General features: G+C 37.3%; 3 protein-coding genes and 1 long non-coding RNA gene across 12 annotated transcripts; 3 read left to right on the top strand and 1 right to left on the bottom strand.

The window, feature by feature from the left end:
* Window positions 1-1,642: 1,642 nt before the first annotated feature.
* On the bottom strand, window positions 1,643-13,988 carry LOC139978806 (uncharacterized). 7 transcript variants are annotated; one of them, XM_071989309.1, is made up of 7 exons: window positions 13,844-13,988; window positions 12,889-13,064; window positions 12,289-12,347; window positions 11,598-11,690; window positions 6,801-6,952; window positions 5,486-5,660; window positions 1,643-5,061 (listed from the first exon to the last, which is right to left on the bottom strand). In XM_071989309.1, exons 2-7 carry the CDS (start codon window positions 12,947-12,949, stop codon window positions 2,923-2,925), a joined length of 2,679 nt encoding a protein of 892 aa, XP_071845410.1. In that variant the 5' UTR covers window positions 12,950-13,064; window positions 13,844-13,988; the 3' UTR covers window positions 1,643-2,922. The 7 variants fall into 7 exon arrangements, with proteins under 7 accessions (XP_071845410.1, XP_071845412.1, XP_071845413.1 ...); XM_071989311.1 differs by having other exon boundaries at window positions 12,914-13,064; XM_071989312.1 differs by lacking the exon at window positions 13,844-13,988 and adding an exon at window positions 13,667-13,801 and having other exon boundaries at window positions 12,914-13,064.
* Window positions 13,989-18,127: 4,139 nt separating this feature from the next.
* LOC139978417 (uncharacterized) lies at window positions 18,128-31,955 on the top strand. The gene is made up of 4 exons (XM_071988632.1): window positions 18,128-18,315; window positions 21,227-21,364; window positions 22,239-22,392; window positions 29,767-31,955. The coding sequence occupies exons 1-4, from the start codon at window positions 18,309-18,311 to the stop codon at window positions 29,837-29,839; spliced, it is 372 nt and encodes a 123-aa protein (XP_071844733.1). The 5' UTR covers window positions 18,128-18,308; the 3' UTR covers window positions 29,840-31,955.
* LOC139978418 (uncharacterized) lies at window positions 25,438-29,191 on the top strand. Of its 2 annotated transcripts, XR_011796962.1 has the most exons (3): window positions 25,438-26,069; window positions 26,873-27,087; window positions 28,855-29,191. It is a non-coding gene; the product is annotated as an uncharacterized lncRNA (long non-coding RNA). The 2 variants fall into 2 exon arrangements; XR_011796961.1 differs by having other exon boundaries at window positions 25,438-27,087.
* A 5,609-nt stretch (window positions 31,956-37,564) lies between the features above and the next one.
* Window positions 37,565-107,911, top strand: LOC139978416 (high affinity cAMP-specific and IBMX-insensitive 3',5'-cyclic phosphodiesterase 8B-like). Of its 2 annotated transcripts, XM_071988630.1 has the most exons (22): window positions 37,566-37,917; window positions 43,103-43,244; window positions 47,105-47,276; window positions 59,649-59,705; window positions 64,732-64,922; window positions 67,334-67,393; window positions 77,236-77,385; window positions 80,595-80,814; window positions 86,523-86,611; window positions 87,593-87,717; window positions 88,689-88,762; window positions 91,154-91,327; window positions 93,483-93,524; window positions 94,996-95,053; window positions 97,675-97,807; window positions 97,979-98,177; window positions 99,862-99,992; window positions 100,666-100,752; window positions 102,357-102,498; window positions 104,369-104,533; window positions 104,949-105,078; window positions 106,017-107,910. In XM_071988630.1, exons 2-22 carry the CDS (start codon window positions 43,150-43,152, stop codon window positions 106,127-106,129), a joined length of 2,607 nt encoding a protein of 868 aa, XP_071844731.1. In that variant the 5' UTR covers window positions 37,566-37,917; window positions 43,103-43,149; the 3' UTR covers window positions 106,130-107,910. The 2 variants fall into 2 exon arrangements, with proteins under 2 accessions (XP_071844732.1, XP_071844731.1); XM_071988631.1 differs by lacking the exon at window positions 93,483-93,524 and having other exon boundaries at window positions 37,565-37,917; window positions 106,017-107,911.
* Window positions 107,912-110,183: the final 2,272 nt, after the last annotated feature.

The raw sequence follows: 110,183 nt of genomic DNA, 5'->3' as shown, positions 1-110,183 counted from the left end.
GAAAAAAGAAGGGTGCAGCACTTGGTAAAGAGAATTAAAGCCATTGCTAGAGATGATGAGAAAGTATATGTTTCCCTAAAGTAGTAAAGAAGTTTAACCCCTGATTGACCTAGCAAGATGTCCTGCGTGGGATAATAGATTTGTTTTTGTTGAGCCAAGTATTGTTGTTACAATAGCATTGAATACAAAGCCCTGGGTGAATGAAGAAAAAAAAACGAAGTCAGGGAGGGGACAAAGAGCCAGTGAGGGAGAGGTAGGAGGGTTTAAGGCAGTTGGGCTGTGGTGTTTGTCAGGAGAGGAACTGAGGCATAACGGTGAAAAGGAAAGGGAGAAGCAAGGGTGTTTTAGGAGAAACAGAGAAATGCAGGGACTTGTTCAGTATTTGTAGACAGCACAATGTATATGAGATCGAATGATTTGGAAGGAGTAGCTAAAGGAGTTTTTGAGGTTACAGTGATGTGTATAGTAGTCTAGTGGACGTTTGAAATGAAGGTTCTATGTCTCTGACATGTTAAAGGAAGCAGTGGTGTCTTTGATGTGACTGAAGTACAAAATAAAGAGAAGCATGGAATATACTCCCCGTTTACTTAATTTATTACCCCAAACTTTGTAACAAATAGTAAGATCTGATGATCAAAGGCAGTGGCGTAGGAAGGTACTTTTGAGTGGGGGAGGGGCTGAAGACTGATGGCCGGCCTGGGGGAAGGGTCTAAGGGGAAGGGGGTGTCCCCCTCCCCTTTGGATTTTTTTTGCATTTCCAGGTGGCCTCAGATGCAATTTGGTGCAATATAGCACACTTCAACATCCACTCCATTTTGTAAATAATTTTGCATTTTCACCTGGCCTTAGATGCAATTTGGTGCTCTAAATGAAATTTTATTCTCATTTGGAAATGAAAAAGGGGTTTTCTGACTTGCGAAGTGGGGGGGTCGGAATGATACTTCTGCCACCCCAGCCCCCCCCCCCCTCCCCGGTTCCTACGCCCTTGATCAAAGGGATACAACCTCATATCCAATATGCAAAATGAAGATGCTTTAACCTGGAAATCATTGCTCTGAGGTTTCCTCCAGATTCACTGGCGTAGCTAGTGAAGAGAGTTTTGCAAAGGAGGACCATTGATTGAGTTGTAAATATGTGAGGGTGGGGAAGAGGGAGGGAGGCTATAGAGAAAGCAAACTGTCTACACAAATGCAGTCGGTTGCATTGTGTTTATACTGAAAAACTACAGACCATATCCTACCAAACATTGTGAGGTTAAACTAAATATATCTTATCTATTGGGGGGGAGTGAGGGGGAAGGGACTATATGTAGGTATTGCACATCTATTGTCAGACTATAATTCAACAAGCAATTACTAACAATAGAAAGTGCTTAGTGATGCACATTTACACTCAAACACAAGTTTATACACAGGATACTATGTACAACTGTGTCTGAATTATTTTTTTCTATGGTTGCAATAGGAGCATATCCACAGTATCAAAAGGAAGCAGGAATTGAAGTCTAAAAAACTTCTATATTTGTGGTATGGATTTTCTATCGGCAATATCTTTTGAAGAGAAACTTTTCCTACACCTTTTAATAAACAACGATTGAGGAAACAATTAACATTGAATAGTAAATTGAATAGTAAATTCAGTGTTGTATAACATTTGCTTTTATTTGAAATTGAAAAATGCAAGCGTAAAAACCATTGGCAAGTCTGAGGCATATCAAGTGTACAAGGAAAAAGGGTAATGCTTAAAATATTAACAATAAAACGGAGCATTTATGTGTCACAGACTGTAGAAACATTAACATTGCAGAACAAAGCAGAGAAATCTTAGAATAACTGATTAAAATTGATAGAATTGAACTCAAAATTGAACATAGTAAAAGGTCAATACTCTCTTTATTGTACAAAAGTGTCCATATGTGTTTGTACTGCTCTGCCTGATTCAGAAGCTATGACCCAAACATGCTGTCAGAATCAGGCCTAATGGGAGGAGGAGGAGGAGGAGGGGGGCCTACAGACCCGGGGGCCCTACAGACCCGGGATATGGGTCAGTTTGACGACCTGCAAAATGTGGTGATGACCAAGGAAATATGGGTTAAATGAAGAATTTGCAATAAACCTAGATGACATAATTGTCCAAGTTGTGGCCAGAACTGGCTCTCAACATTTTCTGGTTGGAATCAGAAAAGTGATTTGTGGATGTCATCCCACGACTCTTCCACAACAAGCACAATTCAGCCAACCCACTTCTATTCTAGAGTAATCTTACATGTAACAAGAACATGAAATGGATCAAACTTTGAGGTTTGCTCAAACTGGTGATTGATCAAGACATTATGTCTTGCCATTCAGTTATAATGCTGTTGTTCAAATGTTTCTGTTCTTTGTGAAAAACTGAAAGAATTAGTACCTGCAGATAAAGTTAGCATTTTCTTGATAAATTTACAAACCCAGCAACAGGACTGTAAAACCTTGCAGAACAACTTTCACTGTACACTCTACCAAAAAGTCTTCAGTATTATTCTTCATGACTAATAATGCAGCTCATTAGTATTAACAGGTCAGCCTTTAAGTATCAGCATTGCAAAGTTGATACTTCATAAAAAGGTACAGGTTCTTCAAAAAGTTTCTTTTACAAAGTTACCAGCTGATCTGCCAAACTATATCTCCCAGCAGCACAGAGGGGATCTCATTATGGCACAGAGCCAGCCTTTGGCAGTGTGAGGGGGCAAAGCCAAATTGTTTTACCCCTATTTCAAGAGTTCATCAAAAATCCAGACAAATGTCAAATATGTTAGTTTTAATAGTGCACATTCTTTCTCATTATTGTGAATTGAGCAAATAGTTGCCTCGGCCATCTTGAGCTTTGCAAGTTTCAATCTGAACAAATCCTTAACGTCTCAAAGTGGTATGAACTGCATGTGCGTCACTCATAGTCCTCAGTTACTTTCACCCTTCGCTGTCTTTTACTCCTACGGACCCTATCCTTACCCTTAGATCTGGACCTCTTATGCGACATTGCCGACAGCCAATCCTGCTCTCGCCTCTCTTCTGGCATCCGGTATGAATTCAGTAGGTTATAGAGGAATGAGTCGGAATTAGGTTGCCTGCTATCCATGACGAAAGATTTAGAGCTGCTCTGTGGTGTGTCGTCCTCCGCACTGACTGCACCAGTCATGGTACTTCTCGAGTCAGTCTCTGTATGGTAGACACCCTTACCGCTGTTCGCTAGACGGTCGTATGACTCAACCTGGGCGATGTCCATGAAGGATTTGGCAGATTTTTGTAGATTAATAGATCTGGTAGATGTGAAAAAACCTGTATTCTGACATGGTTTGGGTGGTTCGTAGGTGACATGAGATTGCAGTTGATATTGTAAACTGTCTGTTTGGCATGTTGTTCTCTTCTGATAACCTTGCTGAAAGCAACACTGTATCAGCGGCTGGGTTGTTGCTTCTTTCAAGCGTTTGCTGCAGCAACCACTACCCCTAACAGCATGGCCATCGTCTACATGGTAATCATCTGTATTCTCTTCCCAACAATGGCTGTGATCTACATCTGTATCCGCAGATGAGCAATTACAACTCCAGTTTCTATCGATTGCTCGGTTATTCTCTCGGCTTCCATGGTGTCTACCCTCTTCTCCATAACCCTCATGGTATTTGGTACCATCAGTATTGATGTTGGGTGTTTCTCTATCTCCATTCCTAATTGGTGGCAATAATTCTCTGTTACTGTGAGATGTCTCAACTAGCTTTATGACAGAGTAGTCATCATCAGGATCAACATCCATAGGTGGGGAGTTGGGAATGGATATGGCTTGGTCTCCGCAACCTCTGGGCGCATCCTCATCTATGATGAGAGCATCACTGTCGTCGCTGACCTCTCCCCTCTCTTCAAGGACACTGACTCCTTCATCTTTGCCCTTCCTAGGCACCACCGCAAACTGTTTGCTGGATTGCATGCCTGAGTTGACTGTCTTCCTTTGAAGTACTCTCTCCTTGGCATCTCTCATTTCTCTGGCCCGTTCCTCTAGGTCGTTACCCATCACCTTGCAGTCTTCATCTGCCCATCTTCTTGTGTTCAACCTGTTATGATTTAGATGCTCCGGTTCTGTTTTACAGTACTCTGCGGTGTTCAGATAGCATTTATTCCATTCCAAAGATGAGCCACTATTTACAGCTTCAGTAGATTCATCCAATGGTGAATAATCGAATAAACCATACCCAGAGATGCCCTTTGGCTCAAACTGTTTCACCCAGTCGGTACCCTCTGGTCTGCCTACTCGGGAAGGCTTTGCCCCCTTTCTCTTCGGCTTGTCCCTAACTTTCCTTCTCGCCTTTTTTCCACCACATAAGGATACCACATCAATTCTGCCACCCTTTGGTTTGGATCTCTTACTTGGCTTCACATCTGATTCGCTCGTCAATCTGCCTTCTTGCGGTTTGAGGGAATCCATTCCAACCTTATCGTCGTCCTTTTTCGTCGGCTTAGGAAGGATGAATCGGTTACGTTTCATGTTTTTCACGGCTACCATGACACAGTTCTTTCCCACTTTGTGCAACAGTACTTCCCCACCGTTTATCTTCTCATGATTACCACCAACACTCAGCTTGTTTCTCTCTGCACACCACAGAGAATCGTCGTATTCTTCATAGAGCTCATCTCTCTCGTACATTTGAAAGTCTTGTCCGTGCGCCCCATGCCCTGGTAATCCAGAGGTGCCACCATTTTCTAATTCCTGACAGCCTAGTAAAGTGAGATCTTCAGATCCTAGTTGCATCATATCTGCTGGATCTCCTTCCACTGACCTTACTGATGGTAATGTAGGTACCAAATGAACATTGTCTCTTTCGGCAGGAGTACTGTAGCCGGCAGATTGGTCGACGAGTGCCCTGTATGGGTCACATGGCTGGTGATTTATCCCTCCTTCCTTCAGAGTCCATGGACGCCCTGGTGGTATTGGAGATGATTTTGGCTGTTGTAGCTGGGATATTATGCTTTGGGATCCTCTATATCCTACAACATTCCTCTTGGAAGCTGTCATACATGAGGGCTGGTTGTACTGTGAATATACAGGGAAAAAATGTCTATGAAGCAAAAAACATAAAAAAATATAATAATATAAAAAAATACATATATAATATAAATATCAAAATATAATCATAATAAAAATAATAATTCATTGCCTCCAGTTAAGGGAAAGACAATTCAGGATATACCGGACAATTGTATATCAATGACCATACTTTATGTATTATCCACCAAACACCATATGAGCCAAGATGTCCATTCCACCAAGCTTTAACTCCTACTTGTATGCACCTCTTTCTTAACCTTGCATGGCAAAACTGCAATATTTTGAAAAGGTGAAATGTTTTTGCAAACGATCTACCTGTGTATCTTTCCGTTAGCCAACTTACTTTCTGAAATAGCTACAAGTTTTGACTCTCAATGAAGTTTTCTCTGTACAAAGAATGATATCTCACCACATCTCGGGGCATGGTTGATAATGGGTGTTCACCAAGGCCAAGTGACGGAGAGTTGGTCGTCATTTCTGAGGTTGATGGGAGGAAGCTGTCGGCAGGTGAGCACTGTCCCGTAGAATAATTAGCCATGTGATGAAACTCGGATGACTCTTCTGCCAATTGGTTGTTGGACCAGCTGAAAATGAAAAAAGAAATTAATAAACGCATGTCTATAGCAACAGTAAACAGCAAATAATTTGTTTTTTCAAACACACCCATTACAGCAGGATTGACATAAAAAGTCTTGTCATTGAAAAGTATAGTTACATATAATAATATAATCACAGCTTTCTGTTTGTAGTTACAAGCAAAATATTCAAAATTGTCAGGAAACTAGCTAGCTAAAATTTATTGAGTCAATTTTTAAACAGAACTAGGTTAAAATACAAAATGTGTTTATATAGTTTCCCAGAGTCAGCATTCTGTATCTTGGCTCTTTAATTTTTAAAAAGCTAGACTAGTTTTGCAAAGGAGTAACTATGAAGTTTAGATATCAGGGCTTTATGGGAAGTGTCACAAATGGGCAGGGTAGTGGGGGGGGGGGATTTCAGAGTACAGAATGACTACTATTATCAAGCTCTTGTTACCCTCTGACAAAGGAAAATGATGAGAATTTCTTACAATTATGATGAGCATTGTTTGTGGCACATGTTGCCAATCCTTGCCTAGGTTGCATCTGTAGTCTGAAGTCATTTCAATAGCTCGAGTTATTGGAGCAATTAAAGCAAATTTGGTAAGCTTCAAAGATAGGAAATTGAATCAAGGAAGTTCATGGAGACCACAAAAAGCTTTGATTTTGCTTTCACTCTTCTTTCAATTTTCACTTTTCATCTAAATTTCGAGAGAGCTGAAATTTAACAAATTAAGCTCACTGACTACAATGAAAGGATTATTGCCCAATCGAGTTTCATACATTCATGCTCATTTGTTTACATCAGGAGATATTCTGGTCTGGGGCAGCACCATGGCTAAAGTCAAGTTCAGATGTCGGCCGTTGTTTGCCTGTTTCTTTTTTCTTGTTTTATATGCTTCCATCTTTTGAAAGTAACAGTCTGTTTCTTGTTTGCTAATACCACTATTTAAATTTTTCCAATTTCATATCATTATTGGTTTTCCCCAAATTTGTTGCCCGTCCTGTAAGGGCTGCACTACGTGCAGCTCAAACATGATTATATCCCCTACATGTCTGGGCGATTGTAACCGAGCTGGCACTTTGTGAAGATCAATTTACACTTTCAATTGCATAATACTTTGTAAGTTCCGTCAAATACTGTACCTGTGTCGTGAAGGAGCCTGTTGCTCAACATTCAGTGGTTTCAGTCTCAATGGATGACTCTGGGTCTTCTTATAGTTTTTCATCAACTTAATTAGACTCTTAGTAAGCTCTGGCTTCAAGTATTTAATTCTTGCTGCTTTACCCATTAAAGCCTGTCACAGTGAAATGAAATATAAACTTCTTGATCATCATTAATATTCTAATATGAGGGTTAGGGGTAAGGGGGGAGGGGGGAGGGGTACATTAAATCTTGTCCAAAGAACTTGGATGCAGGCATTTGATGGAGATTGGTGAATCCTAATACAATTCTGATGGGAAATCAACGGATGGGTATGCAAATGAAATCACAGTGAGTTTTGTAAAGAGAAAACAGGAGGGGGAGGTTGAACATTCAAACCTGGTTTTGCTTATTTTGCAAAGTGAATTACTATCAAAGAAGTGTTTTGTTGACATTGGTGATCTACAGTACTGATTTCGCTTAACTCCCGTTAAAATTCGTTGAAAGAAAAATAACCGAAATTCTTTGTTTTTCATCGAAATTCCCCGATTTTTATCGATTTTTATCGAATTTTATCGATTGGTTATATCAGTCATTTCCTTCGCGGAATTTTCAACGATGCGTTGAAATTCTTTTTTAAACGAAATAGAAGGTCAATATGTGGTTACGCGAAACGTCGGAAAACGCGTAACTTCGTTTTTTAATATCAGTTAGACTTTGGTTCAGTCGTTTGAAAGAGGGAATATTTACAAAAGCATTCTCATGCTTAAATGATTAGCAACACTCAAAGAAACGTGTAGTTAAACTGACGGGGGACGTTTTCTGACTGTGAACCCCAAACACAGTGACATAAGTCTTAACTTGGCCAGGCTAAACTTGAAGCAGCAGTACAAGCTATGTACCACGAGGCACCCTTCCAAATAAGTTGAAGTTCTGTTTAACCATTTAAATAACAATGAATGGACATATAAACATGGTTTACTTGCAGATTACGAAAAATAGTTATTTTTAAGAGATGTAAATTTGGTTTTTTATGAGAGTTGAAGTATGAAACTTTGTTTCCGATCGAAAACATATTACTTGAAGCAAAATAAAGATGCCCCGCCCATTCTGCGAGGACGCTTCCATTTTTCAAAAAGGCGTTTTCTCTTTTTATTTTTTCTATTTTGTTAACATTTTAAACATGAAAATTATTTTAAAATATGTGAAGAACTGAGTAATGTACTGCAAACTATCTATAAAAATCAGAAAAACGATGTTTTAGGCATGAATAATGTGTTCAATATAACTAAAGTAGTAGGCCAATAGTCATAAGCTCATGATAGTGTCGTCAATTCGTTTTCTCAGTTTATATTTGCGATATATATCACCCGTGTACATCGATCAATGGCATGTTGAAATCCCGTGTGAAAATATGTTGACCCCAAAAGACGCAAATGGTCCGTTCTAGAAAGTACCGTCATAACATTAACAACACAAGGCCAGTTTGCTCTCTCAGGTCTGCACGTGTACATCCATTTTTTCACACATGGTATTATGCTGTGCATGCATTGCGGGCGGGATTGCAGCAAACATAAAAGAAAATGAATGAAAATGAAGAACTTACGATATTTTTCACAAATATTGATGCTTAGATAAGTGCTTCCTCACAATCAACGAGCCGCCCTAAAATTCGCTCCGCTTACGTAAAACTTCTATATATATAACACATGGAAAAACCCGAGATTTTACACACATAATTCCCACTGACATTGGTCACAGAACATAAGTAGGTCATTGAACTTTGCCCAAGTTCATCGCACCATGGGAACGACACAACACATTGAACATGATGTTACATCTCCCGCCATCTGGACGCCGAGTGTAAATTTTGATGTTATATGCAAATTATGAATGGTACTGCGCAGCGCGATCAAAACTTAACCTGCGTAATTTGTTTTCTTAACATGACTTTTAATAAGTAGGCAGGAAAGGTGGGTAAGTTTACTAATTTAGGCGAGTTTTTGTTTAAAATCTTGTGATAGATAGACAAATATATTGTTTTTTTTTCTTCAAAAGTTACGATGTTGCCGAAGGCCGAGTGATATCAATTCAGTGATCTGAACTTCTGAAGACCACAAATACTGATCATGTGTGTTATTCTTTTCAGCAATTATTACACGAAAGGTTCGCAATATTATTGGGCCTAATTAGTAATTAACATACATTGATCGTTGTGTTATTGCCTGAATTGCTACCTGCTGAAAAAAAAACCTTAATTATTGTACTCATAATGTCCTATTTTCATTAAAAGTCGAGTGACCGTGCGTCGAAAAAACCCCGATCGGGAAACGGCGTTTAAACGTTTAACCGACCGGCAGGCGATACGGTGAAACGGTTAGCGAAATATCTGTTAGGTCACACCCTTACTTAAACACACACAAAAACGATCTTATTGAATGAAAATATGCTAAAAACCATATCGCAAAAACACAAAATCGCTTATAACTCGAAAACGGAAGGAGATATCGACTTTTGTCGGCTGTATAGGGATTTCCTAAGCCGAATTTTGATGCGCTCTATCCACCTGTGTCATTTATGAGCTTCTCTGACGTAAGCTGCAGTACGTAATTTCTCTATACCAGTTCCGCGAAATTTATTTACTGTACGCAATAAGCATCGTTCGTTATGTTTTCTTTCACAACGAATATTCAAAGTTGTGCTCCACACGCTTCACAGATATTGTTTTATGTCGTTCATTTTCAATTCTACTTTAAAATTACCTTTTTCGAACGATGCATTGCATGCTTTATTAAACATTCCTGATTAGTAAAACTAAGGAAGGATATTCAAATATGTATTATTTTCATTTGATATGATTTTATGCGCTGTTCCACTTGAAAAACGATGATAAAACCGAAAAACAAAACATCTACTTCTCATGTGACGCATACCGGGAGACTCATAAAAACTACCCCTTCTCATTAAATTAAATGTACATGCCGTCAGGCCAGTTGAAAGCCGTCAGGCTAGTTGAAAGCCCTCCCTACTAATGTTTGATCAGCTCTTCCCAATATACAATACTCAAATAAGCAATGAAAATATATTCATTTTACACAGATTTCTACCCAACGTGGGCCCCAAGTCACTGCTTTATTTTCTTAGTAGTCATGGAAACAATTGTTTGCAACTCTCTTGCTGGCCAGGTGTTTTCAAGTTTTATTAATAGCACGACTTCTGATTGGTTCATTCAAGATAAACTTTCTATCCCTGCTGGATTGTTCTACTTATAATATGAATGAATATTTGGTTTTCAGGTAACATCCATTCCATTACGAACAGTAGGGGTAAAATAATGTTTGCTTCTAGAGGCAGCCAGCCAAAGGTTCAGATAAATACTATGCTAATTAACAGATGGTAGGCGTGAATTTGACAAAGCCAGGTTTATGATTGGACTAAGCCTCTCAAAAAAAGTTTGGTGGTGGGGATATCCAGGGTAGGGAATACACATGTTAGCAGCAAACTGCAGGTGGCCCAGACCCAGGCTGCGACCTAAATACCAGGGCAGTCCATCTGCATTCGCGGGCAACTTACAGTAACGGGTTAGGGGGAAAATAACAGGATGTTTTTTTTATTTTGCGTGCATTGAAGCTGGGGGAGATTTTTGGGACGGAATGCGCTCTCAGAAAAGTTTGAAAGTGAGTGCGGTTCTGTAGTAAACGGTACTGTAGTACGTCAAGTAACATAGGAATTTATTGGAAATAAAGATCTCTTTGATATCCAGCTACGACTGTTTCATTGTGGATATTTTTTTTTATTTCTTGTTTTTCTGACGCTGCGTTCCTTGGTGAGCTAACCTAAACTTATCTTAGTTTAATACTAGCCTATAACTTAAGAGTCGTAGAATGTGCTTATTACGATCGATCAAGACTAGTTTTTATTATCCTAGCCAAATCATTTTTCAAACACCTAGTACAGAACTTACTCTATCTACAATCAAACTTTTGTAACATTTGTAATATTCCTCTACAACTTCTGGTAGAGTCTGAAAGCGGCTGTAGTTAAACTAAGGATTCAACGCAAGTCACAACCTTGATATGTCTAGAATTGCCTTTGCGGCTTTTGATCGCGATAACTTTCGTGGAAATTTCGTTGAAACTTCGTTGACAACCGTGCCTGCAGTAGTCTAAATCTTGTCAACGAAATTATTCGTTTTTAACCGATTTTCAACGTTTTTTATCGATTTTCAACGTTTGTTATCGATCGTTGATTTTTTTTCAACGGGAGTTAAGCGAAATCAGTACTGTATAGACAAATGATGCCAAAGGAAACTTCTTTTGTTCCCACATTACATTAAAAAGGACACGATAGATTAGAGTGCCAAAGTTATTAGTGAAAGCAGTTTTATCACCAGCTTAAATTTTATCCGCTAACAATGTTAATTATTTACCAACATAAAGATTAACTGTTCGAAATACTATCCTGAAAATTAACTGCAAAAGAGCTTGGATTGAAATTTTAGACATCAGCACTTTTATGTCAGCTTGCAGAAACAATATTCTCATACTCTGGAATAATTACACTATTTCATCTATTTGAAATTTATCACAGAAGTTTTATGGCTAATAAAACAGGATATGAGCCACTGACATCTAGGAATACAGTTTTCTATTATCAATTGACATGGGATAGGTTATCATTGAAATTAAAAAAGGTATTCTACAAAATACAACCATTGTATGATTTGATATCATTTATAAAGTAGCAAATCTGCTTCATCCTAAAATACAGGTCGATAACCACATACATTATATACAGACCTTTTCAACTTCACTTTCAGTGATCTCAGGGTCAAAGGTCATATTAAGTATGGCTGCAAGAAGGCTACCTCTGTCACCACCATCAAGGTCGTCCTATGTAGATAACAGAACAGATCTGCTGTTACACTGACTGCATGCCCTCAAGAAAAGGACAGCCATTGAAAGCGAATTTGTTTGCAATATGTATAAATTCTTCAAATGCAAATACACAAAGTATGTTAATTATGTTCCACGAGGTATGTCAGACCCAAAAGGTCTGTTCATTTCCAAAACAAATATCAACAGTAAATACAGTAGTTTGTTACTTATCATAACTAAGAGGAAAGGCTAATTACCAACTACTGTAAGTGCACCTTTTATTTTTGTGGCGAAGGGGGGGGGGTGTAAAAAAAGAATAGTTAATAACATTCTTATTCACAGAAACTAGAGCTATATAATAATTATAACATGAAATCTATATACAAATTCATACATGAACACAAGACCTGCAAGGATGTTTACCACAAGGTAACGTTTACAGATTTAGTCAAGTTGCTGAATGAGAGCACCAAACCAGCATTTTATCACAAAATAATAGAACAAAAACATTTTGGCTAGGGTGCCGCTAGTTATTGGAGAGTAACTAATGAAATGCACAATTTAACTTGGGTCGAATTGTCAAACATCTTTTGAAGTAATGATAGCATCATACCTTCACCTGATTCAGAACACCAATACCATCTTCAATTTCACCAAGACTGACTGCAAATCCTACCAAAATTAATATCAAAATAATCCTGTTGTATGGTTTATTTGATAGTAACAAATGATTCTTTCATAGACATCACCCAGATATTCTTTCCCACTTGATGCACTATTACTTAAAATCTCTCACCAGTCAATAACCTTGTAATGTAATTCAAGAGTATCGTTTCTTGCAGTCTTTCTTCCTGGTCATAGAAGGCCTCACATAATCCAAATTTATCATGAATAAAAGCTTCTATACTATGTTCCAGGACGTCTCAAACCGATCTGCCTAACTATAAAATTTAATAGATTTTAATGGTTCTTCTTAAAGGATGACTTTCGAAAGTATTTTAGTCTTCATATGTCATAGTTCAAGGAACAAAAAAAAAAAACATTTGGGTCTAAACTGTAATGTTTCTATAGCTGTTCTTATTTTCAAGATATTCACTTTTGAAATATGGTAAAATGCCTGGAATAATCCTTTAAAGATGATGACAGTTAAATGAACCTTTAGTTTGAACACTTAATAAATTTAGGAATCATGATTCATGAGTTCATTGCATACCAGGTGCAAAAAGTCTGTGCATTACTTGCTGTGTGAAATCTGATTGGCCCGAGCAATCCATTGTTGTGAGTAACCATGTAATATTTAAAGTTGTGGTTAGCTTCAAAGAGGACTTAGTCTACACTGGTTCATTGGTCGTTCGTAGGCAAGGCAAGAAGCATCTCATCTGCAAATTACTAAATAGTAAAGGAAGGGGTATTGATTACATACTTGGCTACATGAGATGCTCAAAATATGAGCAAACTTTAACAAAGTCTGCTGGAGGCTTTAAGTTACTGCTGCTAATGATCAGTATTGCAAGTAGCCTAGGCCTAAGTTAGGCAAGCAAACCCAGTTAATACTACTACTAATAAAAATCTACTAGCCTTTACCGTTAGGCATTAACTTAACAGCCAATGTTTGTTATGTATGTATGATGAAACTTGAAAGTATGTGTAAGTATATGGCAGCCTGACCAGGGAGATTGAATGGAATAGTAAACTCATATTAGCCTAGGCCTACCGTTAATGTTATCACTGCTATGGTAAGTTTAACTAAATGGGCCTAATGTTAGCCAACGAATTAAGATACACTGATAGCGGACTGACATAGACTACGAGGTTTTTCTGACGTTAGGTTTCACTGGCAAGTAAACAGTATTTATCGGTATGTCAGTAATTTACACCAGGCTAGACGATGCGTACTGTTACTAATTACACTTATATTGTAATAAATCTTAGCCTAGCGTTAGACTAAGTTGCATTGCCTAACGTCAGAGTTGACCTAGCCTAACAGTTACCAGTTAGGCCTAAATTAGGTAATACTGTCATCAACGTCAGGAATGACCTCCGAGACAAAGCCTGGATTTTACCACGATTGTCTAGGTGCTAGAATGATAGAATCTGACTTCAATCATGGTAATTGTCAACTAGACATCATAAATAATACGTATAACAACGAAGACTAAGGCATAAACCTAGTCAAGTTTCTGAACAGCCTTTGGAACAGTTGATAATGTTGCGCGTGCGTACCGAGCCTGATAACTAGTGCTATTGATATAGTACATGACCTGAGCGCGCGGTAAGCTTAGAAGTAAGAGTTAAAAGGTAAAGTCGACTTTCCTGGCCCACAAATATCAATCGATGCCCGGGTACGCTATTTCCCAATTGGCTAGGCACAGAAATGAATATTCATTTCTGGAAGGGCTATAAACATTACTGTTCCCTTATTGGCAGGTATGTGTGTATAGCATTAGTAAAGTTCAAATTTGTTTCTCATATGGCATACAAAACTGCAGTGGGCCTACAATAGTAATTAACAAACTGAGGAATGATGGATGCTAGAAAAAAACAATGTTGTTTATCGAAGCTAGTGACCATTTGGTGCTAAAAGAGAGAAAAATAGAAAAGAAAAAACGTCGTGGTCCACAAAAAAGTTTAACAAATTCGGAGACAAAGCGAAATGTTAAAGCCAAAGGACAAACTGCACGTATAGAACATGTGTGTGTGTGTCGTGGGCTTTCGGTGATATTGAATTATTGACAGACACTATAATCTGCAGGAGGATGGAGTCATTTACATTACTCAAGTGGACGCAATGGCCTACAGGCCTACAGGCTACACAGATGTCAACATTTTGCATAGCCAGTAATTAGGCTAGCTACACAATCCTAACGTTAGGGATAACGTACCCAGCCAACAAAAACGTTTTTAAAACGTTATTAAAACATTTCGTCTTTTGTTTTATTAACGTTATTTGTGGTGTAATAAATATGTCACGAAAACGTTTTCAAGCTATTATTTCGAAACATTTTTTCGTTAAAACATTAATATAAAATTAATATAACATTAATATCTCATAAAAACGTTATGCCGACGTTTTTATAACACCACATTTAACGTTATTAAAACATATTTTAGAGGCTCTTTTAAAAATGTTATGATAACGTTTTGTGTTTGCTGGGCTATAGTAGTAGTATACCACTATAAAGTAGTAGCCTCAAGAAAAGTATTCTTAGGCACCACATTATATTGCGCACAAGAGTGCTATATCGCTGCAGTTACAAACTTACCAACCATATTTAACCAGCTGGTTTACCATCATTATGAATGTGGTCAAGTTTTGAATTTGCTATAGTTTTGCTCAAAATTTATAGTTCTTCAATTACAAATGATTACCTATTTCAAATTTTCAATTATTTTCTTTCTTGAAATCCACACTGATTACTGAACTTGGAAGATGCTGTTTTTGGATGTCTTTCTCCTATCTTATTGGAACTTTCTCCTATGGCAATAGCCTTTGCACTTGCTGTTTTTTCCGCAGACTGCAGTAGTGTGACCAGTACTGCAGGAATATTGAAACAGCTTAGGCTAGAAATTAGAATAGATGCCAATGAAAATTTTAATTCCATTATATTTTGTTCCATATTTAAAATATAGAGGGGTAGATATATGAGAAAATGTGTGTATGTTAAGGCATAAAGTAAGGTAAAGTATGCCATTACGTGATTCCGTAGGGTGTACTGTACATTATAACCTAGTTTACATCAGGCCATTCGTTTCCACCACCACTGGTTGTTTCCGCCTAAAAATATGTTTCTGCCATGGTACCACCAAACTTATTTCTTTGGCCTTGGCCTGCACGTTTACATAGCAATTACGTCCTGAAGTGGTGGCACAGCTGTAAAATGAAAACCACCCGCAATGGCCTACAGAGTGTAACGATATGGAAGTTTGTTTACTTGTATGACACCACTCTGTGGTTGTCAGGCGAAGCATGAGAACGTCATGTAAATTTGCTAATTTTATCAAGCGTGTTTTTTGCCTTCGTTGTGTCAGATTGAGCACAGAATGTGAAGATCACAACACAGAGTACTGTGCTGACCAATTGAGACACTGTGGCCATGCATTGTCACAGCGAATTGAAAAGCATTAATTGTGTTAAATTTACATACCCACCCGCACCTATGAAGTAATATCATAATAAATTAAACTGTTAGCAAACTGCTTATCCACTAGAGAGCCTGTGTAATAGAATGTGTAAAAGTAAGTTGGCCTGACGTTTCGATCCTAGCAGGATCTTCTTCAGAGGCTGAATGGAGTAATATCATGTTAGTTACACAATATACGTGTGAAATGCCGTCGACTTACTCGCTTTCCGGGGGTGGAATTAATGATGGCTTATTATGTAAGTTAATTAGTTGGAAGTTCACATGCAACGTGAAAAGTTGTCTAATGTAAAGTCGGTTGCTGTTAGTTTCTTATTCTTTTGCTTTTCAAAATGATGCCGATGTAGATCTGTATATAGGTTGTTCATGCGTGAAATGAAAGCGTCGTTGCATGTTGATGATTATGATCATAATGATGATGACGACGACAATGATGATGATGAGGTTGATGACGATGATGGTAATGATGATGGTGGTGGTGATGATGACGGTGGTGGTGGTGACCTGATCCCTTACATATAGGATAAAACCATCCCTTACATCAAGCTTTATAAGGTTCCCATAAAGGGTTGGAATGGTGAACTTTTCTGGATTGTTTTAGTTAGTTCTCCCTCCCTATTCCCCTGCCCTCTGAACTATAGAGGTCCAATAATTTTTATGGATTTCGCAAGGAAAAAATAAAACAGCTTCACTGATCGCCATTATTTCAACGGTCTTAATGTACTTAAACAAAATCAATGCTGTGTCAGGGGGAGGGGGAGGGGGGTCGGCTCCTGCAGATTTGCAAGAAAAAGTTATCTGAAGTAGCAGAAACGACACCAACCTTCCACACAAACTCTTATATTCCCTATGTTATCCTAGTTTATGTTACACTGTAGTATATATAGCTCACTGAACCTTATAACATTATTTTATGTAAAAGTAAGTTGGCCTGACGCTTCGATCCTAGCAGGATCTTAAATGGCTAAATGACAAGTAACAGTATAACAGAAGGGACAAAAACACGCACAGAATACAGACAGGTTAATGAGCATGGTGAACACAAAGAGATAGATATAAGGGGATTAGTAGACAAGGGATGGAGAGAAGAAAGAAAGAAGCCAACGGGGGAAGAGGAGAGGTAGGAGATAAACAGTGGAGGGAAAAAGAGAGGATTAAGGGAAGGGGGTAGGGAATAAACTGGAGAAGGACAAAGACAGAAAGGTGTGGAGGAAAAGGGTGGAAGAGAGCTATGAGAAGAGGAGTGATGGGGGGACAAGGGGAGAAGGAGGGGGGACAGAAGAAAAGTTAGTCATGTCCTTCCTGAATGTTGAGCCCATGAGGTTTAATGGTGCGAAGGCGTTGCATCCACAGCCTCTCTCTCTGCTGAATCGTACTAGGTCAGGACGGCTACTTAAGGATTCAGTCCCCTAGAGGGACATGTCGTTAATGGTATGGTTGGGAAGGTTTAAGTGTTCTCCAACTGGGTCTCAGTCTTCATGGTGTTGACTGTGGATCTGTGACCATAGAATCGCTTCTTGGGGGTGGTTTTGGTTTCGCCAACATACTGGATGCCGCAAACTCTACAAAAGATCAGATATATGACATTAGTGGTTGTGCAAGTGATGTGACCCTAAGTCTTGTGTGTGAGTTGCATGCTGTGGCTGGTGATGGGATTGGATTCAACAATGTGGTGGCTGCAGATGATGCATCTCGAAGTACGATCACATTTGAAAGTACCATGCTGAATGGGTGTAGGGTTAGAAGTTAGAGGTGGAACAGCAGCCCGCACAAGAAGGTCTCGTAGGTTGCGGGGTCGTCTGTAGGCGCGATGATAGGTTTTTCAGGGACGGCTCGTTGGAGCTAGTCTATCTGAGGTATGGTGAGTGTTGTGGTTGTTACAGTAGAGGTGATTTGCTGAAGAGGAGGAAGATTTGGGTGGAAAGTAACAACCAGGGGAGCTTGTTGTCGCAATCTCGTCCCTTTTTGTTCTTCACTGCCAAAGTAGATGATCTGGAAAGGGAGCGGCTCTCTGAATGGCTTCACGTACCCTTCTGGCACTATGGTCCCTGGCAGTCAAGTGTTTTTCCAAAGCATCTGTATGGCGAATGAATGAGGGATTGTTAGAGCATTATTATATACAAAGAGACTATAGCTTGGATTAGGGATATGTTATTTAGCTGGATATACAACAAGGACAAGAGACTGCAGCCAATCAGCTCCTTAATCAGCTCCCAAATAACACATACCTGCACGCTTGGACTATGTGTTATGCTAGAATGCACTCCATTGCCACCAATTCCTGTCAGACAATTCCTGGATGCTGAATACATATATAGGGCTCATTATCGCTATGATTATATAAAGAACGACGCTGGACGATTCCTCGTCACATCAGATATAGGCGGAAAAGTCTGTTCATATAGTCGACCAATAATTGAGTTGCTGCCATTACCGACAGAAGTTAAGTATTTTTGGTTTGTGATCATTGTATGATACACAGCGGCTTGTTACTATGACGGGTAAGTTGTTTTACATATTCTCATTATATAGTATTATACGGTACGAATTATTTTCTTAATATTATAGAGAAAAGACCAATTTAACACACACACAAATATATATATATATATGTATGTATATATGTGTGTGTAGAAATATAGATGTGTGTGTGTATATATATAGACTGGTTGAAATTGTGGTGAGTTGGAAAATCTAGAACAATGAAAAACGTCCAGCCACCACCGGGGTTCGAACCCGGGCCTGCCGCTTTATATGATTTGATGTATTATCCGCCACGTGCATGTTCCAATGAACAGATTAAAACTAAGCTGTTTCTTATCGGGGGATGTACGGTAAGTTGTTGGATTCATCAGATCGCATGCCAGGTTAATTTCTTAACCTCATCAATTCTTGTAGGCTATGCTTTTCGTCCGTTTCATGTTCTGCCAACCAGAGTGACATCTAGACGCCAGCCACTCTTCTCGATGTAATTACTCACAAATAGCGTAGCTTTTCCATGTATAATTATAGATGACATTTCTCACCATTTTCCAATTTTTACACTCTTCAATAATCATATTGCTACAAGGAAATTACTCCTTGAATTTTAGAGTCATTTAAAAGGATTCTTTATCATGAGTCGTGGTCGTATGTCTACCACTGTACTTAAGCTGTGCCTATACAACAAATGTAGTACCATATTTTGCAATCATTTTAATTAATGTTTCACAACAGACTGTGCCCAATAATACGAAATCTGGCAAAACCACACTCGAATAGATTACTCTTGAAATTATAAATTCTTGTCAATCTAATAATAGGTTGTATAAGAAATATATTCGTAGTAGAAATGATGTTAATTTACTGAGTTGCTTCCAAACTGTTGCTTTCCGAGCTTCTCTGCATAGCCAAAAGTCCAGAACCTACAGCCTTCCATGCAGCAACACTGCCAGGCCCCAGTGGTATAGCGTTACTTTGTTTGTTAATTGTAGTAATGATATTAAGAACACTTGGCCTGCTATTGTATTAATGCTCTTCTCCATGGTAAAGATAATTATACTTCTATGGAACATATCAACCATCAATGAAATGTATATTCTGATCCTAAGGAGATAGATCTTATTTTTAACGAGTATTATACAAGTATTAAACCTATTGATAAATCGAAATATTCCAAAGCTTAGTTCTATAACTTATATAAATTACCTTGATGCCCCTGGTACAGACTCTCTTTCTTAAATCCTATACCACTGGTGGAGAGTTTTTATGTTCAATCATGTCCTTAAAGAACTCAGCAGCTGGTTGGTAACGCCCCCCCCCCCCCCTCCGAGAGTAGGAAAGTTAGTTGTTCATCTTCTTTGCAACATACCCGCCTTTTTTATCTTTTCCTTAATAAGTAAGCATGCTGTCCCAAAGTTATACTTAAAACTGCTCGCGTTGTCTATACGTGTGTTTAAATTGGGGGAAATAAAGAACTTGTCAACAATTATAGACCTATCTCTGCCCTTCCATGTTACTCTAAGCTACTTGTAAAAACTCTCGTTCTTTAAATTGTATTTTTGTTTGGGTAAAACTAAAGTTATTTTTATTATTACCAGTTTGGTTTTCTTATGCTCTTTTAAATTTTACCGACATGTTGACTAACGCCTTTGAAAATAATTACTTTGTATCAGGTAGTTTTCTCGATCTTTCATAGGCCGCACTTGACACCCTCCACAATCAAATATTTAAATAAAATAAAACTGTTAGCAAACTGCTTATCCACTATAGAGTGCACAATAATAATAATAATAATAATAATAAGACGACTTATAATGCGCACACACCACTCAAAGAATGTTCATGGCGCAATTGACAATTAGAAATGATACAAATAATACAAAATAGTACAAAACAATGACAGAAGAAAAACTTAATGGTTCAAGATTGTATAAAAGCTTTTGTCATTAAGTGGGATTTGATGCTCTTCTTAAAGTTAGAGAAGGTAGATGCTTGTCTAATTTTTAAGGGGAGTTGGTTCCATAAGCGAGGTGCAGAAACAATAAATGACCTATACCCCCCCCCCCCCCCAAGAATGTTTGGACTTAATTTCAGATAAATACAAATTGAGAGCTGGATCTTAGATTACGAGAGGGGACATAAATATGTAATAAGTTAGAAATATACATTGGACCATGTCCTTTAAGTGATTTATAAACAATAAGGAGAATTTTATACATAATACGATATTTTACAGGTAGCCAGTGCAGTTTTTTTAAGACAGGGTGGATATGACAATGCTTGATATTGTTAGATAAAGTAGAACAGTATGACGTTGATAATACCATTTCTGCTTGCAAACATATCGAATATGGTGTTCCTCAAGGTTCTATTATTCTTGGATCACTCTATTTGTTATTTATGTCAACGAATGGGCTATCAATTAAATTAGTGTGAATTTATATACGGGTGATACTATAACCTTTTCTATTCTGACCCTGGCGTCACTTCCCATGGTAGGGACTGCTCAGTCAGAAGTTGTTAAAGTTCTCAATTGGTTTTGTGTAAATGAGCTTTCACTCACTGTTAAGAAGAATTCTAAAACAAATACCCGGCAACACCCGATATGGTAAATTTGGGTAACAAAACAATGAAAAGTTGTCCCTTGTTGTTGTTTTGTTTTCTTCTTCTTCTTCTTCTTTTTGTTGGTTTTTCTTGTGTGCTTTATAGTTGCGTTACAAGTTTCAAGTCACATTTAGTCTACTTATGTTAAGGAAATTCGATTTCTACTTTCTGTCAAAAATAATCTCCCGTCCTCCCCCACCACCCTTGCCCCCACCCCCCCCCCCCTCATCAGCGTATAATTCACTGTTGCACTCTCTGTGCACCGATCAGTTTGAATCCAAAAATGGGCGCCTTACTTCAATTTTGTTTTAACCTTCATACCCACAGACATATATAAAGAGATTGATGTTGTTCGAGGAAAGCTTGAGGAAGCTTTTGCTTTAGAGAGGTTTGAAGATGCCAGCAAGTTCTATACAGAGGATTGTCGGTTCATGCCTCCAGGTGCACTCTTGAATGGTAGAGAAGGTGAGTTCGTGATATATAGAGATATTGGGTGTACCATGGAGTTGCTATGGATAACAACTCCTTGGTTGTATACCGAACCTCGTTGATATTCTGTGAGTACCAATATATCTTGCGAGTATCGCGTATGTTTAATGTGTTTTCTATTTGCATACTATGTTCAAAGATATACACTTCTCAGCGTATGATGTTGTAGTTAATATAACTATAACGTCGTTCGTTTGGCTGTTTGGAATATGACGTTGTTCAATGAATGAATGAATGAATAATACATTATAATGGTTTTGGGGGTTTACGACGTTGTCCGTGTTCCGAAATGACCAATACGACGAAAAGTGTTGGACATTAAACTTGTTCCATATCTCCATATCTCATATTGGTCATTGTTATACACAAAATGGTTCGGACATTGTTATATTATACATACCCTGTGAATCGCCAACATATCATAATGTTGAGCGCTTCCAGTGGCGTATATATACGATATGACGTGTTGGACAATGGTGTTGTCTAAACGGAAGTGATCAATAAATGATCACAGTGTACTAAGTTGTTGGGTCTTTTTCTTGTTGACCACAACGAAACATATATAAATATATAGCTAACTTGTGCTTGTATCCAATTAGGTCATCGTAACCAAAACATAACATGCTTTCTCTGTATACTGATGTGACTTTGCTGCTTGAAAAAATGTCGTTAATTCGATTTTAGGCAAACCATTCTAATAACACAGAACCACATTTTGCTCTATAGCCCTACGTGTCTCTCCACCTCTAACTCTCTCCACTCCTCGCCACCACCCCTTCCCCCCCCACCTTCCCCCTCCCGCCTCCTCCCCTTGCCACCGCTTACTCTAACTTGTTATTGTTGTCTAAAGGAGTATGTCAAGGCTTAACTAAACTGTGGACTGGAGGCATCAGAACTGTCAAACTAGAAATGGAAGAAGCAGTTGCTCTTGAAGGTGTCTGGGCCTACTCGAGAGGGTTCGTTACATTTTTCAAGGAAGACGGTTCTGTCGCATTGCGCGGAAAGTAAGTTATATCTCACATCTGGACATCTTAAAATATGAGATATATTCCAACAAGCATTAATAACACTTCATAAGTTATACTTGACGTTGAGCGGCCAGTGTGTCCTTATTCTAGACTCTATAGAGGTTCAAAGGTTCAAGGTTTACGAGTCTGAGTATGTGCGGGCAGGGGGTTGGGGGATACATAACACTGCCGTAATAAGAGGTTCGATCAGGTGCTTTGCATATTCAGTGTCATTCAAGTTACACGTACAAAATGCATACATCGTGAGTACAACGATGAAATTACTCTTGAGTGATTAATTATTAATCACACTTTTTGTCTAACAGCACATGTAGTTGCTTCAATTAAGTTGCTTAATTGTGTTACCTGGAACTATAACGTACGTCACGCAAACGCGCAATAATGAATCGTCTAATTCTTCTGAAACAGGGTCACATTCTCCTTGGCGCCAATACTCGAAGCTCTAACAGTTGTGATTTTTGTGACGGTGTTAATGGAAGGGGAAAGTGTTGTTAGCAGGGGCGGATCCAGGGGGGGCCCGGGGGGCCCGGGCCCCCCCTTTTTGAAAATCCTGATTTGATTTTTTTTTTTTTTTTTTTTTTTTTTTTTTTTTACCGCGCTCGAGGGAAAGTGCCCCATGCGTGATCAGTGGCGTAGCTACGGGGGGCCTGAAATTGCAGACATGAGATCCATATTTTCAGGCTAGGTACATGCTGCTTAGAATACTCGGGAAGTGCCGTTTCCGGCCATCTGGGGGGTTTGTAAAGCCAAAAATTTTCTTGTACGCTCCGCGCCAACCAATGATGGCGCTCCGCTTAGATATTCTTACGTTCAGGCGCGGCTGGACCAGTCAGACCCCCCCTGTCACAAATCCTGCATCCGCCCCTGATATGTCATTGAATATTCCACAAAACAACTTTTTATGTCCACGAAACTGTCGAAACATGATTTTCACTACTGGTAGAGATATAAAATATTGGGAATTCTGAATTTCCTGCAAACATGCGGCTGTGCCTGTTCAATACTCACTACTGTATCGCCTTAAAAAATGATGAGTGGAAATAGTTTCTCCAGGACCGTATCGTATCGTGGGTATCGAGTGCGTCTGATATACGAACGTACGTAGTACGTACGTACGTACGTCTATGATGATATGCACTGTACTGTACTGATAAAAACATAGGTGAATTTCACTCCATGGGAGTGATCACTGAGCACATTCCGGTATAAGAGTGAATTTCCACTCCATTTGAGTAAATCTTAACTCCTAATAGAGTTATATTCACTCATATTAGGAGTGAGGGTTAACTCCAATAGAGTTAAATTTTACTCTTAATTTGAAGTGCGCCGAGTGATCACTCCAATGGAATGAAATCCACTCATTTGTTTTTAGAGTGTTGCTAGATATATGAAGAAGAAATTTACATACCAATACATGTTATCGGTCATCGATTGGCACAAAAAGCCAGATTCTGATGACAGCTGCCTCAAGAAACCCAATAAATGGCCTAATAAGCACCGAGCCATCAATGTGGACCATTACCGAAACATCGATGCGTGTTAGTCTTCCACCCCCTTCCTCTAATGCTATTTAAGTCCACATGTGGGCATATCCTGCAAATCTACCGGTAGCCCACAGGGGTTTGAGTTGGGAGAAAGGCCTTGACAGCTTGAAACGACAAATGATGCCAACTTCCCTCAAGTTAAAAGTCTGGCTGAGTTGGCAAGGCCAGTCAGCATGAAAGAGAAAAAACTTTTTTTGCATTTCTGTCACCAAAGTTGCACATCTTTTTGGTTGCTATTTTGCCTCACAGGTGCCATCTCCTGCGATCTGGGGGGTGCTGAAATCTCAAATTTTCTCTGTACGCTCCGCGCCAACCAAGGTGGCGCTCCGCTTAGATAGTAAACTCCGCCCCCCCCACAAGAAAGAACAGCCCCCAATGGCCCCCCCCCCACTCAAAAAATCCTAGCTACGCCACTGTGCGTGAAATTTTTTGTAAAATAAATTTGCAAAAAGAGTACACCATCATTCTGATAAAGTGAAGGTGAGAGGGGCACTCTGACTGCATCAATAGTCTCCATCTGAAAGGGGGCATCCAAGATGAAATGACCTGGAGTAGCCTGGTAAAAAGTAATTTGCATCACCACCTACTCCCCAAAGACTTTTAACCCAGCTCATTGCTCGAAATTGCCAAATTAATATATGCCCGGCAAACCATGAATACATGATTTATTGGAAATAAATTTTACTCCAAACTTTCACGAAAAGTAGCACCAGATTGCACCGAGGACCTCCATATTTTGTGAAATTTTCCCAAAGGGGAGGGGGGCACCCACTCCCCTTAGACCCCTCCCCCAGGACGACGATTAGGCATTTCCCATCTGGGCCCCCCCTTCGGCGAAATCCTGGATCCGCCACTGGTTAGGATGGATATGTGAGGGTGGGGATTCAGATGAGAGTATCATGCCGTACAGTTAAGACTTCGTATTCACATTAGTTTGTGGCTTTTGAGGCTTTTAATGGGAGAAGGTAGGGTTATTAAGGTGAGATATTGAGGTGGGTGGGGTGTGTAGTCAGAATGAGTACACTGAAAAAATAAACTAGTCAATATTGCCACGGACTAACGTTAAATTAGTCTGTAACGTTAGTCAATGCACACGAACTAGCAAAAATCTTCGTTTTATCGCTGCTTCTTAGTTAGTTTACACTGACTGAGGAAAATATAATCGCAGCTTAGTCGGTGGCGACGGACTAAGGTATTTTAACCCATGGACTAAGAACGATACGGACACCCGATTTACGCCATAATCGTAGCTTAGTCGGTGTCGACAGACTAATGTATATTAACCCAATTCGATTCACTTCAATTTGGAAACCGAGAGGCAACGGCAGCTTGCTGGGCTTGGCATAGTTTCATACGATCACTCTAAGCAACTTTCAACCGTAAATCACCCAAGAAGGTCTTTAGAAGAATGGAGGTATTAACTGCATCATCGGCCTACTTGTTATTCCTTTAATTTGAAGGTAAAATTAAAGTTAATTGTTAGGCCACTGGCACTAGTACTGTATTATGGTTAGTGTAAGGCTACCGTTGTCACGTTGGCGTTTCGCAATACACAAGTGCAATGACAGTGAGTAGCCTATAGGCTTCTACTGGGTACTGCAGTGCATTCTCAACACTAAAGTGTGCATCCTAAACACCAATTAACAATGTGTTATGTGTGTATTGGGCTAGATTGAACAGTGGCACATAATCTTCTTATTTATTCCCAAACAAATGCTGGAACTATAAGGCTCAATAGTTTATTTGAAGTCTACACTCATTTGGTAAAGATTTCCTGTAATTTCCCATGTGAATCTAAATGGGTAGGCTTTGTGATATTGAATAGGCAAGGCTAGACCTTCAAACGTACAGTCAGAGTAGGCTGAACAATTTATGTTGGCTAGTCAACGGTATTATATGTTGCGAGCAGTCAGGATGCACGCTTCAGTTCTATTTAACCTTTTCATTTATCATTTTTTAGTATTTAATTTCCGGTCACGCCCAGGAAACAATTGCGACATTCCTTCACGGTCGACTTGCTTACTGTAAGAAGTATTAACCGTTTTTTCTCAGGAAAGCTTGATAGTCTGAAGTTATTATAACATGTGCTTTTAGTATACTGCCAAAAGAGTAAGTTGTTGTATTTGTATTGATATTTTATGTATAAGTAACGGAAAATTTAGTATGTTTAGTTTGGTCTAATTGCACGTTTTTTTTTCTGTCCAATGTAGTGCAGGGTTCACTTGCGCGAATTCAAATTATTCTGTTTATGTATATGTATATGCATCGATTCTTAGATTATGATGTTTTTTTGACATTTATTTGTAATTCAAGCATATTTGTTTAGTATAGCAAAGTTTAAAGGTTAAGATTAATTAGTTTTCTCTTTTTGATCCTAGATTGAATGAAACTCATTGGCGTAAATAATAGATCAGATGATACAGTTTAACGCAGTTGCTAAAACTCTGGGTATTCTCTAGTCTTCGCCGGTCCATTATATACTTTAGTACTACTAGTAAGACTATATCAAAACGACCGAAGACAAACTTAGTGTAACAAAGTACTGATTCTCCTCTAGCCTAGGGCTAAACAGGCTTGTTATGTGAGCAAGCAAAATAACAACTAAAAACGATTAGGCCTATAAATAAGTTGGCTCAGTGCATTTCTGTTTCTAAAATTTTATTTTTTTAAAGATCATAAAAACAAACAAAGATTTAGCCCATGTTTTATTATCTCTGTATTCTGGGCATTTGATTCTGGTTGCAATGGTGATGACACTCTCGTTCAAATTTTCAGCTTTATACAGTCTGCTTCAAACTTTGGGATTGTTTTTTGAGACTATAGTGGAAGCAAATCTCACATAACTTTGTGGTGACAACTTTATTTATTTATTTTTTTCAAATGATGAATACTTTGCTGTTTTTTTCTTCCAGCAGGAATTGAAAAGCCAAATATCTAAGTCAAGGGTGAGCTTTCCTGTGATGTACGACACCAGTGTGGAGGCAACAACAGAAGAGGAGAACTGTGTTATATATGGCTTAAAGACATGTTTTAAGATGATATATTGGTACCCTTCGCAGAACAAAAGAGTTTATCCAAGAGTCCAAAAAGCAAAGGAACAAGTACCATAGAGAAAAAAGATGGAAGAGTGAGTTTAACTATTGTACCCAACTGTTTAATGATATTAAGATACTTTTCATAACCTGTTTTAAAAAAAAACCAGTCTAGTATATCATTTACGTGCAAGCTTCATAAGTTTGGTCAAATTTTCACTGATCTGTAGAGCGGGAGTCCAGAGGGATTGGTTAGCTGGGAAGGTAACCAATTGCCTTGTACATCACAATGTTCACAATGCATTCCTGTATATGAAACCTGATGACTGGCAAACCGACTGTGGTGGATGTGGCTGGGAGAGCAATTTTAAAGTCACCTAATAGCTAACCTAGAGCAGCTTTCATGGTAACCACATCAAAGTAAGAACAATGTGTCAGGTATGGCCCCAAGAGCAACAAATGGCCATTGCCAGTAATTATTGGTGGTGGGGTACCCCTGCCAGTGATCTATAATTGACCCCTCACGGCTGACCTAGGTCAGCTCATGAGGTAACCACTTGAAACCTACTGGGAAATATTGGTTAGGACTTCAGATACAAGGGATGGGCATTGCCAGTAATTTTTATTGGTGGGGTACCCCTGCTAGTAGACCCCCAATATGCCCATCCCCTCATTGACCTAGGTGAGCTCATGATTTGACCAGTTGAAACCTACAGGAAAATGATAGGTATCACTTCATATGTAAGGATGGGCATTTCCAGTATTTTATATTGGTGGGCCACCACTGCCAGAGTCCGCCCATCCCTTACATATAGAATCCTGTCAATAATTTTCCAGTAGTTTTCAACTGGTTAAATCATGAGCTGACCTAGATCAATGAGGGAATGGGCATTTTGGGGGTCTACTGACAGGGTTACCCCACCAATGTAAATGACTGGAAATGCCCATCCCTTACATATGAAGTGATACCTATCATTTTCCAGTAATTTTTCAACTGGTTATCTCATGAGCTGACCTAAGTCAATGAGGGAATGGGCATTTTGGGGGTCTACTGGCAGGGGAACCCCCCCAATATAAATTACTGGAAATTCCCATCCCTTACATATGAAGTGATACCATTTTCCAGTAGTTTTCAACTGGTTACATCATGAGCTCATCTAGGTCAATGGGGGATGGGCATTTTGGGGGTCTACTGGCAGGGGTACCCCACCAATAAAAATTACTGGCAATGCCCATCAGTTGTATCTGAAGCCCTAACCAACATTTTCCAGTAGGTTTCAAGTGGTTACCTCATGAGCTGACCTAGGTCAGCCTTGAGGGGTCAATTATAGATCACTGGCAGGGGTACCCCACCACCAATAATTACTGGCAATGGCCATTTGTTGCTCTTGGGGCCATACCTGACATATTGTACTTACTTTGATGTGTTACCATGAAAACTGATCTAGGTTAGCTATCAGGTGACTTTAAAATTGCTCTCCCAGCCACACCCACCACAGTCGGTTTGCCAGTCGTCTGGTTTCATATACAGGAATGCACTGTGAACATTGTGATGTACAAGGCAATTGGTTACCTTCCCAGCTAACCAAACCCGCTGGGATCCCGGTCTATTGGGATCATTATTAACATGATTAACATAATTATTAAGCTTTGAGAAATAACTTGGTGTTATGCTGTGCAAAGCTAATAATAATTTGGTAAAGCTGCTATTCCTGGCTTATAATTTGAGGGACCTAGATTTAAATGTATACCTCCCAATATGTTATAAAATTTTAATGTAAATGTATGTTTATGATAATGTGAGTTATCATGTGCTATATCTGTATCTGTGCTTACACGTATATCATATTTTCTGTTCACAGGTCAATAATGGTGCAGATTTTGGCTTCCTGAAGACAAGTGGGAGGCCATTTGTAGTTAAGAGAAACACTCTTCGTTCGTGAAGACTTAACTGGTGTCGATTTGGGGTACCACTTTAAAACGAAAGTCATGAGGAACCCTTGCCCAAGACTCAACTTTGCATTATTGTGCAGTGCTATACTTTTGCGATTCATGTTTGATCCATTAACTTGTCTTAACTTTGTTGGAAAAAAATCAGATTTTCAGATTTTATTTACAGTGATTTCTTCTCTATCTGTCGAAAGTCAGCCTTTTGTAGACATCAGAAGTTTTATCAGAAATAAATACTGCCAACGTACACATTATTTGTGTTTCTTCTGCTCTCTTCTCTTTTCTTTCAGTGATACTAGTCAGTGAAACTAGTCGGGTTTAATTCTTTCAGTGAATCTAGTCAGTGCAACTAGTCAGTCGATACCGACTAAGAAAGGTTAGTCGGGAGAGGCACCATCCTGACTAATGTAAAACCTGCTATAAACTAGTCGGTGGCTCATATAAATTAGTCGGTAAAGACCGACTAATGTCACCAACTAATGTAACTGACTAATAAACATTTACCGACTAAAAAATTGTTGATCGACTAAGCTGACGGACTAAGATGACCGACTAAGAAATCCAACTGACTAAGGAATAAATTAGTCGGTATAGCAACTGACTAAGGCTATGTTAGTCGGGAGAGGCACCAGATGGACTAACGTTTTGTTAGTCGGTGAACCAATTTAAGTTTTCAGTGTATCATGCCTTACGTTTCAGACTTCGTGTTCACATTCTGTTCCGGTTTACGTTACAGACCCTTTCCGGCCATTGTTAGTTGCACGCCTGTAAGTTTACAATTATATACACGAGTTTTATGAATGTTTCTTTACATTTCTTCACAGATACTTTGTTCTATGGAAACGAGTTGATGGACAGTTACAACTCTTCACGGATATTTTCAACCGAATCAGCTAAACTGACTTATCGAAACCGTCATCATTTTATAATCATATGTAAAACGATTTATGGAGGATGAATTATTAATCCAACAAATTCAATATAAAATTAAAAGTGATAACGTTATAACAACGTTAAAGGATTAAGAAAAACCCGACAGCAATCTACAGACATGCATGTTTTATTATCATGTATGCAGGATGAATTATCAACTGTTAAACATCATTGAAGGTTACACCAAAACCTGACACAGGCTGACAGCAATATATAGTTTTAAAACTTGTAGTTGGTGGATGTAATTTGTTTTGGTGGATTGAAGTTTTAACCAGTGCGTCATTTAGTTCAGTCTTTTGACCCGTGTTCTATGAGAGCTGCCTATAACAATCACATTACTCATTAACTTTCCGAAGAAGTTTATTACAAGTAATTGACATTAATTATAAAGTGCAGACGACTCGCCGAAGAGGAGGAAGGGTGAAATATTGAACCCAAACTCTCCGTGTATGCACGATCAAACGTCAACATGCAAAACAAGAGGGCCTGCCCTCACCACATGGTTGTTAACTTGCGATATCAAATTGAATAAACTTCATCTAAATTAGATAAAACAGGTGTTCATAAACTTCTATACCAGCTTACCAGTCATGTAGAATTTACTGTGACAAACTAGTCAATTATAGAATTAATGTTAAGGCCTGACTTTAGCTGTGAGCTGATTTACCTTTTTATTGACCTTTCTGGGAAACTTGCAGAAACCCCTGATTAGTGTCAGGTTACTGGAATGTATAAATTTACATATATTGTAACTGTAAAAAGCGTTCATAAATAGAGTATATTTTAGCAGAGATCTTGCAAGTGACTCCCACAACCGACGGGTTAGACCTCCATTTGATGTTGCAAACGTGCCGAGCCGCACAAACTAGTCAAAATTCTGTAAACGAAATACTGAAAATCACACTTTGAAACTTTGTGGCCATGATATATAGATATATATATATATATAGATATATAGATATCTATATATATGTCCCAAATAATTAGCTCCATTTTGATTTCGTTTGTCAGCAGTACTATGGTTTATAGCACAGAGTAATATTAAAGAGGAACTTATTTAGCCCGTTTTGGAAGAGGTTTGCCTAGCTTTCTATCGTGTGGCCACGGGATTTAGAAGAGAATCCGGAAGATTCTGTCATTTCCTTCAGGGTTTTATTTCAATATTTGAGTTTTTCAAGGTTCTGATTGAGGACATTATAGAGTGCCAGCTGATTGACAAAATCAAAACTGGACAAAATGAACAGAACAGAAGGCGAAGAGAGGGAGGTGTTGTGTAAAAGGTGTGTTTGCATCTGTACTCCCATCGACCCCCCCCCCTTCCCACTGTGGCGAATGTTAATACTATAACTTCGTTAAATGTCACAATGCGAATTGATAAGGTTGCAAAATATAGCGCCATTTAGCATCTATAGCATCATCCTTAATTATTCAAAAATAGGTCCCACCCCCATGACGTTGTTCAATGAAAAATTCCACATCCTTAAGTGCACCACCCGTAGGAAATCCTGCGTATGGGCCTGAAAGAGATCAAGTTCCATGATGTCAAATTGATTGAAAATGTATCTGAAGATATTTTTTTAAAGCTTATTAAAGATAGAAATATCAATATCAATTATTGTTATTTGGTCTATGACTGAGCGGACGTAGTCGAGCCCTTTCCTTTAAGTTACGTAACATTTCCCTCCTGTTATTAGATCCCACTCGGGAAGTCATGACAGTGATTTTTATGAATACGAGCCTGCCATGGTCTAATGCAGGTGGGTGGGGTATATTAGACCTATCACTAAAATCAGAGTTGTGATGGCGCCCTCTGTTATTTTTTATTTCGGAAAACGTCGTTTTTGCTCGCGGGTTATAGTTTATTTCTCATTGACAAAACTTTGTTTTTAACTGGCTCCCTCATTCTGTAAGTGGCTGGTACGCTAGTTTGATTTGGGGAATTTCTTATTAATGTTAGAATATGTCTATAATTTGGAAACAAAATTTTTGGTATAGTTAAAGGTTTAAATTGGCAATAATACGTTGTTTTATACTTAATTTTAAATTTCGAGTTCATAATTTTATTTTGATCTGGTACTGAGTTGATTTCGTGATTTATATCATTTTTCAAGGTAAACTTTATTTTGCGTTATGTATTTTGTGCGTTAATGGCGACCTATAGTTTTCATCATTCATGTATACACACCACCAGGGTTATAGCCACGCCGGCCGGCGGCGGCCGGTGGTAACCGCCACTCACGCCTGCCGGCCGGCATTGGAAGTGAATAAACAGTCCACTGGCCGGCACAAAAAAATAGTAAAATGCTTGTGAAATACAACAAAAGTAACAAATTTATCTTTCCCTTGCCGTAAAACATGATAATAACGTCACCTTTTTCTGTTATTTACCAATTGTAAATCTTAAGCGGGCCCCTGGACCCCCGGCCGTGAGATGCGAGAGCTTCGCTCGCTATGCTCGCTACGCTTCGCAAATTTATTTAACCAGCACTCACAATCTCCTAGCTATAACCCTGCACACCACTGAAGTAAAATGATATTCAGTGGTACACACGCGCAAGTTAGCATGCAAGAGCTCGCTTTGGGGGAAGGGACTGAATCTGCCTTATGAGGGCGCTTGATTGAAAAGGTGATACAAAAGTGTTCTGGTTATTCTTTTGCGGATACGTACTCCCGCCATTTGGCCGCATTAAAGAGATACAATGTTTTAAATGAAGGTTAATTTTCAGCCGCTTAACATATTTGAGCAAAGTTTAGTGGATACACTTTTCTGGACAGATTCAAAATGGTATCATGAGAAACAAAGGATAAGGCTCTTTACCCTGTCTGCCAGTACAATGTTAACTAAAAATATATGCAATATTCTTCATGCCCAATTTTACCCTGCTCTTATTAGGGAATATTACCGTACTTGTAGGCTATGTGAATCGTTTTACTGATTGCGTGCTGCATTGAAAATTTACTGGTGAAAGTTATATCGACTGTCACCAGAATCAGGCGCGTAGCGAGGAATGCTTCAAGGCGGGAGGGTCGAAGCCTGTGGGCAAACTATATATCTCAGCGTAGCGCCACCATGAGTTGGCGTGAAGCGTCCTCAAAATTTAAGCCGAAAATGCCTCCCAGATCGCTGGAAATGGCACTTCCCATGCCTTGTAAGTTGCATCTTAGCATTTTCTATTTTGAAATTACTAGCGATATCATAATAAAAATATATTCAAGGGGGCTGTCGCCTCTTCCCTCCCCCCCCCCCCTCCCTTGACTACGCGCCTGACCAGAATACCCGTTTAAGAAGGCCCATAGCAGTTGAGATCAATTGAAGTCTTCTCCACTAAAATATCATTAACCCCCCCCCCCCCCTCCCACCCTTTTTACCTCTCGATTTCGCTGTTAATTTGGCTACAAGTCTCACATTAAAATAACACTCTTAAATACATTTCGGGCTGGAAGTAGCCCTTACGAAAGAAAAGAAAAAAAAACACATTATATTACATATTGCAAGTAAAGCGAAAAGGATAAATCATAGAAACGAAAAGTCTTGTGTAATACACTCAACTTAAATCGTTCCGAACAGTAACCGTTATCGAAAATAACTGCTAAAGCTTCGACCAGGAATGGTCTGGCGACCTCTTCACCCAATTATCTAGGTTGCCTTAAGATGCCATTTTGCGAACAATGGGGTCGACAGTTAAACAATCTTACAACAACAAAAAAGTTGATAGAAAAACAATAGCCGAAATATCATTATTTTGGGTAATACATTTAACTTGTTAATTTGAGTTTGTTGAAAAATTGACCGATCCTCTGTCCACTGCAGCTGAATTTGCCATGGTCTCCCGACTACATAACAAAATACAATGACGGTAGGCACTGACATGAGAGTCCCCTTAAGGCTTAGGCGGTTAATTATGTCCCGATAGTGACCGTAAGGCACAAATATAAGCAAACAGTTATTACTAAACACCCAATGAAGCGCATGCTATGCGATTTATTGATTGAGAAAACAAATTCGATTTGCCCTTAATCCATTTTCGTCCAGTTATATTCCACTGGCTAATTTCGATCGATTTTTGTGCTTATCAAGGTTTTAATTAACACACATTATCGAATTATTGGTTTCAAACAACAGGTAGCTGTGTATTCTTTGTTTGGTGTTTTTGTTTATCAGCTTATTGTAAGTTATGTGGGTCGTTTGGATTCGCAATGGTCAGTTTCCTGAAATAACGAGTGACTATTAAATTATAACGTTAAATAAATTCACATGTAGGATTAACTGTGAGACACATATATAGAATATATCCTCACTGTATTGGTAGTAGGAAATTTAACTAAATCTGACACTATAATATTAGGCTATGTTATTATTGTAGTGCGCGTGCGCGCTACAGTATTGGCATTACTGGCCACGTGAACGATACCTACATAACTGTACGTTGAACTTCAAGTTTCATAAAGTCTCTGTGCATTTGCAGTTACAGAGGCTAGCTGCGTAGCCAACTTATTCTGAGCCTCTCACGATGCTCACAAGCACCCTCAGTTTGTAGGTACCTAAAATATATATATAGGCCTATTCCCTAGTATATTGTCCGCCCAAAAGGTATCACCATGAACAACAGAAAAGTTCTTCCTAATACTGCAAGCACTCCACGCGCAAATAAAGTATTCCGCAATTGCAGGCAAATGCAGTTAAAGTTGTTATCTTTGGTTTACAAACTCTAAGAAAAACCGTCTCACAAACATGGCTTTTGTTTATCATGCTACGCGTGGGCAAGGCATAACTTTTGATGTATCGATGAGACCATAGACATCTGTAAATATTGAACGGCAACATACACCATTTTGCTATCATCATCACGCACACGTTTATCTCTCCACTTCCTAAAATTGCAACTTTTTCTTTGGTATCCCAAAAGAGCTGTCTTATAGTTACCCCGTGGGAAACCTGATGCAAGTCAAAGTGAATGGACTTGCCATGCAGTTGCTTTTCTTTGAAACAACTATTACATCCGACGTTTCGTATGTAAGAATACTTATTTTTCTTTCATGGACATACTGTACGGTATAGTCGTCTGGTTGGTCTAATGGACAGCATAATAACATGGTGGTTATAATGACGCAATCATTCGAACCGGTGGTTTATAGAGAGTAGCTAGGTAATTTGTTCGTAATCTATGCTACCTGCATGTCCATGAAAGTAGTGTGTAAGTTCGAAAATAGCTTGGGTTAAAAGTGCAGTATTGCCTATTATGGAAGGTGACAAACATAATGTATGCCCAGTGATGCTGATAACTCGTAAGACTGAACGAACTAACAATATAGTTTATTCCCAGACTGACGCCCGTGGCAGGAGACATTACCTTGGAAACACATCCAGTCTGCTCTGTTGAAAAAGTTTGGTGTTCAGCAGACGTACCTGTAGTAAAGGCTACGAGTATATAATTAATGACGTCACGATTTATCATATGAACTATTTATGAATGACATAAGTTTAAAACATGAATGAGATTCATAATTAATTCACAAATACCAATTGCAGACAGGCCGGGAGAGTTATAACATTGTAATAATGATTGTATGGGCGAGTTTCGTGTTATTCTCATTTACACGATTTTTACTTTGAGAATACGTCTTTCAGTTCACGACCATGGCAATACGTGCATTCAATATACGGTACCATGGAAACGGATGCCAATGAAATGATAAATTGCACCCTCTGTATGACATTACAAGGAAACCTTGTGTAAAGAGGTTACTACGGGATGGAGATAAGCGTTTCTTAGGTTTGAATGAGTGACGTTCGGTGGGGTGGGGGTGGGGTAGGGTGGGGGTTCTGAGCAGGAGCAGGATACAATACTCTAAAGACTTTGCGAGATAGTATTTGTTTGCAAATAGAAGAGTATAGAAGTATATCGCTGAGAAAATATTATGTCTAACGTCGATGACAATGAGATGGTTTTGGTAGTATACAATTGAGCTTGTTTGTAAAGAGCTTACAAAGAATTACCATGCACATGCATTTGAAGCAAAGTCCAAAACTGAAAGTGATTAGACCATTTATTTATCAAGTGCACAGTCCAGAATGTCAATTTAGGCATTTCTTGGTATCGATCGCTTTATAGTTTTATCGCGTTCCATACAAAGTAAGAATGAATGATTAGGCTATAATGCATTTTTGTTAGCATTTGTGTTGAACTCCAATTGGGAGAAATCATTTCAGAAACCATATTAATGCAACAGTAGTTCGCACTAAACATCATCGAAACACCGACTGGGAAATGTCATGGGCGAGGAGGAGGGGGGGGGGGGGTAGTGGTCAGATGTAATGTTGGGTGGAATCATGTGGTGCAATGCGCGGTCGGATCTGTGCACCTTGTAGTGATGCTGGGTTGGCAGCTTATTATATGTTATGCACAGTGTTTATGGTGCTACGTAAAGTTGTAACAATTTTGTATTGCATAACTTTTACCAGAAGAGTTTTGCGCGAAACTTGCAGTGAATCTGGCTCAGTTACCTCGAAAGAAAACTTGCCGACAAATCCACCACTGTACGCGTTTTATTCTGGAAGGTACTAATTGCAAGCTTGCTGTCGGGATGATGGGTACTTGGGGAGCTTTTTATCCTTTTCCCACAATTCATTATGATTACAGCAATGTGGGCCTACACCCACGAGTATCATATACGCAGCTCTTACAACGCCTTCAAATGTTTGTGTAGTTTTCTTACTCTCGATGCCGCTGCTTGAATTGTAAAAATGGAAAGGGTCGCGGAACTCTCTTCATATATGGTAAGGAATTGACACATACGGTTGTCCCTCACCCCACCGCACCCGCCCAATGCCCCCCCCCCCCAACGTCGGGGCGGCCAGGATTTTCGAAAGGACGGGATGTGGTCCTGATATCGTTTAGTGTCCGTTAACTTGGCTGTATTTTTCTCTTTATGTCTTTTAAAGTCCAGGTTAGGCGTTTTTAGTAGTTTATGTTGTTTCTCTACGTTTTACAATTTGCAATGTGTTTAAAAATTAGCTGTAAGTTACATTTATTACATATTATTTTTCGGTTAAGAGAATTAAAAAGAAGCGGAAATGTAATTAACCTAACTTTAACAAGCATTTTCCAGGACACTACCTCAACACATGACAGGGAAGTATTCTGAAACACCGAAACGCTAACTACATGTGGGCAATCGCCCACCCGGTAAAGGGAATTTGCCCATTGTCCCCACGAAAAGTAGGTGTGAGTATGGTGCATTCTGAGGGATAGGCTATAAATTCGGTTTACTGGGTCTAAATGCAAGTTTGAGCTAATAGCTACTTGTAAGTCTTTAATGGGGGTGGGGTGGGGTGAGGGGGATGGGAGGGGCTCTACACTCCCACACCCTTGAATCTGCGCCTGTACATCACAATGTGACAGTGATTAGCAATGTCGATATAGCCCTTCAGTCAATTACGACTTTGATAGAAAACTGAATTTATTGACTGACACTGCATTTTCGTCTTTCTGACTGTTTTTTATCACATAAAACCAACCATATTTTAATTGTTGAAAATGACATCTTTTGCCATGAAAAAACTTGAATATTTTAAATAATACGTCCGTAACCGCAAAAAATGGCATTGCATTGCTAAACCAATTGTGAACTTCTGTATGAATATTCATGAAAACGAAAAAGGAAAAAATGCCCGGGGTAGCTGAACTTGAAAATAAACACAGCATGAGGTACCACTTGCACTCTGCAGTTGTACGTTACAGCTACAGACCAAAGGTATGTGTAACACAGTCAGGTCAAGACATTGACGAAGGGAACTGGAAGGAATATCAGCATTATACTCCGCGTTCTCTTGTGTCGGTTACATATTCGGGAACAAACTTGGGGGTGATTTAGGGAGTGTAACTAACGTTACATAAGGATTCCAACGATCTTCTTTTGGACTGTTCTTAGCGAATCGTGCGCACGGTAACACGTTCGCTCATCTATTAACCTTGTACTTTGCTGTGTGTAATTGCAACTAATCCTGCTAACCACCGACTTGAGCCAACATGAAGTTTCCGGTAAGTTGGTCGAGAAAAAAATATTCTGTTCCCAGTACTAGTACTAGTAGTAGAGCAAGGTTAAGCTTTATACTAATACCTATATGTTGCACACTGACAAGTTGTATCTGGGAATATGTCGTGAAGCATTATATTGTAATAGAACTACATGTTGTTGTTCAGCGATAATATATTTTGGCTTGGGCTATCTTTATAGTTTAGTTATAACCCCAGCCTAGGGATAGGCCCCAAATATCTGTCAGCTGGTACCCAAAATTTGCCTGACCTCCTAGAAAAGCATTGCCCCCACCCCCTGCCTAAAAGCAGAATTTGAGCTGTGCCCTGAGTCCCGCCTGTGTTAAAATGTAGACATTAAATTTCTTATGTAGCCTAAGGAAAAAACATTGTGACTATATATAGGCATAGCAATCATAATCATGGATATATGCTATCAATCAAATATACTTCAACACAGGTGACAGGTATGTGTGTCATTATTTTGATAATTCATTGTCACATTGTTTTAACATCCATTCTTTACAGTTAGTCTGTAATTTCTTTTCTTGACAAACACCAACACCAAGGCTATATATGCATACAACATATATTCGTTATGAATTATAGAGTATATGTGTATACTTAGTCATGCATAAGCTACTTACAAGTTACAACTATAACAATGTACCTGGACAAAAGTTGTAAATTGTCATCATATGTACTTGAAGTAACTTTACCAGGACATTAACAACAATTGGTGAAATATTTGATAGAGATTCAACCAAACATAAGTCAATCTGGAACAAACCTCAGATGAATATGACATGGTCTCATAATTGTGAACAAAAGCTATGTATTTTTACAGCAATTTCAGTAAGGGCACATGATGCGACATTGGTATACCACAGTCATTGGTATATATATGCAGAGTTGAATGCGGATTTTATGCTCTGTCTACAGTGTGTTTGTTTATCAGATTTTCCTACATATCTTGGTCATAATTCATGGAAATGTTGGGTCAGGAAAATGCATATGATGGTAGAGAAAGAGGTCATATATTACTCATTGTTCTGACAAAGGAGTACGTAGAAATGAACGGGGAAATCCTTCAAATTAGCTATGTACCTAATGAAAATTATCAGCTGGAGACAATGTTCAGGGTAAATAGTGCTTATCAATCAATACATGAGCACAGAATACATAGAATAACATTAATAGACAGTAGGGTCAGATGAACCATGCATGTGGAGAAACATGCTGAAAATTGTGAAGCTATACCGGTACAACTTTACATGACTACATTTAACTATGTACAACTGCCTATGAATAAACTTACCATGTATTCAAGAAGAGAAGAAGTTAAGAATTTTTGAAGCACAAAATAAATACTGTCAACTCTGCTGCCAACTTAATACCCTGTAACATTAGGCAGGTAGCTAGGAACAAAGAAACACAAATTTGCATCTAGGGATGCCAGTAATATTCCTGAGATGGTCTGTGGATTGCCTGGAATGTATAATACAAATTACCAATACCTGGTCACTATATACATGTAACACGTATATGTACAGTGTTTATTTTCACTGTACAGACTCCAAGGACAAAATAATATGAGTAAAACAATAAGCCAACCAAGAAACTTTCTTGGCAGTGTGCAACTACTACGTCATACCTGTTTCTCCATGTCCACTTTTGTATGGTATAAAACTGAGATAATTTCAACTATCAATGTCTCAAAAATGTTGTTAAATCCCACCTGGATCCTTTGAATAATTGTGTTAATTTCTCTTTCATTCAGTTAAAAAGGAATTTTACCCTGATAATCTATATCCTTTGAAATTTATTAGAGCTGTTAAAAGTGAATTTTAAAACAAGTTTGCTTCAAAATACTTTGTAAGTTACTACATTTTATACAAATTCCCATGCAGCTATATCGAGGAAATTAGCCAGAAATGAGAGATAACAAAAATTGAGTAAGTACTGCTGTGAGAGTGGCAGTGGAATTGTAAGTGACTAATTTTGGACATTCTGGCATGTATACTGTAGTATGATGGAATATTGATGATCTTTGCACTTTTGAATGCCTCCATAGATAATTCAACAATACCTAAACCTACAAAATAAATACATCCTTCCTGAGTACACATCAGGACCTATACCTGGGTACATAAATGATTCAGTTAATAATTCATGTGTGCATGGACAGTATAAGCAGCAGTGTTACATTTGCATGCAGTATAGTCTGTACAAAGGAGATCTCTATCTTCTCCATGGCAACATTGTGCACGTTACGATGTTCCCAGCAAAGGCATGTGAAACGTACAACATTAGGGTTCCAGCTTAAGTATCACAACATGGATGTTTTCCACATGTATACACATATAGTACTAGTATATTTGCATTGCTTTAATACATGATATGTACAGCTGCAGATCTCTACCATATCTGCAGTGTACTGTACATACCCACCATGGCTGTACACATGTTCAGGCAGTTGGCATTATAGTTCCATTGGGTGGTTCACATGACCTTTTAAAATTAGGAGAAAAAAAATCAGAAGTCTGCGAATGGGCCAAACTTTTGGCAAAATGGTACATCGTCATGGTTATGAGTGGAATAGTGAGGTTGTGTTTATGATGTTATGCAATGAAGCTTTAACATACTGTACTTGTATCAGTCACTGTGTCGATTTTGCAGACTTAACATTCATAATGTCTGTATTATAGTTCTATTTTCTTTTTCTAGCAAACTGCAAAATTTCCATTTACAGGTAGTCAGAATTTTGAGGCCATTTAACGTACGTCATCATCCAATCAGAATGGTTGTAAATTTAATAACAACCTGACTTACACAACGTAGATCTACTGCTATAAATGGTGAACTGAATAAGAACTTACAGGGTGGATTAGCCGGCATTTCTAGCAAGTCCTAAATGTGCAAATTCAGAAAATTTCAATTTTTTGCAACATCTGCTCTAGAAATACCTTAACTTGGCTTACAAATGTTGTTGAAAAGTACCGGTACAGCAATTTGAATATATAGATTGAAATGCAAGAGTTGTCAATAAACAGAGTTGTGTGAAAAATAGATCTTGGAGAAATTGCTTTGGGGTCCCAATTTGAGAGTCCGTTCTGACAAGTTGCCCTCCAGACAGTTAAGTAAAGCCGAATAAACACGAACACGCTCTTAAACCTTGGATGTTTCAGTATTAATAATAATTTGAGCTTTTTAAGCTAATCCCCAAATAATGATAATAAACATGCGATGCATATATATTCAAACTGAAGGGGGATAAAACAATAAAATAGTAAACGCAACCTACACTTTAATGTGCAAATTGCCAAAATATTTAGAGTACAGTTTAACTACCTATGTAGGCATCGTATTTGCAAACAGTTTCACATCAATCATTCATTCAAGGTCATTGAGCATTGAAATTGAATTACCTCATGTTAGCTGGAAAAGAGTTTTGGGATTGGAAATTGCCTTGATGATGTTTCTGCAGTGGGGTTTAATTAATACCCTGGATAAACATATGCAATATTTTTTTGTATATATATATATATAGCATGCAGAAACTGTATAATACTTGGTCTGGCATGTATTAAATATTGCATGTCAGCCGCTTAATTAATGCTATTTTTACCCCCCAAAAATGAGAATGAAAAGGAAAGAAAATTTGGTAATTTTCTACACAACATTCTAGTCAGTTTAATAGAGTGCATTTAATTATGGCATTTAATTAAAACTTTGCATTTATAAGGAAAACAGTTTGTCATCGCATGGACAGTCTAACTTTGCTACTCGGTACAGTATATACTGTAACATGTATTCAAGACTGTTATCTAAGAATCGCTTCAATCCGTGAGAATTGTTAAGTTAAGTTGAAATCTTCCTGATAAAAGGCAAACAATATTTCTCACAACTTTTGGACTACTTGCAAATTTTTTCAATTTAAAAAAAAATTAAATAAAAAAAATCTTATGCTGTTTGGTTCCATATCAAAGTTAATAAGATTTTGGAGACGACTTCTTGAAGTTATTTGTCCTCAAGGATATAACTTGACCATAAAACCTGACATTCATGTTTTCATACAGCAGTAAAAGTGATGACGTATTCAAGACGGCCGCCACTGATGATCCACTGTTCAATCTAGAATTTGAATTAAAAATACGTAGACAATTAAACAGCCAAGTTTGCAACTTTTTCATTTTTCAAGCATAAATATTTTCAAACAGTTTTGACTTAAGAGCAAATATACAGTAAGTTTCCACATGTACTGGAGTACTGCATGCACAACCGATATGTACTGTATTTCTTCAACTGTGCAAATTATCAAGTGACGTAATCAAGCCGTTAAGCAGAAGCTGTAGTGCAGTTGAACTTCTTGTCCTTATAGCCAAGGCTCTTTGCTGCTCAAATATTAATCAACTCCTTGATCCAGCAGAGTTTTTTCAGACCTTCTCGTGATTGGAAATCATCAGGCATCTTCCAGAAATGACAAAATGGTTGCTGTTTGATCTACATGTGTAAAGAGAACAAAACAGCTCTGAGAAAATTCTGCGCAAATACAATTAATTGGTTAAACTTGTTTCCCCCGACACTATCAGTATACAGTAATTGCAGAGCAAAGAGAATAACGTTGGAACAGATATATTATGCTTGGATTCAGCTCGGCATTGTTGTCAGAGTGCAGTGACGTAAAAGATGATGCTGTCGTAACATCATAGCTCTAGTTTGTGAGCTTTAAATATTCTTTTATTTTTTAATTTATTCGTAGTGTGTTGACTGGTTGTGATCTTGTGTCGTTAATAAGAATTTTGTGATATTAGTAATAACAGAGGTGAACATGCACAGCTGGTGGCAAGTGAGGATTCCTTTACAGATATTTAGACGATGGAAGAATATAGTGCTTTAAAACACCCAAAATTTCTCGTCTCGCGGACAAACAAATCGGGATGGACATAAATTGGATGTTGTAATATTTACTGTATCTAAACGTGTGTTACTTCGTGTCTGTTGTAGAGGATAATGTTTGGAACTTCTCGAGCGCAGGTCGAAGTTCAATTTGATTTGACCGTACTGATAATTTTGAGGAGAAGGATTTAAACGTAAATGTCAACTTTCACCCGAACGTGTTTTTGAAGTAAATTCATCCTGCTTGGGTTATTCTCGTTTTGTTTTTCTATTTGTATCCGCATGGTTCCAGTCTTTATCGAGGGCCCTTTTCTAAGCCGGAATGGTAATTGGCAGGCCATGGGCTGTGCGCCGAGCATTACTGTTTCCCAAAGTGGAGTTGTTTACTGTCGCGATACAGATGAGACTAACTCACCGAGACATTCCTCATTCAGGTAAGAAGAGAGCTGGCTTCCAACATTCGTAGACTTTGTCAAAAATATCGTTTTTTGACTGAGCGAAATACATCGAACATGATCAGCTCTCATGGAAGCTAATCTTAAAATTTTAAGTATCATGGTAGCTATTGTTGATTAATTATGTTTCTACTCTTCATAATTGGTGAACTTTGGTTTGTAGACCTTCATTACAGTAAGTGACTGCCACCAGTACAAACAATGCTTGGCTCTAGAAATCATTGTACATGTTATCTTAGACATTGAGTTTTGGAACCTCAAGTTGGTCTCTCGATCATGAAAGCATATGTATGCCGAAGAAAGAAGCATTAGCATTTGATAATTTACCCATAGTCTGCATGTGTACATTGATTAGTTCCTCTTTGTAATTCAAGAAGAAAAGAAAAAAGAGAAGCAAAGAAAAAATTTGTTTGAATTTCAAAGTAAATTTTCATTTAGATCAGATTATAATTGTGAAGTTCTGAATGGCACTTGTGGCAAAGAAATTGTGTAATGTTGTGCGATTAATCCGTATCAAAAGTGTGTAACACAAGTATTGTCAAGTACCTGTACTGTAAGTGAAAAGTTTGTGTATTTCTAGTTGTGCAAGTCTTTCAAATTCGCTGTTTTGTCAGTCTAACCTATTACAAAATATTAAACAATATCATTTTCAGTTATTATAAGAAGAGGAAGGGGAGGGGGGAAGGGAGGGGAAGGAAGCACCAAATCGATTTGGGTGATGATATGAATTAAAGGGCCTAATCTTTCAATCGGATATATTTCAACACAATAGATGGACAACATATACTGTAGTATGTACTCGCTTTTTCTCTGACCTTCTTAAGATTACTGTTTTAAGATTAAGATTTTTGTCTTGCCATCTTAGGCCTATTGTATTTGCTTGCAGGCATTGGACTGGGTGGGCATACAAACCCCCTGTGGCCTAGCTATGAAAGATTAATTTTGTTTTGTCCTCTCCTTTGTATGCAGTAGGTAGTCTTGATTTAATGACATCCTATGACCACTGACATTTATCAGTGCTACTGTATGGTAATGGTTGATTCAGTCTGTCCCCAGCAGTGCGAACAGTGTTTTCTTTTCTTGTAGCATATATGAATGACGGTTGCATCATCTTACATGACATCACTCCTAAATAATATATCATTAGGTAAATACTTATCATTTTTGAATGTCACTTTCTCAGTCTTTAACTATAACATGTCTGGTAATCGTTGAATTTGATGAAGGAAAGGTGTTTTATGATCCAATCGTTATTTACAACAGACACATAAAAGGAGTGGAAAAGGAATTTCGGTCATATTTTCCGAACGTAACTGAACCGCTTTTGAACTGTTTAGAAAAGTTGTTCTTTAAGGCCATGTTACTCAACCTGGGGTCCGCAGACCCCTAGGGGGTCCGTGATATTTATTTGGGGGTCCGTGAGGGCAAAGGGGTCCGCAGGGGGTCCGTGAAGAAAATAAGGGTCCGCGAAAGCCGAAGAGGTTCATGAAAAATGGAATGATAGATATAGTCGAAGGAAGAAGTATGTATGCCTCTAGAAATCTGGGCTAGGCTAGCTGTCAATACGTCGGACCCTAATGATCAGACCGTATCGTCAGTAGTCGATAAATGTTGAATCGTGCAATCCCCGATGAAAACAAGTAATATAGTTTCTCATTGGTATACATTCGGTGAGGTATGGATAACATGCCACCAGAGTGTTGTGTACAACTTAACTGCACACTATACATCCTAATATGCAGAGCAATAACTATGATGCGTTGCTCACTGTTGACACATGGAAGCGCATTAGTTATAAGGCTTTGGTGGAGGAATAGTTATACCTAACTTGGATTTGACACAAAAAACAGTGCCATTTGCAGCTATCTCTGACAAAGAAAACCCATAATTCTCCTGATCTCATGCAGAATCAACCAGTTTGTATCTGACAACTCATCGCTTCCAAATTAAAATTTAATTGGGAAATATATAACTTGAAAGAAAGAATTTCCAAATAGACCTATGCCTAGCAATACTCGCAAGTCTAGGAAAACTGGATTCCAGGCCCAGAAAAATGCATTTCTAAACATTAATTCTTGAACATAAATTTACTTCAAAAGTCACAAAATAATGCACCATTTCGCATCTAACCCTCAAACATTGAAAAAAAAATCAAAAGGGGAGGGGGACACACCGTCCCCTTGTACCCCTCCCTCAGGCCAGCGGTCACTGTCCGGGGGTCCTCCAAACAGTTCACTTTATCTCAAGGGGTCCCTGGATAGAAAAAGGTTGAGAACCTAGGCTTTAAGGCATGAATGTCATCATTTCCAATTTTGAAAACTGCATATTTGCTGAAAAAACTCCTTTACGACAAATTAGTATCCTGGATTTCTCTTCAAATCATATCCTGTAATGAATTCAAGTTCACAGCAAATATATTTACGCACATGAATACAGACCTTAGTAATACAGGTTACGAGTAAAGTGGTGACTGTCCCATTCCACGTTGGTATGTTTTATGCGAAATACTATAACTTAGCGTGATAAAACTAATGGAATTAAATTGTTTGTATCGAATGCCGAATGATAAGAGCTAGGAAAGCATTATGGCATTTGGTGTCATCGAGTTAGGTCATTTTCTGATGGCCATTGCCCTATTTTTCCTGTAAATTTAATGAAAAACAGTAGGCACAAAAGAGCACTCTCTGAATAGGTACTGATATCAAAATCCATCATTACTTAGCATACATCTTTTACTGCATGTGGCTTTTCTTAAATCCTGAGATTTGTATTAAGTTGACTAACTATACAGTATTTCATACTATGCAGTGTGTAGTGCTGTGTATGTTTGCTGAGGTTCAATGGACTTACAACCACTTGTAGAGAGCTTGATTTGTCCCTCTGCATAATCACATCCATGGAACCTTGAAATTAATAATATAAATAAAACCTGGATAATATCAAAGTTTATTAATTTCAGTACTCTCTACAGTATAAGACATGTAGATTTACAGTAGTGGACCGCTGTGAAGTGGCTGTGAAATCCATGCATGCTGAAATTTGAACATATATGTTCAATCATGGTGTGGGCTTTCTAAGATCCTTGGTGTGGGAGGAAGGGGGTCATACTGACGGCATGACGATCAATACGAAGTCAAAATTTAAAGGGGGTGAATACTCGCGCACAAAGAAACGTTTCATGCCGGTAATCTGACCTAGTTTCGAATGAGGTGTAACAGAAGTGTTAGACACCACCATCGATCCCAGAAAATACACACACAGCTTGCTACCGTCCGTAATTAGACACTAGTGTACAGTCAGTACATACAGCTGCGGTCAATACCCAGAGCACAGTGTACAAATGATACGGCGATGGACATCTCAGGTCCAGCTAAAGATAACAAGGTGTCTGCATTTAGTAGCGACAAGCAGAAAACTTCACTTGCAAGCAACGGAATGTTAACTTTTTTAGAGCGTGGCACGCAGTTTGGGGTGAGTCTTCAATGCCTTTAAAGAATAGTGTCCCTGTTTCTTCCCTCCACAGCCAACAGCAACATATTCACATACGTACAGCCACAACAGACGTAATTAAGTAATAGCGTCCCTGTTTCTTCCCTCCACAGCCAACACCAACACATTCACATACGTACAGCCACAACAGACGTAATTAAGTAATAGCGTCCCTGTTTCTTCCCTCCACAGCCAACAGCAACATATTCACATACGTACAGCCACAACAGACGTAATTAAGTAATAGCGTCCCTGTTTCTTCCCTCCAAAGCCAACAGCAACATATTCACATACGTACAGCCACAACAGACGTAATTAAGTAATAGCGTCCCTGTTTCTTCCCTCCACAGCCAACAGCAACATATTCACATACGTACAGCCACAACAGACGTTACCGCAGAGGCAGGATCTAGCAGGGGAGGGACGACTACGGTGATTTACCACGGACGAAAAGACAGAAGGGGAACAATTAGCGTCGAGGTGGAGACCCAGACCAGCAGGTCTTCATTTAACAGTATGAAGGTACCACATTTTGAAAACACTTGTTGTCAAATTTATATGTAACTTAGATCAGGGAGCTGCTATTCTAACTACAGTAGTAGCAGCTTCCTGCTTAGATCTTCTAGACTGTTAATTGTGTGGAATATTCCAATATTAGAAAATGAGACAAATATAATCCCTAATTTCAAGATGAAAACCCCATCTCAGTTGACTTTTTTCCCAACTACAAAAATGGTTAAAAAATAAGGGGTTGGGGGCAGGGATGAATGGGAGGGTAGCAGGGGGAAGGAAATAAAGAGTACTCAATGAGCAACACCTTATGTGGAAGTTGTATCAATGTTTTGTTGTATCCATCTTAAGTTTCATCAAAGCGAAACGGATATTAGTGGGAGCTGGGAAAATTTACTTACAAGGGTCTGTTGAAATAAAATCCAAACATTTTGAATTTTATCGAACCACTGTTTCTTGTATATAATTGGTTTATGATCTGGAACGAAAAGTAGATTAATACGAAAATTTACGAGAATGAAAACGGTTGCAAACTTCCATCCGTCTTTATTCCTGAATGACTTCATTTAGAATTATGCAGAGCCGTTTTTATCCGTCGGTGTGATAACAAGCTGTTTTGTTTGTATCAGTATTCACGATAATTGTTGAGCCACTCGATGACACTCAAACTGTGAGGGTGTTTGTTAAGTCGAGATGCATCTGTTGAATAATTGACTCACTTTTATAATCATTGATCACTTACTTGGGTTTGAAAATGTTGTGAATAGAATTTTGTTTATGTGATCGAGTATAGTCAAGATACAAATTCACTTTTAAACCAATTAATATTTTACAATAGATTAAGTGCTATTGAATTAAAAGATATCCTGTGGGGGTTGGTGGGTTATGTAATTAGATATCAAGAGAGCTATTTCCTTTTTCAAGATTATTCCATTTAACATGCTAAATGTTTTAATGCTCCTTTTAACACTGAGTCGATGATGATGATGTCTTTTTCCGCAGAGTTTGATCCAATGTTTCTAAATTCTAATAACTTTCTAAATTTTAGAATTTTCTCAATTTGAATAATCCAACCACCAAAATCCTTGGTTTTATTCACACTGTACAAAGAACAAAGCAGCAGCTAAAAGGTCGATTTGTTTGATGAAACTCTGATGATGTTTACAGAAACAGTGTTCATTTAATTAATGCCTCTCTTACTTGGGAGGGGGGGTTGGGGGGCAGAGGGGAATGGTAGTGCAAGATTGTTATTAGTTTGTAGGCTAGGTAGATTGGACCGCATATGTACTGTATAGGAGACAGTTAAGTATCAAATTTTGTGAATACCAAAACCAGTAAGTGTTTGGGTATAATTTACATTAAAAATTTTCAATTTCAAATTTGAGAATTTAGATATCAGATTTCAACTTTCAAATATTAAATTCAAATTTTTCAATTCCAAAGTTAAATTTAATATGAGTAGTATTTCAGTTGTACCAGTAGTGTACACTTGTTAACATTGCATTGTACCTGCAGCCATTTTGTTTGTTTGTAAATTCAACAAAAGACCATGAAAAAGATGGAACTGCTGCAATTTAGCATCATTTCATTAGCTTGTAGTGATGCACGTGCACTATGTTGCCAGTCATTTACTGAAACAAACAAATTCTAAAATTCTAATTTCCATCTTAAAAAAACAAATTAAAATCAACACTTAGTTCAGGCCTATACAGCTGAAGCCTTACAATATTTTCATGTACCAGATCCTGTACCTGCGTGCAACAGGAATATAATTACAGAATCGTAACCTTTGAAAGATTTTGGGTGTGTTATAAAATGACCAGTCATTAGGCTAATTACTGGCTACTCCATCTTGACCAGAGAAACTAATTGATTGTATTCGGACATGGTTTTAGAAGTTAAGTAAAACTGGTAGAAATTGGAATTTGTCTTATTATTGCAATTGTGTTCACTGCAGACTTTCATTGCTTTAAACTTCCTTGGGCTTGTTGGTTTCCATAGTAACTTAAATGAAATACTGGTTATTACTAACTTTGTTATTTGTCTTTTGTTATATAAATTGTCTGTGACCATATCCATATGGTCATAGTGGTGAGCTGTTAAATAGTCGGCTTTTCATAGGCTGCAGTGTACAGTTCTGTACCAGCTGGTAGTATATTGTAGAGGAACTCAATGGCTTTTAAATAATTGCATAATTTAATGTGTGAGAAACTTGCCGAAGTGGATATCAAGGAATAAAAGTCAAGCAAAATATGGCTTGCATTATACCCTTTCAATTTGCATAGCATCTTGAAGACATGAGGCTTAAAGGATGCATGGGTAAATTGACTTTTGACTAAATGATAAATAGACATATTCTGTTAGCATCGATTTGCCTTCAATTCCTGTGTGCCATTTCAAGATTGTGAACCTTTAAAAGTGACTTCACATCCTCAACCACCTGTCTCCTCCTAATATCTGCACTCTCACTCGAGCGACTCTATATCATACAATGTCTTAAGTTTGACCTCCAGTGACTTTTTTGCACAGGTTTAAAATATGCACAGTTTATAACATAACATTAACGTGAACTTCTCCATTTTCCATCATCTCTAAATTCTTTAAGATTAATCTGATAATAGTTTGCTTTTGCTTCTGCTTTAAGGAGATGCAAACATCATCTTTGTCTAATTATCAATGACGGAGATTTTTATGAACTTGGACAACTCCTTTCAACATGCAACTACAAAAAATCTTGTTCTGTGTAGGAGCCATACCTACGTACTGTAGCTTAAAAGGTCATGTCTGTTGGTTGTCATTTTGTAAATCTGTGATATCTTGTTCCATTTGGGAGCTATCCTACTGTACATAGCTTAAAAAGTCAAATTTCGTTTGCTTTCATTTGGTAAATCTGTGATATTATAGTGGCAATAGGATTTGAAACCTTTAACTTAATTCTTTTAGTTTTTCATTTTATATTTTTAAGGTACAATGTTAATAGTGTTGACACTAAAACCATTGGCACCTAAGTCACAGTCATGAACTCATGATGCAGTTCAGTATTTCAGATTCAGCACTCGCAAAACCCATCTCCATGACAGAAATGAAACATTGTTGTACAAACATAAACAATGACAACACATGCATGCCTCAAAATTTGATGTTATATTTAGACTTGATCAAGTCTTCAGTCTTATGTATGGAGAAACATGAAATCCGTGTTAACTTTGAAATGAAAAATAAAATAAAACTGTTAGCAAACTGCTTATCCACTAGAGAGCAGCCTGTGTAAGAGAATGTGTAAAAGTAAGTTGGCCTGACATTTCGATCCTAGCAGGATCTTCTTCAGAGGCTAAATGACAACAAAAAAAGGGGGGGGGGGGAATCTATTAAATGAAATAGGAGACTTTTCTCAGCTGTTTTAGGGGGAAGTTGTGAAGTTGTGCGTGACAGCTAGTTAAATCTCTGCTACATACAGTAGACCAATAATGATGGTTCACGGTTTGTGTCTCCTTTTAAAGTAATATCGAACTGTCAGAATTATGCCAAATCTCTGACCTGTATCATGAGAATGACCGCAATTTAGGACTCACCTAGAACAAATATTGCATCATTTGGTCATATTTGCATAGAGAATATTGTAAAACATTCAAGGCCTGCATGTGTGCATGTGTGTATGTGTATTCATCTGTTTGTTTAGATTCTAGATTGAAATCTAAGCCAAGAGGTGAGATTTTGATCTGTCCAGTCATTATTTTATGTAGTTCATTGTCAGCAAACAATTGGAACAGTTTGTAAAGAAGGCACAACTGTAATAGTTTGTTCAACTGAAATTATAATCAAATTTGCAATATTGGTTTCTGTGTCAAGTCTGTTCTAGGTCAATACAGCAGTGTGTTTTTATTTGTGGTTTCCTTATGATTTGATAAAATTGACCTACTTTAGGTAATGTTTACTAACGGTTACAAGAAAGTCCAGGATGTTACAGCACAAAGTTAGCAGTAAGAGGAAAGGATAAGTTTGGTAGGGGGAGCGATTGAAGGGGGTGGGGAATTTCGTACGTCAACGCAGTGGTTTTTCTTGCAATTTGAGGATAGTTCATTAAGCATGTTTTGCCATATTAATGTATGTCAGTACATGTGCATCAGGTATTGTGTCAGTTAAGGAGCTTTTTCCATAAATTGTTTGCCCATATCAGACAAGCTAAGATAACCATGAACCTGAATATTAGTTAACCAAGATAATGTACAGTTGTCTTCATCAGTTGTCCATCACATGGAACATTTAGTATCTTATAATTAAAGATGATAGTCCAGGTGATACAATAAATAATAATAATAATAATATAAAGCATTTATATAGCGCCTAACATCACAAAGGCCACTAAGCGCTTTACAGTAAAAGGTGAAACAGAAAAATGCAAAACTACAAAACTGCAAAATATCAAACAACGAATAAAAACACTAAAAAACAACTAAAGGAACAGGAGATACAAATAGACATGGTAAAAAGGCGGATAAAGGTAAAAGAAAGTTAAAGTATGGAAAAAGTTATGAAATGTCATTGTTAAAAAGATATGTTTTTAAACGGCTCTTAAAAACAGTCACAGATGGAGCGGTTCTGATGTCAACCGGGAGCTTGTTCCAAATGTCTGGGGCTGCTGCTGCAAAGGCTCGGTGACCGTAGAAAGACGTGTTGGTGTTCTTGGGGGGCTCCAGTAGGGCAAGAGATGCAGAACGAAGTAACCGGGGTGGTTTGTAAGGCAATAAAAGTTCAGAGATGTAAGTAGGTCCCTGATTGTTAAGGGCTTTGTATGTAAGAAGCGAGACTTTGAAAACAACCCTGTCTCTAATCGGTAGCCAATGTAAATCTCGGAGAACTGGTGTAATGTGATGATGGTCATTGCGCTTTATCTTAGTGACAAGTCTCGCTGCAGCATTCTGAACTAACTGGAGTCTCCCAAGGTCACGAGCCGGAAGACCATAAAATAAACTATTGCAATAATCCAAACGGGACGTGACAAAAGCGTGTACAAGGCGTTCTGTTGATGAATTATCGAGGAAGTGACGTATTTTGCCGATTTTGTATAATGAAAATGAAGCGTTTCGAGCAACTTCTCTGACATGACCTCTCATCTGTAGAGTGTTGTCAAGCGTGACTCCGAGGTCTTTCACAGCTGCAGACGGAGGAATTTCGGCTCCGCATATAGATATATTTGGAAAAGGGGGAGATCTCTTGAACCTAGACGTAAGATGAAGAACTTCGGTTTTGGATTCGTTCAACATAAGCTTGTTTTTCACACTCCATGTTTTAATGTCAGCGATACATATTTCCAGTCTATGAATCGCATTGCCGCGATCCATCGGGTCCAAGACGAGGTACAATTGTGTGTCATCGGCGTAGATCATATGTTCGATACCATGGGACTTTATTATATCGGCGATAGGTGCTGTATACATGGTAAAAATGGAGGGACCGGCTACTGATCCTTGTGGTACACCTTCATTAATTGAATATTCATCGGACTGAACACCATTGATGTTAATTGTCTGAACTCGGTCTCTGAGATACGAAGAGAACCAATCAAGAGCTGTCCCACCAATGCCGTAGCGATCATGTAAGCGATGAAGTAAAATGTCATGGTCACATGGTCATTTGTACTACAACAAATCTCAATAGTAACCATGGCAATATATCATTAACTTCACATTCTCTAAGGTATAATGTTGGAACTTTAAGTGTATCCAATACTGTACAACCTGGTCAAGACAATAAAGTGCAAACTAAATAACAAGTACAGTATATACATTTTGCTGTCACTGTCCAACTATGACATCACACCTGTTTGCTTCAAGTCCACTTCTTGTACAATCTGTGACAATTTCTAATATGTTGATAATTCTGTCCATTTTTACAATTACTTGCAAATGTCACCAGGATGCTGAGAATATGTTCCTTTCATAAATCAGTCAAATTGTAATCCCCCCCCCCCAGCTTGGACTCTCCTTTTAATAATGAAATTGTACTTTCGATTCAAGAATTTTGTTGCCCAGACCCAGGACAGTAGCCCATTATGTTGAACAAGTATTGCAAATATATTTAGGATTTTGAACTGATGGTATTTTTTAAGTTTTGTTCAAACAGTAGCAGATTTGTCTCCCATCTCACATGTAAGTTATAACACACTCCTTCAGAGTGTGTTGCCGTGGTGACACCCCATGATACCTGAGGTCATTTACATTCAATACTGCCTGATAATCTCCTATCTGTAAGCAGATCCTGAATGGCATTGCAGGTACAGATCTGTAGTGTCACATATAGGCCTATACTGTACAGTAGCTCTGCAGTTTGCATTGAGATTTAAACTTACTTTAAATTGGCATCAGTTATGACATTAAAACCATGTAAAATTGAAATAAGCACTGTATCCGGATACCCGAGCTCAATCAAACTATAGAGATCTCACAAAGTGGCAAAACTCTTTATTAGCAAGTTATTAATCCAGTACAGAAAAGTTTATGTCCCACAAATTTTAGTGGCATATAATATTTATCAATTTCTAATCTTATTATTAGTACCCAGTTATGTACTTCACTCTCTTACCAGTGTCTCCACTCTATGTAAACACTCATATCAACCTACTGTAGTAGTTAAAGTTGGTAATAGTTTTGCACTATGACCCTTCCCCTCCCCCCTCCCACTCCCACTCCAACTGTACCTATCCAGTTCAACTTTGATAAGTTAAGTTGATTTGTCCAGTTTGTCTGTCCTCCTCCCCCCCCCCCACCCTCCTAGTTTTTTTGTCCATTGTTTACTAACTACTCAGTTGCATAGTTCCATGAATTTGATAAAACTAGTTAGTCTTTGACCCAACAGTGACCTAACATTTCCCTATGTATAGATATGCAATCATGCAGTTAATGAGCACCTTTCACAACATCCAATCTGGACACTAACTGCATCATGGCAGTATTTACCCTGACATGATATATATACTGTATCTAGCCTAACCTTTCAGCAAATGGAAGTGTTAACTTTCTCTGCTTTCAGTAAGTCTGTTCCCTATTGTAAGCCTATACTTACTTTCCACTTGATTTAACAGCAGTAAAGCCTCATTAAACATCATTTGAAACAGTGAGGCCTTGTGTAGAGATAGTTTGGGTGAATAGGCTCATGTGAAACCAGACAGTATAGAGAAAGCTTTTGTACTACTCTCTTACAAAATCCTCCATCCTCATCTAAACTGGCTGGCCTCATCAGTAATCCTTACAGCCTAAAGGAAATCACATCACTTACGAATCAAAGTATTAGGACCAAATGTGGAAGTTAAAGTAAATGGTCTTCTTTTCCATGCAGCATTTGAGATATTTAGACAGACTCCGTGTAGGATTTGTAACTTACGTGATTATAACTTAAAACACGTTTTTTTTTTTTTTTTATGGATATCATCCATATATATTCAAGAGGCATGCACCATCTAGTTACGGGTTTTTTCATCTTTAAAGCGGAGATTTGCTGCACTCCTGCCTTACCTGTCTACATTCATCATGTGCACTCCATTCCAATCTACAGGTCTAGCTTGTATTAAGTTGGTAATATAAATCGACACTTTACGGATCATGCCAATGAGCGTTCACAGCGATGACGGTTTTAAAGAGGATCACATTCTATATTTCATGGACATTTTAAATTAAAAAAAAATCGCGAGGGAAACAGTTCAGGGAATATCAGGTGAGAGCTTACTCTTACAATAATATTTGAATAAGGTCTTAAAAATATGTTAATCTTTGCTTCATTCCTTATTTTTATTCTCAAGAAAAATTGGGGGGGGGGCAGGGAATAATACTATGAATTAGCATTTGAAAAGAAAGATGCTGATGTGATTTGTTAAAAAGTATCTCACAACTAATGATGAAAAATTGACTTGTTCTTTTATTTATTGTAAATTGGGTGTTTTCCAACCCTGAGTCATGCTTTTAATGGATTTGAATAATATTTCCTTGAAAATTAGACACTTTAATCTCTTTCTTCTAATTTTACGATGCTTTTATTTGTTGGATATTTTTAATCATCTTATACGTGAGTTAAGGTTTACAGTATTTTGCATAAATCATCCCCCATTTGAAAAGATTGAGGTTGAGGCTAAAACTGAGAAAATTTGAAGAAAAACCAAAAAATGAAAAAGAATACCTGGTATTTACAAAGAAAAATGGAGGCAAAATTTGATATATATTTATAGTGTTTTAATGTCTCCACCTGCTCCCTGGAAGGCAGTGCTTGTAGTTGATCTCCACAGCAGTTTAGTAGGAATAATTTGAGAGGGACGGATATTATGTCATCTGAAAAGAGAAATAAAAATTTGAAAGAACAAAGCCGTTAATGTATCAGTCTTTAAAATCTGTACATATATGTCTTATTTACTGCTTCCCCTCTCGTTCCAGTCTCCTATACACGGGGAATAATTTATCCAGTTTTGCATCACAAAATGCTACAAAGAAATGAGCAAATTGCTGTACTCAAGTGCACAGACGTATAACAGTTTATTTTGTTTATCATTCCCTGTAACGTATGTACCCTGATTAATCTGAAATTTTTTACTATGACATCATTTCTTCAAATTTTCATAGCCTTCAAAACGGATATATTCTGAAAGACTGAAATTGATTGTTTACTAAACGGCGCCGGATATTTTCCTCAGCTTCCTTCACAAGGGCAAAACCACATCTTCATAGCATCTTGTATGGCGAAGATAGGAAATTATTTTTTAATTGTTGTGGTATTTTTATTATTGCATCTGGTAACAACAGAGTTAATGATGTCATCACAGCAATTTAGTTGGAAATGTTTTTTGTTTTTTTCTTGATGGTAATAATTAACTGCCTAATTCACAGAGGAAAATATATATATATTTAACAAAAACAGATAAAAAAGATGCATTTTCTCATGAAATTCAGGTGCAAGGAAACCTGGACAGCTTCAAGTCCACATTTAAGGGAGACATCGACAGGAAGATTAAAATAGGAAAGGAACTTAAATTGAAGAAATAATTTAGGTTATGACATCACAGACCACCTTCTGTGATCCACTCCAGGAAAGAATCGCGTGTCTAGTCAGTGAAAATAGGTAACATATTATGTATATACAACCATATCTTCAGTTAGAGACAAGATATTGAGATGGAGCTTTCAAGTTTCAACTAACAAACAGTGTAGAATATTTTCTTTTCCATTTGCATGTCTCGCATTGTCTACCACGGGAATATATCCCCTTGATGTCTTGTAGGTAATTAGCAGAATGTAGGAGGAATAGCAGGGGGTTGTAATTTGTCCCAAACTGAATGAGTGCGGAAAAAAGTAAAAAAAACTTCCAACCAGTGTTTGCATGCAGTGCTTCTTTATAGCATTTGTACAGTTAGTATTAATTGGGTAACAATTGACTATCGTTTTATTACAGCCATTTGGAAGTGGAGGTGTGGTGTATCAATGTAGATGAGGGTAACTTTTGGCAGGAGGGGGGAGGGAGGTGGGATGGAAAGAGCACAAAATGCTGGCAGTGGGGGTCATGGGGTTTAGTTTTAGTTTACAGAGTATATGGATAGAACAGCATAATTTTGAAGTGGGATGTAAATTAAACTTGAAGCATACATGATTATAGTATCTGTTGCAGCAATTGACGTACTTCATTTCGATGGTATTTTTCTTTTTAAAACTGCCTTAGTAACACTTTAATAAAACATTAATGCTAAATATCAAGTTTTATGATGAGTTGAATCTGTTTTTTTTTTTCATCGCAAAGGAATTTCTGTCAATCCTGCACTTATTCTATTGGCAAAGCTGGTGTCATCCATCTGAATAACGCACTGTAATCGATTTGAACGGAAATAAACATTGACAACATGGTGGGGCAATTTCCCTGTAATATTTGGTATAAGTCACTGTTGCGGTTAATAACTGCTGTATCCAATTGCAGCAAGTGAGGCTATGATGAGGCCCATGAACATAGGTTAGAAAAATGTGGTAAAGATAAGATGAAAGTGTTTAACTCATGCCATACCTGCATGAATCAACGATGCACATGCTGATATGATCTTCTTCTGAAATGAAAGAGCGAAAACTAACACCGAAAATAGATCAGATCATGAGTTCTCACTTAGTTGTATGAATCAAGTTAGGATATTATATGCTTAAGTTTAATTTACTGTTTGTATGAATCAAAGGCTGTGTTTCTTTGTATCTTTGTATTTTTTAATTTTTTTTAAAATTTTTTTTAAAATTTTTTAAACGTGGGCCACCTGCTTGATATGGAACATTTTTGGGTGTGCATGTACCCCTGGCCCCCCCCTCCCCGACTTCTCCCTCCCTTCGCCAAGCCAATGTAGTTGGTACATGTTTTTTTGCATTTACTAGCTTGCACTACAAAGTACATTTTGACTTCAGCAAATATAGCTTCATATGGGATTTAAGTGTATTCTGAAAGATATAAAATATCTGTTATTTACTCTGATTGTAGTTGGAGATTTTTCACCCGACAGAGTTAGTTTTAAAAGTTAAATACGGAAGATTAAAAGTGCCATCAACATAAGAAAACTTTGCCCCATGAGTTGACATTTTTCAGTAAATTGTTTAGATAAGAAGATAATATGTTATCAAAATTCAGAAAAATGTTGGATTGCTCAGTTGCTTTAACTGAGCAATTTTAACAATTCACTGCAAAATGTTTAATTGACAACTTATCATATCTCGTCAATTCAACATTTTTCTGCAAAATGTTAAACTGTTCACTTCATTCCCAACAGAGCAATTGAACAATTTTCTGCAAAATGTTTTAATGTTGACTTTATTGGGGCAAAGTTTCCTTATGTTGATGGCACTTTTCAGCTTCTGTAGTTAGGTAATCCAAGACCCTGGGAGATTTTGTAACTGTTTTGGTTGAAAAAGAAAGGAAAAAAAAACCGGCTCTGCTGTAGCTATTTTTGGAAATTTGTCTTCTAGAAATTCAAACTCTTGTTTCATTTTCCTGACCAGATCGTTTCTGCTTGCTTGAGAGTTGACAAAGCAAAAGAGTAAATTTAACTTTGTACCCTAACAGGTAAATGTTTGTATAGTCTGAATTGAATAAGTCACTAGCTCCTCTTCAGTTGTGGACACAGTCTACCAACATCACTGTATCAGCTAATACGCAGAGGGGGGTTTGTTACACATCGCCCGCCTCGCGGTGTTGATTGTCAACATACCTGCTACTTAGACAGTCATTTAACATGTTTTATGTTGTGATTAGGTGCTTTTGTTAAGAACCTTTGTTTATGTAATTTGCTTCCAAGTTAACCAGCAGTAACCATGTACTGTAAGTATTATGAAACTTGTGCTATTGTGGAGAGAGTGAACCTAGAGGTTATATATGTTTGTTCAGCAGCTTATCTTTTGTTATGAATTGAATGAAAACAATTTACACATGTTGCGTTTCCTTTTGTCTAATCCATTTGTGATATTTGTTTAAGGAATATTGTGTGAATGAATATATATAACAGGTCTGTATATATGCACCATCCATGTTTACTCAATTGGAGGATGGATTTAAAACAGGAGGTCATTTGTTCCTCATGCAGTTCTTTAAACACTTGAAAAAATGGAAGAACAGATAACTCTCAACTTTGAATTTCTATCTTAGAGAAGATGCACAGGAGAGTGAGTTTTGTAACCACAAAGCATCTCTGATCTGAAAATAGTGCACTGATTTGATTTGATATCTCATGGAATTTCGTAAATTATCTCATCTTTTCAACCATGACTTAAATTTAGGCTGGATTTTTAGACAAGATATGTCAAAATCCAAGAAAAAAGCAACTTGGCAGATTTTTAAAGTTTTCTGTGTCGGTTCCGGTTTTCTTATAAATTCTTATAAAGCTTAGAAGATTTGGTCGTCATGGTAAACATAGATCTCTATAATCACTAAAATTTGTAAATTACAACGATGATTATTGGCTTTGCCTTTTCCTCAGTCATATAGAACTGCTGTGCAAGATATGAAGCTCCATGAACTACATCAGTTTAAACATAAATTGTGGTCAATTGATTTAATGTAAATGTTTGGGTATATGGCTGGCATAAATCAGTGTATTAGTTACACTGTTGGTGGGTTTCTACTTGGACGGTTCCTTGCTTACATGTCCTCACAATATCAGCACTCTTGGTCTACCAGGTGTGCCTATAGAATAAACTGGTAGTATTAAATCTTTCTAGCAGTTCCAGGTACTCTGTGACCGGTCAGTCAACACCTGGTTTCCTACTTGCTCTCATACACACACATTTTATGATTTAACCTCAAATACATGTGTATATTACAGTTTCACAAAAACGAAGAAAAAAATACACTTGTATTGATCTTTGCATTTTTCTTTGTTTTCAGGGCATCGTCAATGAAGTAAAGCTTGGAATGATGAAACTGAACCAGCCCACAATGCAGGTACTTAGATAATTAAATCCCGGGGGACTGAAGGGGGGGAGGGGGGACTTTAGCATGTCCGTATGTAACAAGAAGTATGAAATCCTGACGTAATAGAACATCTCAGTATACAGAGTCCAAATCTTAGGCAGATGATTTAAAAGGTATCAAGGACAGTTCTTCATTAAGTCAGATAATTACTAAACTTTTGCAATTATGCTTGTTTTGATGACATCACATACTGTATTCTATACCCAATGACGTCTTTCCCCACACGTAGCTGCTTGATGGCGATTATCTTACAAACTTCAATTGTAATGTGTAAAATTAAGTTGGCCTGACGTTTCGATCCTAGCAGGATCTTCTTCAAAGGCTAAGAAAAAAAAAAAAAAAAATTCAATTGTAAACAGCTATTTTACAAACTGAAATCTTTATGGCCATTTTATTGCTTAGTTCTGTTTTGATCAATAGTTGTTTATTTAGTTCCTTGAAAGGACAACACTGCTGGGCAGAGTTTAAGCCTTGATATGTCATAGTCCGAAGGAAAGAGGAGAGGGGAGGGTGGGGGGTGGTGGGGTGGGGGTGGTGGGGGAGAATGTGTACCAACAATTTTTCTTAGTTGTTTCTGTTAATTTCAAGATTTTCAGCTTCATTAAAATTTTGGCCCATTCGCTGAAATTGGGGGAATAAAACATTCAGACAAAAACATTGCATGTAAATGCCTCTCTTTTTTCTCCAAAAAATAATGAGGGACGCATTATGGGTTTGATTAATATTTTCAAAAATGAAACAGGTGTGAATACTTTGAATGTACTGTAAAACTAACCTTGGACATTTCATTTGCTTGAAATCTTTCTTCCAATGGGCCCAAATTTTGGCAAAATAAATATATTGCCATGATTTTGTGATTATTAGTGCGCCCCCAAAGGAAGACTAGTGAAAGCTGGTATCTGGTCAGTTGTGTTCATAATTTAATGCATACTCATGCTGCGAAGTTCAACAGTGGCAAGTTCTCAGCCCAACAAGTTTGACAAGAGGGATCAGAATTCACATAACAAACTCAAAAGAGTCTTCTTCTAAACAAGGATCATGGAGCCTTTGACCAGAAATCTGCTTTGTATAGTCTCAAACTTTATCAATATCAGTTAACATAGATCTTGCTTTTATTCATTTAGATCTATTAGAAGGGAAAAATATTGCCAGATCTGTACAACCAGGGAGTTGTTTCCATAACAACTCCCTGGTACAACATTATCCTACACTGCACACAACATTTCATTATCACTCACATAGTTGTACATGTATGTATGTGCATTCACACTGAGTGAAAAGTATGGATTACAGTATGTTTCATAATGTAAAGTTATACCTTACGCAAGGATACAATTGGTATGGCTCACACTGATTTATGATAGCTCTAATGGGTTCTTGTCCCTGACACAAATAAAGCTATACGATCAAATGTTGACAGCCTGAGCATTATGGGTGGTCTAGCTCAGATAAAAAGATGAGATTGGAAGTGGTCTCAGACAAAAGATGAGACATGAAAGTGGGAAATGTCCCCGGATCCACGCAGAGCAACACCTAATACCTTTAGGCCATTATGGATCTTAGAGCTGGAATTAAAGGCAAGATAAATATGATTTTGAACCTGATGTGCACATTAAAATAACTTTGAAGGCTCGGTATCATGAGACTCTGTGCTCGTGATCAAGATACAGTATGTAAGGTTTGTATATATAACTAGAAGAAAAAGAGGCGAAAACCACATGTCATATTATGTGCAGGGCTGCTTAATCATAATAATAATTATCAGCAGTTTTTTTTTTACGAGGCTTAAGCGACCACAAATGTGGGAGAAACCTACGAGGGCTTATGGATTACAACTTGCACATCTATCAGGTGGCTTCCAATTCAACATTTTCTTAACTCTAATTTGGAATCCTTTTGATTTAGAGAGACATTTCAGGTGGGAAAACCGTAGATTGCTCTTAGATGAATATAATACATCATCATTATGCCAAGTTACAACCGTAACAAACAACAATGGGAGTTAAAGATCACCGCTGATCCTACTGTAGGTCAACTCATTGCTCTGTTAATATTCGAAATCGAGTCAATTGTGGGGTTCAAATCATGGGGTAGGTCTGATTCACGTAAACGCTATAAATCGTACCCAGAGTGCACGGTTCAACACTGTGACTGATGTCTAGTGTAAAACAGGGTTTTAAATGTTACCATGGAAGTATTAAAGTAAACAAAGCAAGTAAATTTGGCAGTGCACAGTCTCCCTTAACACCTTCATAGACTCAACTTTACCAATTACCTTGGAGCCTTTAAACTGTAACTGTCACATTTTTAGCACTGAATTCATCCCCAACCTCTCACCCCTCCCTCTCTCTCTATTGACCCTCTTACAGAAAAACATCCATCACCTTTTTCTTTTGAATCCCAACCATATTTGCCAAGTCAAATGCCTCCTACTGATTAATATTGTCCATCACGTTCATCATTGAATCTGTGTTTGGTGGAGAACTTTGCTATTCCAAACTTTCGGATTATAAGCTCTATATTCATAAATAGGTTACATCTGTAAAGTAATGTTGTCAGTGAAAAACCCAGCGAATTCTCCTCTTCTCCGCTCTTACCATTTTCCAGTCAATACATAATGCACTTTCCCTTCTACCTAAGCTACTCAATTGGTAATGCTTCAGCACCATGTTTCCCACCCCCTTAACCCCCAACCCCCCCCCCACATAAATGAACCCCCTCAATATGAGCATGAGATACCCATGGACTTTATTATATTTTCACATGTGCTGTGGTATACACTGTAGATGGACCTAATAGTTTTGGAAAGCTGTCAATTATGAACTCAAGTTTTATTGTAAGTAGGTCAAATATTTCCTGTTACTTTCAAATTTTCTACTTAATTTCAGTACAATATTACACTTAACCCAATATCAGTTGACCAATAAGTACAACATATTGCTCACAGCTATTGTTATAATCAAATACTTAGTGATGTCGAAACCTGCAAGAACCATCGCCACAATTAAGTTAACCCCCATTCTGACAGAATTACTGTAAATCTCAAGGTTCTGTAAGGCATTGGAATTTTAGATCATGGGTACCAATTATCCATATTATTTCTAGTTGATTCAAAAAGTATTTTATGCATGGACTGTAATCTCTCTTTCCTGGAAAAAATAAAATTATGCTAGTCTTTGCAAATACTTGCAGGATATCTACACGGACAGTTCACTCCTAAGAATCCTGCAAGCTAGTTCAATGTCAATTCTTTTTCTTGTCATTCTGACAAATGTTGGGAGAACAATGCCGTGAAATTTTGTCAAGTCAGTCGAGAGTTAAAAGTAAATTAAGGAGACCGTTATATACGCGTCACATTTTACAGACCTTGCAACGCCACTGAATCGGTGCACATAGGTCATGTCTTTTATAATTTTTGATAATTTGGATAGTGAATAACCCATAATTCTTGATTATAAGGTTCATCCTTCCATACTGTATGTTCAGTTTGGTCTTTACTCCTAGCCTTTTGTGAAGTCAGTTCACTTGCCAATTATCACGATGGTTAGTAAGAATCTAAATTCATCAGTAATAAGATCAGTGAATTGTTTTCATAGGTCAAGGAGCTTTGGGCTTGAATTGTAATATTAATTATCCCACGCACATTTGTGCTTATCAGTATTTATCACAGTACTGCTCAATCAGCCTGTACGGCAGTTACCTCACATTTTGATAAGTTCATTTGTTGCTGACTTGTTCCTTTATCCAGCTGCTGTAAATTCAGTTTCTTCTCCTTCATGATTTCATGCCTTCTTTTGGAGTCAGTTTAATAACCTGCCAACTTATAATGCATCTCAGTCTTTAATAAGTTTTCCCAAAAACTTCTAGCAAAACAAGACCGTGGTCATCGGTTTGTACTAATTTTTGCTTATGTGCTTGTTTACTATTCGTGGAGTATCCTACCGAACTCCAATATTTAATAAACTTGTGTATTTGACCCAATTCAATTTTCTTGGAAGAAATTGGCAAGGCTTCAAAGCTTGCGGTTGTTGTGTATACAGTACAAGTTTTAGTGCACTATAGGAATAGCACTGGATGAATACTAATGAACTGCTAATGGAATTACAATGGTTGATGTCTGCAAATATGTAAATGCCACGTTAAGACAATATATTTATGGTCACTAATTGCTTTGCAGAACCTGATGTTTTCAAGGCTGTTATCAGAGGATAGGGATTTCTATCACGCTTGCATTAGGTTATAGCTTTAATCAGCAATATACAATACAGTATGTAAGGAAAGACTTCATATTTGTTTATATTTGTTAATGTCCCTCTACGGTGTCTACCAATGATTAATATGTTGTTTTGTTTTGCTAATTCTTGTTCATAATATGGCAATCAGCTGTTTTACATACTTCCCTTCACATTGTAAATATTTATGTGAAAAAAAATAATAAATAAACAAACAAACAAACAAAGATAGCCAACAAATGAACAACATCATGGAGATCTACAAACCCAATGATCATTGTCTTTTGTGATTGAAATCCGTGTCATGAATAAAATCTTCCCCAAATCTGGTGTGATGATAGACGACATACATGTATAGTACCGTATACGGTATGTGAATTAGGCAATAAACCTCAAGCTTCAACCAACTATATAAAGCCATGTTTGTAACATAACAAGTAGGCCTATCCATTCTATCGGTTGTTATACCTTTTGATTTTTGAGTATCTCACTTGAGTTATTATTATATACATTTGTACTGAGAGTTCATTAAACTGACTAGAAATTGTTCCATATCGCAGATCAACGACCCTTGAATATGAAAAAAATGATTGAAGGTATATCACCCTGCTTCATTCTCTTTTCATTTACATATTACAGTAATAATATAAGTTTGTCAGTAGAAAATGTTTATTCATGGTTGTTTTTTTTCCACATAATTTGGGAGACTTTGATTGATTTGTAGTGTATTAAGGCCTGCATATATCTTGCTTTACAATGGACAGGTTTTATTGGTTTTCGCCAAGGAAGACACCCAGTGCGATGGCTTCCAGACAGCTTGTGAGAAAGGTGGGTACAAGTGCTCGTTGGTTCGGAATCATGCCGATGCTCTGGAGACTTACCTGGAGGAACAACATGATGTCGTTGTCATAGATCATAGGAATCCAAAGACTATTGATGCAGTGGCTCTCTGCAGGTGAGATCCAATTGTCTCCATCCTCCTGTTAGTTCAGTGGTCATCATAGGCGTAGGAGGCGGGGGGACTGGGGGAGCTGCAGCCCCCCCAACCAAATTTTTTTGTGAAAATTTGGGCAATATGCTTAGAATTTTTCGGGCGCCTACAAGAAGAATAATTTGCAATGTGTTCTTCAATATTTTTTGGGTGCAAAATTCGGGCAATATGCTGAAAATTTTTTCGGGCACCTACTGAAAGAAGAATAATTTGCAATGTGTTTTCAATGGTTAAACTTATATTATTATGATCATTATTGTTGTAACGACTTCCCCAACCCAATATGGAAGGGTAATAACACGGAAAATGATTGTATGTTATTGGCATGTGATGTAATAACCGATGAATGCCTATATGATATGCACATTAAACATGAACAATTTTGGTTATATTTTTCGCCTATGGTGGTCATCGTTAACTGCGATGATCATAGAAACGTATATATGGAAGAAAGGATATCTTGAAAAAAGCAATTTAGAAATATTTTTAGAGGATGATGTTAGGTAGAGGTCTAATCTTGAAATGTCATAGTAACAATAAGTCCTATATATTTATATTGAGAGCGTAAGGAACATTTATTACAGCTATTCCAGTTCTCAAGATCTTCAGCTTTAAAAGTGCTAAATTTATCTCCTCAAGTGCTCCTCTTATGGGCAAATTGATGATAATGGTTGACTCTTCATATAATGTTTACTGTTAATGGCAATCCATCGTTTTATAAATTCTGCTGTCTCGAACAAAACATGTTTTTTTCTTTTAGCTTCATTACAGACAACGTACAGAGCACCAACCAAACACTATTTTGTTTTTGACAAATCTGTAATGAATTGTTAATGTTTGTTTTGAGGCCGTCATACATGTTTTCCTATCAGAATTGTGTGTTGCATCTGGGGAACTTTATTGACCTAATGGTCTGTGTGTTAGACTAAATTGTCCCAGCCAATTAAGTTAGTGGGCCTCAGTATTTTAAAAGGTAATTCCTGGAAATGGAATTCTATTACAGAAATATACAGCTGATAGACTTTGTGATTTAACAGTCTATAAATGAGTCGACATTAAATTTCTCCCCAAAGTCACCCTAAAATATAGTTGTCTGTTTTGAGTTCACCTTCCTACCAAACAAAGGGAAATTTGTATGATCCCTTAATTAATCTACTGTAACTGTTTATGTTCATAGGGTCCTTGATGCGGTACAACTTCATATCTCTGCTGATTTTTATTTTCTTTCCTTTTGCCGACTAAAGTAAATTATCTTTATCTGAAAGTAACATGTTGGGGACATTGTTTTCTTACAAGCAGACAATAACTTCTATCATACATACACACAGAGTGGGCGTTGCTAAATATAGTCTCGCATGCTTTCGTAATCTGAGCAATGGCTGCATTAATCAAAGTCAGCAAGAAAAGTCAAAGACATTCACAAAGTTGTAGATTGTCAACCACTTATATATGGGAGATGTTTCATAGCTTGAAAATGCTGTTTTTTTCATATGTAGGAATCGTAGACTCTCATATTGCTTATTATTCTCTAATTGAGTGAAACACCCCCATAACACATCTCAGCACTTGAAGGGGTGCCCTGGATAAATTTAAGGACAAAAGGTAGACTTTTTGTAGTACAATATCTCATGATTCAAGGAAATATATAATGACATAAAAACAGTATTTTGGTTCTCAAGATGGCCATTGTAGAAAGATATATAACTGGTGCTGCGGCTGTGTGGATAAAGGCGGTTGCATTTGAAGCAATGAGGCTTAGCAATCGCGAGGTGTGGGTTCAATGCCTGGCCATTTTACATGATATATTTTTAAAAGATATATAACCGGTGCTGTCGCTGAGTGGATAAAGGCAGTGGTGTCATTTGAAGCAATGAGGCTTAGCAATCGGGAGGTTAGGGTTCGATGCCCAGCCGTGTCATAGTAACATGGGTTTTTTCATCCAAGAGCAATCTACGGTTTTCCCATCTGAAATTACTTTCTAGATTTAAAAGATCCCAAATTTGAGTTAAAATGTTGAATTGGAAGCCGACGTGTCAGTTGTAATCCACAAGCCTTTCCCCATTGCTCCCACATACGTAATAATAACTGCTGATTATTATTATTATGATGATTTGTTCAATTTCTGGAGTTATAGGATTTTAGTAATGACTATACATTCATGGTTAAACAACCTTCATATAGACAAAATAGCTTTCTCAAGAAGTTATTGCAAAAGTGGCTTCTCATATAAACCTTTGTGTTACAACTTTCATTGCTAGTAATTTTGAATGTGAATTTTGTTGTAACCATTCCTATTTGAAAGGCAGCTTTGCACGTTTCCTTCCTTCACCTGAATATTTGTTGTGGTTTAGATAACATTTGTCATTATTTTTCAGGTCACTTCGTGCTACCAAGCCTAGCGAATTCACAATAATCCTGGCAGTTACAAAGAAAAGGTAAGATTAGTGGGATAGTATTTGCTATAAATCATACCTTTGGTCAGAAATGACTTACAACACAATTCCCACTCCCTCCCCCCTCCCCCTCCAAACATATCTGTAGGCAATATGAAAACATATTCTTCAACTTTCCTTCACAAGCACTGGCACTTTGTGTTAGGCTATATGTTAAATTTTTAAAACCTGCTTAGAAGGGGGTTGTAGCTATAGGCCTAGCCTACCTTTACATGAAGGATTGAGTTCCTTTACAGGTAGGGCTATGTAACCTACATCTTGTTAAGAACACTTTCACTCTGCTCGTACCGAATGTGGTACACATGCAGGTACCCCAAGCGAGGCTATACGGTAGACTGCATGTACATAGCAAAGAGGAATGGAAGTGTTCTGTGACTGTAGCAAATGAAATATGACCTGCATTATGGCCCTATCTATATATATTCCATAGTATTAAACATACATTTCATATCCTATACTACAGTAGTGCATGTGTTTCAGTTGTGCTTTTGGCATCTATTTTTTAAAACCTTGGTAATTTTTGCTAGAGAAAGCTATATATGTACCAGATAATCTCCAATTGTTTCATTTTTTCTTTTGAAAGGACTAAAGTAGTTATTAACAGAACACTGAAAGAGATTTGTTAGTTAAGGTGAATTTAAGTTGATAGAATTATTTCTCTGTAAATGCGAAAATAAATCCCTTCTCTTAACCAGCATAGTTGTCTCCTGTGAAAAGGCATATATCATAAATAACTTTGGAGTGAAGTTGGTAAAATTGTTATCTCTTGAAGAATGCAAATTAGTGTCCTTGACCAGGCGCACTCCCATCTTCTGGCCTCTCTTTGGCTGTATCATGTTCATATCCAAGTTGATGTCCAGGGTACAAAATAATATGTAAATTTGGTGATGGTTTGTTTTCAGATGTAAAATTCACATCTAACCATGAATTGCTTGGAAGTTTAAACCAATTATACAAACTAATAACACCATGCATTTTTGGAGGGGGGGGGGGTGTCTGTGAGGCAAAGATTTGTTTCTAAATTTGATCTGTTTCCATGTATGCTCAAAGGTTTTAATATTGAACAAAAGTAAATAAGTAAGACACAATGTAAACTTGATTTGTACACATGCCCAGGATTATTGATGTATTATACCTGTATGCAGCAATATTAATTACTGCAGTATGTTGGGTTGCTTGGATTTAAAAACACATGCTTATAATGTTGATTTCACTGTAATGTATGTTTTAATTTGGGTTTAATACTTTATGTAGTAAAACGCATCTTGCATGAATGCCAAGAACCTTCGTTGATCATATGAATTCAGCAGTGGTCAAAACAATTTGATATCCTGTGTGAAGCGCTCTAGGTTAACAGAGCTATTCTCTGTGAAATGTGGCAGTGTCAGGTGAAGAGTGGGCTTTGAGGGGCTTGTGCTGTATACATCTGTTGGAGTGCCCACCCCACATGAAGGTTGACTTGAGGTTCAAAACCCACCAGGAACCAGAATTGCCTTGACCTGTTGAAATTTGCTGCTGAGTGCTCAATGATGATGATGATATTAAGTGGAATATCTTTCTTCGGTTGGATTCTTTCGATGTATGGGGGGGAGGCTTTACTGTATCTGGTGTGGTTCCTCTCAGTGGTAATGCAGTGTTGTTCACAGTCGCACTGCAACGGTTTTTAAAGTATCCCGAAAGTTTGCCGGAGTGGAGAATGTTGTCACAAATGCTACACCCAAAAGCAGGAATTAGATTTAAACAATTTACATTCCTGATTTGTAATTCTTAGGTACAAAATTAAAAAAAATGAAAAAGTAGTGTTCTGTAAGTGCACATGACAGACAGCCAGATTTGTATACATGTATGCTAAACCCAGCAGCAGACATGACGTATGTTTTAAATTCCTGCTCCTCAATTTTTTGAGAAGGAATGAGAAAGTCAAAACTAATTCGTATAATGATGATCACTGATAAAGATCCATGTACATGCGGTATATCCAGAAGTAATATTATTCATATTTCTGCTTTATATTTCTGTGAGAACTGTGCTGGAATATTGGAAATAAATCTTCATTATCACAGGCAGCTACTGTATATTCATTTGGATGCTTGATCCAGAAGCAGGATTTGAGGGTTTGAAATTTCTGATTCATAATTTTTTGAGATTTGTCGGAAGAGAGACGAAACTTAGTCATAATTTTTTGAGATTTGTCGGAAGAGAGACGAAACTTAGTCATAACTTAAGTCAAAGTTCTGAAAGACAAACCATGTTTTGTGGCTTGAAGCAAAGCTTGAATTGAAGGTCATTATTAACCATGGTCATTTGATAATGACAGCTGTAAATTAATAGGGTTGGAGGCCATTTGAAGGTCACCAAACGATTTGTGTAGACTTTTGCAAGCTCATTCCTGTATCATATAATAAAATAACAACGAAGTAGTAACTAGCAATTTTTTCGATAGTTTTCTTGAAAAATTGAAACATGGACGGTACGCCTTTACTACAATCCATGAGATTTTAACTGTATTGACACATTTAGTCCTACCCCCCATCCCGATCCCCCCAAAGAACCCCCAGAAAAAGACCCAAAAGAAGAGGGGGAAAAAAAACCAAGAAATAAGCAAAATGCATTTCCTGATGACATCATCGGTCACATGACTCTCATTTGAACAGTATTATATGACATTATACCGTCATCAAGGGCTCGCTCTACAGTAAGTGCCACTTTGAATTTCATTTCATTCGCTGGAGAGGAATATCATGTTTTAAGATCCTCTTTCATAGTAACCTTTCATACGCATAAATCTCCAGTAATTTCCAGTGCAGATTTTACTTCCTGTTATGGAAACTAGGAGACATCTGTACCTAACGGAGAAACGTGATTCCCCTCCGGCAAATGTTTCCACTCTTTGAATTCAATGCAATTCAGATATTAGTGACTAAATTAATTTTACTCTCTGCGATTTTTTTTGGGGGGGTGGTGTTGGGGGGGTTGGAGGGGAAGACGATGGCTTTGTCATGTACCCACTTCCTGTTTTGACGTGAACAGCTGTATTTCTTGAGGCGTCATTGTTTTTTCAAACCTGTCTCTTTATGTGTCTAATTACCCATACATTTTGAAGATTTTCTTCTCTTTCAATTACTCAGAAACCATCTTTGCAGATTGTAAGGAAACCTTTCATATAAAATGCGGTTTGCATATGTGCGAGAAAACTATATATTGGAAATATCAGTCTTTAACATCCTCAAAGGATGACCCTCAAAGAAGCTCAATATGACTTTGATCATCTTCTTAACAGTCTGGAAAATATTCGAGTGCGGCTCGTCTGTCATGCCTAGAAAAAACTGAAGCCTTTCTTTGCCACAAAGTTGATTCGAGTCTCTTGTCCTGACCTACTTGTTGATGTTGCAATGTCGTTTTTATGCAATTGACATAACAGTAACCATTTTCTTAAAAATCAATAAAAACAATAGAAAATTCCAGTTCAAAGTATCTTTCGCCAACATCAACGTACATCCAAGGGGTTGTGTCGGCGTCACAGTTTAGTCGTTATCAAAATCGATCTACACCTGTACACTAATTATTTTGAATTTAAACATGTTATTTGAGGCTATAAGAATCCCTTTCATTGCCCTGTGGATTTTGCTTAGTAATTATCCTGACATTGTGGTCTATATATATATATATATATATATATATATATATACACTTTAGCTTTGATTGGTGAGCCTAACAAGTTTACCGTCAAAGGTAAATATGACCAAATCATAATTTTCTACCTGCTCATCTTTCCTTTCAGTTAGCCTTGGCTATTGTCTGTGGATTGAATTTACATCTATTTTTTCCTCCTAATTTAATGTCTTTTTTTATTTACAAAGAAAAAGGGCAAACGAGGGGGAAAATGTATGATATTATATCAACTTCCCTTTCCTTGCAATAGTGTCTTCTCTTTGTTGTTTATACACAGTTTTTTTTTTTCCATCAATGATCAAAACATTTAGTTGATATGTTTTTGAATTTTATTAAGAAACTTTACAAATACTTTCTAGTAAAAGATGAAGGGAAGTACAAATACTAAAGATATAAAAATAAAATATAAATCAGTAAAATAAAAAAGACAGTAAGACAAGAAGGAAAAAAAGAGTTTTTTCCACCCCCCCTGGATTATAAATTAATTGAGAAAATTGAAAATGAAGTGGTGTTGATGATATCATAGTTTAGAAGCCAAAAATGAGTGACACGAGGCTCGCAGCCTCGCTTCTGGACATATACATTACAAGGTTCTGCATTTAAATGTCGTGATTCGAGACTCATTTACCTTGAATCAAATTGCAAGATTTTTCTTTTTCCAAAGTTTCTCAAAATTCCATTTTGTAGTTTATATGCAAGGTCTGGATCATGCACTGATAAAAAATGTGGAGAATGATTTTCTTCCCCGGGGCAGTGAAGAGTATTTTTTAATCAGAACCAATCAAAGCATGTTGCATATTCTAGTCGCCCCGGCCGACAAGCCAATCTTTTTTGATTTCCTGCATATTTCTGATGGTGTAATGAAATTTAAAATAAATGACATTTTCAAAACCATTGTTCACACTGGAAAGAGCGAGAATATGAATGATGGGTGAAATTATACGGTGGCTCATTGGGGACTTGTCAACCACTTTCCCACCGTATTCATGATATTTAGCAGACCTGGCAAATCAATTCAAGTTTATATTTGTAGTTTGCTCAACTGCCTGGTAGAAATACAATAAACATAAAATATATTCTATGTTTAATCTTATATGTGTATTCTTTGTTTAAAACTATTTTACTATTTACATGTTTCTGAATTTCTTTTGAACTATATTCATTTAGGGCTGTAATTATTATGGTTTAGAACGGGTGTTTTTTATATTGTTGCTTTAGACTTTTACATTTTGTGCCTTATTGGTTCTATATATTTAGGTTTTTGTTATTATTTGTATTTAGGTTTTACATTTGTAAAGCGCTTTGCTGATGATGCGCTATATAAATATTACTTATTATTATAATAATGTGTATAAATCAAGTGTGAAAAAAAGTCTTCTATAAAACCTAAACAAACATAATATATGACAATGTGTATAAATCAGGTGTGAAAGGAAGTCTTCTATAAAACCTAACAAACATAACATATAACAATGTGGATGAATCAGGTGTGAAAGGAAGTCTATAAAACCTAACAAACATAACATATAACAATGTGTATAAATCAGGTGTGAAAGGAAGTCTTCTATAAAACCTAACAAACATAACATATAACAATGTAGATGAATCAGGTGTGAAAGGAAGTCTAAAAAAATCTAACAAACCTAACATATAACAATGTGGATAAATCAGATGTGAAAGGAAGTCTTCTATAAAACCTAACAAACATTACATGTAACAATGTATATAAATCAGGTGTGAAAGGAAGTCTTCTATAAAACCTAAACAGAAAAGGGGAACATTCCCATCCAAAAAGAGAAAAATGAAAACTTTACATTTACTTGCTTTTAATTTTTGTCCACAATAACACTACTGTACATTAATTTAATCAATTGAATTCCTTGTCGAAAATTATTTGCATAATATGAATTGATAATCTTAAATAAGAGATCAGTCAGTTTTTAATATGAGCATATTGCTGATCTGCATGTAATTTGATATCTACGGGGCCATGCCAAAAGTAGGAGAGGCTCGTTTTGACACAATTAATGCATCATATTGTCTTGTAAATTAGTGTACTACTTAATGAAAGTAACAACAGCACAATATAAATTTCATTTTTTAATATCTTGTACTTATAAAGGATAAAAAAAAATTGGTCAAGTTGTAATAGTTCGAATATCTACTGACTATTACAAGGATAGTCCAGGGATAACAATTTAATTTTTGACAAAACAATTAAACTTGTTGAAGTTGAAATGATTTTTACTAAAAGTGAACTTGAAGCAAACAGGTGTGATGTTATAGATACACACTCATTCAGACTAAGTGTTTGGAGTTGTGTTTTTCTTTAAAATCCTCATCCAATTTTCTTCAAATAATGGATGCACGTGTAAACAACATATGAATACATGACAGTCATTGAGGTTTTATAATTGCAGTAACTTCACATCCCCTAAAGCTAAAAGTTAGAACCCTATCCAATAGACAAAACAAATAAAGTGAAATAATTTTAAAAAAAAGCAATAACATTTGACTGTCGGTGTGTGTGTAATTATGACATCACACCTACAAAACTGACATATGAATTATCGAATTTCAACAACAACAAAATAATACACAATGTAAGAATTGCATTCCAATACATACTTTCCACCAAGTATTCTTACGTAGTATATGTTTTTTCTTTCATTCGTCAAAAGTAAAACGTTTCAGATTTCAGACACGTATCTCGGTTTGAAATAAATACTATCTTCAGTATATCCAGACCCTCTCCTTGGCTTAAAGGCATTGAAGACTCGCCCCAAACCACGTGTCACCCTCTGGAACAAGTTAACTTTCTGTTGCTTGCAAGTGAAGTTTTCTTCTTGTTGCTACAAAATGCAGACAGTACAGTAAAACGTGATACCTTGTTATCTTTAGCTGGACCTGAGATGTCCAGCGCTGCTATGTACACTGTGTTTTGGGTATTGACCATAGCTGCATGTATCGACTGTACTCTAGTGACTAATTACCGACTGTAGCAAGCTGTGTGTGTGTATTTTCTGGGATCGATGGTGGTGTCTAACACTTCTGTTACACCTCATTCGAAACTAGGTCAGATTACCAGCATCAGACGTTTCTTTGTGCGCGAGTCTTCACTGCATTTAAGTAAGAATTGCACCTGTGCCTATATAGTGCTTGTATATAACTAAATTGAATAATGACCTTCTCAACTATTTCAGGTCGATGATCATTTCTGAGAAACATTTGCCAAACATAAATTGAATTCCAATTCACTTTCTTCATGTTAAGTTGTTTTATGAAACATCGAAGAGAAAAAAGTGAACTTTAAACATTTCTTCCTCATTTCTACCTAAAGTAGTTCTTTATTTGGCTCGCCTGCAATATGATATTTTGAACCTTTCTAAAATGTTGGGGGTCAATTTTCATGTTACATTGTTTTCCTCAGAGAATGCCCTCCAAAAAAAATCATAGTAATAATGATATTAAATAATAATAATAGTAAATAAAAGTGGAAAATGTAAATGTAAAAAAATAGCCCCCCAAAACCAAACGTAACAGAAAAATAAAAACAGTCAGTGGGAATAAGTAATGTTTAATACCCCGAGATAAATAACTCTCCGACTCTCCAGGGATCTATTGATTTGGTCGCAACTGCTGTCAGTTGCAAAATGGCAGTGGAAATCGGAGACAAAAGCAAAGATATTAGCGGAGGCTGTTCACGGGGTTGCAATCCAACAGCTCTTTTATCCAAACTCTTATCCGTAATGAAATTCATGAGAGTGTTTTTCAGGTTTTGATGATTCCTGAGGCATTTTCAGGACAGCAATCTGTCAAGTGCTGGGTGTCATTTAGAGGACTTCTCTGATATCTAATCAAAGTGAGGGAAGAGTAATTCCCCGGAGAAAAAGATTGTTATCCACAGAGAGTTCGACAAACAACTTCGAGCCAACCTGAGAGACACCGTATGCCGGCTTGTATGGTCAAATATTTCATTTCATATTCACTTTTTAAATAATGTAATACAGTTTATCTCTTCGTGTATTTTTAGTAGTTTAGCATCTTGAAGATATTTTGTAACCCTGAAGGGTGGAAGAAATAGTTAATTAAATTCGAGTGTGCAACGAATCAGGAGTGGTTTCAGGGAATTAACTTCAAGCTACATAGGTCGTTATTTTTGTTTTAAATATTAACACAAGGTTACAAAATGTGAAATGATGCATAATGGTACACAGTGTCTTTGTTGTTTATTGATATTCAATAACAGGGAAGAAGTTATCTAACTTTGATCAACTCGGTGATGAACAAACTGGGGCAGGGCACTTGGTAATCAATTATGGAAAAGAAAAATGACTTTTGTAGACATTTTTGTGATGAATACTTAAACTGTCATTATTAATTGCCATGCATATTATGAAAATTGAGAAAGTCAACGTGAATGATGTACAGTATTGTGTACTAATTTTGGTGTAGGGAACCTGCTCATGCAGTTGCCATGGTGATGTCATTCATTCTGCTGTTGCCAGATACCTAAGTTCATATTTGCAATGTAATGTATGATACAGTAAGTACATCTGAACGTAATCAAGAAGACATGTAGTAAACATTCCATGCACCTATAGTGATGAAGAAGATATCAGTGAATTAGTGCTGAAATTAATTGGACTTTCTGCCCCCTCAGGAATATTTAAATAGCGAACTTAGTATTTGCATCATTCCTGAGTTCCCTATCTCCTCATAACAACTACACTCTTACGCATGTAAGGTCTGCAGAGCACTAGGTATTCCTCTCTGGCTCTGTAACTGTGTTTACAAGAAGAAGTAGAACTGTCTTTGTGACAAGTACTGGATGTACGATAGTGACGTACTGTATTCAGTTACAGTTGATGTCTTTTGTCACAAATATGTTTTTAATCATCAACCATCGATCAGGGTATAATATAGTGTTGTAATTTGCCATAGTATTTCTGATGTCGCTGTATTTTTTTCTCTTAATTACAATTCTGTGTTTCCTGTGTTTACAAAAAATTTGGTACATCTTTGTATTTGCATATATAGCAATTTGTCCAGTTTGCAGAGCAGTTTGCGGGGAGATACCAGACTATATATATATAAATCATTCCGTGACCATTACATTAACAGGCACGATTTTTCAGATCACTAAAGAGTACCACTTGAGTCTCCAAGAAGCTTAGTTTATGTAAAGCAAATTTACTAGAGTTTGTGTGTTTACTTGCTCTGTTGGGTTTAAAGCAGTGGCGTAGGAAGGTACTTTTGAGTGGGGGGGGGGGGGCTGAAGACTGATGGCCGACCTGGGGGAGGGGTCTAAGGGGAGGGGGTGTCCCCCTCCCCTTTGGAATTTTTTTGCATTTCCAGGTGGCCTCAGATGCAATTTGGTGCAATATAGCACACTTCAACACCCACTCCATTTTGTAAAAAATTTTGCATTTTCAACTGGCCTTAGATGCAATTTAGTGCTTCAAATGAGATTTTTCTCGCATTTGGAAATGAAAAAGGGGTTTTCTGACTTGCGGAGTGGGGGGCGGAACGATACTTCCGCCCCCCCCATGTTTTTCACTGGGGGGGCTGGCACCCCCAGCCCCCCCGGTTCCTACGCCCTTGGTTTAAAGTATTTGATTACATGCTCAGGACGTTTCCATCTATGTGTTTATTCTTTTAAAAGTAATTTTTTTCCAAATGTAGCATTATAAGGATTAGTTAAGATAAGAATGCAAGCAAACTAAGATGGCACCCTCCTGGACTGGACACTGAATAGAAAGTTAATTAATGATTATTAATTAATTAATTCCATTCTATCTGTAACATTTTATTTCAGTGGTGTATACTTTCAGGGTAGTATATAAAGTACAATACATGCATTTTAAGCAATTTAATTTTTTTTTAAGAATTGTGACATTCCTTCAGTATTTAAAATTACAGACATGTCACACACTGCAATAAAAAACCCAAAACCAAACTTTTGGCAAGCAATATGTGTAATGAAAGGTAAACACCATGCATTTAAGCTAACACATGTGGTAATCCTATGTTTTTGGAACCAATTTTTACAGTTAAATCAAATGTTTTCACATTTGTTTTCTCTTCGTTAATTATACTTGAAACAATGCCTTAATTAACACTGAATACTTTTGATCTTTTATTTTTGTCAGTAACAACACAGACAAAGAGGAGCCTTCCATACTACCACTCTTAAATGCAGGCTTTAATCGCAGATACCCAGAAAATCCTAACGCCGGTAATTGTCTTAACGAGCTGTATCAATTAGAACTTGGAGAAGTCAGGTCAAACTTCAAATTGAGGTGAGTCACACTCTAAATTTTTTCCTGTTATATATATTTGTTCTTTTCGTTCCCGGCTTAAACCTTTGAACAAACTTTTTTTTCCACCCAATTGTCCTTTTAATTGCTAAATACCCCCTTACTACATGGCAGCAGGACTATATACTCACAACGTCAGACATCAGTTAATTGGCGAGGAGGTTTCAACAAGGGATATCATTAATAATACTGTAGTATACCAGCAAGCTTATACTCAAGGTTAGATGTGAAATTAGCTCTTTGGGAGATCAAAAATTCTGTAAAATCTGCAATATTATGTCCGTTAACGAACCTTCTGAGTTATCTCGTTAATAGTTCAGGTCAATTATGCTTCGTACCCTGCTAATTATTGCAAGTCACTGACGTATGGATCGTTAAGAATGAATCTCTTTAGACACGCTCAGCCTCTGTAAGTTGCAAGTTGTCATTAGCCATATATCATCACCAAGGGTTGCCATTAGTATTATAACCAGCTTTGTCCGCAATGATGTTGACATTGCAATGTATATGCTTGTGTGTGGCAAATTCTTTACAAACTGTTTTCTCTTAAGTTGGTTCTCTCCCGTGGGTGGGGGGGAGGGCAAGAAATAACAGAAACAGGAGATAATTGATCTAACAGCACATGAAATGCTTCTGTATTAACTTTCAATGCAGTTCAGGCAAACGTGTATAGAATGTTCTACTGTACAGATTGCCTCTGCACACACACACACATCGCTAAATAATAATTGTCATCGTTAATTTTTTTCCCCAGCTCGTCAAGAGTATGTGTACGCTGATATATGTTGGCAGCTATCGCATTCCTTCCCCATAAATGTCATTGATTTATGTGCAATCAACTGAGCTATACATTCCTAGATATACTGTACATACTGTAATGTATGTAGCTCAATAAAAATGGATTATGAAGATGAAGTTTGCAGATAAATGTATCGAGATGTCCCTGCACCACATTGATTATGGTCACTGAGGTTTGCCCAAAAATACTAAAAAGGTCCAATACTGGTTACTTTAAATCTCCCCCACCCTACCCCCTCCCTGAAATAATTATTTCTGCATCAAAGATATTGTCTACTAAACATTTGCCAATGGCTGGGGCAGACCTCCAGGGTGCGAGATGGGTGGGGTACGTGAAGAGGAGGGGGGAGGGAGGGCTGGTTGTTGGTAATCTTTTGTAAAACTGTCTTAATCTTGTTTTGAGACCTGCCAGAAGGGTTTGTTAAATTTGTTGACCAGACACACACACATGCACACTCACAAAAAATGCGATAAGGCACCTGTTTGAGTTGATTTTGATGAATATTGTTACAATTTGTTTTATACTAAACTATCTTTATATTAGAGGTCATTTAAGTGTCATTTGAAAAAGTGGAGTAAAATTGCAAAATTTGAAATTTCCATGCATGTAGTTTTTAACTGCGTTTTCTATGTTAGTACGGAAAATCTCAATTTCTAGTTTTTTGCAAGAATAAAACATTAGCAAATTATGTACATTGATGATGTAAAGGGATTGACTGCCTAATTTTCTATGATGTTATCCCTTTGTTTTCATAACCTTTGTTTCAAAGGACACTGAACACAGGTTTTTGGCCTGAGGCTATTTTTGAAATATTATATTGTCTTCCATGATGAGAGGAACGTTGCCTTATTCAAATGATACATACGAGCTTGTAATTAGGGTTTAACTTATTAACGGCTAAAATAAGAAATTTTGAAAGAGCACAACACTCCATGTCATAGTTTAAACATATTTAATGAGTTTCCCAGATTAATCGAAACCTCAAATGTGTATACCTTGGAAACGAAAAGAGCTTCTTGAAAAATGTCAACAGATTTTGAATGAGATTATCACACCCAACAAATGTATTGAATTTGGGGCGAATTGACTAGGCGTCCGTAATACTTTAATCTTATTTTAGGTCAATACTCAGATTTTATACTTTTCTATGCTAGTATGGAAATGTGATCTGTGCCACAAAATGTTGAGGATTGAATCATCACTTTCTTTCATTACTTACTCATGGACTATAATTTAATGGAAGAGTCCAGTTGATTGTCTCAGACATGTGATCAATTTTAATCTTACTCATGGACTATAATTTAATGGAATAGTCCAGGTGATTGTCTCAGACATGTGATCAATTTTTTTCTTACTCATGGACTATAATTTATTGGAATAGTCCAGGTGATTGTCTCAGACATGTGATCAATTTTATTCTTACTCATGGACTCTAATTTAATGGAATAGTCCAGGTAATTGTCTCAGACATGTGATCAAGTTTAATCCTATTGTTGGGTAAATACTAAAGTAGGTTGGAAAAATTGCCAGCCAAAGTACAAAATAAAAAATTGCTTCAAAGGGATGATATTTTAGGCAGACATTTCATATTTATACGCTGTTGTCGGATTTTAGATCAAGATATTTTTGCCTTTTTTTTAGTTAAATGGCTGGAACGCTTCAAACTGTAAAATTTAAATGAGGGAGGAGTCGCGACCTAATTGTTAATTTTATTAACAGAAGTTGTCGTTGTTTCATAAATCCTCAAAAGCTACACTGAAAAGATATAAAATTCTTTAAGCTTCATAAAAAACAACAGCCCATGCATGGCTTAATATCAGTTTACCAATTTTACAAGTTTTCTAAATGCATTGAAAAATTGTTAATTGAGACTGCAAAATCTGTATATGTTTTGTCATTGATATAAATTTGTTGTTTGTGAGGAATTATTGACTTCATATTGGCCGATGTTGCTAATTCGCTTTTGCCCAGTTCACAAGACCATAAAGAATGTTGCATGTCCTATTTGGACATAAATATAGGCCAGTGGGATACGCTCTCCCTTTTGCTAAAATTGGTTTGATTTCTTCTATCAGTTTTGCTTTTCTATTCTTTAAAGAAAAAGAAATGAAAAAAATTGGGTATATCATAAATATGTCGACACAAAAGTAGGTCTCTTGTTTCCAAAAATTGTCGTAATTAAATTAAAAGAGAAATTGGATTTCTATTTAACCTGAGGAAAATGGTATGATAACTTTAATATGTATCTGCCTGGAATAGCATTTATCTTCTTCAGCAATTTTAATTCGTTTAGCATCAGGAGAGCAAAAAAAAAAATCAACAATTCAAAGTCGATCAGTTCGTTTGCCACGGATAATTGAATCCTTAATTCTTAATTCTCTGTTTGCAACAGAACAACAAACTGTCTCTTCAGCGCTATCGATAACAGTCGTGAAGCGATCGAAATCACCAATGAGAATCATGACATTCAGTACGTGAACGCTGCCCACGAAGACCTCACGGGATACAACTTTGACGATTTACTCAGCCAAGATTCTGGCAGCTCGCCGAGAAGTGATAAAAATAAACCAGAATTAATGGAAACTATCTATTCCCAACTCAAGAAAGGCAAGGTAAGCTGAAACGCAGACAAAAATTATGCCAAAAGGTTTTTTTTTTTATTCATGAGAAAATATTGCTCATTTTATGAATGCTGTCTTAGCTCTGCAGTAATTTGCTTACTATAATAAAATAATTCCAAACTTTTTTCATCAATCACTTCTCATTTGGCATTGTCAGATATTGAGATTTGGGATTATTAGGATTATCGTCATATCCTATCGGAAATTTAGAAATCCTACGGCTGCAGTTTGGATGATTCAATGGCCATCTACATTGCCCCAATATATGCTAAAACTATCTGGAATGGTGAGACTTACTGATAACTACTTCTTTTAGACCATCTTACCTCACTGAGCTTGTTACATGTAACCCGCCCCACCCCCCCCCACCTTACTCTTCTTGTACATATATGGGAATCATTTAAGGGGGACTAGAAAGAACATCCAAGCTGTAGCTTCGGAAATGTTATTGACTTTTAAAGGTTTCTTTTAAGGTTTCGTCCTTCCAAACATCTGATCTAGCAAAACCATATTCATGCAGAAAGGTTTCCTGGAAGTGTGGCAAGAACCGTCTAAGATTATGCTGTATTGAACAATTAACGTAAATAATGCATGTGTATGGAAGGGCAAACATCTCTGATCTTGTAGCACTTGAAGGGAAAAGAAGCCATGTTATTCAGTGGAACATGCAGGGAGTGAACTATGTTTAATAAAAAACAATATTAAGAGAAGAAGAATGCAAGAATAGTTTTACAAATTTCTCTTAAATTGACCTTTAGGGCATTTTCAACACTGTTATCACACAAAATTAGGCAATATTTTTGTCATGCATCAAGTTTTAACTGTATTTTTCATCATGATCAGCAACAAGATGCCATTCTTTTTAACTGGATACAAAGTTGAATAAGTATCTCTGATATAAATAAATTAGCAATTTAACACTATGTGCATTAGCAGTCAGATTTCCAACACTACAAACAATTTCTGACTTTGAAAAATCTTCTCATACAGTACTGCTAACACTCTTGTAGCACTGCCAACACTCCTTTAGCACTGCAAACAGTCTTTAACACTGTCGATACTCCAGATTTAACATTGCCGATACTCTTTTAACACTGCCAACACTCCTTTAACACTGCTAATACTCTTTTAACATTGCCAACACTCTTTAACACTGCCACCACTATAAACTCTGCCAACACTCCAATGCCCATAGTCAAGATTTAACATTGCTGAAACTCTTTTAACACTGTCTACACACACTGCTGACACTCTTTTAACACTGCCAACACCCCTTTAACACTGCCAACACTTTTAACACTGCCAACACAATTTAACATTGCCCATAGGCATGAATTAACATTGCTGAAACTCTTTTAACACTGTCAACACACACTGCTGACACTCTTTTAACACTGCCAACACTCCTTTAACACTGCCAACACTTTTAACACTGCCACCACTGTTTTAACACTGCCAACCCTCCTTTAACATTGCTGATACTCTTTAAACACTGCCAACACTCTTTTAACACTGCCAACACTTTTTAATAGTCATGCTATAATATTTAACACTCATATAGCTCTCTTCTTACGATGTCAAAATTCTTCTACGACTGTAACCCAGTTAGCACTCTTCCAACACTTGTAGCAGTCTCATACGTTGGCACACACTCATGAATATCTTCAACACTTTTTGCACTTCCACCTTTTTAACACTTGAACATTTAATGCTGAAAGTTACTTAACATTCTAACATATTAACACTTTTAACACTATAACACTTCAACAATGTATTGAATGTCTTCATACCTATGTAAGATACAATCTGTCCTATTCTATAGTCATTAATATAGTATGAAAATGGGTAACTGGGAGAATTAAGCCATTAAAGTAGAATTATTCTGTGTCGGTGACAAAGGGTCTATCTTTTTCCACACCCTGAGGACATTTCTCAGCTCTGTAAATTAAATGGTACACATCTGTCACCAAAGGAAATAAATTCTCCTTTCCTGAATTGGGGTGTGAAACCCAAATGAGATCTCTGCTCGCTTTCAATATTGATCAAGAACAAAACCTTTAATTTGGTTAACTCAGCGACTATTTCGTAGCAGCAAAAAAAAAGATATTGGCTAGTAGTTTTCTCCTATGGGATAGGTTTACTAAGACTGTTTGTCCTTGCGATAATATCACCATCAATGGATTGACGTCACTCGGCCTGCAGCATTTAATATCAGTCGCTCGCCAATACAGAATTCGACAACCCCAACGAAGAGGCATACGAGACAATTCAGACAAACAAGTTTGGTTTGCTGGTAAGGTACTAGTGAATGAGTTTGGCCTGTGCAGCATTTTCACACAGTTTGTCTTATTCAAGAAAATGATAACCACAATGTTAGTTCCTTCAAAGTTGTATGTTCTGAAGTCAGAGCTTTGGTAAAGAAATGTTCAAAGTTTAAAAGCAGGGACCATTGCAAATAGTGGAAAATAGCAAGGACAATATATATATGGGGTATGAATTTCTGACAGATTTTTGGTCATCACATAGAGGAAAGAGGCTAGAATAATTACTAGAACAAGAATAACTCACAAATTTAGTTCTTCTAATCTTTAGAAGAAATCATGTAAGCCACGGTAACTATAGTCCCTCGATAAAATTCCTAAAATATATTTTCAGTTGTCTGGACAACCAACAAATTTTAGTCCCCCCTCCCTGATTCGGTGGATCTCACTAAAGTGAAAAATTATTCATGCGGCACAATCTACAGTAATTACCTGATATATGGAGAAATAAAATAATACTAAACCAAGCAACACACAACTTTGTCCCTATTGTGCTGCCCCCCCCCCCCAACATTTGAAAATGTCATTGTTATTTCCTTCGGTTTGAGTTAAACAAGAGATCAACATGGCTCACTGAACAATTAACCTAAGATATCTTGATCATCATCTGTAAAGAATCCTTCAGTTTTTGCACAGCGGTCTGTGAGTTCCTCGTTTAAACCATTACACTCTACAGTAGAGTCCAAAGTCTGACTGATACATTATCCCGACAATATTCTGTTGGATCGGCCAGTTGCTTATTTTTTCCCATTTTGATTTGCGACCTTGTCTTACGACGAGCGAGCGAGCGAGGTTCATCATTCCAGCAGTCAAGCAGCAGCGGCTCATCCCTAAGGTATCCTTGCATGTTTGTGCCAAAACCAAACTACTCTCTTTTTTTTCCTTCATTGATTTGAAGTAAAAAGTTATCTCTAATCTATTGATTGCGGTGGCTTTCATTTAGTCGATGACGCAGATCTAATCTCCGCGATCGTCAGTCTCCAAGGCTACCAGATGCTGCTCGGGGAGAGAGATTTTCTCCATCCCGAGTTAGAATCTGCGGCATAATTTCGATCAGATTGTCGGATTATTTTCCGTGGATACTGTTTGCTCTAAGAGAGAGAGATGCCTGTAATTGACTTCATCTGCTTTTTAAGAGGACGCACGCGGTCAACACGGCTCTCGAGTTGACGGAGCGCTAAAATGTCATGTGAAAGATATGCGCTAATTTTTTTAACCGATAAAACTGTTGAAAATGATTATTACATTCGGTAGAAATGGATGTCTGGAGGATGTATTTGAATCGGTTCAGGTTTTGATTCTCATATACATCTCGCAAGACTTTGTAGCATTGGAGGGTGAATAATGAGGTGAATTTGTAGTAAAATAAACTATCATTTATGGCAAGCTATTAAAGTCAATTCATGGAATTTTAGCTTTGTATTTTCCAGATGTCAGTTTTGAAGCAGCTTTGACATTTCTTAAAAAAGTTAAAACAACAAGCAGGGTAGGATTAATTTTGCAGAGTTGCACATATATCATGCTGCGTAATGCTTCATTTTTTATGCTGAATTTCAGTGTTATATAATGACAAGTGAATCAATGCTATTAGACGAAAGAGCCGCTCGCTGGCAATTGCGTTGCTAAGAAACCAGCTGTTTTGCTTGACTCCTTTCTGATGCCAAAAGAAATCTACAAGTATGCCAATGTTTGTGTGTGTGCATATATTATGGCTGTGTATATGTAATGCTTTTGTTTGGTTATATAGCGCTCAAAAAGAACGTAAAAAACAATGTATTAACTGGTATGTATGTAGATCCACCTTGAAATAGGAGAACAAGAAAGATATTTTTTATGGAAGGAGTCATAGGTCACCTGAGGTCAACAGGTAAACAAGATAATGGTCACAGTAAAGCTAATTTAAACTTGATAATTCTTTATATTTACAGTAGATCCACTTTTGTGTTTACAAGACCCCTGTTGTTTTCTGTGCAGGTCAATGGTCATTGTAAGGTCACAGTCTGATATTCTAAAAAACATGGTAATTTGAATCTGCACATGAATCTAGTAGGATGACCTTCATGGGTAGTATGCAGGTCCACCTTGGTGATTACAAGAACTCAATAATTGGTTCTCTATGGACAGTGTGAAGTCTGAAAATCTTGTAAACCGATACCACCGTCCTAAAAGTTTAAGGTTCAGTTGAGCTACTAGACTTGATGTGTGTTTTGTCCAAAAAATACAATGACTTTGCTGATCAATTCTAAGTTGGGAATCTTCAAAACCTTTTTCAAACTCCTAAGCTTTACTTTTTGAATTTTGAATTTTTGAATTTTGCATTCATGAAATGACCATTTTATTAAAATAACAATTCTCTTTTCGTCCGGAGATATATTACCAAGAGTAGTGTACATTTCAATGACCAGAAGAAAAAAAAATTTGATTCTATTTTATTTTATTTTGTTTTAATTTATTGTTTTGAATTGTTTAAGTTCTAAATTTGCATTCTAGTTCATTTTGATGTCCACCTACTGTACATGTCCCTTCATTAGTTCTGTACGCAGTTCACCAAAACAACAAATAATTCCCATTAATTTCAGACAAACGATACCCTACTTGTTTAATATAAATTGATGTTTGAATGTCAGTGCTACCGATTTTAGTTTTCGGACTTATTGCCAGGAATTATGACAAGAAATACTATGGATGGGAACAATCTCAGGTGTAAGTTGTCATCGTTAAATATAATAGCTTCCTGCAGTTTCTGATTTATGACAAGGGTGCATTATTCTTTTGTGACAGTCAAAACCTTAAAAAAGTATAATAATAAAAAAAATTATATAAAAAAAGTAATTAAAACAAATATATAAGAAAAAGTGCAAGTATTCATCCCTACAATTTTGATCAGGACTGGACATTAAGGACTGACAGGGTTAAGGATACTACTTTGAGGAAAGTTAGAAATTATGAATTTCATTGAATTGGCACTGGACATCCCATCAACTTTTCAAAGCTTTATAGTAGGGCACCAATGCAAGGTCTTCCTCGCAAAGTGAGAGCAAACTCTTACAGAGGTGACGAAAAACAGGAACGATTCATGGGATCAAAACCATACGTCTAATTATCTTTGTGTTTCCTGCATAATTTGCTAAGTATCTGTTTCTGGCCACATATCGCTGGAATTTTTCTGAAAATGTTTGAGCCGGATTTAGTTGGATAATAATTATGATCAAGATATTTATGATGGCACCTTTAGTGACATGGCCGTTTTTTTTAAACAGATAATTTGAAAGGACCTTCTGCTCTATAAGTATTCATGTATATTACTCAAGCACTTAAAAATTTCTTGCAGTGTGTGAAAAGTAAGGTAAAACATGTCATTTTCTTCCTCTGTTGCAGTCTTGGGAAGGACTACTATACTGCAAGAGGAAACATGGAGACAGTATACCGCAAAATGTTTTGATAACACCTGTATTCGGTCACGGAGGGTGAGTTTTGAATGACAGATTCCTTTGTTGATTTTGTTAAAATCCCAGATGGTGGCATTTCCAGCCAAATGGCAGACTGACTTTATGCAAGAAACATATCGGAAGTACTCCAGATTGAAGTGCTTGAAATCTTTACTTAAATTGGTTTATTGATAATGTTGAAATATTTGTAAACCTAGTTGCATTTTTGGTCTAGAAAATATGGATTTTTAACGATGTACAGTATCTCATTCAAAGTAGTCATCTCTATTTGTAATGACCCTAAAATTATATTAGATACCAACCCAACCAGCTTGACAGTATGTGATAGAGATAAATGTCATTAGCAACTTGCCTAATTAGCTAAGAAAAATCTTATGCCATTTGGGACATATGACAGCTTTAACGTTGCTTAACGAACAATACTGAAGACTTGATCAAGTCTAAACAAGACATTATTGAGCTATATATGTGCTTCATATTTTTAAAGTTTTTCTTTACCTAAAACTAAAACGAATATATTGTAACTAAATTGTTAATCGCCACAAGAATTATTTCATAGTTTGTTTGGCGCTATATAAAAATTATGTGTTATTATTATTATTACTATTATTATCATCTATTAAAATGAATACTTTCCGTAATGGAAATGGGTTTTGCAAGTTTTTTACTCTAAAATATTGGACCTCTGAACACGACCTAATTATGATGACATATGTTTCAGCGTCAACACTGTTAACATTCTACCTTGAACATATGAAGACAAAAGAGAGAGAGTAAAAGGTTTCAGATCCAAGTGGCATTGTGACATCACAGATTCACAAAATGACAGCCCCCAAACATGACGACTCCTTATATTGGAACAAGACTTTTTTGTATATGTTTGGTGGAGACGTTCTTCACAAAGATGGTTGGGGTCTGGGTCCCAGTTTGGGTTCCGGGTCCCAGTTTGGGTCCCATGAGAGTGTACTTATCAGTATTTGAATTTGTCTTCTTTTTCAGGAAAGTGAGGCATCATGTGGTACATAAGAGGGACCTGGCCCCCTCACAGCCCCCTGGCAGCGGCACCAATGTCATCAATTCAGAGATTCAGAACCTTGATAAAATTAACCAGGATATACAAACAGGTTTGTCAAGAAACAACCCTTAAGTTTATATAGAGATTTGTGTGCATTAAATAATTAAAATTATTATTATCATAATAATAATAATCAGCAGTTATTTTTAGGATGCTTCAGCGTTCACAAATGTGGGAGAAACCCGCAAGGGCTTATGGATTACAACTGACACGACAGGTGGCTTCCAATTCAACAGTTTTAATTCAAATTAAAATTAATCAGAAAGCTCTCAAATTTGAGACAGTGGTCCAAGAATAAACCTAAGATCTTTGTGACATTTTTAATCTCCATTAATACACATATTCATAATTTTCTTGTAATCTTAATCTTGCAGGGAACTCCCAAAACTGCCACGCAAAATTATTCTGTGTTTTTGTAATCTTCATCATGAAACCGACCACATTACATTATATTAATCTTGTAATCATCTCGCAATCCCGACCTTGTAATCTTAAATCTTAATTTGAAACATTTACCTAATTGTAATCTTAATCATTTCATTATTCTAATATCTCATAATTCTGATCCTGTAATCTCAGTCTCGTACTTTTCATCTTGTAAATCTCCATGTCGTATTAATCTTCCTCTGTTTTTTTTTTGGAAATTTCATCATGTAATCATTTTTTATCTTATAAAGGCCAACTGTTATGAGTTACTTTACTCTTCATATCTTGTCATTGGTTTGCAATCTCTTAAATGGATCACGACCAAGCTGGCCAATATTAGGAATTATTTTCAACAGGCTCTTCGATCGTCAACAGATCTAAAGATTTTACACAGACTAAAAACAATATTTTGAAGTATAAATTGGTGATCTGTTTTGATTTCCTTTTTAGGTACAGGGACTTTAATCATTCCCTAATTGTTATCTTAATCATTCATTATTCTAATATCTCATAATTCTCATCCTGTTATCTTCATCTCCTAATTTTCATCCTGTTATCTCCATGTCGTATTAATCCTCTTCTTTCTTTTTTTAGGTACAGGGACTTTAATCAGGAGACAGTCAGTTGCTAGAATTCATTCTATGACCATTGAGGCTCCAATTACCAAAGTAAGTATAATTGAAACAAAGGGTATTAGAGAAATATGATTTTTGGAGTTTCACTTACTGGCATTTTTCAAGACATGTAAGCATTAAGTTCTTCAGGATCTCTTTAAAGTAACAAAAATGTGTTCTCACAAACCAAGACAGTTAACCAGATCTTTTATTACCACAAGGAAACTGCATACTTGAATATAATCAAGAATTCATCAAAAGTTATGTTTTCTTGAAACTTGTTTATAGGAAACAGTTGCTTTTGAAATTGGTTGGCTGCAGATTTAGTTTAAAAGATCTGCTACAATGCAGATAGTTTTTTGATTAAATAGGGTTCATTTTAAGGTCATGCATTAGCGTTCAAATAGTTTCGACCATATTCACTCTGCACACATTATATCATAGCTGTGACGTTATATTATTTTGTCAATTATTAAATCACCTCTCTTTTCATTTCAATGTTGCTGCAAAATCTGTAGATTGAAGATAATAAAATTTGAGATTTAATTAATTAATATTTAAATTAGTATCATTTAGCATATGGAAATTTGTAATTAGCTAATTACTGGTAATTTTATTTTGGTGTAATATTGGGTAGTCTGCAAGCAGGGATAGCTGTGTTAATCTCACCAGCTGTAATTACAAACATGAAAACAAGAAAAAATGAGTAATTGGTATTTGAATTAATCAGTAGATTCATTTCTTAGGTTAACTTGAATGAAAATGAAATATATTGGAGAGATTGGGTATGAGTTTCATGTTTTGTTACCAGCAGAAAGTGTTATGGGCTGTACACCCTGTTGTGATATATTCTGTATGTTGTTACCAGCAGAAAGTGTTATGGGCTGTACACCTGTTGTGATATATTCTGCATGTTGATACAAGAGAAAAAAAAACCTTTTCTGTACGGTTGATTTCAGTTTCATGTTGAAGTTAATTATAAATTAGCTCGCGCATCTATGACGAAACCAACCAGCCATAGGCTACTTTGTACTGATTCACTGCCAAGATATGTCTTGAGCCGGTTGACCTTTAAAGATATCTTCACCTTCCATCGGCATAGGTTTAAACGCTTGTCAATTTCCTCGAAAACCAGTCATCTATAATTCATGAGTCTTGAGTTCTCAATTGGCATTTCACGAACGCAAAATTTGGAAAAGAAAAAGAGGAATCGTTTGCCGATAGAGGGAAAAGAAATCAAAGATTCTTGATCAGAGTTGGACTATAGATCCCTGAAACCATCTCGGTGCTGAGCAGATTGATGGGTATCACACTACAGTGTGTCAATTCTTCTCCACAAAAACTGAACCTAAGTACAGCTGTATAGAATATCACTTAAACAGCACTTAACCAACAGATTTGAAATGGTTTCTGTAATACAAAACGGGAAGTACATATCTTCTTGAACTTGCCGTTAAACTGACAGTCTTAATATTGACTTGTTTTTTAAACTTGCTGCCGTTGTCTAGCTTGGTTGGACTTTGGATTTGTAAATCTCATAAATGGGTTATCACTTTTCATACTATATCCCTCCATTCTGATTTGTGAAACTCTTAAATATTTTATAACTTTGTTAATACTTTGTTAATTTTAATTCTGTTAGCTGGTCAGTGATCTTTCTGTATGATTTTTTGACTTTTCATAGTAGTATAATATTCACATGCAAATCACTAATTGGATAACTTCAAACACCTCGAATGTTAATTTCATTATTTGAAGTGAAACTCGACTACTGTATGCTAGTGGGCTAATGGGATGATATAATAAGATAGAATTGAAAAAAAAAACAACCTTAATATCATTCCTCATTTAGAAAGCTTCTGTGACAACTTTGAATACTCATTCCATTTACTATTGGTTGATTCTTTATGACTTGAGTATGTCTGATGATGACCTGCGTAAGTCTGTTGTTGACCTGAGTATATATGTTGATGACCTGAGTATATATGTTGATGACTTGAGTAAGTCTGTTGATGACCTGAATATAGATGTTGATTACCTGAGTATAGATGTTGATGACGTGAGTTGGTCTGTTGATGACTTGATTAAGTCTATTGTTGACCTGACTAAGTCTGTTGATGACCTGAGTATAATTGTTGTTGGCTTGAGTAAGTCTGTGGATGATTCAAGCAACTCTGTAGATATCCTTAGCAAGTTCACACCAAATAGTTACATGTTACAATAAAAATTTAAAATTTGCCAGTGAAGCCATACATATATATATATATATATATATATATATATATATATATATATCTTTTGAAAGCCAAGTTTATCTTACATAGAGATGTATATGCCTAAGAGGTCAATGGTCTTGTTACACGCTGAATTTAGTTCATTAATACTTGCAACATCAGACTCTTGATTCATGTAAAATCATTATGATGATTATTTGTTTTTCATCAGGTCATTAACATTATCAACGCAGCGCAGGAGAACAGTCCGGTAACGGTCGTGCAAGCGCTGGACAGCGTGCTGGAGATTCTTCGCTCCTCGGAGCTGTACAGCCCACAGCTGACATCACAACAAGTCAGAGATGAGGACCAGGTGACCTCTGACCTTGTCGGTGGACTTATGTCGGTGAGTCTAATTTCTAACTCTTTCAGTATAAAGTCTGACACCTGTTGCAGTTTTTTGTATCTTCTTCCAGCATGTAGAACTTGTCTTTAGATGTAGTGATTTAAAGAGCTCTGCATCTTGAGTTGGGTGGTTAGTTTGTCTCGTTTAGCCTCTTCTCCCCTCCCCCAGCCCCTCCCCCAGCCCCTCCCCCAGCCCCTCCCCACCAAAACAAAGAGCAAAACAAAAGAAAAATAGCTAGCAAACCTTTTTATCCATTTCAGAATATTTTTATGCTTAAAGTCTGTTGGTAATTTTTCGTGGAAGAAACCAACAAGTTTCTAGTGTTTTCAGATTGTTTTCATTCCTTTAAAGTTGCACTATCAAAAAGAGTTATATGGAGTATCTTCCACATCTGTGTTATAATAATAATTTGCTGTTGTATTAAATGAATTCAGTAGATATGTTTGAGTTCTTGTCATATGTAGGCTAAAGATCACATTTTCCCATACCCTGATAGTCAACCAGCAATGCACCTTGAATAGGTAGATTAATTCATATCATTGCCACAGCTTCAGGCCGGGAGTGGGGGAGGGGAGGGATGGAGGGAAAGAGAGAGATAAGGTGAAGGGAATTAACATGGTTTTTCAATATATGCACCACCCACTCCTTTAGCCTTTCCCTTGTCTTGACAACCAACGGTTTTGTCCATCGATAACATCTTTGTCGATGCAGAAATGAAAATTTTGATTGCATTATAAACAGAAACAGTAGTCTTGAATTGGAGTATGCTCATGAATTGCAAAATTCAAAATTAACAAATATCATGTGGAGAATCGAGAAAGATCTTCTTTCTACCTTGGTGTGGAATCTCACCGTGAAAATGAGCTTGAAAGACATTAAAGAAAGTGAAACAGAGATAGATACAGTGTCTGCTGCTTCATTAAAGAGGTCTGCCTCATCAAGGCTCCTAATACAGCAAAGGTGAGGACGTGAAAGTTTCAGAAAAGAAGATAATAAAATAGGAAATTGTTACCATGGAGAAAAGGACCTTATCCTCTGTAGGAAATTCCATATGTTGTCCTGTTTATAGGTGTGTTCATATGTGTGAATGCATGCTGTCCACTTTTGATCTTTATTCAATTTCAAAAGTTAAAGTAAAGTGAAATTTGTGTTAGGAGTAAATTTGCATGAATAAGACTTTTTTACATCTTAAATGTCCCCCACCCCCATTGTACCACCATCCCCATTTCCCCCACCCCCATTTTGCTGTGGGTACCCTGCTGATAGCCAGTACTGAATGTGATAGCTCACTACATGTCAGTACCTTCAACTCGAGGACGTTGTGGTCAAGTGGTTAAGGCTTGCGATCTAAGGATTGCAGGACTCAAGTCCCGGCCAGATCATAATGGTGTGTCTTTGGGCAAGCCACTTTATCTACATTGCCTCTCTTCAACCCAGTGTAGGAATTTGGACATTGTGGGGTAACTTGTTAATATAATTTGCACTCCTCCAAGTTTGTGGCTGCACCCTACGGGAAGTCCCCGAGGGACCACGTAAATGTGGTCCACTGCTGTGCCCCGGAAGCGACTGACACTTCCGTGTGTGAGTGTTTGACAATTAAGTTACCAATGACTACGAGGAGTTAAGTGTTGAAAAGTAGCGCAAGAAGGTTCTAATTGGCCTTCTACAAGACTGCAACCTTCAACTTTTAACATGACTATCTATCTGTCCATAATCAATTCTCCTTCACATACACCAAAGAAAATGACTAAGAAAAGCTCTGTGCTCAGAGATGCTCAGACTGTACTCACTGATACAGTATATATGCAATGGGCGTAAATGTATATAACGTTGATATTATATGTAATGCACTTTGTAGGTAATAGATATATTTTGCACTGTGCATAGGCTTTTATTTATTGGTAGACCACAGTTCTATGCTCTGTGTTTTGTTTTTCCTGTTTTCCCCCCCTCTTCATCTTTTTATCCCTAATTTTTTTCACCCACCTACTCCTACATCATCCATCGCACACATCATTCCTATCCTGCATGGCACCAACATCCACCACCCGTCGTCAACGGTACGAACCCCCCCAAAAAAATTTGGCTGCGTCTGATTGGCTGAAAAATGACTGTCGCCATCTTGTATTGTTGCTTGATGGTTTTGACTGTACAGAACAATGTGAGTGCTAGTATGACATCACTCAACTCTCCACAAGTAAGTTCACAGGATTAATTCTTTGTATTTATATTAAATTGTTGATATAATGTGTTATGCACATTTGGCTGTATCGATCAATGAGTGTTTTTTTTTGACAAATTGAGCTTGGATGATTACAGAACTGCCAACCAAGCCCCTCTAGAGGTGTAAACCGGGAGATTTTGACGGGAAAGGAAATTGGGAAAAAGATTAGCCTGCATGCAGATAGGTGCCTGGAACCTGGAGAGTTTTACGACACATCCTTAACAGACAGATAGATCGTGTAGTATTGGCGCAACCCCCTGTCAGTCTCCTTATAATTTGTTTTCCCAGTAAATTTTTTGACTTGGGAATCTCGCCAGGATACATATAACGAATAGTCTCAAAGTAACACCATGAGAGTTTGGCAGGTATGCCTTTACTTAAAGCTCACTTTTGTAATAATGTATCTTGTAGCCAGCTTTTGTCGGCAAACCTTAACTCTCTTCATAATAGTTTAGTAAGCAATGATGATACATCAAATTGGAAATTAGAATTAAATGGCAGTTTTTGGGAACCACTTAAAAAAATAATTCCTTGTTGAATTCATACTTGGTATGTAGATCCCCCTTGGCGATTACAAGAACCTTATTAAAACTTGGTGGATGTCAAAGGTCATTTGCAGTTAACATAGGTCAAAGTCTAGTAACATCGTAAACACGATAACTCAAAGAGTACATCTTTCTTGAACTTCATACTTGTTATGTTGATATAGCTTGGTGTAAGGACAAAAAACCTTATTTTGATTCAGTTGGAAGAGGTCAAAGGTCATTTGAGGCCGACAGAGATCAAAGAGTGAAAACTTTGTAGGCTTACTCAAAAGGTGCTGCATGGTTGCAGTTCATGCATGGTATGTAGCTCCCCTCCCCCCCCCCCCCTTGGTGAGTGCAAGCATCCTATTGAAACTGGTAGATGTCAAAGGTCATTTCAGGTCAAAGAAGCTCAAAATCTGAAAACCCTGTGAAACATGATAACCCTTAAAGTAAGGGTTGGATGAATGTCATACTTGGTATGTACGATCCACCATATCGAGTACGAGAACCTATCCTATTCTTTTCTGTGAAGGTCAAAGGTCATTTGAGGTCAGAGATTGTTGAAAGAATGTATGAGAATATAAGGGTTGGGGAGGAGTCAATCTAACCCTTTCTTGCTAAAAATGTACCAAACATGAACCTTTGCTAATTTATATTTTTATGCTTTGTTTGTTTGTTTTTTCCTTGTATGTCAGGAATATTTAAGAGAGTAATTTGGAAATGACTCTGCACCTGCTATTGGGTGAAAAATCAATTTTTCATGTTATTTTATAATTGTCTTGTATTGTTTACAGTGACTGATATTTTAGGTTCCCCTCCCCCTCCCCCACCGCCCCCCCACTCCACCCTGTCCTCAACTACTTACAGACTTGTATACAATGCATGTCATGATAAATACGTTTTCCTCTTCTCTTCAGCATGCTTGCTTTCTCAACAAGAGACGGCTGTCTGGGCCAGAATGCTCAGGCGTGAAAAGTAAGTCAGTTATAATTTCAGTGTATTCAAGACGACAGTTGCATATATTAAAATATCTCCATGTGAGTAAATTCTACCTGTGATTTCTACAATGTCAAGATTTTTCAAAACAAGAACTATAACTTATGTCATCACGTAGATTAGAGATTGAAGTTTTATGTAATTATTCACATAGGTAGTAGGGTTGAATTATCCTCGGTTACCTTCTTGCAGTTTGTAAAGTAAATTAATACCAAAAATTGATAAATTCCGCTTTCCTCACTTTTGTGTTTTTCGATTTGTTGACTGGAGATCCTTCATATTCTCTTTTGGAAGTTTTTCCAAGAATGTTTGACAAACAGTACTGAGAAAATCAATCATTTTACAATGAAGCTTAGAAACATACAAAATATTGTGCAATTTCCGGGCTACATTTTGTGTGCGTGTATGTATATTGTGTGTTTGTTCAGGTAAGGATTCCGAGAGGATTCCGCCATCATCGTCATCATTATCAGAGACTTAATTATCGATGCGAGTTGGATGCTTCAGTGTGCATTGCCTTAACCTAATTAACGCATATATCATGCTGTTTACACCAGCTGTCAGTACCTTGCTACTTCATGTACAAATAAATACATTCGACAAGCCCCGACGGTAATCTATTGTGCCACAGCATGAATATTCCGCGATTATATATCCGTAGACATACAAGGGAAAAGATATATTGAGTGCACGCTCACTTTAATATACAATGCTCCCGTAGTTGATCATAATCGTCGCTGCGTGAAGTCATCTAGAACTGGCATTTAATTTCCGATATACATCCGCAAGGCAATATGATAAATCCTCTCTGGAAATATTCAAATTTATTCGGCTCGGTAATCTGGCGGTGGATTGTTATTTTTCTTCTTCGGAGTCACCTGATCCCAGGGATGTGGAATTGCATATCTTCATTAGTCAAATATATTTGTCTGCTCGGGCGATATCTACGCAGGGGACACGTCTACTCCTGATGTCCGCATTAAACGTGCCCCGCGAGTCTCTCGCTGTAGAACTCGCATATTATCCATTAACTAAATTGGTTTATTACGTCGAGACACATTCTTTTAATGGTTTGTCAATGCTAGGTTGTCCCCGAGGTGTATTTTGCATAATCTTAATAACCCATTTTTTTGTCGAGGAAGTTTGGAGTTTTCCTTAACGTATCAATCTTCTCTTTTTAACGACACTTTTCAAGGTAATTCTTTGTCAGTCAATCGTATACTTTAAGTCGTCTTTGCATCAAATCTATTGCGGAAGATGCGACAACATGTCATATTGATATTACGATCAATGTGGTAACCCCCTTCTTATATTCTGATTCTGAAACAGATCAACAAAATAAGACATGAAAATTAGATTGTATTCTGTCACAGAAAGGATTTTCTTAAGGGTGTGTTTGTGTTAATATTTGTTTTAATCCATAATCTCACTACATTTGTGTCTGCATTGTTCACCGGAGTGAAGTCAATAAAGGAAAAATAGGTTTTGGATTTTCGTTGCCAAGTTTTAGTAAATTTTACCCAAACCTTTACTGACTATTATTCGAAATACAGCTTACAAATGATCAAACAGAGAAATGCTTCTATAATGTTTTCACTACCTGAAATCTAATTAGGGAGCTAATTCATAGATATTTGTCAATTCTAAAAAGAAAATTGATTTAAGAGTTATCACAAGTAACAGGGAATTGAAACAACTTTTCTTGCATACTTTTGAAATAAGATTTGACTTATGTGAAGCTTATGATTTACAGTGTTCATTGAAAACAGCTCTGCCATAGTTTGGTGATAAGGTTGATCTCTTTTTATGTGAAGCAGAAGTGGACTACTTTCATTGAAAACATAAATTTGCCCATGCTGATTAAAATATGTTTTTACAGAGATTTGCAACTGCTGTTGCCAGATGCCTAATAAAAATTGCTGACATCTACAGCAAACTTGACAATAGTTTTATTTGTGAGAAAACTTTCTGCATTCGAATTGTTATTTTTTTTATGCAGAAAGAGGGGTAGCATACTGTACCACTGCACAATCATTTTGGGGGATATTCTTCATTTTGGCATAATTTTTACAATAGTTAGAAGGATGTCAGAGTAATATATGAGGTAAACACATTAGTCTAATTCCTATCTTGGTAGCTCGTTCCATTGCTGACGTGTTAAATATTAAAAACTTATCCATTTTATTTAGATAAGTACATTTGTGCAATATTTATTTGTGATGTTATACATGGACGACAAATCAATCTTCTGTCTGTCATATTTCTATATAATGGCGACGATGCAAAAATGGCGACACAATTGAAATCACCATTCAATTTTGATGAATTGAATTGTTTTCCAAGGTCATGAAATCATTGCAAAGTTTGAAGAAAAAAAGAAAAGCAGTTGTTGCCATTGTAGTTTATGTATGACATCATATGTTAATGCTCAAAATGCATTTTGTCCAAATGAAGTGAATAAATTACCAACATGTCAACGGCCAAAAACAAATTAGCTATTAAAGTGGCAATTGTGTCAATGTGCTTCTTTTTCTTCACAAGCTCTGCCTTATATATATTTTTTTATATCTCGCCGTTCGTTATCTTCTCTTGTCCGACAGATGTGAACCTCCCACCTCCTGCGACCCCTCCGACTCACCTCAGCCAGGCACCTCAGGAAGTACAGAAGATATTAGAAGGGGAACATATGTGGAACTTTAACATTCTTCAGTTAGAGAGACTCACAAATCACAGGTTAGCATTGCAGAGTATATTAATTATCAGCATATCCTTGATAAGGAGGTTTGGGGGAAGGGAAGAGAAATCTAGTTTGCGGGGTGTAATAATTTATTTTTTTTTAAATGTGAAGAAGACCTCGCTGTGATTGTATTGTCCGTTACACGCTCTTTTCTTCAACGTTCTCAGGCCTCTGACGTATCTCGGCTTGAAGATATTCAGCCGTTTCAACGTGTCCAGCTTTCTGGGAGTCTCCGAAGACGTGCTTCGCAACTGGTTACAAGTCATCGAGTCAAACTATCATAGTTCCAATCCCTACCACAACTCAACACATGCTGCAGACGTTTTACAATCCACTGCTTACTTTCTTCAAAAAGATCGGTTGAAGGTACGGTCACATCTCTCTCCACATCTTAGTAACGAAGCGCCTTGCAGTGATTGCCATATTACTAGTAGTGTTATAAACCTATGCAACATTATTCAAAATAAAAGATTTTTATCTGCAACTCTCTCAAACTAGCAAGTCGTGGATGATTCTCTTCAGAAGAAACTTTTGTCTCCCAGGTACTTAAAACCTTTTTCTTGTGTGATCAATAAATGGTAAAAAGCATATCCAAACTTTCCACACATTTTCTTTTCTTAGTACTCTTTCCTTCCTCATTTTGATAGTCGACTGGTTTGGGTTAATGATTGAATTTCTTTAATACTAGATGCAATATAGTATTCTTACCTGTGTGAAAAATAAGTGGCCAAAGTCTCAAGCGTCAGAGCTAAGAGCTGTTTGACAAGCAGCGAATTACGGTTAATTGTGTCAATATCATGCAAGAACTGTGTCATAGAGAGATGCCTCCTTATATAACTGTTTACTCTAGACCCCTTATATCCATCCACTTCGGTGATTCCATGATTAACTAGTTGGAAGCATCGGGTGTTACACAAGTGTTGTATGGTCGGGAATGCTTGTAAATGTCACCACCGTTGAAGTGGACTCTTGTACTAGCCTCTTGAATGATCCATAAATGTCAGTGTTTAATATGTACCAATGCTATTTGAAGTAGTGTTTCACTTAAGAGATGCACCTTTGCATATTTTGTGGTTTTAGAGTATTTTTATTGTTTTCTTCTCGTAATCTCTTGAGTGATTCTATGATCTAAAGTGATGTTTCCTTTTGCAATAAATTATTATGGTCACAGTTATATCATCCAATCTGTATGGTGAGTGTGTAAGGGATGAATCATTTACTATAAAACATGCTTTGAATATTTCAAGCACATAGATTCTTCTCCTTCTCCTTCTCCTTCTCCTTCTCCTTCTCCTTCTCCTTCTCCTTCTCCTTCTCCTTCTCCTTCTCCTTCTCCTTCTCCTTCTCCTTCTCCTTCTCCTTCTCCTTCTCCTTCTCCTTCTCCTTCTCCTCCTTCTCCTTCTCCTCCTTCTCCTTCTCCTTCTCCTTCTCCTCCTTCTCCTTCTCCTCCTTCTCCTTCTCCTTCTCCTTCTCCTTCTCCTTCTCCTTCTCCTTCTCCTTCTCCTTCTCCTTCTCCTTCTCCTTCTCCTTCTCCTTCTCCTTCTCCTTCTCCTTCTCCTTCTCCTTCTCCTTCTCCTTCTCCTTCTCCTTCTCCTTCTCCTTCTCCTTCTCCTTCTCCTTCTCCTTCTCCTTCTCCTTCTCCTTCTCCTTCTCCTTCTCCTTCTCCTTCTCCTTCTCCTCCTCCTCCTCCTCCTCCTCCTCCTCCTTCTCCTTCTCCTTCTCCTCCTCCTCCTTCTCCTTCTCCTCTTCTCCTTCTCCTCCTTCTCCTTCTCCTCCTCAGACTTTCAGTAATGATGTCAGTATGTAAAGATAATATTGCAAAGAAGTCAAAGAGGATACAGGATGAGAATCTGGATAAAAATCACTTTCTCCTGCAATGCAATTTTTCCTTCATCTACAGATCTAGATACATATCTTATCCTACCTTGCAGAGTTTTAACATTCCGACTGACACAGTCCCCAGGATGTACGTGGCACATTTCTGTTGAATCAATAAGTACTTTGTGTGTAGGTGTATGCTTTACCTCTTAATTCATTCTCCTTTTCCCAGAATTGTTTTGAACCAGCTGATCAAGTGGCTTCCTTGATAGCGGCGATCGTTCATGATGTCAATCACCCAGGGAGAACGAACTCATTCTTGTGCAATGCTGGCAGTGAGCTTGCGATACTCTATAACGATACGTGAGAATATACTCAAGATTCATTTTTTGATGAGATGATCATTTTGTATGTTTGGTATATATGGTAATAGAGTGGTTACAGAGTACAAAATGGGATCTCATAATCGCAGATATTTAAGAGCACTTCAATCTTAAAAAATTGTCATTTTTAACAAGATGTTGAACATAACAATACCTTAGTGAAATCTGTTCATGTAAGTGTTGGTTGCGTACATTTCTAAGTTAGCAAAATATTCTTGAATGGTTATGTTTTATAGCATAGAAACACTGTATGCTAGTATATAAACATGTTTGAAACTTGACTTACAATTAGCTATAATTTCATTGCTGTAGACCGGGGGGGGGGTTCAAAAACTTTTAAACCCAATACCCACGGTCTTCCATGAGAACTGAGCCATGACCCATTAGACACACCCTCCCCCACCCCCCCCATCCCAACCCCTCAGAATTTCCTCAGAATGCATGAAAATTCAGCTATGTAGACTGCTCCACCACTAGCCATTGAATACTACAAATTATTGCCTCTTACTACATTCTTGAATCATTAATTACCTCAAAAGTTTTGTTAAATGACACTGTTTGCATATATCTTAGTCATAAAGATAACAAGTTATTTCTTCATGTTAAATCTTTTACACCTTACTATTTCATTCAAACTTTCTTCTGAATTCTAGTGCTGTGTTGGAAAGTCATCACTCTGCTCTTGCCTTCCAGTTAACAACCCGAGAGGATAGCTGTAACATCTTTAAAGAGCTAGATAGGTGAGCCATTTATTGTTACCATAGCAACTGTTTCTCTACACACATAGATGATGCAGGTTAGAGTGTAAATCTACACTTTAGCTGTTTCGGGTTTCTGTAGCATTTGTTGTTTACTCAGACCAAGCCATGTAAAATATTTACATAAACAATTGTACTGTCACCTAAAATAATTGATCTCTGTGTTATACAAGCATTAATTGGTTGCCCCAATACTAAGCAAGCAAGGGAAATTTAAAAAAACAAAAGATGGTTTGTGTCCCATGAATTTCAAGTAGTTTTTGTTTCTTCTCCAAGCCTTATGCCCAATGTTATCTTTTCTGGTATACTTTTTAAACACTAAAACAGCAAATCAATGTTTTCAGGGCACTTGATCTTTCCTCAAGCGGTTGAGTATGGTCATACCAGCCTGTAGCGAATTGAACAAAATGTTAAATCCAAATAAAGAACTGGTTTAGTGTAGTTTAGTATTTTTCAAAGGGTTACAGAAGCTCATTTGAAATCTCTATCCGTAAGAAAATGTTGGTTGAGCACTGGTGTCACATCAAGCCATTCTTGTATTGATCGTCGGAAGCATTCCTGCTCAGGCGCTGTCACTTTAACATTTGCATCTGATCTCTCATCCAAGTAGACATGTGGATTTGTTATTTATTTTGCTGTTGCTGGAATTATGTATCTATAATCCCACATTGTGCATATTTTATGAAGGTAGGTACAAACAGACGTCGGGCTGGCTCTTAGCCAAGTTTGGCTCATTAAAATTGCAAAGGTTTGTCTTATTTTATTATGATTGGTCGACATATGGCTGAATGCCAAGGACAGGGAAAACCCAACCAAGGCATGATTCAGCAGATTATATCTGAATACTTTTACATGTACTCCTTCAGAGTGACACAAATTATTTAATGGAAGATTATTCATCACCTAAAATGCTGCCAGTTTTGAATGATTAGGTCAAAGTCACATCTTTTATATCATTTTGAATAGCAATTTATATATATATATATATATATATATACAGTATATATATATATATATATATATGGATATATATAGATATATATATATTGTTAACAAATTTGGTGATATTACGTGAATGCATCTGGAAACAGATGTGTGGATGATGTCACCTTCAACTGCAATCTTAGTTGAAAATGTTTTTGTGTTTTTTCTTTATAACAGTGACTCTTATATTCACAGAGGTAAAAGTATTTCTGTGAAGAAAAAACTTTCATTCTGATGAAAATCTTAGTAGAGAGACTATTGTCAGCTATTAAGTACACAATCTAAATGTATCACATATAGCAGGATAGTAATAGTATTTGAAGAACCGTTCTGTGATGACATCACAGACCATATGGCGCCCGCTGTGAGCCACCACTCCCTGGAAGATCGAGTCAATGGTCTATCGTGTCGAATAAGATATGACATTCAACCATATATCTCGATAAATAGGGAGAGAAGATATCGAGATGGAGTTTTTTGACTAACAGTGGAATCTTTTTCTCTTTAAGATAAGTCTTTATATACATTGCCTGCCAGTGGAAGCTTGATCCCCTTAAAAGTGTCATACTCATCAACATTTCTTCTCTATTACGAACAAACAGGGAAGATTACCGGGCGATACGTCACTCTGTGATAGACATGGTACTAGCCACAGAGATGACGAGGCACTTTGAACATCTCTCCAAGTTTGTGAATTGCATCAACAAACCAGGCACACGAGACGGAGATGATAACTCATCCATGGTATGTATTGGTAGTGATAGATATCTGCTACTAAAGCCCCCGTACTTAGGCTAAGTTTAGGCTAAGTAACTTATAATCAAGAGAAATGGCCACACTTATGAAAATTTAAGATTTGCTTTTAATATTGGTCTTGATTAGTGTATTGTTTGGATGGCAACATTTTTCAAGATCAATTAAAACCATTTCTAACTTGTTTAAGTTAAACATTCATTTGACGGTGACAGTATATATGAGAGTGTCTTAGTTTATGTGTTGAATAGACAGACTGACTGGGGAATTACAATCAAAATTTGAAAAAGGGCAAAGATATTTTTGGCAAGAATAGGATTTGAATCGGTGGCTTCAGAATTATTTTGAGTGAAATGACTTCTGGGAGTCTGCTCAACTTGACTGAAGAATCTGTAACCTTTAACCCAAAGAGATGGTTGAAGTAGCAAACCTTTGGAGTATATCGGGAGTTCATATCAGACAGGAAGCAATCTGATTGTCATGTAAATGTGACAAAAAATTCATGAAAAAGCAGATAAATGTTTGGTTGTTACAGAATGAGTGTTACAGAAAGTCTTTGGAAGTTACTATTAACAAGACCCCATTGACAGCTCAGTCTTGACTCTAGGCTATCACCAATATCAGTAAATCTCTGAATATTCATGAAGTTAGATAATCAGATGGTGAAAGAGGGAGAACCTTGGCCATATGGGTAGGACAAACTGTGTTGATGTAATAATTCATGTATTGTCAACATTTACTGGATTTTGCCACGTGGTATTAAACGAAATGTTATAATAAAAGTAAAGATTGGGTAAAGTTTGTACTGAGTACTAAATTAGTAAAATGTCAAATACATGTACACCTTACAAAGTATCGTAAGACTTCTGCTCAAGTAATAAACCCATACTAGCTGGAAGGGTGTGTGGAGTGATCTTTAAACAGTCCAAATGTAAATCATTGTTTAAAAAAAGGGAAAGATACTCCTCCAAACTTGATGACTTTTACAAACAAGCAAGGAAAAATCCACATTGGTCTTGTCAAGATATGAATGTGGGACTGACTTTAATTGAAGTTTGTATAAATAATCTTCAATTCTTCCCTTCCAATACCTCTTTTAAGATTAATGCATCCTTCAAGTGATTTGTTTACTTTAAACCTACATTTGTGGGGGGAGGGAAGAATGGGGGGTGGGTGAAGGGGGGAGTGAAGAGAGGAATATATCCTGTTGTCTTTATAAATCTTGTTGATTGTGCATTTCGGATGCATGACATTGAAACAACTGCTTGTTACCTACGGGCAGTGATTTGACGGCAGATATTGGCCTGCATACATCAATCATTGTGGTCATTCCTTATAATGGCCTCGATTTCAAGCTCTGCCCAAAAACTGGGAAAGTAAATAAGGACGTTTACCGGAATTGGATTGACGTCAACTTGGAAGGTTCAGCGTAAGGTTTGCAAGAGGTTTTCTCAACAGTTGTTTTATTTTGTGACCTTCCGATTACTTCATCAATTGGCCGTTGATGTCTTTCTGCTTTCAATTATGTAACAGGAATACATGCAGCAGTGTCTGTGTGATTGTTTGTCAGTGTATAGTGCATTGTCTTCTAGAGCAGATAACTCCTGGTGTCTGTGTAAATGTTTGTCAGTGTATAGTACATTGTCTTCTAGAGCCGATAACTCCTAGGGGCGGGGGGAATGTTTGTCAGTGTAAAGTCGATGTGTTTTAGAAGTAAGTTTTAGTTTTTAAACAACGGAATAAAATGAAATGAAATATTAAGTGAATAGTGGTCATATAGACTGAAGATATTTGTAATCTGTTGTTTATTTTAAAATCTATCCATCAGTCTCATATTTCTTTACGACTTTATAACCCACAGCAAAGCGGTCAAAGCACGCCTGATGCGGCTTCTCTCACGACTCCAGAGAATCGAGCATTAATTAGACGCATGCTGATAAAGTGTTCTGATGTAGCAAACCCAACACGGCCTGTTGACCTATGTGTGGCGTGGGCGAACAGGATATCACAGGAGTACTTTAACCAGGTGAGTATAATTAGTAAAGCATGATGCATGGGACAGTCAGTATGATATATATCAAGCACAGGTGCTCCCCAACAAAACGTACATAAAGAGAAAAGGCAAGCATATACTTTGTCATCAGCAATCAATGTTCAGTGACCAAAATTGTGATTTCATATTGCATTCTGTTAAAGAAACCAATTTCTGTCAAAGTGTGAATGCATTTAAATTATAAGTAGTTGCATTCACTTCAAGTAAGAGAGTTTTGGGCATTTTGTATGAATTAGGTGTGACCAATGGAACTCTTGAAATGACTGGAAATTACCTGAAAATGACTTGAAAGTTACTGGGATTTGTACTCTGACAAGTTCGCGATGGGATTTTTACAGGGTGCACAAGTATAGTTAATCTCCACTGGTTCTATTTCCATCTTTTCTAGACTGATGAGGAGAAGAGACGGGGCCTGCCGGTGGTCATGCCAGTCTTTGACCGGTCTTCCTGTAGTATTCCAAAATCTCAGATTTCATTTATTGACTATTTCATTATGGACATGTTTGATGCTTGGGATGGTGAGTTTCTCCTCCACCTGCTTCTTCTTCTTCTTCTCCTCCTCCTCCTCCTCCTTTTTCTCCTTCTCCTCCTCCTCCTTTTTCTACTCCGTTCTCCACCTCCTTCTCTTCCTTCTCCTTCTGCTTCTCCTCTCCTTTCCTCATTCTCCTTATTGTTCTTCTGCTTCTCCTTCTCCTCCTCCTTTTTCTCCTCCGTCCTTCTCTTCCTTCTGCTTCTCCTCTCCTCATTCTCATTCTCCTTATTCTTCTTCTCCTCCACCTTCTCCTCCTCCTGATTTCCTCCTCTTCCTGATTTCCTCTTCCTGATTTTCTCCTCCATCCTCCTCCTCCTTCTTCTTCTCCTCCACCTCCTCCTTCTCCTCCTCCTTTTCTCCTCCATCCTCCTCCTCCTTCTCCTTCTTCTCCTCCTCCACCTCCTGCTCCTCCTCCTGCTCACCTCTTTTCAAAGTTTGAATAAGACAAAGGGATAATGACAATACAATTAAATTTTTAAGAATCCTTTTCTAAAAGCAGAAAATCAATATTTGAGCAGGGCAAGGAGATATTTGAAATATATCTCAATTTTACTGTAATGGTTGAAATACTGCCAGTAGATTCCTAGTATGTATATGCAATTAAATTGCTTTCAAGACCCATTAAGCTGTCTCTTCAAACTTTTTTGGATGCTGAGGGGCTTGCAGCATGGCTGCAGCCACTCTGCATAGGACATAACCTTTTGTTCTTTGCAGTTCACACAATATAAAGCAATGCTGATGGTCTACCGAAGGTATAGTCTATTGTTTGGTGTGGAATCAGCGTTGCTGGAGGGGATCTTAATTGCAGCTGCATGCTTCCTATCTGCTTAACAGAATGCCTAAGATTTGTATATATTGTCTGAAATTTTGATAAACTTTTATGTAAAATTGTTACAAAGTTACATTCCCTGTGCTTTCCTTCAGCATTCTCGGATACTCCAGAGCTAATGGAACACCTCCATACCAACTACAAATACTGGAAGGAACAAGAAGATAAGGATCGCAAAAAGAAGTTAGTAGAGGGCGACAAACCATGATCGTTTGAACCTCCGGACGGGCAGCTCGTTGTCGCTGAGTGCATCTTAAGCAAATATCTTAAGAGCAGGGTTGGTGGTTTTCATCAAAAGAGTGTCAGGTTTGTCTTTTCAGCTGGGATGGTTGGCAGCATGCAACAATTGGATTCTTGCAAGATATGAACTCGGTAGTTTACTAGGGAGAGAAACTTTTATGATAGTCGAGACGAGAGAACGAGAGAAGTTGAGCTACGGTAACGGTGCAAAGGATTCATGCAGCTTTGCTTTTAACAGGCATTGTCTAATCCGTCTTTTTGCACTTGCCAAATAACTGACAGAGACCAGTGTGTTGGAACAAAGTATGTGGACTATATTGCACTTGGAAGCATATGAAAGTGATCAAAGGGCCCAAGGAAAGGACCGAATTCTTGTTCCGCCATTATTTAAAGGTCACTGCACCCAGTAAGTGTAGAAACCTGAGTTTTCAAAGGATACCTCGTTACACGTGGAGGCTATATTTTTTACACACCTTATACATCTGTTGTTTCACTTTGTGTGTGAGACTGTGTTCGTGCTTGTTAATTTATCAATTCTTTTTATTTTGTATAGTACTCGTTCACAGTCCATCCACATTTCTGTACATACTCGGTCAATTTGTTATTTTCAGCTTTTCATTACCTAGCAGTATTTGTGAAGCTCACGAATTTTGGGCTGACTTTTTTGTTTTTTTGAAACGTGCATATCTGCATTATTTTTTATAGCGAATGAAATATCATGTACAATGACTATGACAAAGGCATCTGTTTGATGTTCGGTGGGTTTCCAATTACTCGTAATTATAACGTACGTTCGTTGTGACAAATGGCCGGTCCTGAAAATATCACAAAAGAGCGGTGTTTCAATGTTCGGTGACCATTTTGGTGACTATTACATTTGGCAATTCCATAGCAGATAAACTTTTGGTATCAATCTGGTATATCATATGACACCAGTGAGAGCTCATGTCATGGAAACTGATGTGGGATATATTATTAGTAGTTGAGAAGTCCTGACATGAATATTCAGAAAATTGATATTTCGGTACATGTATATTCATGAGTACACAATTGTGACAATCCTATAAAATTTTACTCAGGTTGGACCTAGGTATAATGTCAAGAAAAAGAAGAAACAAATAAATTAACTAAAAAATGGTGAAATGCTAGATCTTGGCCATTGAATGAAATGAGGGGGATATTTTAATCATTGCAAAACTTTCAGCTTAATTGAGGCATTGCAAATGATATATAACAGAGAATTAACTTTAAGTATTCTTCAAATTTGGGGCATTCATATGTAAAGTGCAAGAAGATGCGATTTGGTTACCTCACCTTATACACTCTGCATATGTGTAAACAATTTACTTAATCCATATCTGAGCGTGGTATGAAATCAATTATGCCCTGTCAAAAACTTAGGAATGATTTATTTGAATATTCAAACAGTAATCAAAACAACAATTTCACAGTTCGAGGCAAAATGGATTCAGAAATGTTTAAAGTATGTAATACATACAGTACAGTTAAGCTTTTACAGTTTCAGTAGTAAGAGTTTGGTAGTCAGTTTGGTACTTGGTGACCAGTACTGAACTGATGAAAACAGTCGAGTGCAGCTCAGCTTTCATCTTGCTACTCAGTGAGGAGATATTGTTAACATATGGGGTTACTGTTGAGTTCAGCAGTAAGAGTTTGGTACTCGGTGACCAGAACTGAACTGATGAAAACAGTCGAGTGCAGCTCAGCTTTCATCTTGCTACTCAGTGAGGAGATATTGTTAACATATGGGGTTACTGTTGAGTTCAGCAGTAAGAGTTTGGTACTCGGTGACCAGAACTGAACTGAGGAAAACAGTCGAGTGCAGCTCAGTTTTCATTGCTACTCAGTGAGGAGTGTTAACCTATTGGGTTGCTGTTGAGTTCAGTAGTAAGAGTTTGGTACTCGGTGACCAGAACTGAACTGATGAAAACTGTCGAGTGCAGCATAGTTTTCAATGTTACTCAGTGAGAAGAGTGTTAATGTACGAGGTTGCTGTTGAGTTCAGTAGGGAGTGTTTGGTACTCGGTGACCAGTACTGAACTGATGAAAACAGTCGAGTGCAGCTCAGCTTTCATCTTGCTACTCAGTGAGGAGATATTGTTAACATATGGGGTTACTGTTGAGTTCAGCAGTAAGAGTTTGGTACTCGGTGACCAGAACTGAACTGATGAAAACAGTCGAGTGCAGCTCAGCTTTCATCTTGCTACTCAGTGAGGAGATATTGTTAACATATGGGGTTACTGTTGAGTTCAGCAGTAAGAGTTTGGTACTCGGTGACCAGAACTGAACTGATGAAAACAGTCGAGTGCAGCTCAGTTTTCATTGCTACTCAGTGAGGAGTGTTAACCTATTGGGTTGCTGTTGAGTTCAGTAGTAAGAGTTTGGTACTCGGTGACCAGAACTGAACTGATGAAAACTGTCGAGTGCAGCATAGTTTTCAATGTTACTCAGTGAGAAGAGTGTTAATGTACGAGGTTGCTGTTGAGTTCAGTAGGGAGTGTTTGGTACTCGGTGACCAGTACTGAACTGATGAAAACAGTCGAGTGCAGCTCAGCTTTCATCTTGCTACTCAGTGAGGAGATATTGTTAACATATGGGGTTACTGTTGAGTTCAGCAGTAAGAGTTTGGTACTCGGTGACCAGAACTGAACTGATGAAAACAGTCGAGTGCAGCTCAGCTTTCATCTTGCTACTCAGTGAGGAGATATTGTTAACATATGGGGTTACTGTTGAGTTCAGCAGTAAGAGTTTGGTACTCGGTGACCAGAACTGAACTGATGAAAACAGTCGAGTGCAGCTCAGTTTTCATTGCTACTCAGTGAGGAGTGTTAACCTATTGGGTTGCTGTTGAGTTCAGTAGTAAGAGTTTGGTACTCGGTGACCAGAACTGAACTGATGAAAACTGTCGAGTGCAGCATAGTTTTCAATGTTACTCAGTGAGAAGAGTGTTAATGTACGAGGTTGCTGTTGAGTTCAGTAGGGAGTGTTTGGTACTCGGTGACCAGAACTGAACTGATGAAAACAGTCGAGTTCAGCATAGTTTTCACTGTTACTCAGTGAGGATGAGTGCTAACATATGGGGTACTCTGTTTGGGACCCCAATTCGGCACTCAGTGGCTAGTACTTAAATCATGAAATATAGCTAAGGGCAGCTCAGTTTTCACTGTTATTCAGTGAGGATCATATGTGTTATCATATGGGGTTACTGTTCAGTTATAGTTTAAGTAGTGAGTGTTTTATACTCAGCGACTAGTACTGAACTCATGATGAAATATAGTTTCATGGCAGCTTGGTTTTCACTGCTCTTCAGGGGTACTGTTATGACTTCTGTCGCACTGTACTTGTCATGTCCTAGTTGTGCATCTTGCTGTAGGAAATACTGCCATCAGAGAAATACCAGCTCACAGAACAAGAAAATCATCCTGCCTAGAGCCTCAACTGCTAAAATGATGACATTTATTTATTTATATTATTTTGTAATAATATTTAGTTTCTTTGTTTACAGGGGTTAATGGGAAGTTGAAATCAGGTGATTAGAATTAAAAGATTAGTTTTGTTTGTTTGTTTGCAAGTGAATAATTAACTTTCAAGATAGAATTTATTTTTTAATTACTGCCTATTTTGAGTGATGTCATTTTATGGTGTGTATATTATATACTTCAACTCAGTTTACTCCAAATACTCTCGAAATATATTTGTCAGATTGTTCGAATTCATAAATCAAACTCAGTTGAAAAATATATATTTTGTGCTCATATATCTTCAGCTCACTCCAAAGAAACTCCAGAAGATTTATTAGACTTTTACCAAGGATTTAGTCATGAGGGTACAAACACCATTTTAATACCAAAGTGTGAAAACATTATTTTACTTGTAATGTGTCTACTCGTCAAGAAAAGTCAGATAGACAGCCAGAAATCCCAAAGTGTTCTTTATAAACAAGCCAAAACCACTATTTAGGTCATATTTTAGATGGTATAGCGAAATCACAGTACATCTCAAAA

The sequence above is a fragment of the Apostichopus japonicus genome, chromosome 13 (assembly GCF_037975245.1).
Source record: "Apostichopus japonicus isolate 1M-3 chromosome 13, ASM3797524v1, whole genome shotgun sequence".
In the NCBI taxonomy this organism is placed as follows: Eukaryota; Metazoa; Echinodermata; class Holothuroidea; order Aspidochirotida; family Stichopodidae; genus Apostichopus; species Apostichopus japonicus.
This window is presented reverse-complemented; position numbering and strand designations above follow the sequence as displayed.

Coding starts and splice junctions, on each gene's coding strand:
- LOC139978417 (XM_071988632.1), top strand. Junction 21,365..22,238: donor ACTCTTGAATGGTAGAGAAG/GTGAGTTCGTGA, acceptor TGTTGTCTAAAG/GAGTATGTCAAGGCTTAACT. Junction 22,393..29,766: donor TCTGTCGCATTGCGCGGAAA/GTAAGTTATATC, acceptor ATTTCTTCACAG/ATACTTTGTTCTATGGAAAC.
- LOC139978806 (XM_071989309.1), bottom strand. CDS start 12,949: ATGGATTGCTCGGGCCAATCAGATTTCACACAGCAAGTAATGCACAGA. Junction 5,661..6,800: donor CAGGCTCCTTCACGACACAG/GTACAGTATTTG, acceptor TTTCATTTTCAG/CTGGTCCAACAACCAATTGG. Junction 5,062..5,485: donor CAACCATGCCCCGAGATGTG/GTGAGATATCAT, acceptor GTATATTCACAG/TACAACCAGCCCTCATGTAT.
- LOC139978416 (XM_071988630.1), top strand. CDS start 43,150: ATGGGCTGTGCGCCGAGCATTACTGTTTCCCAAAGTGGAGTTGTTTAC. Junction 86,612..87,592: donor CCTGTATTCGGTCACGGAGG/GTGAGTTTTGAA, acceptor CTTCTTTTTCAG/GAAAGTGAGGCATCATGTGG. Junction 102,499..104,368: donor GAGATGATAACTCATCCATG/GTATGTATTGGT, acceptor TATAACCCACAG/CAAAGCGGTCAAAGCACGCC.